The sequence below is a fragment of the Neomonachus schauinslandi genome, chromosome 4 (genome assembly GCF_002201575.2).
Source record: "Neomonachus schauinslandi chromosome 4, ASM220157v2, whole genome shotgun sequence".
Taxonomy (NCBI): domain Eukaryota; kingdom Metazoa; phylum Chordata; class Mammalia; order Carnivora; family Phocidae; genus Neomonachus; species Neomonachus schauinslandi.
In genome coordinates, this window is record NC_058406.1 from 28,005,657 (window position 1) to 28,149,239 (window position 143,583).

Here is a 143,583-nt window from a genome sequence, read left to right on the forward strand (position 1 = left end):
AGCAACCAGGAACAGGACTGGAATCTTCTAGCTGAGTAGGATCTGTAGCGAGTCCTAGTTGAGCTGCCCCACATCAGCTAAACTCAAGAGATACCTGGAGGAGGGCAGTTGCAAGGGGGATTCAGGCAGAGAAGACCAACGTGTGCCTCGAAACAGTCCACAAGGGTGTGAGCCTGTCGACACAGCAGGTTGGGGGGGGATTTGTCCTCAGGTTAGAAATGCAGGGTGTACTAGTCAAGTTTCAGTTGGGTGATGCAAGAAAGATAACGGTGGAAATTAAAGAAAAATATCCAGCGGGTTTTATTCCATTGTTTGACTCACTGTGTGATGGAGAGCACACGCTCCAACCTCCCGGCCCTCGGTTTCCCTCCGTGTGTACACAGGGCAGGTGGCGACAGAGCCCTCTACGGACCCTTCCAGTCCAAAATGTTGGTGACGTGACCTGGGGAGTGGGTGGCGTGGCCCCTCAGAGCCTCACTGGGCTGAGGGGTCATATATGCACGCAAGATGATAATGCCTGTCCATGCCCAGGACCGTTGGCGTGACCAGGTGATGCCGGGCACGGGAAGGTGACACCAGGCATCACGGCCATGTGACCTGTTTTCCAAGCCACCGCAGCTCCAGGTGTAAGAACAAGCTCACAGTCACAGCAACGAGCCGGCATTTCTCTGGCGCTGCCCTCCGCCCACGTGAGGGCAGCTCTCACCTCCCACAAGCCTCCAGGACCTCCCAGGAGTCTGTCATGGACACTCGGGCCACCGTGTGGCCTCGGCTACTTTAAGACTCATTGAAATTATGCCCCTGTGCTGCCAATCCCACACACAACAGAGGTGCCCCTACACCCTCCCGGGGCAATGTGCTACCCTGTGGGCAGACGTCCGGGGCACCAGCACTGCATGCGGGGAGGGGGGTGCAGACGCCCCTCACCAAGGCTGGGACTCCAGGGAGGCAAATGAGGCCCCCTCCCAGGGCGCAACATTCAAGATGACGCTCCCTCCTGCAGCTCCCAGCGTGAAGGTTTTCTTCAGGATTACTCCCTAGGTGCCTTTCCCGTGGCGCTAGGATCCCAGGCCAGCCCACTGCAGCCCACCCCGTCGGCCCACGCAGCCCATGCCCCAAATGCTCGGGGTGTCGCGGCGATGGTGTGCGCAGTGTATATAACTCAGGACACTGGAAGTCAGAGGTTGCTCCAGCCTGCTCTGGAAATCGCTTCTTCGGGCACACAGGCAGGTCCCGAAGCCACGTCTGGAATAATGCCGGACTGTGCCCCCAACCCTCACTGACTGGGTCAGGGGAGACACCCGACCCCGCAGGCCAGTCCTATCTCTCTCCCGGGCGTTGGGACCGAGGACTGCGAAATACCCGTCGGTTTCTGCAGGTGGCCGCAGATAAACGCTGGGTCTGGGAGGGGTCGTGTTACACTCTGGGCGAGATGAGAAGGAAACAGAAATGAACAATGGGAGAGCTCCTGGTTCTCCGCCCTCCCGGGGCCAGCTGCGCCCCTGTCCTTGGCTTCCAGGAGACCCCCTGTGTCTATACAACACAGATCCTTTTCGGCCTAAGCCAGCTCCAGTGGGCTTCTGCTACTCGAAGCCTAAGAAAGCAGAGAAATGGGGGGCTTCTCTGACGGCCGTCTCCCTGCCCCAGAACTCAAGCAGGCCCAGAGGCTGTGCTGGGGACCCCTGCAAGAGAAACCTCCACCCAGCTCAGCTCTCCCTGCCCAGCTGGCTTATTGCCTTGAGCTGATTGTACCCCCTCCTCCCCTCTTCTCTTAAGGAGAGTTTTTCCAGGAGGCTCTTGGACATTTGTGTCCATAGATCCCAAATCTCCTTTCTTTCTCTCTTGCTTTCTTGCTTTCTTCTGATTGCAGAGCTCAGATGGGTCTGAATCTCAGGGTGGGGACCACAGCTTGGGCACTAGCTGGGGTCCAGCTACCATGCTCCTGAGTTTCAGTGTGTTCTCCGCATGGCCTCCCCTATTAGGATTCCAGGCATAATCCAGACTGCCTCTCCCCCTTGATGAAATTACCCACTTAAGCAGATGCCTGTCTACCCGGTGGCATGCTGGTGGAATTCCAACAGGCCTACAACCCCGCTCCGAGGGCACCGCCGGGCCAGACACCAGCGCCTACCGCCTACCGTCCGCTTAGACTGCAGCAGGCCTGAGCCCAGGCTCGTTCCCGCTCAGCCAGACGAGAAGAGAAAAAACAAACAAAAAGCAGGACAGAAGGGGAGAAAGGGAGGGAGGAGAGGCTTTTGCCTTCTCCAGGAGCTTGTCTGCCCCCAACCCCTCACCAGCCCTGCCAGCTCAGCAGCCCTTTCCTGTGTGGGGCTAGAGCAAGGGAGATATACCCAAGTATCAGGACTCTCTACTATGGCTAACAAATCCCCCCAAAACCGGGGCACTCGAGACAGCACCAAGTTCGTGGAGGGTTGGTTCTGAGACTTGACCAGACTCAGCTGCTCATGTAAGGTCCGCCAGGTAGACAGGCAGTCATCCGGGGACTTGGCTGGGCTGCAATTTGCAGGGCGGCCCCTTCTCATGCCTTGTGCTTGAAGGGAGTGGCTGCAGGCTGGGGCTCTCCTCCGGGGAGTCCCAGGTCGTCTTCTTCATGTGGTCTCTCCAGCACGTTGCTAGCTCAAACTCCAAAAGACACAGAAGAGGAACCTTCCAGACTTCCTGAGACGGAGCCCAGGATGCAGCACAACACCACCTCTCTGCACTCTCTCTGTTCACTGAGCCATAGGCCAGCCCAGACTCCGTGGGAGGGGCGTGAGTACGGGAGCAGGGGCTGTCAGGGTCAGGTTGGGAGTCTGCTGCGAAAAGGAAGAAACCCATGATTTGACCTTGGCTTAAGGACCATCTAAAGGGACAGGACTTCCACAGATATTCAAATGTGGGTGCCGTGCCATGACACACACAGAGACCAGCTCTGTCAGAATACACACATGCTGAGATGCCTTCACACATGGAAAAACATTTGCACATGCTCACCCTCCCCTCCACCGATGTGCCCATGAACTCACACCCACACACACTCTCACTTGCACACTAATACAGCCATACATTCTCACAACTCACACTCACATGCACACTCATACACACACACACACCAGCATCCCGTAGTTCTGTACCTGCTTATTCAACCTCTCACCTGTGGGTCTTCAATAAAGACAGGGATGGCGCCTTATATGATCAGATCTGCAGGTGGAGGAGCAAACATATTTTGTAACAGACTCAAGATTCAGAGGTTCAGCTGGGTTGGATGGCTAACAAGATCTACTCCAGTTGGGATGGGTGTAGAGAAGCCATATAATTTCTTTGCAAAATGGATCACATTTAAGAGTACAAAGGACTCCAACTGAAAAATGGAATGCTGGGACACAGTCACCCTCGCTAGGGATAAAGCCCTGAATATGGAGTTAAAGTATCAATTTCACAAGCACAGGGGAGGCTAGATGTAAAAACACCCACATCTGTGACATCCACTCAGGTACATGTTCTGGTCAGGCTCCTCAATTCTTATTCAAAAAATGTCCCATCTACTCTGCCAACTGTCAAAACATATGAATATCTGAGAAAATCTGCACCTAGGTCCTTGCCAGAGAATACAACCTCGAACTCTCTGCTGCCCCTTCTTTATCAAAAACTTTGCTGGGAGAAATGATGTTCATGGTGGGCTGCCTGAAAGACAAATTATCCATCCATTCCTTTAGCTAGTCTAAATTCTACCCATGGATAAAATTCAGTGTAGCCCATCAGAAGGCTGGGTATATAACTTGTGCTATTTGCTCAGCCTGCCTCTCCTACTCTCTCTCTCTCCTACCCCTGAATCACTTTTTAAATTGCACTTTGGTGCTAAGCCTTTAAAACTTTTCCTTTAGCTTGCATTGAGGCATTGTAAGAAATAGTTACATGCAGGCCACTACTGTGCTGTGCATGGGCGTATGGCCTAGAAATGACCCACCATAGTGTGTTACTTATGAAGTCCAACATCAGAGATTTTAGGATTTCAGTTTCAGAAAAAGTTGGGGTTCTTCTAAGCACCTGCTTTATTTAGAACAATAAGGGAACTGTAAAATTGTAAACAGTTTGGCTTCTCCATTTTGCCTTGGCTGCTGGGAAACTCAAAGGTAAGTTCGCAGCCCACCTCTAGCAGCCATACAGGACCGCATGATGTATATTTCTGGGTATTTCATGGTATGTATGTCACCCCAGTGCCCCAATATTCATTCCAGCCCTTGTGATTAGCCTTAGCCAGCCATGAAATTCCATTCCCCTTATCCATGATTGGCTTAGGAGGGACCTAATTCTAGGCAATAAGAAATAATGAGTGAGAGTCCACTTGGGAGGTGGGGACGGATCTGAAAAAGTTTCTACTCTCCTAAGAAGAGGTGGTCTTCCTTCTTCTTTGGGGCATCATGATGTCTGGATATGATCCCTTAAAGTTCTATCAGCTCAAGGATAAAGGGCGCATGTGCGCACACACACACACACACACACACACCCCAGGACAAAGGCAAAAGGAATGTGGGTGCTGCGTCACCCTCTCTGGACTTGCTGGTATGTCAGATAAACAGGCTCATTGTTGAATCCTTTCAGCCAAAGCCAGCCTAACTGACACACACTGGCAGTCTTGTTTGCTTACCTCGTTTTACCTTTGAACTTGACCTCTCAGCTCATTTTCTATGATTCTCCATTGTAAGTATTTTTGCAGGTCACTGCAAAAGACCTGGATGTCCCATAGATATAACCCAGTGATTTGGCACAACTGCTCAACACGTGTGTGTGGTTGGCAGCTGCCCAAATAGAGCCGGAGTTTATCACCCGATGAACAAGCACATGTTGAGCGCCTACTGTTTGTCACATCTATTCTAGGCACTGAGGCCATATCAGTGAACAAACTAGACAAGTGCTCTCCTCTGGAGCAGGAGCATAGAGAGTAAATGTATAAAAAATAATAATAATTTCAAATAGTGTAGATGAACAGATAACGGGAAAGACAAAGAGGAGGTAATGCAGGTAGTTACTTTGGATGGTGTAGTTAGGGCAGGACTTTTTGAGGAAGATGTTTGACCTGAAACTCAAAAGAAAAGAAGGAGGCAGCTATGAGACTCTCTGGAGAAAGAACATTCTAGGTGGTGGGAACCACAAGTGCAAAGGCCCTCAGGTACAATAGGTTTGATATGTTGGAGCCATGTTTTTCAAATGATGGGCTAAAACCTATTGGTGGGTTGCAAAATTGGTTTCATGGGTCAAGATCCAGCATTTTTTCAAATGAAATAAAATAGAGAACAGAATGAAAACACCAGTGTGCCTTGCACCTAGTAAGGATTAATGTATGGTTTTGTAATGCTTTGTTTCAGTGGTATATAGGAGTGGCTAATGGAATGGAACATGAAATGACTTTCTTACTGTGAATTGTGGTTTAAAAAAAGAAAAAGGAGCCCACTGTGAGAGGAGAGGAGAAGAACGGAAGAACCAGTGTCTGAGCACAGTGAGCGAAGGAGTGAAGCACGAAACAGAGTTCTGGAGGAGAAAAAGATCCAGCCCAAAAAAAGGGGGTCTGAGCACTGGGAGGAAAGCAGGCGAGAGTGGGGCCAGAGCAGACAGGGTTCACCACAGCAGAGGTCCCCCGAGACAAGGGGCGACAGCAGGGAGAGATGGCCATGAGGTCCTTAATGAGCCTAATGAAAGGGATTGCCATGGAGTGATGGGGCCAGAGCCTGATTGGAGAGGGCAAAACAGAGCGTGGGGGGTGAAGGATTGGAGTCCACAATTAAAGAAACCCTTTCAAGAAGTTTTGGCATGCAAGAGAGCAAAGCAAATGGGGTGGTAGCTGGCAGGGGTGCGGTACCACCTGAGAGACAGCCGATCCCCCCCCAAACACACCTGGCTCGGGCCTGGTCAGGCCACCCTCGGATCATGCTCCTTTTGGTTCCAGGCCCCACATCCCACTGGGACATCAAGAAATTGGGGAGAATCCTCTAACTCCTCTTTCCTCCAAACCATGTCATCTCCACAAGGATACAGGATGGGTGAGTTTTATGATGGAACGGGAAGGAAGACAATGATGGAAGAGTGAGTAACTTCTGCTTTCGAGCCAGGTAAGAGTCCAGGACCAAGTCACGTGACATCTCTAAGAGTTGAGCCTTCTCAGTATTAATGGGAAATAAACCCATTTTGCAAGAAGAGATCACATATGGAAAGGGCTTCACTGGGAGTGACGTGCACTTAAGCACACAATCACCTTCTCCCTGACCGGATTGGTGCCTTTGTTGGGGCCATGGACACCAGGGGAAAGTACGTGGCACAAAAGACATTCCAGAGCCAAGAGAAGGACTAAGCAGGCAGCAAAACCACCCTGCCTACCCCCACGATGGAGTGAAGGAGTGAAGCACGAAACAGAGTTCTGGAGGAGAAAAAGATCCAGCCCAAAAAGAGGGGGTCTCTCCTTAACTGGACCAGGTGGGATAGCTCCAGGTCAGGGTCTTCTGGACACATGTCCACAGCAACTACAGAATGAAGCCTAGCTCCTTAGCTTCTAAGCTCTTCTCTGGCCCACAGTCTGGCAGGATGGTGTTGTGTCTAAGAACACAGTTGTGAGTCCCAGCTTTGTAGATTCTGAGCCCCAGAATTCCTTATATAAGGAGGGGACACTCATCTCAGGGTGGCCTGAAGGGGAGAATTAAATGAGATAATGGAGGTAAGACATTTGGCACAGTGTTAGGTACATAGTAAGCGCTCAGTAAATGCATTGTTATCAGGGATGTTTTTGCCACTTCTCTTACAACCACCTCCCTCGTCCACCCTCTTCTCCTCCTAAACCAGCCTTCTCACCCTCACCAAGTCTGCCAAACCCCGTGCCTTTGTTCCTGCCCAGTCCCCACTGATGGGATTATGCCTTCTTCCAATTTCCCGCTCAGCAAATTCCTACTCATCTTTTTAGAACCAGTTCTAATGTTACCTCCTCTGAGAAGTCTTCCTTGCTTGGGCAAAATGAATGTGTCTCACTATGATGCTTTCAAAATACTTTATTTATACCTCTGTCATACGGCTTTTGACAGTGTGTTATAAGTGGTTCTTTATGCACATGTTACCCTCCTCCTCCCCAACTAGAAGCTTTGAGGACAAGAACAGTATCTTATTTCTCTCTCTATCCTCAATGCCTTGCACAAAAGAAGATGCTGGTTGAATGAATCAATGGAAAGGTGCATGAACATGGATGGATGGATGGATGGATGGATGGATGGATGGATGGACAGACCAACAGATGGAAGGATGGATGGTTGGGCAGTGAGCAGTCCTCCTGTCCATGTCAGCCCAGACCTCAAATCAGCTCATCCTCGAAGGGGCTCAGGCTCATCCAAGACCTAGCAATTACTTGAGTGATTACTCAAGTGAGCAGTAACATAGCCCAACTCGCCTGGACTGGAGCAGCACTGCGGACACAGAAACATGGGAAACAGAATTTTGAGCATCCCTCGGGGCCAGAGAAAACCACTCAGGAAGAGCCAGGCTCTGCATAAACCTGCAAGGAGCCTCAACGGGAGAAAATGATTTAATTATCAGAGTGTCACCAAACAAATTGTACGCCTCATTTTTGGGTACTTAATGCTTATGGTAATTAACATTACAAAGATTTTTCTTCTCTCTTCTGTTTATATTTAGTTTAGCCATTCACAATAGAGCTAAAATTATTTCAACTAATTTTAGGCACTCTCACTACATTGCCCCTGCGTTTTCTTCCCCAGCACTGATACCCAAATGCAGTCTTTAACTTCAGAGACAGCCAAATGCAGGACAAATTGGAATCAATGCTGCCTTTGTCTTCGCTAATGAGGGGCTGCCACGCAGAGGAGTGCAGAACTGCTAATTGGCCGATCTCAATAGGGAAGAGACAATGGTGGCAAGGGTCGGGGGATTAATTATAGGGCCGCCTTCTGTGAGCCCCAGGCTTCCACTGCTCCTGTCTTGCAGTGCAACAGGGGTGGGCCTCCCCACCCATCTTTAGAAACAACAAGCTTTCCAGCTGGAGTTCTGCAGCACTGGAGATTCAGACCAAACACCCGGCACACACAAAGGTCAAGGGAGAGAAAGGGGTGGAGTGAGCAGGTGGCCACCCACGAGGGACAGGACCAGTGCGTGTGTTGGGGGGCGGGGTGGGAATGAGTGCGCACTTACTAGAATGCGGAAGATACATGTGCCTGTTCAGGCATGCACCATCCCCCTTCCAAAGGAGAAATGAGGCCCCATGAGTCCCAGAAAGGTGAGGAACATGCCCAGGTATGATACGTCCGCTCCTCGAAGGAGACACGGGGCCCCCACTGAAGCAGCCAGCCTTAGAGAAAGAACTCCTTTGAGCCTGGATTTCAACTCCACTTTGCCTGATTTCCAAGCCCAAGCTCTTGGCACTGCTTTGGAAATCTTTCCTCTACCATTAGTCTGTGTCCTCTGAAACCTCATTTCATTGTCTTTGGGGTAAAGGAATTACCTCCTAACTGTCCCTGTTAAAATGCAAATACCTCAGCTGAGCGAAGGAGCTGTGCATGTTAGCCCAGATTTGCTGTTTAAATTAGGCACCTGACACCAGGGAGAGCAGCTTCTCGAGGGGGTGAGAAACGTGAGTTTGGAACGGGGAACGGGAGACTGCTAAGAGGCAGCAGGCCCAGGTGGAACTCGGTGGTCATCTGGGGAATGGGGTGGAGAAGCACAAAGGGGTGGCATCTGCAAGGAAAACACCAAAGGGGTTGCACCAAAGGCAAACTGGGCCAAATCCAACAATCCAAAACCAAACTTGGCATTCTCGTGCCAAAAGCCACACTCCCTCGGGGATTCCACATCGCTGTTGCTTCACTGGGAAGCCTGAGGTGGGTCCCGATGACATCTTCCTGTCCTTGCCCTGCAACTGGTCTTGCTACTCTACCTTTAAAGCATGCCTTCTCCCTCGACTCCCTCTGGCCCTCACCGTCTTCTGCTTGGTTGGTCATTTGCCCCATGTCAAAGTCAAATTGCACTGGACACTTGCTAAAAATGGCAAGACAGATCTTATGGTAGTACAGGGCTGAGCTCAACTCCAAATACAGCAGGAGCAATTAGGGATTTATAGCCAAAGGGCAGGGTGAGAGCAAGGGTGGGGGAGGGTGGTGGAAAATGACTAAGGAATTTGGTTTGGTATTGAAGGTGGAGGGATTCTTGCTTACATGGCTTGGGCAGGGTTCTTAGTAAAACTAGGCTCAGAGACCAAGTATAGCAAACCAGGGTTGAGGCCAGTCTGGAAGAGGGCTCAGAGGAGCCTAACCAAAGCTGGTCAAAGCCGGAGTCCCTGTCACCTCTCCCTGAGTCCTCTGTCTCCCGGCTCACTCCTCTGGCCCATCCCCCAACCACAGCCAGAATTGTCTTCCTAAACCCAGTCTGATCTCATCACTTGCCTGCTTTAATGTCTTCACCGCCCACCCCCCATTGTCCTCAGGATAACATACAAACTCCTAGTGCGATGGACCACATAAGGTAGGTCAATTATACCCAGAGAGTATAATTGGTGGAAACCTGACCCAGAAGGAAGAGAATTCCTTGGTGTTCATTCCTGATTCCACTTGGGTCCTGGGCTTAGAAGGGGTTAAACACACCAGAACACGAGCATCCCCAGAACTTCCCCAGTTAGGACCTCGCTTTGCTACAGTAAAACTCTTGTTTTCAAGCTCCCTTGTGCTTTATCTCCTTGGTTTTCACACCTCTTTAGGTAGCAGGTTAGAGCTTCCTGACCACGTCACAGAGAGAGGATTCAGGACCAGAGCGGTTAAGTGGCTTTCTCAGGCCACACAGCTAAGAGCTAGGTTCAGCCAGCATCCAGACCCACTCTTTTGAGCACCATGATTGTAATTGCCCCCTTCCCCCTCTAGATGATAAACTCCAGGAGAAGAGGTACCATGGCCATCTCGTTTATCCTTTGTTCCCACTCAGCAGTGCCTGATGCACAGAACACTCGATGGGCAAGGCAATGAGATCACTACCATTTACTGAGGACTTACTTTGTACTGGTCCCATGCTGAGTGTGTTGAAAGGCCACTCCTGGCCTAACACTATTATTAGTCCCATTTTACGGGTGTAGAAACTGAGGTCCTGGGCAGTTTAATGACTCAACGCAGGTGGCACGGTTAATCAAGTGGCCAGGCAGGGCTTTTCACCTGGGTCTGCTTGCCTGCAAAGCCCATGGGTTTAATCTGTAGTCTATACTGCTGAGTAAGGGCATATGAATCCATGAGTGAAGGAAGGAAGGAATCCAGTTCTTGAGCTCTTTCCAACATGCCACGCCTTCATTCAAATAAGCACCTCCTCGCTTTCCTCTATACCCTGACCTCTGGGCTCATCTGCATGTAGACACTTTGCAAGCAAAAGAGAATTCCCAAATATTAATGTTTACAGCTAATGTTCTTTGGTAAAGATAATTTCAATGTTTTAAGATATTAATGTTCTTTTGACTGGTGTCCTTTCTAAGAACTTCTGAGTAAACACATCTATCTCGTGCTGATTGATTCTCCAAATTGCGCTATTATAACCTAAACTAGGACATTCTGAGTCACATATTCAAGAGGAGAAATGGTTCAAGGTAAGTATGTGTGAGTGTGTGTTAATATATTTTTTTTAAGTTTCCTTTTGTGCTGAACTCAAGAGAAATATTTGAAATTCAAATAATGAGGTATTCATAGTGAATTTGCTTTCCCTAGGCCCAGGGTAAAAATAAAATAAAATGCTAGACCTTTTTCTTCCTCCATTATATGGTGCTGACTTTCCTGTCTCATTATGTTTACCTCCAAAATGTGAATGAGAGTAAAATTTAAAGGAATTACCACCATTCTTCAGCACATTTGCAAATCAATTAAGAGGCGCCAAATTACGCTCCCGCTTTTTTGCGGGACTCCAGGCTTCCCCAGCTCCTAGGAACACTGCCACAGCCCACGGCTGCCTGGCAAACAAAGCCCAGCTGTCAAGTCTAGAAGCAGGCTTGGCATTTCAGCGCTCACCTCCAGTGGCCAAGGCCACCCGCTGAACCAACCCCTTGCCGGCAGCCCCACTTACCTGCCCGGAGCTGAGTCTCCCACAGGGTGTTAATGGTGCCGGAAAAGCACATGCTATCTTCGGAGTCAGAGACCTGGCTGTGCCGTCCACACTTTGCTGCCTCCTGGCTCTGTGACCTTGGGCGAATCACTTGACCTCTCTGAGCCTCATTTTCTTTGGCTGCAGTGGAAACAATAATGCCTCTCCCAAGGTTGTCCAGAGACTGATTTGGGAGGATGCCTCCCAGCAGCAGGCACACACTGGGCCAGTAGGGTTTCCCTTCTTTTGTCAGAGCCCAGAGGGAAGGTGGGTGAGACCATCTATTTGTTATCCCAGGTCCCTGAGAGCCTTTTTGTCTCTTGTCCCCAGGTCCTACAGGAAAGGAGGATCCAGTAAGAGCTGGAAGTTAAAATACCACTTCCTCCAAGAAGCCCTGCTAGGCTGCAGCTATAGCATTTCCTCCTTTCTTAATTCCCTCTGAATTAGGAGAATTTTTTTTAAAGATTTCATTTATTTATTTGAGAGAGAGAGAGAGATAACAAGAGCAGGAACACAAGCAGGGGGAGTAGGAGAGGGAGAAGCAGGCTTCCCGTGGAGCAGGGAGCCCAATGCGGGGCTCGATCCCAGGACCCTGGGACCATGACCTGAGCCGAAGGCAGACGCTTAACAGCTGAGCCACCCAGGCGCCCCTGAATTAGGAGAATTTTGTTCTCTCCCTTGTATTATTTTTCCCCTCTCCACAATGAAGCAGTTCCATGAAGGCAGGGACAAAAGGTGATGCCTCTTTGCAATTTCCTTTTCAACCGAACAAAAACTGTTGTGGTTTCAGTTGACTCTCTTGCTACCACACCTTCGCTCACACCGTCTCTTCCATCTGAAGCATCCCTATCTCCACTTTAAAGTGGATCTGCTCATATGCCTGGACCAGCTGTGGGTTTGGCCCTGCAGATTCAGGGGTGCAGAAAATTCCCCACTTTCTGTTTTTCTTTGGTTCAATCTAAACTCCACCCAGGGCTGAGCTTGAAGGTCAGCTCATCCCTGACCAGCCTGGAGCAACGGCTTCCAGCCTCCACCGTGCCTCCCTGGAGCAACCTGAGCCGGACACTGCACGAGCTCGCCCAGCATTGCCCTTCTGTCTTGGAGGAGGAGGCCCCAGCGTCAGGGGGTTTGGACTCTGATATGGGCGGTGAGTAGCTCCCAGGAGGAGGCTAGAGCCCACACGGTGTGACCCGCAGGAGGGAATGGGGTAAGCCCAGCAGATGAAGGTTTGGGGGGAGCAGCAGAGCCCTGAGAAGGGGCAACTATGGAAGCCCAAGCACTAAGGCGGGGCCTGGCACCCACGGTCTCGTTCTGGGACCCAGGTCAAGGCCAGCTGGGGAAAGAGGGAGGGTTAGAGCAGGGAAGACAGGGTGCTGCAGGCCACTAAGCTGGCCCTCCCTTCTCTGTACCTCAGCTTCCCGCCTGTAGATTAGATGACTTTGAGTCACTGACCTCCAGGGACCCTTACAATGCTAACATTCTGGAATCCTAGAGGGTAGGCACGGCCCAGAGAAAGTGTGGCTGGCAGGGCCAGGCACCTCCCTCCCATCTTCCACCCAAGTAGCGGGTGACCTTGAAAGCATCGTTAGGCCCCCACACTCACAGGGGCTGGATGTGAAGCATGGTCCAGCTTGCTTTGTTTCTATTCAGCACACGTGCTAAATGCTGTGCTTTGCACACTTTCCTTACCAAGGGAAGTGACAGCTGAGTTCCAATGGGTTCTGCCCAGCCCAGGAATGCCTAGGGGTGGCCTTCCTTCTCTTCATGGAGGCCTTGGGATACTGGTAAAGAAAGCAGGTGGCGGGGTTGGGGGGGCGGGGGCAAGACTGGCTCCCCAGGCCCTTTTCTCAGAGTATGTGTCATCTTTCCGTCACTGGGGCCCAGGGAGCACTGCGTAGCTCCTCCCTGCCAGCCTCCTGCCCCAGGGCATCAGGAGCCTCGTCCCCAGGCCCCAGGCGAGGCGGGCCCAGCTCCGCAGGGACGCCCCAGCCAGGTGTGCTGTACTGTGCTAGGCAGCCTGCCAGCCCCAACAGATGGCAGAGCAGAATCGCCATCCATCACAGCCGTAAGTGGCCAGCTCCCCTCCTGGTGCCCAAGACAAATTGCTCCACTCCTCCCTCCCTCCCCCAGTCCCTCCATCTACCACCCCTGCCGGGCAGCCGGGTGGAGCCATTTACTCAGCGAGCCCTGCGTGCAGAATAAGGAGGGAGGCAGAGCTGAGCGACACATGGAGAGGCATCCATCATCACCGAGAGCCAGCAGCTTGCTCTGCATGGCGAGGCAGAGGGTGCCAGCCCTCACGTGTGTCTATGAGTGTGTGGGTGTGTGCGCACGTGCGTGTGCATACCAAGCCACATCCTTTCTGCCCAGTGGGCCTCGGTGGGCCTCATCTTCACAAGGAAGGATGTGGTCTTGCCTCTCACTGATGGCCGCTGTGCCTGCTTCTGCCCTGGCTTTGGCTCCAGAGAGCAGGGAAGATCAGACAGCTCAAGGCTCTGGGATGGGCTGGACTTCAGCTTTTCTATTCATCTGGCCACATGTTAGACCGTGTGCAAAGATATAGGTCTGACCAAGTGTCGGCCCAACAGCGGGTCATGTGCCAGGCCTCTTGGCAGCCTATAAGTGAGAACGTGGGTCACACCACCTAGCAGCCACTTGTCAGGCTGTGAGCCCCACCTTGACATCTGGAAATTACAGCCGTTGAACTGAGTACAGAACTTGAATCTCCATTCGAGGGCTCTGCCTCGCAGAAAAGGGAAGCATGGATGGGACATGGTACCAAATCCCAGCTCTCCCACTTCCCGACCCGGGAACCCTGGGTTAGCAATAGAAACTTCTATGGCTCCAATTAATAAGCTGACCAAACTGAACGGTCTCTACCTCCAAGGACTCCGCGTCCCCAGGCACTTAGCAGAGAGCCTAGAAAGGAGAGAGCACTCAATGTGTGGCATTGATGAACCCCAGGGCACCAAGGGACGGCTAGGTAAGCACCTAGCAGGAGGAGAGCGGTCAGGACAGCGGGCAAAAGAGGGGCTTTGGTAACCCCCGGTGAGGGAACGGGTAGGAGGCCAATGGGGGGCAAGCGAGGGCAGAGGAGTAGATGTGTGCAACTGAGTCACTGAAAGAACTTGTCAAAGATTCTCAGACTGGCCCTCTCCTCTTTATAATGTTCCTGAGTGGCACAGGTAGAACATATTAAAGCACCTGGGTCAATTCTGTAGATGACCCAAAACAAGACAGGGAGCTCATTTATTTGAATGGCACATCCGGGCTCCCCACGGATGGTCCAGCACCAAGACAGCTTTTAATTAAGATCAATCTGACATCCTGCCCCTACTTTCAAATATCAGAGTCTCAGTCACAAAAGATGGAGGGACTTGAATTGGCAGAAGTTCTTGTGAACATGAGCTGTCAAAGTCCTATCACCCTTCGTGGTCCAGTTCATCTCTCACCCCTAGGTGCAGCCTTCCCCAGAGGTCCCCTTCACACTTGCCTCCTTCCTAGTGCCCCTCATCCTGGATCCCATTCCCATTCTCTCTCTCCCCAGGTAGTCCGTACCTTCCACTGAGGCTGGGACTAGCTCTGATTCATCTCTCACTCACATTCCCAGAGAGTAGCAAAATGCCTTAACATAAATAGGGAATGTGTGAATGAATGAATGAATGAATGAATGAATTCTTTCATTGTAGTTTTAGCTGTCCACAAGCTCCATATGAGCCAAGAGAGTTATAGGGCTGCTGACAAAGGTGTAACCTTAAGTTAGGCCGCATCAATAGAGGTATAGTGACCAGAGCAATGGAGGAGAGTTCTTCTCTGTTCTATGCTACTCAGAATGCCCAGAGGAGAGAGATGAGAATGGAGGGAGTCTGGGGAAAAAAAAAAAAAAAAGGCCATGAAAATATTCAAGGGAAGGAGGGAAAGGAGCTTCAGAGCATACAAGGGCTATCTGTAAATACCTGATGGGCTGATATACCCTTCTTCATCTGCCCTACCTTGGCCCAGCCAGTGGAGGTGTCAGACTTCCTGACATCCCCCAGGGAAGGACAGAAGCAGCAGGTGGAGTCTTGGGGCTCAACTGGTGGCTTCTGGACTGGAGGGTTATCCTGATGCACAGGTAGGCAACTTGGCATTCCTGGGTCAAGCAAGAGCACTGGCAAATCTCCCGAAACAAATAATTCTAAATTCCAAACATAACTTCATTTCAACTTTATTTCCCAAACTTATTTGTTTACTTCAGGCAGGAAGTGCTATTTTGTGGTTTCCAGGACAATGCAGTTCATAATTTTTTCACACCTTCCAGAGCAGGTGACAGCTTGCTTACAAAACCTAATTCATTGCCATGCAGGGCTCCAAGCTGCACTTTAATACATGCACCAATAACACATCACAATAAGGTTAGAGACAGACATTCCCTCCCTCCACCCCAAATAGGCATTTTCTGGATCCAGCCATCCAAGAAGAGAGCCACGCCAAGTAGACACCTCGAGTGAGGCCTCCCAAAACTAGCAATAAGAGAGCCCTCCCTATGTAATTTCCTCTTGGGCCAAGCACCACCTCCTCACCCCCTCCCCAACTTAATTGCAGGAAGAATTGTTATGCTAATTAGCATTATTCACAGAGTTAACAGAGCACGGGTCTAAATTTAGATTCCCTGCTGCAGAGGGGCTCCAAATTCACAGGGAGCTGGCAAAGATGCTGGGGGGGAAGGCAGGTCCCTGGGATGGGGATGCAGGAGAGTGGAGGGGGAGGCAAGCAGGGGCCCCTTGCCCCATCTTCAGGCCTACAGGGATCTTTAACTTCCAATGGAAAGCAAAGCCCATGGCTCTTGGCAGGGAGGACTCGGAGGAGGGAGCCCTTTGCCAAGGGAATATTGAGCAGAAGAGAAGGGAAACCCATGTGTGCTGAGTGCCCGCTGTGTGCCAGGCCGGATCCCCGGGTGACAGTGTGGTGGAGCATCTCTGACTTGTGTCCAGGCCTGACTGTGACTTAACAGGCTGGGTGGCCTCAGGGAAGTGACTTTGCCTTTCTGCGCCCCAGTGTCTTCCTCTGTCTGGGGGCGGGGAGAGGTGGAAGGGATGGGGGGGAACATAACACCTACCTTTCAGGGGTTGCTGGGAGGGGGAAAGAGGCAATGATGAGAAGCACCTGGAACAGGTCCTGGCCTACAGGTAATGTACCTGCTGGCTGGGATGATGGTGATAAAGGAGAAGGAGAATTGGGAGGGGACCACCACCACCACCTCCCTGGGAGGAAGGAGCTCTTTGTCTTGTTTGATGAATAAGGAAATTAAAGCTCAGAGAGGTTGCGGGGGCTGCAGGGGGATGCGCTGCCCAGGGTCAGAAGGTGTCCCAGAGCCCTGGTCCCTGCTGGAGGGAACTCTGCCCAATTCTGGCCCACCCTCCTGTGACCTCCCCCTTCCCCGACCCATTGCCTGGTGGAATGAAAGACCAAGATGTATGCAACAAAGGTGAGGAAAAGCCAAATTGAATGGTCCTGCCTCCTACATCTCTATCCCTGACATCGTAGGGCTGAGCAGAGGTGGCCCAGCGACACTACACCTGGGCCCTCATGTAAAATGTGGATAGCAGTAGCGCGTACTTCCCAGGGCTGTTGTGAGGAAGCAATAAATTACTCTATGTTAAGCACTCAGAACAGAGCCTGGCACATATTAGGAGCCATATTACTATAAATGGCTATGACATTCTGGAAATCTGGAGGCCAACCCTGCCTAGGACCTTTGCCCTGAGATCCCACCTTGAGGTTCTTAAGACAGTTTTCACTGTCGGACTTTGGTGAGATGTCTAAGACTGAGGAGCGTGGGAATTTCCTCTCCTCTGAGAAAAGAAAAGGGCTTAGGTCTGAAGTTCTTTCCCCATCCCTGTAAGTCTCCAGGCTCCCGACACACCTGGGGCCCCCTGGGACTTCCCACCTGTTACCGGAATTCCCAAGGGATGCTCAGCACCGGGTCCTGCGTTTATCGTCTGAGCACAAAGCCAAGTCTCAGGCTCACTCAAAACATAGCTGAAGAAGGCCTGGCGCTGGGCAGGCCTGGAATGTCCATGTGCACGGGGTCTGTGCGAAGGCTTTGGACCACAGCAGTCTGGAGACGTGGGCTCCAACCCCTGCTCAGACCCCCACTAGCTGTGGGTCTCAAGCAAGTCTCTGGGCCTCATGGAGCCTCCACATCTTCATCTTAAAAGTGAAAAGGAGGGGAGCGCCTGGGTGGCTCAGTCGGTTAAGCCGCTGCCTTCGGCTCAGGTCATGATCCCAGGGTCCTGGGATCGAGCCCCGCATCAGGCTCCCTGCTCAGCGGGGAGTCTGCTTCTCCCTCTCCCTCTGCCTGCCTCTCTGCCTACTTGTTCTCTCTCTCTCTCTGTCAAATAAATGAATAAAATCTTTAAAAAAAAAAAAGTGAAAAGGAGGGGCGCCTGGGTGGCTCAGTCAGTTGGGCGTCTGCCTTCGGCTCAGTTCATGATCCCAGGGACCTGGAATCGAGTCCTGCATCGGGCTCCCTGCTCAGTGGGATGCCTGCTTCTCCCTCTCCCTCTGCCTGCCACTCCCTCTGCTTGTGCTCTCTCTCTCTCTGACAAATAGATAAGTAAAATCTTTTTAAAAAAGTGAAAAGGTAAATCCCTCTAGAGCAGGTCAGTTGTACAGATTAAACAGGACGATGTGATGCTGCTGGTTAAACCTGTAAGTTCCCTGCAAATGGGAGGAATGTCTAGTGTCCCCCAAGTGTGGCCCCAGGTGTACGGCAGCGGACAGGAGTCCTCTGACAGGTCCAGCTGCGTGGGGATGAATGTGGGGGGGCTGCATTCTTGGGCCTCCCCCATCATGGCTATGGCTCTTCTGTTGACCGCTCTTCTTCGGTCCCATGAACGCTGCGGATTCCCGATGTCCATCCTCCATCCCTCCCCTTCCCACTCTTTGGGGCTCTGGCCCACCGGCAGGCCCTCAGGCCCCACCTCGGTTCTCAGAAGCTGTCCCTGGCCCCATTCTCTCCCCCAAGCTGCAGACCCATCTATCCAACTCCCTCGCAGGTGCCTGACCTGGGTGCCCTGCCCTGGGTGCCCTGCTAGCATTTCTAACACAGCAGGCCCTGAGCTGAGCTCACCATTCCCCACCCCCTGGAATCTGCTCCTCCTGCCTGCTCCCCATCTTCAGTCAATGATGCTAACATGTCCCCAGCAGCCAAAGCCAGAAGCTGGGAATCATCCTGGATTCTTCCCTGCCTGCCCCCAACCAGTCAGGTCCTCCCACTTCCACCTCTGAAATGGTTGTTGAATCCAGTCACTGCTCCCCAGCCCAGGTCCAGTCCTGCTCATCTCACTTGGACTAAGGTGCAGCCTCCATCCCATCCCCCTGGCACCTGCTTCCTCTCCCGCCAGCCACACTGTGGTCAACAACTTCCTCCTAAAGAGTATATCTGTCGTGACCCTCCCTGGCTTAAACAATCCACAGGGCTTCCTACAGCCACGGGTCTAAGTCCAAACTCCTGAGCAGTCCCTACAAGACCCCATCACCTGAACTCCGAGGTCTGGTGCATTCTGTCCTTGAGCTGCAGGAGGGCATGGAGGAGGAGGTGAGTCACCTACGGGATGGATATTTGACTTACACTTGCTGAGCTCCATCTGTGTGCTGGGCTCCATGCAAAGCGCTCGTGAGGTGAGTTTCCTCCTGAACCTTCACCACAGCCCTTTGAGGTGGGTAGAATAATAACCCCCCAATGAGGTCCACATCCTCACCCCTGGAACTTGCGGATCTGTCACCTTACGTGGCACAAGAGACTTTGCAGGTGTGATTAGGTTAAAGATTCTGAGTGGGGGAGGTTATCCTGCTTCGCTGGATGGCCTGAGTCAGAGAAGGGGATGTGGCCAGAGAAGACGCTGCTAGACTGGTGTGTTGTGAAGATGGAGGAAGGGGCCATGAGCCAAGGAATGCAGGTGGCCTCTAGAAAGGCAAGGGTTCTCCCTGGAGCTTCCAGAAGGAACATGGCCTGAGACCTCTTAATTTAACTCCTAAGACCCACTTTGAACTTCTGACCTCCAAAACTGTAAAGTAACAAATTTGTGTTGTTTTAAGCCTCAGGGTTGGTGGTAATCTGTTAGAGCAGCCATGGGGAACGAATCTGCGCTATCTCCTTTTTACAGATGGGGGAACTGAGACCAGGAGAACTTCAGTAGCTGCCCGGCGTTCAATAGCAAGTAAGTGTCAGAGTCTGGATTCGAACTCGAGCTTCTGGCACCAGAGTCCTGGGATGGGAATCTCGTGCAGAGGAAGGTAGAGCAATCTGGGTCTAGCTAAAAATCTTGGAATGAGTTCCCCTGTCATTGGAGGTGCTCAAAAGAGGCTGAGGAAAGATTTCCTGAAGTGCTCTAACAGAGATTTCTCTATCGGGTGAATGTGGTTTTCAGTGGTTTTCAAATCACACAGAAGCAGAACCCTCTACCAGAAGAGAGCTTCCTGGAATCCCTCTTTAATATAACCCATTGTTGAAGAGAAGCGTCCCTAGGTGGAGGGGGTGGGGAGCCCTGCCGTTGGGGCTTCTGCGGGACCCTAGGGTTGCATGCAGCAGTGTTTAAAAACACTGGTCTGGAGCCTCTCTGAGGTTCCTCCAGATGTGAGGTCCCAGGAACCTGGAAATTTCTCAGGAGACACACAACAGGGGACACGTGGTGTTGCTCTGAGCCCCTACAGCGGGGACAAGGAGCAGGGAAGGTTTAAGAGCTTCTAACGATTTTTAGTTACTTAATTTTCCTAGAGCTTTGACAGGTCCCCATAACTTAGGGTTTATTTGCTTTTCTCTTGAATGTCACATATAATTCTTGTCGAAATGTTTATTTGCCTAATGCAACTTTTAGTGCCTGGGTAATTTATTCCCCCTATTTGTCAGCCAGGAGGAAGGAAGGCTACTTTTAGCCTCTGGCTTAGTTGTGGAAAGTAATATAGCATCCTTCACTTGTGCATCTCTGTGACACGATGGGGTACCTTGGCAGCCACACACCTTTCCCTGGGAAAAGCAAGGTCCACTCCACTTAAAGGCTTCCTGCCCCTCCCGCATAGTCTACAAGCTCACTTCTGTCCAGAAATGGGAGTTATGTTTTCTGCAAAAAAAAAAAAGGGCGGCCAATGAGGAGGTGAATTGTATCATCACACGCCCTCGGGGGACGCAAGAATCAATTCTACGGATGCAACGTTGTCTCCAAATTGAATCAATTCCATGAGTTCTGAGGAAATTCAATTCAACCAACACTAATTGAGCACCTACTGTATGCTGGGCCCTCTGCTGGGCTGGGGATTCAGCAATAAATAAGCCTGCTTTCCTGCCCTCCGGGGGCTGTCAGCCAATTGGGAGACAGGTGTGTAAACCAATAACTGGGTGTAATCCGGGCTGTAATAGGGAAGCAGACAGAGTGCTGGAGAAATGTGGGGAGGACGATGTGCCCTGGCCCTGGGAGCCAACCGAGTTCACAGGGCAGCATGGGACACAGACTCACATTGTCCCCAGGGGAAGGAGGGAAGGCATCGCAGACATGGGGGCCCGTAAAAAGGAAACGCAGATTGGTCTGGAGAGTGTGCTGTGAGGAGCTTCGTGGCCAGGGGCTGAAGAGGCGGAGCCAGGCCATGGTAGGCCTTAGATGCTGCCCCTCAGAGGCAATGGAGAGCCATGGATGGATTGCGTTAGAAGACAACTGTGGCCACCGTGTCAGAGTGAATCGGGACAAGACTGGTGCCGGGTGCCGACCTTGGAGGGTCTTCGCAAGAATGCAGGAGAGAGGTGGTGAGCTAATCCAAGGCAGTATGGATGGAAGGGAGAGGAAACAACATACCTCGGAGAGATTTGGCATCCATTTAACGTGGCAGGGAAGGACAGAAAGCGGTCACGGATGCCATCCCTGAATTTGGAGCGCTGTCAAAGAGCAGGTCTGTGGGCAAGAGGAGGCCAACTCTGGACATGTCAGGTCTGAGCTGCCCAAAGATGCCCCAGGGAGGAGGATGACCCAGTGGCTATTGGAAATGAATGTCCGAGAAGGGCCTGGGTGCACCTGGCTTACTGGCCAGAGAGGACTGGCGACAGCCGCACAGACCTGGGGGCCCCAGGCTGGGCTGGAGCAGCAGTTTTCCACACCCAGGCCAACAGCCCTGGCCCGGAGAGGTCATGCTGGCTCCTCCAGGCCCCGCCAGCAGAAGCACATCTAGGACAGGAGTCAGTCTTCAGAGAACTTCCCTGAGGCTTCGAGGTCCCTCCGGAGGTGGGGGAGGGAGTCACACTGGGGGACAGGAGAGAAATGGGGGTACATAAAGAGATGGTGGGTTCCCAGAAGTCTAGAGAGGGGCTGGGCTGGAAGGCAAGTATGAGGGGACCGAAAAAGACCCCTAATCTACTCCAGACACCCAAATGTCCAAACAGCCTCGGAAGGCAGGCTTCCACTAATGTATAGGGGCCCCAGGAGTGAGACAGGGCCACCCTCCCAGGGTAGAGCAGGGACTGCCAGCTTCCAGAAACTTTTGGAAGTCTCTGGGGTCATCTGGGCATGGTCAGGGGTGTGCATGGGCGAGACAGGAATGTGAGTGCAGGGAAGAGTTACTTATCACTCACTCTCACGTGATGCCCCACAGGGAAGACCGGCCTCGTGGTCAGCAGCGTAGCCCTCAGAATCAAGCTAAGCCTGATTCAAATCCTGCCTCTGCTACTGACAGAGGTGACCTGGAGAAAACTGCTTAACCATTCTGTGCTTCAGTTTCCTCTTTGTTTTCAGCTACTTCCCCCCCCAGTTGTATTGAGATGTAGCTAACATATAGCCCTGGATAAAGTGTGCGGTAAAATGATGTGACATGTATTGTTACATGAGGACCACAGTTAAATTGCGTTAACATCCATCATCTCATATTGTTTCTTAATCTAAATAGAGAGATGATCATAATGGTGCCCACCTCATATAACTGTTAGAAAAATTAAATAAGGTGGGCATAGTACCTGTATTTAATAAGTTAAACAGGTGCTTTTTTTTTTTAACATTATCACCTTTACTTTTTTAAAAGATTTTTATTTATTTATTTTTCAGAGAGAGAGAGGGAGAGGGAGAGAGAGCATGAGCAGACAGAGGGAGAAGCAGGCTGCCCGTTGAGCAAGGAGCCTGATGGGGGACTCGATCCCAGGGCCCTGGGATCATAACCTGAGCTGAATGCAGATGCCCAACCGAATGAGCCACCCAGGCATCCCCAACATTATCACCTTTATAAAAGAAGCTCCAAAAACCAGAGTGTGTGACATGCACAGCCGTTTCCAGAGAACGCCTGAATCTGGCAGTATCTGTTCTAATCCTGGGAAGAAACATCCCTGCTGTAAATTAATACACGCGACCCCACAGGCCTGAAGCCACCCCAGGCTCTGACCACCTCCTGGCGGTGCACACAGACAGAGCCAAGGTCACACCCTCAAACCGTGGTGGTCCCACCAGACCCTTAATAGGAGAGCCCCACTGTTGGAACTAGCCATCCCGGCACCACACCTCTAGCTCGTTCTGCTGTAAGTTCAGCGCTAGCCTGGAACGAAGAGCCCCCTCCCTCCTGGGGAGCCTTATCACCAGTGAGGGCTGCTCCCTGGGGCTCCTTCACAGGAATTGGCTCTGATTAGGGACCCAAAGGCCCCCCCAGGGGTGATTGACAGGGGATCCCCCTTCCGATTGCTCATGGCTACAGGCCCCTGTCCCACTTCTGTGTTCACGAGCTCCCATTTCCTGAGCACCTGGTAAGAGTCATCCCAGTGAACACAGCAGCCAACTGCCCACATTTGTGCCAAGAAAGAGAAACTCTCAGAAAACAAAAAACCCAAAAGTCACTGCTAATCACATTTGCATAATATGATTTTTTTTTTTCCCGCAGATTTACCTTCCTAATTACGCTTGTCTCTAGCCAATATTAAAGTGATTTCGCATTCCCAGAGCACACTGGTGATGAGCGAGGCCACTCCAGAGTTGGGCAAGAAGCTGGGCTAAGTCATCTTGGAGGCTGAGGTTTTGCCACAAAGTGGAGAATTCCCAGGTGAGGAATGAATAAGGCCTACCTACATTCCGGGTGGAGAAGAAAAGTAACGATGGACTTTGCCCCCATGGAGACCCCACATGAATTTAGCCAGAATTTCAGGGACAATCGCTCAAGAAAACTAAGCCAGAGCTTGGAAGGCTTACAGGCAAATCTACACAGGCACCAAGGTCAGCTTTATCCAAGCCCAGGCATAGGCACTCTGCATCCTCTAGTGGGTCTTATAAGGTTTGGCTCTGCCAGAGGCCAGACCTGGATTTCGATTTCTAACAGTGCTGGCCCAGTCGGGAACCAGGAATCAGCTCCACTCTTCCCCGGAGGTGAAGAGCGTGGATTGTGGAGTACGTGCCTGCGTTCACTTCCCAGCTCCTTCTCTTAATAGCTGTATGACAAACTGTGTTGCAGTTTCTTCCTCTGTAAATGGGGATCGTTTTAGCACCTACCTCATAAGGCTGCTTTCAGGATTAAATTTATGTATGTAAAGCTTGTAAGAGTCCCCAGCACGTAGTAAATGCTGTGTAAGTACCAGTTCCTACTACTTCTACCACTACCTCTCCTATTATAATGATTAGGATTGTTGTTCTTGTCTTGTCTTCCATGTCTCAGAGGAAGGACCTTGGCGGGGAAAGATCACACTCATGCCCTTCGATGTGAGTCCTCACTTTAGCCTCATGGAGCCCCATTTACAACACCGTGCAGGACGTTCGGGTTCAGGGTCCCCAAAATACCATTATTTTCCCCGCCTTTCGTTTTCCTGGACCTAAGCCCGGCATGTGTTCTCTGCAGGGTTCTCTTTCTGATTCATTAGTCCTAAAGTTGTTCTGAAATCCACACTCAAGACTGGTTCTGATTCTGGGACCAGGGTAGGCTTCCTTACCAGTTGCACCCCAGAAGTCCCATGATCTCTTCTGTGCTTTCTCCTCACTTTAAGGTCACAGGGAAGGAACTCTACTCTATGAACCTGGAGTTGGGGAGATCTAGGTTCAAACCCCGGCTGAATCATTTAATAATTGTGTAACCTTGAACACATCACTTAACCTCTGAGTTTAGATTTCTTTACCTTTAAGATGGGTTCTTGATACCTGCCCTCTATAGGTTGTTTTGAAGATTAAATGAGATAATTGTACATATATTTATTAAAGTAATAGTAATTGCTGTAACAGATACGCCCTGATATTTCAGTAGCTTATCACAACAAAAGTGTATTTTTCATTTATATAATAGCTGAATAAGATTGTTTCTGTTTGGTTGGTGACTTTCCTTCACATGGCGATTTGGGGGCCCAGGCTACTTCTATGTAGTGGCTTTGCCCTTGCCTAGAGGCATGGAGCCCTCTGCATCCAGCCAATCAACAGCTTATTAGTTGGAGAAGACAGAGCTGATTCTCATCGATGTTGGCCCAGAAGGAATATGCATGATCTCCCCTCCCATTCCATTAATAAGACTAAGCCATGGGCCCCATCTAGATGTAAGAAGGATTAGAAATAGAAACAGTCTCTGGCTGAGTAGCACCTCTCAATGACAGCTCTACAGTATGGGAGGGGAAGGGGACACGGGCCTACGGTCATGTCCGCTCACGTCTACAAGTTCTTACAGAAGTATCTCGGGTGCATGGTAAGTAGTTACAATGGCTACTTCTGCTGCCACCAGGACTACCCCCACTGCTACTTTTGCTATTTATGAATAGCTACCTTGGGAAATTGAGATAATAATACAAATCGCACAGAGTCGTGATGAGCATTAATGACATGAGCACATGAATGACACCACACGTCTCTTCCTCCTCCCACATCTAAGTCCCCAACTGCCCCTAGAGCACTTCCTAACATCAGGCCTTCCTAGGCTGAGCTCCTGCTCGGAGCCACATGTGGGGCTCAGCTCCCTTCTAAATTGGAAGCCAGCCCCTCCCACTGGCTCCACGCCCACCCCAAGGTTGTCTAGGGCACTCATCCTTCTCCTTCACCCTCCTAAGAACCACTAGAGATAGTTCCCCAGGTCAGGCTCACCTGATCTACGCATGGTCAGAACAGAATGCCCTCTGCCTGCCAATAAATGATAATTCCCTTTGCATTCCTCTTTCCAGAAGAAACACAGATTAAACTTTCTGAGCCTGAGGTTAACTAGTATTTTTCTAATAAAAAAGTACTTTTTCTGAGTACAAAAATAGCACCTTGATAGTATATCTTCAAGAACCTTTGCAATGTTGCTGAGGCTGTGTCAGGGCCATGGGGCAAAAACGAGTGGCCACAGAAGAAAAAAAATCTTGCTGTACAAACTTCATATTTAGTTGTCAATATTGGATATTTTATCTACAAAACACCAATTTTATACAGCTCAATAATCTAAATCATATAATAACAATAGCAAATGCTTATATAGTACTTACTATGTATTAAGCCTTGTTCTAAGCATCTTAGTACTCATTAAATCCTTACAACTCTGGAGGGTAGGTAGTATAATAAATTCATTTTTTAAAATCTTATTTATTTACTTATTTGAGAGAGGGGGGAGGAGCAGAGGGAGAGGGACAAGCAGACTCCACGCTGAGCTCGGAACCCGATGTGGGGCTCGATCCCATGACCCTGAGATCATGACCCGAGCCGAAATCAAGAGTCAGACACTCAAAGGACTGAGCCACCCAGGCGCCCCAATAAATTCATTTTATAGCTAAAATAGTTCAACACAGAGAGGTTACGTGACTTGTCTGAGATCGCACAGCCAGCGAGTGGCAGAGCTGGGATTTGAACCCCAGTAGTTTAGCTCCAGAGGTCATGATTTAAGCCTCTCCATTTTCCTGCCTCCAATATGAATAATGGAAAGGCCTCCTGAGGAAGGTCTTGTGTATCCATTTTGCTCTCAGATGAAGAGGGAGAAAGGAAGCTGCAAAGCCATGTCAGCAGGGATGCCAGCCAGGAGGAGAGGGCTGCTATCACACCCAGCAGTCAGTCAGCCTGCAGTCCTTAGCCTCCCCCAGGCAGGGTGAGGCTCCTCCCTCCAGAAGTAGAAGGCAGGTACTGGCAGGCATCCGACCCCACCCTCTCTCCCGAGCATTTCATTTCCCTGTCCTTTGTGGCATGACTGTCATAAAACTATTCATTTCTTAATTCTGATGGCAGAAAGGAATTAAATCAAGTTGCTTGAATATGACCACAGCCTCCCGCTAAGCCAGCTGCCTCCCGAGGGTCATTGGGAGACAACGCCCTGTTAATATTTAGCTCCAACAGCAAACATTAGGGCTTTCAATTTAGAAGATTATGCTTCTGGTTAGTTATGTATCATATGTGCGCGCGCGCTCGCTGGGTGGCTCATCTCATCAGCGCGGGAGCATTTTGCCAGGGTTATAAAAAATGCCATTTTCTCTGCGAGCCCTTTCCACTCAGTGATCCAGTGAAGTAACATCGAGATCAAAACCATGTTCTGAAAAATAATTGATCTATTCAGCAGCTCACAGGCCTGCATTCCAACCGCCCAAAAGAGCCATTTTCAAGAGAAGCCAGGGGCCAACGTGGGAGGGGACTGCATTCTGCTGCTACCCTGGTCTGTGGAGCTTGAACCCCGGAAGGAGGCTTGGAGCTGTCCGTGGTGCTGAACCCAAGCTGTCCCAGAATTGCCAGTGAGTGGAAATGAATACTGGCTGGAGGGACTGGCTGATTGTCTGGGGAGCTGTGCCTATTCTAGGGTCTTGGATCATTACATTTTCCTTCTTTCCAGAGCTCCCAATCCTCTCTCTAATTCTGGATCCAATCCTCTAGTGCCTTCTCTTGTGCTCGCTCTCTCTGGCGGCTGCCTTCGTCCTGAGGAGCTCGTTCCTACTAGTCATTTCATGATTTTTCTTTCTTTTCTTTCCTTTCTTGTTTGGACTCTTCCTTATGATGACACAGATCCTCTGGTGGGTCTGAGAAGCTTAATATTTTAGAAATACAGACCCATCTCTATTCCCTTTACTCGAGCTTCCTCTCCCTCAATTTCTCTTTCTGTCTCATTATCATTACCACCCCCACTTTGCTCCTTCCCCTTCCTGTCTATGTCCCTTTCCTTCTTCCCCTGCCTCCTCTTTCTCTACCCCTCCTTCCTCCTTGACACTCTCAATCTCTCTTTCCCTCCCTCCAGCCTCCCTCTCCTCTCTTCTCTCTCCCCCTCTGTCCTCAGAAATCCCAGCCTACTCCTTCTCTCTATTCCCCTGTCTGCCCTCCCTCTTCTGTCTCTTTCATGGTCTTTCCCGGTCTTTTCATCTCTTTGTCTCTCTCCATTACACTTTTTCTTTTTCCCTCCCTTTTCCTCTCTCACCACTTTCTCCTCCCTCTCTGTTTCCCTCCCTCAATCTTCCAAGATCTGCCTTCTCTCCCTGCTTTGTCTCTTTCCCTCTCTTTGCCTGCTTCTCTCCCCCTCTTTCCTTGCCACCCCCCCACCCAGCCTTCCATCTCACCCCATTTCTTTGTGTGTTGGTTCTCTCCCTCTCCCTTTCTCTCCCTCCCTCCCTGCTCCCTTCAGCCCTCTCTCCATCTCTCTTCCCCCTCCCATTCTCTCTTTCTCTGCACACAGATCTCCTCTCTAGGAGCCCCCAGCTGCCTGGTGAACTCATTTCAACAGCTATTAGGGATCAGCACCCTTGATACTTGGTGAGGAAGATGAGTTTGAGATAAGATGGGCTTTTTCAATCTCAGCACATCTGTAATTGCATTACCATTAAATTGCACCATTTTCCAAAGGTGAGAGCCCAGGGCCCTTGTGCTGAGAGTCTTCTGTAAATCCACTGCCAAGTTCTGTATGATGTGGAAGCCCCAGGCAGAGGGGAGAGTAGACCCAGCTTGATTTGACCACCATATTAATCCCTCCTCGTCTTCAGGGTCTCTTGTTTTCCATTTTATTTCAAAGGTAAAAGAACCCCTGGGAATCATTATCTCCAACCTTCTCATCTCACAGATAAAGAAACTGAAGCTTAAAGAAAGGGAATTGCCCAAGGTCACACAAGCGTAAGCCACTGAGTCTGCAGATGTCTCTCATTCTGCAGCCTTCATGCAAGTTAGGACTATAACAGAGAAAGTGGGCAAAGGGCAAATAAAAGATCCAGAATTTTCAGGTTCCAAGGGTGTAACCTTGGTCAAATATCTAGTGGATCTGTCATATCTAGTGGGCATGATACAAAAATGGTTCTTGGGTCAGAGGATAGCAACATCATGACTTCTTGTGGTCTGTCAAGTTTGGCCAGGGATACAGAGAACAGGATTCAGCCCCGAGGAGAGGACAAAGCTGGCAAAACCTGGATGGGGATTGGGCGCATTCATGCTCCAGACAGATGGGCTGGTATGCAGTGCAGGACTCTGTTTCCAGCTAAGACCTGGGAGACACAACAAGGAAATCAATGCAGAAGGTGGCACATAAACCAAGGCAATAACACAGGGGCTGGCAATGGGGACTGCAGTCTGGGGGCCTACCCAGCTTATGCCTGTAGAGGGAGAAGCTGGGAAGGATGGAGCCTGCAAGCATGGAGTTCAGGATGGGCTGGAGCCCAGATGCAAGGGAAGCAGGATGCAGACGGTAGCTGGGGAGTGGATACAGAAGGAGAATCAAATACACCCTATGGGTTGGACGTCAGGAAGGGCTCCAGATAAAAGATTACGAGAGAAAACCAGATGAATGTGGGGAAGGGTCAGTACTGGCACAGAGCACCAATCAGAAGAGCTCCAGGAGGTCAGAGAGGGTGTCACCTGGCACAAGGGTCTGTCTCCTTAGGCTCTGCCCTGCCTTGTTGGCTCCCTGTTTCCTGCTTCTTAAGGAAAATAGATACAGGATCACATGTAGCCCAGGCTTGTTCTACACTAAGGGATCATTCCCAGTGCCCACCAGCTGTTGGCCAGCCTGAGGATTATGGGTTTGGGGCTGGAGGGGATGAGGAAGGCAGGGAGATCATTACCTCAGTGGCCTCTGGTGGCTCTGGGAGCCCAGTGATGCCCACTCCCTAGCCTCCTGCACCAAGAGCAGCAGGAATTTAACCAGGCAGGCTGAGCAGATACAGGTCCCCATCACATCCTTCCCAGCTCCAGGGCTGGGAGGCCAGCAAGCAAACAAACAAACAGCCAGCAAATGTGTCCCTGTGTCCCAGGGTCAGCCTGCCGCAGTGGCTACACCTGCTTTGGCAAAGCAGTTACTTTGAAGCCCAGCCTGATGCAGAGAGTGTGCAGCACTCAGGGACAAAATTGGGGGGTTTAATGATGTGAAATAGCTCCATGTGTAATCTGGGTGTGCTACAAGGGCTGCTGAGAGACTCTAAAAGCTTCCCAGGCTGGCCTGCCTCTGAGGCTGGCCCATTATGTTGTTTGCTGCCTTGTGATCAGGATAAAGCCAGCCCCTGCCAGCCCTAGTTCCATGCACACTGTTCCTTTCCCCCAACTCCAGGCACCCACGGGGCCCCCACCATGGGTCATCGGGCACAAGGTTGGCTGCCCCAGAAATTCTTAGATAAATCAATTAGGATAAATGAGCTTAGTGATGTATGATGCCCTTGCTCCACTGCGTGCCTTCTGAACTATTAGCTCTCCGGAGAAGATTAATTACGGAACTGCCATGCTAATGCTCTTTTAATGGAATCTGTTATTTAAGTTTAAGAGCAGGTATCGAATGTATGGGAGTTAGATACCTGCTATGTGCAACCCAAATCAGAAGCGATGGATGGAGCTAACCTCAGGATGGGCCTGTTGAAACAGGAGAGCTAATAATCACTCTGAACCCTCCAGAAGGTTGCACCAAGTCCTGGAAGGTTTTCCTGCAATTGATCACATGTATTTGTGGCATTAACTTTTTACTCTACTTGGACAGGAATTCTTATGTTGGTAGAAACAGAGTAGAAAAGTGGAAGAGCTGTTAAAGGGAAGAGGCTGGGTGAGCTTAAATAAGCCATAGAGCAGGATGTAGAGAGAAAGAACATATTTGATGTAGGTCATATTAATAGACATATAATTAGCAAAGGATTCAGCCCCGAGGAGAGGACAAAGCTGGCAAAACCTGGATGGGGATTGGGCGCATTCATGCTCCAGACAGATGGGCTGGGATCCAGTGCAGGACTCTGTTTCCAGCTAAGACCTGGGAGACACAACAAGGAAATCAATGCAGAAGGTGACACATAAACAGGAATTCTTATGTTGGTAGAATCATGAGCAAAGGAGGTTTGGTCTTGCCCTAGACAGTCAGTATAGGAAGTCATGTTTCCCAAGTGACATTGACTAGTGACGTGAAGTGGACAGAATAGTGAAGTGGCTAGAATAATGAAAGGTCTGAAAACTGAATCCTATGAAAGTTGCAAGTAGCTCCTGGGAGATTCGGATGGGGGGGAGGCAGTAGTTCTCAGCTCTGGCTACTTCTTAGAATTATATGGAGAAACCTTTAGAAAATACCAATGCCCAGACCACCTTCCCAGAAATTCTGATTCAGTTGGTCTGAGGTGGATTCAGCCTTTAGTAGTGTTTTAAATCTGCCCAGGTGATTCTCAGGCACGGCCAAGTTTGAGAACAACTGCTCTAAGAGATGTCACAGGTAGGAGGGATGACACTTACCATGTGCAGCTCCAGAGAACAGAATACATGTGAATGGATGGAAGTTTTTGTCCCAAAACATTGGAATCCTGTGGTGGTGGACCAGCAGAGGATGGAAATGGAGTGAGCTGGTGGGAGGGGTTTGGGCCAAGGTCTGGATCCTCTTTAGAGGGTGTTAGCAACTGAGGCACAGCAGGTAGGACAGGTAGAACAACCAGAGACAGGCCATGGAGGTGGGAATAATTTGCAACCAATCTCACATTTGTCTACTGAACCTTTGTAAAGAACACAGAGGAGTCAAACACGTGGCCAGGATTCCTACCCTCCTGGGAGTCCCATGGGGTGAAAGGTGGTGTGACAGGTATCTCTGGGCAGAAGCAACACTCCAGAGCTGTATGGAAGGGTCAGAGCGTTATGGTCCAAGGCCGAGTACATTCACGGCTCCAGTCAGTTGCAGGTGCACAGGAGACAGCATGGTCCTGCCCCTGGGAAGGAGGAGCCTGGCAGGAATTCGGCAGAAGAGCCAGGGCCCCACTCTCCTGGACAAAGGTTGGTACTCAGATGCTGTCCTGAAGGAATCAGTCAGAACCAGAAACCCCTCTGGCTGGGAGTAGTGACAGCATTTGGGAAGGAGGGAATGAGTATTCCCTGAACACCTACTAGAGGCCAGGCCCTGTGCAGGGACTTCATATCCATCATCCCTTTACTCCTAATGACTGTCCTACTAGTTGGGGGAAATTATGAACATATTTCATATACAAATGTGAAAACTGAGGCTCAGCGAGCTTAAAAGCCCCGCCTGGTCATACCCAGGTTGTGACTGCACAGCTTTCCGTGGGCCCAAGCTGAGGACCACGCTGCCGGCTATCTACACCCGGGACTGAAGCCGGAAACAGCAGGCATGTTGTGTGTGTATGGGAGAGCCACACCAACCCCCTGCCAGGCCCTTCCTTCCCCCAGAAGAGAGGAGACAGAACTTGGGGGGTTTTGGAGCCCTGAGAAGTCAAGGCAGAAGGGGGGGCATACAGCATGCTTTGTGGGGGATACAGGATGGAAGTGAGTAGGAGTTTGTGCTGTGTGGTGCTGGTTTCTCTAAGCCAGAGAGCTGAAGAAGCCTCAACGTCATCTGCCAAATGGGAATGGCAGCCTCTGTGCTGTCCCCTGCCATGGGGTGATGTGGTGTAAGAGGTTTAGAAATACTACAGACCCCAAATGGGGCAAAGTCACCTTGCCCCCTGAGATGAACCATGATCCCCAACACCCCCATACACACACACAAATATGCACATGTACACACAGACAGTGACATATGAACATGTTCATTTATACTCAACCTACAAATTTTACCATGTTTATTTCCCTGTTGTCATCCCCAAGACGCTGGTAAAGTCTTATTTAAATATTCCAGCCCAGTCTCAACTAAGCCAAAATCTTTCTATGCTTGGGCCAGAATAGCAGATCAGGAGTGGTGTGGCCCTTCATGCACATAGAAGGCACATGATAAATATTTGGTGAAGGAAAGAATAAATGAATGTATGAATGACCTTGCATTGTAATTGCAATCTTAACAATTCACATAAATAGAACAATAAACAATGAGATTTAATACATTTTATCTCAAATAATCCCGTGACAGATATTATTATTCCCACTTTACAGATGAGGCATCTGAAGCTCAGAGAGGTTAAGTCGCTTTCCCAAAGATACACAGCTAGTAAATGGAGCAGGAAGCTTCAGAGCAGTGAGCCAGGTGAGGCTTGCACTTACACCATCTCAAGAATTATTTAGGCCCCAGGGTCTGGAAGCTCTCCTAGTCTCCCCCCTCACCAACGCCCATCTCTTTCTACCCCATTACCCTGCCTTCTTTTCTCCAGAGCACTTCTCACTGCCTGACTTTAATTACTCATATATTCCTTTGTTACAATCTCTCTCCCGCTAGTAAGTAAGCTCAGGAGGGCAGGACTCTCTCCCTTGTGTTCACTGCCACGTGCCCAGTGCCTAGCCGAGTGTCCAGCACACAAATGTCCCACTGAGCAGCAATTCGTGCCTGGCTGAGGGACTGCACTGGGGGGCCTGATGGGGGGTGGGGAGTGGAGGTATTCCTGGTGACATGGCTGACTCCTCCATGTCCTCCTTTGCAAAGGTTCAATAAACAAATGTGAGGCTGGTTACAAATTATTTCTGCCATCTTTCATACAGTGGAGTTAACAGCTGGCTGAGCTACAATATATCAATTGTATAAATTTCCAGGGCATTTTCATGTTTCAATCTCCTTATGTATTTCTAGTTGGCCAAACGTGTTCAAATTGCCATTAACTGCAATCCCATCACCTGGCTCACTGGGCAGGAAGGCAGTGGCTTGGGTTTAACTCCTCAAGGGCCATGGAAGGGAGAGGGGAGAGGTCTGGCACAGCCAAGGCATAGAGAAGAGGCTGCTGTTAAAAGTCAAGCAGCTGCTTTAATCTGTAGATCTCATTCTTCATTTTTCTCCAGGGCCTCTGACCACCTTCCATCCAAATCTGTATCCGCTCAGATTTTTCTCTCTTGAGACCTTAAAGCCATTTCCTGCCACATTTCCACCCCAACCAATGGCTGATAGAGCCCCTCCTTAAATACAATCCCCCTTCAAATTCAAAACCATGTAATAGGCATGGGGAAGGAGAGATGTTGAGACACTGGGGGCTCTGTTTGGAAAAGTTGTAATCCAGTGGGAGTAGGGGAAAAGAGGGGCATTAAGAGCATTTTAGAGCTGGAATAAAAATTTGTTCATCTCTCTATTCCTAGTGCCTGGCACAGAGGCTGGCATATAGTTGGGACTAAACAATGTTTCTTGAATAAACAAATGGATGGATATAATATAAAGACCATGCATGTGCTTGGAACCAGAGAACTGGCTTCAAATCCCTTTGTGATCTTGAGCCAATCACCTAACCACTCTGAGTGGTGGTTTCCTCATCTTTAATGAGCAGAGCATTCAGAGCGGGAAGGTGTCACATGGCTCCCTCCCCCAATTTTCCAGAAGGAGAGAAAATCTTGTAACTGTCAGTAACATGCTAGAACTGTCAAAAGTACATAAAGGAGCTACAGTAATTGTGAAACAGAAGTCACAGTTCTATTTATTTTGCAATAATGTAAACTTCACAATTTTTAACTTCCAGATTAAAAAAAACAAAACAAAAACCCTTCCACTGCTATATCTAAGAAATCTGTAAACCTCAAACATTGTAGCCACCAGCCCCTGCCCCCCCCCCACCAAGGTCTATGAGATAGACAATGCTAATGGGGTATTCATGACCGTCAGCCCAACCAGGGGTGGATGCTCCCTTTCTTGCAAACAAGGAGGGGGCATTCAAGGAAGTTCAGCTCACAGTTGCTCGGGGGAAAGGTTCCTGGAGCATGTGGAGTGAGCCCAGGGAAACATAGGATTCACCTACATGGAGATGGGGTAGGTGAGCTGATATCCCTTGGTGCTGGGCTGATGAGAACTAGGGATAGCTGTTGGATTCTGTCCTCTCTCAGCCTCAGCCCAGCCTGGCTTTGAGAATAATGACCAAATAACAATAGTCAATTTATTGAGCAGATACTACACGCCAGGCACCACGCTAATTACCTACGTGCAGAATCTCCTGTAATCTTTATGACTTTCCCACAAAATAGATATTATTGTATTCTGAGATGACTCCCAATGATCCCCATCTCCTGATGTTCACAAAATAATACCTCGTGTAATAATCCCTTCGCCTTGAGTGTGGGCTGGACCTGGTGACTTGCTTCTCATGAATAATAATAGAATAGGGCAAAGGTGATGGCATGTCACTTCTGAGACTAGGTTATAAAAGGCTGTGACTTCATCTGCCCTCTCTCTCTCTGGCTCTTCATGATGAAGCAAGCTGGAAAGGCCCAAGTGGCAAGAAACTGAGGGCAGCCTCCAGCCAACCACCAGTGGTTAACTGAGACCCTCAGTCTGACAGTCCTTAAGGAACTGAACCCTGCCAACAACCCATGCATGCATTAGGAAGTGGACCCTTCCCCAGCACAGCCTTCAGATGAAACCACAGCCCAGTGACACCTTGACTGCAAGACACGCTGAGCGGAGGACTCAGCTAAGCCACACCTGGCTTCCTCGTCCACAAAAACTGCAAGATAATAAATGTAAATGGTTTTCAGCTGCTAAATTGGGGGGGCGGTTATTATGTAACAGTAGGCAACTAATAACATTATTATTCCCATTGTATAGATGAGGAAACCAATGCTCAGAGAAATCACCAAGCTTGCCTGGACCACATACGAGTAAGTGGAGGAGCCCAGATTAGAACCAAAGTTTATCTGACCTTGATGTCTGCATTCTTGCCCACGTTGCACTCCTGTCTCCTCTCCGGGGCCTGACACTCCAAAGCTTATTGGCCTTCCCGTCACATGTTATGAGGCTCTACCATCAGCCCCTTTATGTCTCTGTCCATGGCTCTCCTGTTCAGGGATTTAGCTTTATATGGTTTTGAGGTTTCAGTCACTTCTTGGTGAGAGTCAGTTGAGGTACATTGATCCCATGACCTCTGGTGCCACCTTGGATGTGCACGCTGACCTCATCCCCTGACTGGAGAAGATGATGGTGTACAAGACAGTGGCAAAGAAAGAGGGGAGGGAGGGAAGTGATGGCAAGGAGGTGGGAGAGCCAATGGTCATGTCCTTTGTAAAGCACCCCTGTCACTTTCCTCAACACCCCCAACCCTCATTCCTGAACATTCCCTTGTAGTCACTCCACCCACCTTCCAGTTCTAGGTAGTTTTGCCATAAGCATCTTTGCTGTACATATTTTTGCTGTATTTTTACCGCAAAACTAATCGGCCCTATGGCAATTTTGCCATCACAGATAAAACCACACACACACACACACACAAAAAAGGGACATTCCTTAAAAAGGACATAATGAAACATGAACAGTGAAGAACAAAATTTGTAAGACTTTATTGCAGGGGCCCCTGTGTGGCTCAGTCAGTTAAGTGTCCAACTCTTAATTTAGGCTCAGGTCATGATCTCAGGGTCTGAGATCGAGCCCCGCCTTGGGGCTCTGTCCTCAGTGCAGAGTTTGCTTAAGGCAATCTCTCTCTCTCTCTTCCCCTCTGCCCCCTCCAACTACTCTCACTCCCTCTCACTCTCTCCCACTTTCTAAAATAAATAAATAATTTTAAAAAGACTTTATGGCAAAATACAAAGTATTTGAATACATTTAAAATACGTATAGATTCATGGCAATGCTGTGCAAATAACTGATTTTATTTAGTGGATTATACCTATGCACTTGTCTTCAGAGTCTTTCGGCCATAGTATTACACATTTTTCTTTGCTTGTGGATTCCACTTCTTGTTCAGCATCGCACTTCTTCGATTTTCACTGAAATTTCTTCCTTCAGAAGTATCTGTTTCCAAAAACTAGGATGCATGTTCGTAAATGAACTTTGTATTGTGATGTGAAATCCTTCTCCACTGTTGCTCGTTCTTGGCATTTTGTCACATGTCCCTTGATGGTCGTTCCAAAGTCCTCTGGGAAATGTGAGTTCAAACTCTGCATCACAGTCCAGACCATTATGAGGGCTAAGATTTATATAATATAAAAATGGGAGGATTGTGTCAGTGGAGAAATGAAAACAAACCACCAACCAGTCGATGAAACAAACTGTCAAACCTAACCATCAACCAGTTATTTTTTATGCTTTAGGGCAAAATTGCCTCACCCTGAATTAGTTATGGGGTGAAAATGCTAGCAGCGAAGACGCTTAAAGCAAAAATACTGGACACGCCTCCTTCTTGACCCCACCCTCAGCAGCAGTTCCTCAAGGACCCCCAAAGCCATCTCAGCCCGCAAGGCTACCTCACCCACACCAGATTGCTGACGGTCTGAGCAGGCCAGCACCACATTTGCCCTGCTCACAGCTCTCCCCCAGAGCAGATGGACGCACTGACCTCCCCAGTGTATCCAGAACCCAGGGAGCCGCGCTCAAGCCAGATTTGGTTCCAATCCCTGCCCTACCATTCATGCTCTGTGTGACCCCAAGTGCTCTTCAGCCTCAGTTTGCTCATCTGCAAAGTAGAAATAATAACAACAATAATAAAGTTCTTAATCTAGCACCAGGCATGTGTTCAACACTTAACAAGTGTATTAACACTATTATAATTATTATTTCCTTATTTGCAAAATTGGGAGAATTCTGTATTTCATAGAACCATTCATGTAAAACATGCCACTGTTGCATAGACCGCTGAGAAGGAAAAATGCTCCCCAATATAACCTCACCGACCAAAACACCTTTCCCACCTCTAAGACTGTATCTTAGAATCAATGAACCACGGAACGAGTGTGCACCTCACAGAGCTGGTGTGGGATTGAATGGGGTAATCCCATGGTGCTCAATAAATGTTTACGGACTGGATGGAGGTTGGACTCCCATCCAGTGCTCTTGCCACTCTGCAGCCACGGCCCACTCTGCTCATGTTGAGGCACCCACAGGGCAACAGGACAGACCGGTGGAGAGGCGGCTTCCATGAGCCCACTCACTGCATATCGCTCGGCTCCAAGACCTCCACCCTGGCAGAGCCGTCCTTCCTGCCGCCCAGGGAGATGGCCCCAACCACCCTGAGAGGTCTCCTCTTCTGCAGCTGTCCCTCGAGACAATGTCCATGCTCAGATGTGATGAGCTTGTTCCCCCCAGAATGAAGTCCCCTAGACCTCTCGGCTGCCCACCTGACCTCCTCCCAAGCCCAAGAAAGTTCAGCAACTTATCTCTCCCTGTCAGGTGCAGCCAGTGTCTGCTGGGGCTCCAAGCAGGGAAAGGGGGCATCAGCCAGAGGCCTCTCCCTAAAGGCCACCTGAGGCTAGGATTGCATAGGGCCCTCTTGATGCTTCCTCACAAAATCCTTCCCAGGATCTGCCTTCTGTCCCTTCAGCGGCAGGAGCCCAGACTGTAGGCTGAGCAAGCCTAGTAAATAAAAGCATCTGGATCATGCTCCCCGTAGGCCCTCAGTCAGGTTCAAAGTGGGGGGAGTGCCTGGGGGAGGGCACAGATACATGGCAGCCCAGCCTCCAGTTTATAACCCTGTAATCCTTGGGCAGGACAGGCATTCACAAAACTCAGTAACTTGTCCAGTTTTCAGAAATATGAGTTCAGGCTTCTCTGCATCCATGTCTCTCTCCCAAGCACCTCTGTCTAGGAGTGTCTGTCCCTCCCCTGCCACCTCCTGCCATGATGGCCAGGACGGAGATCACCTCTCGCAGGGCCACTGAGGCAGAGTGAGCACAGGCACCCCCACCCCCAGCGCAGAGATTCTGGCTCACCTAGGACCAGCTTGCAGCAGCTGCTTGGAAATAACAGTCCCCCCCCCTCAGTTATGATGAGCTCCTTATCTCTCTGTGCAAATTAGGAGCACTTCATGGTAATCCAGCCCCGCTCCCTGCCTCAGCAGACTCTCCGAAATAAAAAAGCTGGAACTGAGTCATCAAACGTTGAAGCTCCCCCACAGCCCCATCCCCACCAGCAGTCATGCCTAGGAGGAGAGAGTGTTGCTGCATAACTTTGCCAGCCTGAGTCCTTCGCCAGGATCCAGGTGTCCGAGAGTCTGTGGTCAGCTTCCCCACGGGTCATATGGGGGCCCGCCCCTGTAAGCCTGGCTCACACCCTACTGAATGCACCAATAATAATATCCACCATTTATGGAGACCTCAGGACCAGCCAAGCCAGGCATTGGGCCAAGTGCTCTGCATGGGTAAGTAACCTCATCTAAGACTTAGGACAGTCCTGTGAGGTGGGGGTTTCCGCCCCATTTTTCAGATGAAGGGCAGTGGGGTATGGTGCTTTGGCCAAGGTTGCAGGCTGGCAAGGGTGGGAGTGAACTACAGCTCCTCCACCATCTGAACCACCCTGCTAACTGTGCCCCCGCCCACCGCCACACACCCCTGGGGATAGTCGGGGCTCCATGTCAATGCAACTGTACATACACACTCCCAGAATACGCCCACTCACATCCTCATGTGTCCAGGACACGAAGTTAGATTTTTTTTTTCCCCTCTAATGGACCCAAAAGGAATGTGAGATGGGCTGCAAACCAGGCGCCCAGGCTACAAAGTGGAAAATCAGTTTGTAATGGAGGGAGCCGTGATCTATGGGAGGGGCCTGGGATGGCCGGCCAGCTGAGCAAGCCAGGCACCTGCCACCAACGCAGAGGAGCACCCCGCAGGCATGCTCAGGAGGCAGGACCCGCGCGGCCCTGCATTGTTTCCAGACTGCTGTTGCCAACAGGTACCCACTTCTGCGTGCTGCTTCCCAGTGGTGGTTCCCTTGCAGACACTGAATTCCAAATGCAGCAAAAAATAAATATTTTAAGGCTCTGTGGCCTGAGTCACCGGAGTTTGGTGGCAGCTAAGTCTCGGCAGCTGGCCCTGCCCACGGGCCTGCTTAGCATGCAATTAAGATGCAAAATAACATCCCTCAGAAGCTCCCCTCTGGGCCTCTTTGCTTCTCCCTTCAAGGCCCCGGTGGATTAAGAAGATTCAGGAACAGTGGGGAGGCGCTTCTCCCACCAACCTTATTGGAACAAGTCTCTGGCTGGGTTTATGGCCTTGGCTCAGAGCCCTGCCTAGGGTTGGCTGCCGACCTCTTCCTGGCTCCCTGCGGACCTCTCCCACACCACAGCACACTCAGGTCTGAAACTTTAGAACCCTTAATTGATGCCCCATTGGCCTTAGTTTAGAATCCAACCAGGGACAATGACCTCCAAACCAGACAACTTGACTGGCCCCTCCTGAATCTGATCTCCTCTCCCTTCACTCGCCCTCTCCAACCACACAGGCCTTCTTTCAATTCCCCAAAACAAGCCAAACCTTTTCCTGCCTCAGGGCCTTTGCACTTGCTGTTCTTCTTTCTCCTGATCTGTATATGTCTGGTTCCTATTCAACCTTAAATATCACCTCTTCCAAGAAAGCTTCTTAGACCACCCCATGTAGTAAGAAGCACCCACGAGGTGACAGGCATGGCACCATGTACTTTATAACAACCTAAGGGTCAGCAAACTGAGGCATGGAGCTCATCAAGAGCCACGCAGAGAGGGTGAGGGTTCGAACACAGGTATTCTAGCTTCAGAGTCTGGGTCCTTAACCAGTGTGCTACACTGTCTCTGACTGAAGTGGCTTCCTTCCCCCGTCTCCCTCCTTGGCTTCTCCCCTTCTATCTTTATCCAGTTGTCATGTCTGTCACCCCAATTGAACGTCATTAGCTCCCGAATATGGAAGCTTCTCCTATCTTAGTCTCTCTTGTTTCCCCAGTGCTCACAGCAGTACCTGGCCAGGGTAGGTGCTCAACACATACTTACTGGATGAATGAATGAATGGATGGATGAATGAAGTGTTCTAATTCATCCCACCTCCTCCTGCCCCTCTTTCTGTAGAACTTTGAGTCAGGCATACAACACATTCAAGTCACGCCTTGCCCCCTGCATGGCACATGGTAGGTCTTCAAGGCCCCAGGGGACCAAAGTGGTCCCTTGGGAAAAGATGGGTTAGCATTTGTATCAGGCTCCCTAATTTAGACCTTCCCCTACTATAGCTGGTTCCAGAAATACAAGAGAGACAAAGAAGCAAGGGGTGAGTTTGTAGTTTCTGAACCATGATGGGGTGGAGGGAAACAGGCAGGACAAAAACACAGAGGGGACGCCAAACCTGCTGGAGAGAACACAGCAATGGGCCAGCCAGCAAGGCAACTGCCCAGATCTCTGAGTCAGTAAATGGTCAGGAGGGAGGAAGGAGGAGACCCCACTTACTGACTACAAACCACATTCCTCAGGACTGCTGTGTAACAGAACTGTCACTCACCAGGACAGTTATATGATAGGAGCTGTGTGAGGGCAAAACTCTGGGGTCCTGTGGTGACCACAAGGTAAATACGGGCCAGCAGAATGAGGCAGCTGTTGAAGAAATTTAGTTAACTTTTAGGCTATGTCAATAGGAGTATGATTTATAGATTAAGGGAGGTGATTGCCTCCCTGCACCTGCTCTGGCCAGACCTCTGTAGAGTGTTGCATGCAGTTCTCATCACACATTAGGAGGACCTTACCAACGTCTGAATGTGCAAAGGAAATAGCCCCAGGCACACTGAAGGAACCATGGCTGCCCAGCTAGGAGGAGAGTAGTCCAGAAGCCCTTGACTTTTGTTTGTCATCCCTGAAGGCTACCTGGAGATGGAGCTCAACCTGGTGGGGGAAGGAGAATTTGAGTTCCAGGATCTAGATGGTAAGGAAATCTTGCCCTCCAGGTAGTGACATTCCTGTCCCTAGCAGTGAGCACGCCAAGACTGGAGGCCTTTTGGGGGAGGTGGCAGAGGGAATGCTGGATTGCAAAGGGTCAGCCTGGAGGAATGAGCTTTGCAGCAGAGTGTGTCCGCGGGATCATATCACCCAGGAGCTGGTTAGAGATGGAGAATCTCAGCCCCCAGACCTGCAAAATCCGAATCTACCTTTTTTTTTTTAAAAAAAAAAAAGATTTTATTTATTTATTTGAGAGAGAGAGAGAGAAACAGCATGAGAGGGGATAGGGTCAGAGGGAGAAGCAGGCTCCCCGCCGAGCCAGGAGCCCGACGTGGGACTCGATCCCAGGACTCCGGGACCATGACCCGAGCTGAAGGCAGTCGCTTAACCAACTGAGCCACCCAGGCGCCCCAGAATCTACCTTTTAACAAGAGCTTCAGTGAGAAGCAGTGAGTTTCAGGGCTGGGAGGAGGAGTCAAGGCCTGTTGAAAGCGAAATGACTCCATCACATGTGTGGAGGGCACGGGCGGAGCACCTACCTGTTGGCAGCTCAGACAGCCCCTGTGGAGGGGTTTCCGTTCTGGGGGAGGCAGCAGCGTAAGGAGCCTCGGTGCGGAGATAGGGCCCGTGCTGGGTGGGGTGTTCAGTTCTGGGGGAGGCGTGAGATGGGGAGAGCTACCAGGAAAGGCTTTAAAATAATGGGCGACCTAGTTCAAGGTCACAGAGCAAGGACAAAGCAGGAACAGAACTCCAGGTGCCTGGCTCCCCACTCACCTGGTTGTGCTGTGCTGTATGTGTGTGTGTGTGACAGAGAGAGAGAGAGAGAGATTGAGAGAGAGCTATGCGTGTATAAAAGACTATAGTGAGTACACGGTGTGGCCCTCCCATGAGGGCCAGTGGGCATAAACGTGCGAGTCTGTGTGATTGTGTACATCTTTGGGTTGTGACATCTGTGCTCCTGTATCTGCGTGTGGGTTGTGTGTAAATGGGTGGGGCGGGGGCGGCTACATGTCTGCGAGTGCGTCTGCACATGGGAGCGTTTCCCCAGGCGGAGGTCCAGCCGTCCGAGCAGCACCCCACCATGCATGGCCCTGTGGCCAAATGCGACAGACCATGCAGCCCTGGGCTGGCTGGCTGACCCTAGGGAAGCAGGGTCCTCTGGGGCTATCAGGTGCCCCTGGGCTGGCAGCCAGGACACCTGGGTCCCTCTTCCTGACTCACTGCATCTGCCAATTCATAGGACATCTCTGTTCCCTGCTTTCCACTCCCAAGTGAAAATGGCAGGAGATGGGACAAGGGCAGGAGCCACTATGGCTGTCCCTTCCATCCCCACCCACCCCATTAGCCCTGCCACTGGGGAGGGCTCTCGAGCAAAACTGCCCAGTTCCCTGGCCTCCCTGTTTGTGCAGGACAGCCCTGAGTGTCCCTGCCCTCCTGCCTCTAGTTCACAGTCCTGACCCAGCCCAGTCCTCGTGTGCCTGGCCTCTGACTCAGTTTCTCCTAAATATCCCCTCTCCCCTCCCTCACCTCAACCCACACTAGCCATCCAGTCTCGGACTTGAGACAAGAGCTCCCCCATGCCTCTCAGATGAGCTTTACCAGGAAGGCCCCTCCACCCAAACAGATGCCCTGTGCTGGGCTTTCAGCCAACCTCTGGGACAGAGGAGGTGAACAAGGAGGCATGGGGACAGCACGTCTTTCTCTCTCTAGGGTACGGACTCTGGATCCCAGGAGGTCAGCTCTACTTCTTACCTTGGGCAAGGCACTCACCCTCTCCAAGCGTCAGTTCCCTCATCTGAAAAATGGGTACATGAACCAACTTCCAGTGACATGCCATGACACTGTGTCAGTGGGTCAACAGGGTCTTCCCTGACGCCACCAGAGGAGAGCATGAGCCTGAGGGTCAGGCTGGGTCAGGAGTGGGTAAGGTCACCCTGGAAATGCCCAGCGCTGCTGGGGAGTTGGCCTTTGTGGGGACGCCAAGGTTGCAAGGAGGAGCTGAGCAGGAGTCCAGAGATGGAGCCCATGAGTCTGGGATCCCAGAGCCCCAGCCCCAAGGAGACGCGAGGCAGGAGCCTCAGACCCCACCAGCTTCTTGTGTGGTAGAGTGTCGGGGCAGCACCTGGTGTTGAGGGGAAGAAGTGAGAGGGACGAGTTCAGGGGCAGAATCTAAATGCTTCTCACAGCCGAGGCCCTGTCAGCCTTCCCTTCAGGTGTGGCCAGCTGCCCCAGGGGACAGCTCGCCGCCCAGAGCAGCCAGACCACAGAAATGTCACTAGGAAACATCGGGGTTGGCGGCAGGCAGGGACCACAGAGGGCGGAGGGCGAGCACAAAGCCGACTGGCCTCAACAGCCCAGAAGCCGGCCCTGCAGATATGTCACACCGTCAGCCTCCCCTTTATCCTTTTTCCACAGCACCCATCACGACTTGCTAGTAAGTATTGTATGAAGAGGAAAAGTGTTGACCCCGAAGCCAAACAGCCCAGGTTCAGAAGTCAGCCCTATTACCTCTTAGCTGTGCAACCTAGGGCAAGTTGCTTACCTTCCCAGTGCCTCTATTTTCCCATCTGTGGAATGGGGAGAACAGAGCAGCACCACAGGGCTGTGGAGAGGATCAAAGGAATTAATAAGAGTTCGGCTGATGTGAGCTATGATCACTCCTGCTGGTGTTGTGACTAGCATCGCCCACCTCCCCCACCACACACACGTGCACGGACACGCGCCAGCAGCAGACAGTAAGCCCCACAAGAGCAGACGGTAAGCTGTTGGGTTCACCGAGGTCGTGCCTCATACATAGCACTTTGCCAGTAAACACTTGTTGGCTGAAAGACAAGTAAATATTTGAGTTCAGTAGCTTGGCGGGTTCAACTCTACTCTGCCCTTGTGCGCCTCGTGGAAGCTCTGACTCCTGACGGGTTGCAGCTCCCGCTCCCTCCTCCTCCCCCTCCTCTCTCTGCCTCCTTCTGCCTCCTTCTGCCTCTGCTGGGTCCTGCAGGGAAGCAAGGGTAAGCTTTCTTCTTCCTAAGTGTGTGACCTTGAGCAACATCTTTTCGTGTCCGTCTGAGCCCGTTTCTTCTGTACATGCAGGTCAACCACCCCTCACTAGCCAGCACGTAGGCTGGAACAAAACAGGCTCCGCAACTGTCCCCAGGGATGTGGCTCTTCCAAATGCCACCCCTACTGGACGTCACCTCTTTTTGACTCAGGTCTGACCACAGCCCCTCCCGAGGCCATTTCCCCACCCTTGAGCCTCTAAAGGTCAAGGCCACGATCCGTGGCTTTCACACCAATTCCTGCCCCAACAGGCTGTCGCTTCCCTCTAAACTGAGCCCCCCAAGCATCCTTGAGGACCAAGATTGTGGCTCTTGCCTCCTGTCTCTTCCCAGACCCCTCATCCCTCTCTGGGCATCCAAGTGGCTGGTCTAAGAAGGCCCAGCTTCCCCAACTCCTCTGGGGCCCGTGGAAGGGTCCCGATCCCCACACACAGGCTGCAGCATGCTGCATGAGCACGGGTCGGGTACACTTCAGTGTATGCGCCGGGGAGCCCACTTGCACAGCCCACTTGCACACTGGTCCGTGAGCACCAAGTAAGGACAAATGTTCACGCACACCCAAGTGTCTGTACACGCACACAGGCTTGCTAAATGCGCACTCGCACAAAGTGTGGACTGGAAAGGGTGCCCACTGCCCGAGAATGGGACTGAGTGACCTAGGGAAACCACATTAGAGAGTGTCCCAACCCCCCACCATACCTGTACCCCCAAGTTGCACGCAGGAAAGGCAATATATGAGGGCTGCAAGGCTGGAGGTGAGCCAGGCAGCGTTGGATGGGAGGGACCATCAGCCCTTCTGGCCCCCGGGCCCAGCCACTGTGTTCTCAGAACCCAACCCCCACACCCCAAAGCAGCTGCCTCTCCTGCAGACAGCGAGTGGAGCTGCTGCGGGCTGGATCCCTCCCAGCAACATACTGTTGCCACCTAGAGTCGTCCCTGGGCATCTCCAGGCCCTGCTGGCTGCCAGCCCCACCCCAGCTCCCTGCTGGATCCCACAGTTGGGGGGGATTTGGGAAGGGGATGGCTAGGAATGGAAGGAGCAATAAGACAGGGGAAGTCTGGGGTGGACACTGTTAGGATGGGGCAGGAGAGCTAGGTTTCAGCCCTAGCTGGGTCAATAGCTCTTTATGTGCCCTCAGGTCTGTCCTGTCTTCTTTGGGCCTCAGTTTCCCCATCTATAAAAGGACAAACATTCACATATGACTAGAGATACTCATGGGCATTTCTCTGGCTGGGGAGTCTCAGGGGCTAAGACCTCACAGGGAGTGGGGAGGCATTCTAAGGAGTAAGAGGCCACCTGAGGCTAGGCCAAAATGGGCACTCCAGCTCATGCTGCCTCTGCCACCACAGCCGAGAAGCTGGTGCTGCCTTGGGTTCGAATCCCAGGTCTACCACTTTGTCACGGTGGGAGTTTGAGCCAGGTACCCAATCTTCCTTCCTCTTTACAACGGATGCAGACAAAACACTTGGCACGGTCCCTTGGCCCCCGCGGGTCCCCAGGGGATGCTGTGTCTAGCTACTATTGTCTGCCCAAGAGGGCCAGAGATGGCTTCACATGGGACCAGATAATCCACATGTGCTTCTGCTGTGCTCCATTTTACCTGAATGGAATCTGCCAGAAGCTGAGTGAGGGGACAACTATTTCCCTGAATTGGAAGAATTTGGGTCACACGGTGGAAACCCTGGCAACCAGCTCCAAAAGGATGGGGGGTGGGAGGTGCCTGGCTGCCACATCCCATCTACCTCCATGGTGGTCTCCTAGACAACAGGATAAGAGCCCCTCCAGCCTGGGACCCTCCCCTCTCCCGGAGGCCAGCCTGATGCTTCCCCTCGCCCCGCCCCCCACTGCCACCAAGGAAGGGGCAGCTCACGGGCAAGGACTTGACCCACTGCCCCAGTCTCTCTCTACACTTAGCTGTGCAGCTCACAAAGCTCCTCCCCACGCAGTCGAGGCCAGTAGAGGCTCTCTCGCCCTAGGTACCGGGACCCACAAGGCTACAGCTGCACCCGCAGCCCCTGGATCCTCACCACCGCCCTCCAGGATCTGCCACGGGCTCCCTGATTGCTAATTTAGACTTTCCTGCCATCCCACGCAGGGGAATCAGGGGAAATCAAATTACCTAGTTATTCACTCTTTTTGTACAGCTGATGGGCTGATTAGCTGTCAATCACAGCTCACATTAACATCTGACACTGTGTGCATAACAATTACCAGTCACATTAAGGAAACCTTTCCCTTTCTCTCTAAAGGGAGAGAGGGGAGGGGAGAGACAGGAGAGAGGAGGAGGCAGAAGGAGGCACTGGAGAGAGAAGGAGGAAATTCAATCAGCATAATTAGCTCAATCAGAGGAGAGCATCACTTCACCAGCTGAGCAGAGCTACTGGCCCTGCCAAGGCCCCGGCTGACCAGCTGCTCCCGAAGCCTCTGCCCATCTTGCCCTCCAGCAAGCTCCCAGACTCTCCCCGCAGCCCCAGCTCCAGCCCCCGCCAGCTCCCCTTCCGTTCAGTCAACGGCTCGGCCCCGCCTCCAGCACTTCTTGCTCCAATCAGGTGGGCCCATTCCTGCTTACTTCTCTGGGATTGGCTCTGGCTGAAGAAGGGGGAATATAAAACTCCAGGGACCGGGGCAGAGGTGGGAGTCGGGGTGGGTGTTTGGAAGGAAGTAACCTGATAAGGTCATTGGAAAGAGCGGAGCTTCTCCCTGGCCCACGGACTGATGGGCGGGACGTGCGGAGGTGCCCACGCAGGCGGGCGTCTTGCCAGCTTTCTTTATCACCAGAGGCAGATCTCAGGAAGGATGCCCTTCGCCTCCTCAGCACTGCTCTGACCCGAGGAGCAAGTCACGGACAGGCCAAGTGATGGACCCCATCAAGGATGACCCTCCGTGGAGGGAGGGCTATCACCCTGAGATGGGGGGGTGCTGTGGATGGAGTCAGGAAAGTCCAGGCAGAGGGAGGCCTAGATTGCTCCAGGGCTGTCCCCACAAACACGATGTCCCAGAGGGTGAGGGTACAGCCAGTTCTCTGGACCTCTGGATTTCCTGACCCAGTGTATTCGTTTGTGCAGGCTGCCATAGCAAAAGACCACAGAGTGGGCGGCTTCACCAACAGAGATGTATTTATTTTGTCACAGTTCCGGAGTCTGGAAGTCCAAGATCAAGGTTTCGTCAGGTTGGGTTTCTCCTGCCCCACTTGACCCACTGCCCCAGTGGCTTGTACGTGGTTATCTTCTCTCTGGGTCCTGTCATGGCCTGTACTGCATGGTGTGTCCCTATGTCTCATCTCTTCTTGTAAGGATACCAGTCAGATTGCCTGAGGAGCCACCCGCATGTCTCATTTTACCTGAATCGGCTCTTTAAAGGCCTTATGTCCAAATATAGTCACTTTCTAAGGTACTGGGGGTCAGCGTTTCAACAAATGAGTGGGGGTGGGGAGGCACACAGAGGCAGGACTGAGCCCCTAACACCCAGAGAACTAATAGGGACACTGTTGTTGGTGTTGTTAACAGCCGATCCCTATAGCACTTACTTCATTCCAGATGCGGGTCTAGGTGCTTTACATGGTCTCCTGAAATCCTCACAGAGCTGAACAGGTTCCATGGGGCAGGTATTGCTGTTGTCCCAACTCTACTGATAGGAAAGCTGAGGTACAGGGAGGTCAAGTAACTGGCCAAGCTAGTAAACGGTAGGGCTGGGGTTCAAACTCAAGCAGCTGGCTCCAGAATCCACACTCTCAGCAACGATCTCATCTGCCTCTCTACGAGGTCCTCAGAGGCTCCCTGTCCACGTGGGCAGTCTTTCCCAGCTCCCAGGAGCAAGCTGTCCCCTGGCCCTGGGTCCAGCAGCCTCCATGGTAGGGCCAGCTCAGGCACCCTCAAGCTCAGGCCTGGTACCCACCCATCTTCAGCCCAGAGAGCCCAAACTCCACCACGCCGCACTCAGGGGGGGCTCCACATGGAGCAGAAGGGAGCATATCTGAACCTAACAGCCGCCAACACTCACTGAGCCCTTGATAAGGCGCCAGGCCCTATGCTAAGCACCCTGCAGACACTGTGTCATTTAATTCCTTGAATCAACCGATGATCCAGAGTCCAGTTTCTATGCCCATTCTCTCCCCTTCCCAGCAAGACCTCCCAGACTGATCTCAGTTAAGCACACCCAGGGTCACTTCTGAACCACTGTTTTCTTTTTAGGCATTGTAACTAATTTACTCACTCATTCAAAAAATCATTAGTCAGTGCCTAGGCAACAAACACTGTCCTGGGTGTCAAGGATGAGTGAGAAAAATAATAGAAAAGGATTCCTGTTTGGGGGAAGCCTGTAATCTAGTAGGTTCAGATGGAAAATGAACAGGTATGGAAATAAAGAAATACGATAATTACAAATAATAACAAATGTAATAAAGAAATAAAACCAGGCAATGGTTTGGGAATGACTGATGGTGTGCAGCCACTTTAGATGGAGTGGGCAGGGGACCCTTCTCTGAGGAGGCAGCACGGGAATTGAGATCTGAATAAGAAGGATCCAGTAATGAAGAGGAAGAACAGCCAAGGCAGAGAAGACAGTGGGTGCAAAGGCCCTGAGGCACATTCAAGGGACAAAATGAAGACCAGCTTGGCTGGAGTGGAGAGAACAGGAAGACTGGCAGGAGCTAATAATGAGGTTCTGCCCCTGAGTCTACCTTCACATCATCATAAAGGATGAGACAACAGTTCCTCCTAGCATCTAATTCCATTCCTTCCAACTGCCTTGCTCTGTCTTCAGTGAAGCCCAAATTGAAATTTGAGAGAACTCATCCAAGTGCCCCTCTCTAACAAAGCACATCTCACCCCAAAAACAGGAGTCTCCCCTCTTCCCCCAGGCATGTCCAGGTGGCATTTAAAGGGTGGCAACAGTTGGGCTGGAGCTTCTACTAGCTCGAGAAAAATCTCCTTTCTGATGTTTTCAGCTGCCTCCCTCCATAGGCTGTCAGAGCGTGACAGGGAACATTTCTCGCCAAAGGTCCCTTCGTGTTACTGCCTAAACACACTCATAAATCCTTGCCTGAACCCAGAAGCAAAGCCTGTGTTAAAATAAGAAAGGCGGGGAGACCTGTAGTGAGCCGTCCACCTCTCTCCGTTCCATTCCCCTCTCCTTTCCTTCCCAGCTCCCAGAGGCAGAAAGTAGAAGAAACATTTTCAGGAGTCAGGATGCCTGAATATTTGTGTCTACATCCCCAACTACCAACGATGTCTCATGGGAGAGAAGATGTGTCAACAAACAAGTTCAGTGCATGCTGTAATGAATCAGTGACCTAGGAGCTGGGGAAGCCCATGGTTAGATGGGGTAGGGAAACTCCATTCATGTATTCATTCAACAACTATTTATTGAACAGACACTTTATGCCGGGTGCTGTGCCAGGCACTTGGCTCACTTAGGGCCTGGTTAAGAAAACAGAAACCATTCTAGGCATTTCACACCATGGGAACTTCATGCAGAATACTGGTTATACAGGTAATGGAAGAGTTGAGAGGTCAAATTAGCACTATCCAAAAATTAGCAACAGCAGGAAACCACCAGCACCCCTAGGAATGGAAAGACAGTGAGAGGAGATGGTTTTCCTAGATCCTAGAAACCAGAGTTGCCCTGCAGGGAGCTAGACCCCCCGCCCCTGCCAGGAAGGCTGCCCAGCAGAATCTGGAACCACAGAGAGGTACACTGTCTGGCAGGAGATGTAGCTGCTGCCAGAGATCCTCTCCCAGGTAGAGAAAAGGTGAGACATCCCCTAGCTTCTCCCTTCTATCCTCCAGTCTCCTGCCAATGCCTCTTATCTGCTAAACCCAACCAAAAGACAGCTCACCAGGAGCCTAAACACAGCCAGTAGGAGTCAGCCATCCCCTTCCCCTATGGTGGAGGAGAGAAGGAGGAGAGCAAGGGATGGATTTGAGGGCAGTGAAATCAGTGGCACAGTCCTAACAACTTCACAGAGAGAGGACATAGGACATTTGATGTGGGTTTTAAAGCATGAATAGGAGCTTTCCAAGCAGGAAAGCGAGAAAGGGTGGAGGGAAAACCAAGTTTAAAGACAGAGAAGGTGGCTTATTCAACTAACAGTAAAGCATTCTTCTCAGCTGCCAGGAAGGGTGTATGAGCTGAAACAGTGAGAAACTGGGACCCATCCTATAGGGCCTTGAAGGCTGAGCTCTGGGGGTTGGAGTTTATCCTGTAGGCAGTGAGAACCCCATTGGCTCTCAGTCAGACAACTCATTAGTAAAGAAGAGGCACCACAGGTTGGGATGAAGGGCAGTGAGGAGCTGAACTAGGGCTTTTTCCATGGAGACTGGGAGGGCGAAAGAGTGGATTTAAGAGAATTTTAGGATGTAGAGCCAACAGGGTTTGGTGGTTGACTGGCTATGGAGAAGAGAAAGAGGGAGGAGAAACAAAATCTGGTATTTGTGGGTGTCTCCCTACCTTCTCCTTCCTCCCTCCTGTGGGAGAGACCTCCACTTATCTCCTAATATCCAATATCTCTTCTTCCCATTGTATTAGAATCCCCAGTTTCTGGCTGGACAAAATGCCTCCCAGAATAAAGACTACATTTCCCAGCATCCCTTGCAGCTTGATACAGCCATGTGACTGAGTTCTAGCTAATGCTACATAAGTGGAAGTGTCATGTGGTTGCTCTGGGAGCCTTTTTTAAAGACAGCTGCCATGTGTTCTTTGACTCCCTCTTCGTCTCCCTTCTTCACCCTGCTTCCTGCACGGTAAGTATGATGGGCGGAACTCTGGCCGCTATTTTAGACCAGGGAGCTAGAAAGAGCCTGGGTCCCTGAGGGCTTCCTGGCACCAGCCTTCTATTGCCTACATCAGACTTGCAGGTGAAAGAAAGAAATATCTACTTGTTGAAGCCACTATTATTTTGAGTTTGTCACAACTAAACTTAATCATGACTGATACAACACCCCCCCCCCATCTCTCTGGCAATGAGTTAAATATTTCATCTCAGTTCCTCCTCAACAATCCAATGGTATAGACAATATTAAGACACCCAACTTACAGGTGAAAAGACTGAGATCGGATGGGGTTAAGTCACTCGTCCAAGGTCGCACAATGAGCAGGTGGTGCCAGTGAGAGCCGAACTCTGGAAGTTTGACTCCAAGTGCTCTGACTTCCTCTGAGGCACCTTCTTTTCCCTTCCCAGATGTTTTTCATCTTCCCCTGCTTCTTTCAGCCTGACACGTCCTTCGAGCAATAATAATGGCCTCAATAATAAGGATAATAATAATAAGAGCACTGAGGTTTGTTCTTTCGTAGAACCGAACAACTTCCCATTATTTCTGCCAACAAATTAGTCTTAATTGCACTCTGGCATCATTAGGCGGCATTTGGGAAAACATAGAAGGTCCCCAAAATGTCAAGAATATAATTTGATCAACAAAACATCTGATAGAGAAAAAAATCAGTAGATGCTTATAAAAAAAAACCCCACTGGGCTGAATTTTATAATCTGTCCTTTTAACTCCTCTCTTTGTAAAAGACAAATTACACCTTGGTGACTTCTGGGCTCTGCCTCACTGAACAGTCCCTGAGCTGCCGGTGACACTTCCAGCTGAATTTGTTCCCTGTTGTCAGCCAGAGGGAGAGGGTTATTTCGCTGAGAGAAAAAAGGGTTATTTGGGTTATTTCCTTGCTTCCACTCTTGCCCCTCTACAGTCTAATCAGCAGAGAGCAGCCAGATGAGGCTTTAAAAACTTAAGTCAGATCATGTCACTCCTCAGCTCAGTCGTTAAGTGTCTGCCTTCCACTCGGGTCATGATCCCAGGGTCCTGGGACCAAGCCCCACATCGGGCTCCTTGCTCAGCGGGAAGCCTGCTTCTCCCTCTCCCACTTCCCCTGCTTGTGTTCCCTCTCTCGCTGTCTCTCTGTCAAAAAAAAAAAAAAAATCTTAAAAAAAAAAACTACCTGTCACTTCTCCTTCTACGTAGAATAAAAAAAAAACAAAACAAAACTGAGTCTTATTCGTGACCTACTAGACCCTGCATGGTCTGGTCCTTGCCCGTCTCTGGCCTCATTGCCAAATCTCTGTTCTTCATTTTTGGTGTTCCCGCATAAACGCACTGGATGCTCCTGCCTCGGGGTCTTTGCACTTGCTGCTCCCTCATCTGGGGATATCCATGTGACCTGCCACCTCACCTCATTCAGCTCTCTGCTAAGTTACCTCCTCAGAGAGGTCATCACTGCCCACTACAAAACAGCATCCCTTGTTGCTACTGGCCTTTGTGTTCTGCCTTTTTTCGTTGATCACTACCAGCCATCACAATATAAATGTATGTGTATATATATTTTTTATTGTCTTGTTCCCCAAGTCGAATGTAAACCCCATGAGGGCAAGGACTGTCTGGGTTGTTCAATGCCTAGAACAATGCATTACACTCCATAAGTATTTGTTGGAGGAAGGGAAGGGAAGGCAGGGAGGAAAGGAAGAAGGGAAAGAGGGAGGGAGGAGAAGGCTGGCCAGTGCCTGCAGAAGAAGCATCAGAGAGGAGAGGGAATAAATTGCTCTTGAGGACCAAACAAAGTGAAATTCATAAGAGGGTTCGGAGTTAGATGTAGGAAGTATTTGGTGACAGTGAGAGATGGAAGTAAGGTCCTGGAGCTGGATGGGACAGGGTGGGGGTGGGAGGGAGGAGGAGATGTGCAGTTAGGAAGCAGGTTCCCAGAGCGAGGGTCAGAGGGAAGCAGGCCATCTAGCTTCACCAGGCAGTGTGCAGAAGGCCAGGCAGGGCTGCATTCCTCCCTCCCTCTCCCTGCCTCCCCATGGGAGCAACTGAACAGAAGGGATCTGGGATTCAGGGAAGGGAGGGGGAAGAGGGTGAGGCAGTTCTTTTCTCTTAACCTCCCCGCTTAAGTTACAGAAGAAATCTCGAGTAGTGAATCATCCCTCTTTACAATCAAGCAGTTATTTAAAATGGAAAAAGGAAAAAAGACACAGAGAAAGAGAGAAAGCGGGAGATTATCACCCACCAGCTCTCTCCCAAATTCCCGGCAATCAGCCACTGAGATGTGTCTAATCTCACGATGAGCTGCTTTCCTGATTGAGGGAGCTAATTGCGGGGCTGAGACAGCTTCCCGGGGAAAGTTCTTGTAGACAAAAACACCAAGTGCTACCACCACCAACAAAAATACATCCAGCACGCTCGCACAGGCTCAGGATCCAAGAGACCACACCCCACCCAGAGGAAGGGAGGGACACTCCGGAGGCTGCTCAAAACTCCAGGAAACCCTCCAGGGAGAAGCGGGTGCAGGACAGAAACAGCAAGTCCACAGGAGTGGAGAGCCAGTAAACCTAAAAAGGAAGGTTCAAACTCACAAGCAGTCAAAGAAATGCCAATTACAACAATCACAGTACCATTTTTGTGGGTGAAATCAGAAAACATTTTGGGGGGAAAAATGCTCATGTTGCCTGTGTTGGTAGTGAGGAAAAGACAAGACCCTGGGTAGATTTCTTTGGTGTTGGGGGTTTATCATCAAGACACCTGGGTGGAATGGGTCACAAGGGAACAATGTTTTTGGCCCCTATGGGCACAGAGCCCCATTGAAATAGGAAGAAAAGGCCTGCCTGCTCTGGGTGCAGCTGAGCTCCAGCCACCCGCCTCTGGTTACCTGTGCCCACCTGAATGGTACCCAGAGAGAGGGTTTGATGGTCACTCCACCCAACAAGGGCCTCCCCCATGGTCTCTTGGGGCCGTGTTCTCGTCTGGTTTGGGCTCTTTCCCCCATCCCAGAACTAACGCACTGTGGCAGGAGTGACTAGTTTCTTTACACCCGGCCGGGCATCAAAATCTCCAGAGCTTGGAGATGGCGTCCAAGGCAAGCACCTTGAGGCTTCATCGCCCGCCTGACAAAATAATAATTCTCCTTCCTGGCAAAGATGTGGTGAGATGCACGTTCCTGTGTGCTATTGGTGATAGACCAAATTGATGCAAACTTTCTGGAAGACGATTTGACAAAAACCTTCAAAATGTTCATTCCCTTTATCTTCTTGGAATCAGGAGTGGGAAGACATGCTTCAGCCACTCCCCCCATGCCAGACACCCCTTTATGCCCAATCTCTTTATGACTCTCATGCCCCCCCCCCACAAAAAAGAGGAAATCACCATCTGACTGGTCAGAGGCATCAGTCAGCCCAAGTTCATTAGCAGCAGGACCCTGAAGCCAGTGTCCCTGTGGTGTGCTCCTGGTGGTGCTTCCTACCCTGTGGGATGGACTCAGTGAGCACACCTGAGGATATTGCCCCAAGACTTAGACCCAAGGAGAAGGGGAGCACTTGGCCCCACTGGAGCCTCGAGACTAAGCCACGCACACTGTGATGGTTAATTTTATGTGTCAACTTGATTGATCATGGAGTGCTCAGAGATTTGGCTAAACATTATTTGGGGGTGTTTCTGGATGAAATTAGCATTTGAATCAATGGACTCAGTCAATGGTTTGTCCTCTCCAGTGTGGTTGGGCATCATCCAATCTACTGAGGGCCTGAATAGAACAAAAGGTGGAGGAAGGAAGAATTCAGCCTCTCCTGCCTGATTGCTTGAGCTGGGACATTGATCTTCTCCTGCACTTGGAGCTCCTGGTTTCAGGCTTTTAGACGAGGACTGAATCACACTACCAGCTTTCCTGGGTCTCCAGCCTGCAGGTAGCAGACTGCAACTTCTCAGCCTCCATACTTATGCGAGTCAATTCCTTACACTAAATCTCTTCTTACATATATACAGGACCCTATCAGTTCTAGTTCTCTAGAGAACTCTCGCTAATAGGAACCCAAACTTAGCCTTGCACTAGAGTCAGAATTTGGTACTTTGGGTGCTCACATGGTTATGGGCCAAGTGACACTTGATCCCAGTCCTGCTGTCGTTCCTGGCGTACTGCTTCTCGACATCCTCAAAGGCGGGTGAAGGGGGAACTCCAGCATGTCTGAATTCCTGGCCGTAGTAATATCATTGAAATTTCATCCTAATTTCTTTCTTTTGTTAATGGAAGGATAGCCCACACAACTGGCTATATACATACATACAGCATATGAAGTGTATTTGTTTCATTGTGTAGCTTGATATCAGGTCTTCCTATTCTCTACACTCATGTAATGTCCACCAAGATCAATAAAAGAACATTTCTAATACCCCATAAGCTTCTATCATATGTTGTGTGTTTGTGTCTCCCCCCAGATGTAATCAATCATTCTGGGTTCAATAAACATGAACTCACTGTGCCTATTCTTGAAGTTCATATAAATGAGGTCATACAAAAATTTTTTTTCATTCAGTATAATACCTCTGAGATTTATCCATGTGGTTGCATGTGCTAGTAGTTTGCTCCTTTTTGTGGCTGTATAATGTTCCACTGTATGAAAGTAAGACAACTTATTTAATCCATTTAACTATTGATGGTTATTTAGATTATTTCTAGTTTGGGGCTATGATGACTAGAGCTGCTATGGATATTCTTAGATACGTCTTTTTATGGACACACACTCATTTCTCTTGAGTACATACCTAGAAGTGAAATTTCTGGGTCATAGAGTTGGTGTGTATTTAACTTGAGTAAAAACTATTTTCCGAAATGGCTATTCCATTTTCAACCACACCAGCCACGTATGAGAACTCCAGTTGCTTCCTATCTATGCCAACACCTGACATCGTTGGTCTTTGGGCTTTTAACCATTTGGTGTAGAGTGGAATCTCATGGTGGTTTTAATGTGCATTTCTATGATGAATAACAATACTGAACACCTTTCCATGTGTTTATGGCTATCTGTATGTCTTGTTCGTGAGGTGCTTCTTTAAATTGTTTGCCCATTTTTTAATTGGGTGCCTTAATTTCTTTTTTTTCCTTTTCTTTAAGATTTTATTTATTTATTTGACAGAGAGAGAGAGAACACAATCGGAGGAAGCGGTAGGCAGAGGGAGAAGTAGGCTCCCCGCTGAGCAGAGAGCCTGAGCAGAGAGCTTGATGTGGGGCTTGATCCCAGGACCCTGGGATCATGACCTGACCTGAAGGCAGATGCTTAACCAACTGACCCACCCAGGCGCCTTAATTTCTAAAAGGATCAATATTGAAGAAATAATCAGAGAAGCAACTTCATGCATGAAAACATACAGCACAGCATTGCTTATAATATCAAAAAAAAAAAAAAAAAAAACAAGAAACAACCTAAATGCTTCACACAGAGAATTAGTTAAGTAAATCATGATAGAATCATATATCCCAATGCTAAGCAGTCATTTTAAAGGATGCTTATGATAAATGTTAATAAACTGAGGAAATGCTTATAACGTAACGTTTTGATAGTGACTTTTTTCTAATGTAAGCATTAAAAGACAAACTGGACAGGAAAACACCAAAATGTCACTGCTGGTTATTTCTCAATGTTCTACAATGGGTACATATTACTTTTATAATCAGGAACACAATAAACATTATTTTTTTTTAACTGCTGAGGCTATTAAGGCTGACTGAAATTGAGTATTATGAACAAACCATTGCCTGCACAGAAACTATTCCTGTGACTTTCACCATCTTTGGGCACAATTTTCTCAGCCTGAATACCTTACAAACACCTTCTCAAGAGAAAATTGTTTTGTTTACTCCACATGCTGTAAAGGTACCTTTGTGTCTGTGTTCCGATTAGGTCTCTATCAAAGGATGCCAATGTACTGCTCGAATTTGAAAAGACCTAAATGGGACTCAGTAATGGGGCATTTAGGAACAGGTAAGCTCATCTGCAAATGGACACAGTTCTGATCCTAAGCAAAGCAGAGAACGGACACAAAGTTCATGAGGGCAGGGACCTCTATGACTGTCCTCTTCACTCTTGTGTCCCCGGTGCCCACCATAGGAAATTGGTCTCCATAGATATTTGTTGGATGAATGAGTGAATGAATTTAACAATAAGAGTACCGATTTTCCCTTTCAAACAATCCAGACCTACATATACAAAAGAGTGTTTTCCCCACAAAGACCTCCCCTTGGGAGGCTATAAATAGTTCTTACAATAGCACTCCCATGGCATAATACATTAGACATTTCTTTTATAGAATTACTTCCAGAGTCTATAATATATTCCTCTGAATAGTCTCAGGGTGGCAAATCAGGAAGAGTAGAAGGAAGGCCTCCTAGAAGGGGAGTTGGAGGTGAGGCAGGATTCAGCCGCCATCTTTTCTTCCTAGGCACTGAGGAGACCCCAGACCAGGCAGGACTGTACAGAAAGCTTGATCCAGACACAATGGACCAGCAGCTTCGCCTCCTCCAGGCTTCTGCACAACCCCTTCCACCATATTAGCCCTCCTAAAGCTCATTCTCATCCTGTCACTTGCCTACTTCCAAACCTTTGATGGATTCACAATAGAGGCCAAGCCTCTTAGGTCTTTATTACAGTCCCCCAGGGTCTGACTCTTTCTGTTCCAGCCTCATCTCCCACAACTCCCTGGTGTGTACTTCCCTAGGGGAAGAGAGCTGCATCCTGAGACTCTCTGGGCTTCCCACCCATCCTGACTGGGCTCTGAGAAACACCACAATGTTGGAAGGCATGGCCACCCAGGAGGAGGTTCATCTATAGCTCCATTGCACTAGAGATTGGGCAGGGAAGAGTTGGAATGATATTCTCATCAAGCCGGGAAGCTCTGGACCAGTGATTCTCAACCCCACCACACATTAGGATCACCCAGGAGGCTGTGACAGAGTGGCCAGCTGGCCACCAAAGTTTATGATTCCCTCCAAGTGTGGCTGGGAAGTGGCCTCCCTGCCAAGGACTAGATTTCCAATTTCCCTTGCATAGAGATGGGACCATTGACAGAACTCTTGCCAATGGAATGCGGGTGGAAGTCACGTACATCGCTTCTGGAGCTGGCCCATAAGAATCCTCCCAAGCAGTCCTCCATCTGCTGACTAGATGTTGAAGGCCAGGTGACCCTGGAAGCCATGAGTTGATGATGACAGAGCCTCCATCAGCTGGGACCTGAATGACTCTGTGGAGCATAACCACCAGGCAGAATGAACTTTACAGAAGCAAGAAATCCTTCTCCCACTTCAGGCCATTAAGATTTAAAGGTTTGTCTGTTAGAGCCTCTAAGGCTACCTTAATAGAGGACTTTTTGAAAAACGGCATGCTTGAGCCCTAGCCTCAGATTCTGACTTAGTTACCTGGGGTGGAGCCAGGCTCTGGTATGTTCTAAATCTCCCCATGTGACTCTAATGTCAGGGCTGAGAACCAAGCTCTAGGTGCTCAGAAGTATTCATAGATCTTCAGAGAGTTCATTTGCCAAATCACGGATCCCCACTCCAGGCCAGACACTGAACTACTCCCTGGAAGTTTTATCTCTAAAGCCGGTAGAGACTGAGCTTCTTTCCCACCCACGACCATGGCCCCAAATCGTGCTACCTTAGACTTGAAGGCAAATAGAGATCTCCCCCAGCAGGTATCTGTTTGGGGGCCTGGTAGGCCTCTCTCCCTGCCATGCACCCCAAGACTCTGCCTACCACCTGAACCAGAGTGTGGATCTGGAGAAAGGTTTAAACATTTCCTCTGGGCAGCCCATGGTGCTACGTCAAGCACACCAATGTCTTAGAGCATCACACCAAACACTGGCGGTCCTTGAGGTGGCATCAGGAACACAAAGATGGTTAAGATGGGGCCCCAGCCCTTGAAAAGCCCGCAGTTCAGTGGCAGACATAGACTATGGTCCTGGGCGTGGAGCAAAAGGGTCATCTAAAGGCATTCTGGGTCCCTCACCTACTGGAGTGGTAGGAAGAGCATTGAACCCTTAATATTGCCGCTCCCACTGCCCGAAGACAACTTGGCACCATAGGTGTTGAACAGGGCACTGCAGGGGCCCTCAAGAGGGAGTGGCTAACTCCTGGAGGGCATCAGGGAAGACCTGAGAGAGGGCTTGAGGTTTGAGTTGGGTCTTGAAGGAAAGCAAGAATTAGTTGGACAGACAAGAGGGACAGGCAACACAGGTAGAAGTCACAGAAGCAAGAGAGTGCAGGAAAGTGTTCAGAAGTCAGTTCGATCTGGCAGGAGACCGAGGAGCAAGGGGCTGGGGGTACGAGGATAAAGCTGGAGAGGGAGCTGGGATGGTTTGAACCGAGCCCAAAATCTGAGGCTCAGGGGTTTGGATGGCAACGCGTAGGCCCTCGGGGGCCCTGGATTCATGGTTTATGGCATGGATTCATGGTTTTCAAAGGGGGCTTGTAATGGGGGGTGTACCAATGAGAAGGAGAGAAGTGGGAGGTGGTAGCCCAGCAGAGGGGCTATTAGTCATCCAGACATTGGTGATCAGGGTAGTGGCTATGGTGATGGAGAAAAGGGTTCACCCTCAGGACCCCAGGGTTCCCTCCTCCAAGAGGCAGCAACATTGCTTGGAGAGAACACTGAATTTGGAGCCTCCACCTGCTGTATCCTTGGTCCAAGAAGCTCTTCTTCCATCTCTTTATTCTTATCCTTTGGCTCTGTCCAAACACCACTTCCTCAGAGAGGCTGTCCCAGTCCATCATATCAGAGTGGGCAGTGACTCAGTTTCTCCCCATCGCACCCCGCTGTGATTTCATGATCTGTGACTTTATTCATTTGTTCACGGGTTTCTGTAAGCCTGTGAGGACAGTCATCTCAGCTGTCCCATTTACCGCGAATCGCTGGCTCTGAGCACAGTGCCTGGCGCCGAGTAAGTGCTCTGCAGGTTACATCATGGCCTCAGGTCCTTGTTCCTCCTGCACCCATGCTCTTCGCTATGAACTTCGCAGTGCTCTCTCCTGTGGGTGGGATGGCTCTCTCCGCCTCTTCATTTGAGTCTGGCAACGTGACTTGCTTCAGCCAGTAGAATAAGGTGCAAAGGGCCGTCTGCTAGCTCCAAGCTTGGGCCCAAGAGACCTTGTGCGTGTCTGCTCCCGCCGTGGCAAGGATGTGCCACGCTCGCCCATGGGTCTCAGGAGGGGGAGGAGAGCCACCCCCAGCCAAGCTCAGCCCAGGCCAGCTGATCCACAGACCCAGGAACAGAAATAACTGGGGTTGTAAGCCACTGCGATCTGGGGGTGGCTTGTTACGTAGCAATTTTCTCTGCCTATAAAATAAAGGTGCTTCCTGGGGCTGGTTTAAACATCTCCGTCCAAGGTCTCTGGTTTTTCTTTAACCGTGGCAGCTCCGGGCTTCCCAGTTATGCCCTCTCCCTCCTCTCACACACGCTACTGCCTTGTGTCAGCCCTCATGAATAACCATGCGGCATCCCCTTTCCAGGGCCAAGTTCATGGCTCCTGAGAGCCACTCTTTACTGATGCTGCCTCTTCTCCAGCTGCTGCGCCAAGCTCCTGAGTCCTGATGTGCAAACCAGAGAGCCGCCAGCAGCCCCAGGAAGAGCCCTGTCCTCGCCAGGACAGCTCAGGTAAGCCCGGGGACAGTGGCCGGGGTGGATTCTGAATGTGAGGGGCCCATCTGAGCTGGTTGTGAGACAGGAGGGCCTGAAGTCAGGGAGTCTTAGGACTGTCTGGAACTGACCTTCATCTAGCATATGGGGAAACTGAGGCATAATTCATCTAAGGTATGGGAACCCCGAGGCACGAGGAAGTAAACAGACTAGCCCAAGTCAATGAACCCGATTCCCTGACTCCCAGCCCCAGGCTCCTTCCACTGCCCCCTGCTGGTCAGAGGCCGGGCAGAACACAGGCAAAGGTTGGAGGCTGGGATTTATTTATTCCTTTGCTGACTTACTCAACCCCCAGGCAGGGGACACCTGCCATAGGCCAGATCTGTGCCTGGGGGCGGTGCATCTATTCGATGTCAGGTCCTGTGTTGGGGAGCTTATACCAGGATCTGGGCTGGGTGAGCTACTGGGGGCCAGGCCATGAGCTGGCAGAGCACCTACTGTGTGCGGGTTCTATGCCAGGTGCCACCTACTCCATGGCAGATAGCCCAAAGACTCTGCTGCCTCGGCCTCCCGGCCAGTCCCTCTGTCGTCCCTCTGTTTCTCTCTGGATGCTCTGTCTTCCTTCCCTTGCTCTCAATGGGCTTCTGCCGACTTGCTCTCCTTCTCTCGATTTCTTCTTTTCTCTGCCTCTGAAGTTTTCTGTCTGTGTCTCTTTGCCTCTCCCCCCGCCTCCTGCATGGGCTCTGTCCCTCTCTGTCACCGCCACTCCACCCGGGTCTCCAGTTCAATCTCTTCTCTCTCTGGGCCTATACAGCCCTTCTCTCTCTTGCTCAGGATTTTCATGTTCTCCCCTCTCTGTCTCTGTGTCTCTGTGACTCCTGCACTCTCGGGGTCTCTGTCCCTCTCTCTCAGCCTGTCTCCCCTCTCCCCACCCCCTGCACCCCCACCCCGGGGCTCTGTTTCCCGTAAGCTACAACTGCACGCATGTTTGCTGAAGTAGCCTTGCTCTTTCTCCGTGATGGGTAACAAGAGGCCGTATGTTTGCACTGACTGGAAATCCTGAATTCCTTCTCAGCAAAGAGAGACAAGCACCCTCTTGGTTTATAAATATTAATTATAGGCACCGGGTAATGAGAGAACAGGGTGGCTGTCGGCTGTGATCTCTGATTGTTTGACTAATCCTAGAGACAGTTTAAACAAGACAATTATTACCTGACGGGAAGAGGGAGTGAGGAGCGAGCGTTGTGTCCTTTCATAAAGATTGGCTTGGCAAATGGCAAGGGACACACACTTACTGAGGACACCTGGACAGTGTCCTTGGGCAAACCCCTCCCCCCTTTCTGGGCCTCAGTTTCCCCTCTCCCGAGAGGATGCCCTTCTAACTCTGACCTATTGATATGAAGGTGCCACTTTGTCAGAGGATTAGGCAGACCATTTCAGAGCATCTGCCAAGAAGGGATCGTGGACCGACAGAGGGAAGGCCCAGCTCAGAGGAGAGGCACCTAAGGAGTCATGTGGGGCAGCATCCGGCTCCTCTGGATCCTTGGGGTGATTCATGAGTCTGTCCTGGTTTGAGTCAACTCCTGCCCCCCAGCCCAGGGAAAGATCCTGGCTTGAGGCACAATCTTGAGCAGGACCTGAAGTGTGTCCCATGTTGCAAGCCAGACTTGCCAGACCTATCACCGGCCGGACAGGCCTTCCACGTACCTCAGTTTTTCTTTCTGCAAAATGGGGGTGACAAGGCATAAATTTATGCAGCTCTCCTTGATGCCAGAGTTAAAAGTCGATGTAAATTGAATCTGAGAAGTCCCAGACTGGCCTTGTCTGCCAGAGGCCGCTCCAACAATTACCCTCTCTCCAAGCTCATGTCTCAATTCAATAGTTATTGACATTATGTGCAAAGCAGAGAAGCGATTCCCAACACCCAGCCAGGAAGAAGGCTTGGTGGAGGAAAAGGAGCAACATCTGGAACATGGAGTGTGCCTCTGAGGGGTCCCTGGCCAAGGTCCCCACGGTGAGGCAAAGTGGGCTATTCCTTCTAGAATATATATTTTCTCAAAGCCCCTCTCCCCTGGAGAGATCTTTACACTTGAAGCACACCACACCATCATCTCTTGGGAACACAGGTCAGCCTGCAGGAAAGCTGCTGCGACATATGTGGTCCCCGTTTGGCAGAAGCAGAAACCGAGCTAGGAAGCATCCTGATCTCTTGCCCAAAACCATGCAAGTAGAAAGTGGCCAAGCCAGGAGTCAAACCCTGCTCTCTGATCCCAAAACTCAGCTGTAGGTCCTCACTGGGTTCCCAGGCCCATCGACCTGCAATGCCTCCCAAGGGCCCAGGAGCCCAGCGGGCCTCCTCTCCCTGAGACTCTACCCTCCCATCACTGCAGTGGGGCCAGGCCAGCCCATGGAAGGTCCTCACAAATATTTACTGTTGGAACAGAGGAAGGAGGGAATGTTCTTCAAGGTTCTGGCTGTGTTTCCACCAGTGACTCCTTGCCTGATAGTTTAAAGAATATGTACCTGGATTCAAATCTTCGCTCCAACATGTGTGTGTGTGAGATCTTGGACAAATTAGCCTCTCTGGACCTCAGTTTTCTAAACTGTAAAATGAGAATAACATTTGAAAGGACTTCACTTTCATATAGTAAGTGTTCTATCAGTGTTGGCTATTATGAATAACTGCCTCCTAGCATCCCTCGTTCCAGAGCCCCTGAGGACACCTCACCAGATTTCACATGAAGGCAAATGAGGAGGGAACATCAGGCTGCTCTTGTGATCGTGCTAGATGCCTTCCGTTAGTGTGGTTAAGGAGCTTGGGGAGGGGTTCCAGCTCAACCCTGGCCCTCGTGAAGCCAGCGGCAGGCAGAGCACCTCCACCTCCCTCAGCCTCCCCAGCCCTCGGTCTGTGGACAGGTGCCATGGGCCCCTCCTGGCTGACCGTGGACAGGGAATGAAAGCTCCCGGCCCCGTGGCCTCATGAAAGTCCCAATCCCACAGGACTGGGAGGGGCTGGGGGAGACAGTGACCTGCTTAAACAAACCAACCTTCGAGAGTCCTCACTGCACCCCGCAGGCTCAGGCCCAACTAAGTGCTTCCCAAGAACCCTTTCAAATCCAAGTACAGACGCAGCAGAGTGGGTCCTCGGGGAGCCATGGGCTGGGCTTGCAGCATGAATCAGAGCGCAGCCGGCCCAGACAGCGCAGGCTGTCAGCAGAAAGGAGCTGAATGTCTTCTGCCTCTTCCTGAGCTTTCTCTTCTAGCCTTCCGAGCGGCTTGAAAGGCTCCCCAGCCTTAAATCTTTCATGAGGCCCCGGCACAAAGCAGGCCTTCGCCGGAGCCTCCAAAGCAGTCCCGGCCAGCTCGAGGGCTGAGATGCAAGCCCATTTTCAGGCCTCCTGCCTCGGGTACTCCTGACACTGCCCGGAGGCTTACAGTTATCAGGGAAATGTGTGTGCCGCTCCCTCACATCTGTGCTCCTCCCCAGCCTCCCTCCTTCCTTCCTGCCCTCCCACCACCCCTCCTCCCCGTCCTGCCAGACTCCTGCCTGCAGCCAAAGCCTTCACAGCTCCCCCTAAAGATTTCCAGGAAAATCTTCCTGCAGATTCAAAAGGAGCTCAGCCCTAGCCATTCACATTTTCCACCTGAATCCATCCCTGTGCACGTTCATCGAGCTATTATCTGTTCCGTTGACCAACTTTGTCATCTGGGGCCAGCATCCCGATCTGGGCCTCAGTCTCCTCATTTGTAAAGCGAGGGACGTGAGGGTACCTATGTCCGAGGGTGAGTGAGGAGCAATGAGAAGTTGCCCACAAAGTGTTTAGCCGAGGGCCTGGCCCACAGAGCCAGTGACCCGGGCACCGTAGCTGGTACTATGCACGTTTCATATTCCCTGAGTCCACGCTGTGCGCCCAGCCCCGGAGCCACACAGGTGAAGCCAAGCAGCATCCCTATTCTCGAAGAGCTCACTACGACATGGAAGAGCAAGACAGGTAAACAAAAATGCCCATATGGTGGGAAACGTTTGCAGCGTAGAACGATGTGCCAGTTACAGGGAGGCATGAAAAAGGAAGAGCTTGAGAGAGGGATGTGGGCCTGTGTGGATGGACTCTCAAAGGCTGGAGAGGAGCTCACCGGGCAGCCAAGGTAGGATAGACATTGCAGGCAGATGGAACGATAGTTGCAAAGACTCAAAGGTAAGAAACAGGGCCTCCGAGAATGAGAGGCCCGGAGACACGGCAGAGCGAGCCGCTGGAGGCCAGGGTCGGGCAGGCCCCCACGTCACGGCGAGTCTGGACTCCGTCTGCAGGCACCGAGGTCATGGTGTGGGGAGGGTTTTAAGCAGGAGAGTAACAGGATCACACTCAAGTCTTAAGCAACACGCACGTTCAAGCCTGCAGGGTTTACATAACTTTTCTTTTTCTTCTCGAGCATTTACCCAGCCTCGAAATTTTAGAGCAAGCATTTTCCCTTAGTTCTATTCAACCTGAAAGCGGCAGTGGTATGCAGCTTGCGTGGTATTGAAATGCAGGTGGCCTCTGTGCGGCAGTGTTGCTAAAATTACCAAAACTAACCACAGCCAGGGAAGGGCCATTATCGGAAACAGATTTCATTACCATGGAAACCAGCAGATAATGCCAAGTCCAGTCATTTTTATTCTCTGAAAAGAGAGAGAGACAAGGAGAGAGGAAAAGAGGAAGAGGGAAAGCGGCAGGAGAGAGAAAGGGATTGGAAGGAGGGGGAAGCCGAGGCTCCCGCAGAGGGGCGGGGCGAGCTGGGGCATCTGGCGAGGCCTTCAGGCCACACAGGCCTCCGGTCCAAGGCCCTGGGCCTCGGCTAAGGTTATGGAGTGTGCACCACGTGCCGCAGGCTAGCAGGGGGCAGCCAGGAAGGTGTTTGCAGTGTGACTGCCGCTGCCGCCCCAAAATGTGGGAAAAGGTATAAATGCCGCCTGAAAGAGCTGCCCCAGATGCAGCTCAAGGCCACCCTGAAGGTCTCTGCCGATAGCAGCGGACTGGGAGTCAGAAGACCTGGCTTGGAGTTAAGGCTCTGCCCAGAGTGGCTTGTGACCTTGGACAAGGTCATGGAAATTCTCAGAGCCTCAGTTTCTTCGGGCGTCCCAAGAGGGACCTCCTGGGATAGTCATGACGGTCTGGTGTGCATGGCTGCCAAGGCACTTCGTAACTAGAGAGGGCTATGGGCACAGAAGGCCCTGCGAGGCTCCAGGATTCCTGCATCTGTGTCTCTATTTTGTTCCCTGATTTGAAGGGCTGCTTCCTCCCATCGCCCAGCTCCCTGGCCCGCTGCAGCCGGGGGATCCAGCCCACATAGCCCCAGATGTGAAGGTCTGGGCACCAGGCCCTGCTGAGAGCTCTGGGGGTGCTGAGCGGAGGGGCAGCGGGAGAGTGGGGGACCAGGGAGGGTTTCTCAGAAGGGCTGAGACAAGGCATCCACTGGCTCGGTCCAGGAGAAAGGGAAACCAAAGACAGAGGGGGAGTTGGTTGGCAAGACAAAATGAGGTGTGCCAGGAGACCCCGGGGTCAGGGGAAGGGCCTGTAAATACTCTGGGATCCTGGGGAAGGAGTGAGGAGGAGCTTTCAGCTGCCAAAGCGTATAGTCAGGGGGAGTGCGGTTAAAAGGAAGCCTCAGAAAAGGCGCATCACAGCGCGTGCGCTACACAAATGTCACCAGATCCAGCGTCCGTCCCCTACAAGCTGGTTCCAAATGCAGACTCTGCCACCCCTATCCCCACCCCCTGGCCTCCTGGCGCTTCATCTCCGCATTCCACTCTGAGAGGTGCCGGGGCTAAGTCACATCCCTTCCCTGAGTCTCAGTTTCTTCATCTATATAACGGGGCTAAGAACACCCTCCCGCACACACAGGCCTGTCGGGAGGATTCAAGACAAAACAAAACAAACAAACAAAAATGAAAAGCGCCCTATGACTGTAAGACCCTGTTCCAGTGTTATGTGGTTCTTGCTATTTACACACAGGGAGACCAGCCTCCCAGGGTAACAAGGCACTTCCATAACAAAATGACTTGATTAGACTGTTCTCTCAAAAACACTGCTCCCCAGCTAACGCTTTCCTGCCGGCGGGCCGCGCCCCAGTCTTGCAGCTGCATATTAAATCTTCATCCCATCAGCACTTGACTGAATTTGTAGAAACAAAATGGAAGAGGGAACTCAGGCATGAATTAGCAGTTTAAGACAGGAATGAGATTACGATAAAATCCCCACTCTCTCCATCCATCAAAATGTAATAAGAATAGAAAACTAATGTGAAAATATCAACATGACCTATTGCTTCCAGCCTGTCATCACCATCTTTTATGATCGAGCCTCACAAGATGTGAGCATCTCATTTCGCTGTAAGCATCATGCTGTCAGCAGGAGACAAACCTTGTCCGAAGCAGGCAGCACACTTGCGCAGAGTCTCGGCAGGGGCGGGGGGGGGGGGGGGGGGGGTGCAGGGGAAGGGACCAAGTGTGATGCCGCTCCCTGGCTTCCCCAGTCACGGAGCATGAGAATGAATCAGCACGGCTGGAGACCAGGGGTGTTGTGTTTTGTTTCTGACTCTGTCTCTGGGTGGGGAGGCCCCAGCCCTATCCGAGGATCATAGCTCCTATCCTAGACGATGTCTGGGAAAGGACATTTCCTAAGTTCTGAACATCCCCAGTTGTGACAGCAATGACAGCCTCAAGAAGCAGCCTCACACCCTCCCTGCCGGCAACCTGTCTAGCCGCTTGGGCACCGCAGGATACAGAGCAGGTTCACGGGGGGCAGTGGTATTATCGTTTGTCCCTATAGCAGCAAAGGAGGGGTGGATAGGCTCAGAGAAGCAATGGGACTTGCTCAAGGATGCACAGCAAGTGAGGGGTAGACTCCAGGTCTGCTGTGCTCCTCGTCCAGTGCTCTTGGCATGGTCAGCAACGTGCCAGGACTGAGCTTGCGCTGGAGGTATACAAAGCAGGAGCTCATAGCCTTGTTCTATCCTGAACTTCTTCTCCCTCCAACCGCCTCCCCCTCCACTCTTCTCTGGCTACCCTGGCTTCCTATTACTCCATAAAAGCACTGAATTTTTTCCCAATCGGAGACTTTGAACACTCTCTTCTTTCACACCGGAATGCTACTGCAACAGTCTGGGTGAGAGATGGGGGTGTCTGGGACTAGGAACAACAGTGGAGGTGGGACCAGGAGTATGGACTCTGAAGATGGTGCCAACGGGGTTTGCTAATGGATCCAATGTAGGGTAAGAGAGAAAGAGAGGAGTCAAGGATGGCACCAGGAACTTTGGCCTGAACAACTAGAAGAATGCAGTTGCCACGAGCCAATAAATTGGTTCTTGTTTTTGTTTTTTGAGAGAGAGAGAGAGAGAGAGCCTGCATGTGTGCGTGCCCACACGTGTGCAGAAGGGGGAGGGGCAGAGGGAGAGAGAGAGAATCTTAAGCAGAGCCTGATGTGGGGCTCAATCTCACGACCCTGAGATCATGACCTGAGCCAAAATCAAGAGCCAGACGCTTAACCGACTGAGCCACCCAAGGCATCCCCTAATAAATTGTTTTTTTATGCTTAAGCCCATTTGAGATGGAATTTTATCACTTAAAATGAAAAAAAAAAAATCTTGTTGAATACAGAGACTAACGGGCCAGAGGTAGCTGGGTAGGGAGTAGAGAAGAGGGGACAGATGGAAGAGACAAGGTAGATGCCTGCTAGGATGTAGCAAGACACTGGGGTGTCAAGACAGAACAAAGAGGACTCTGGGGTTTCCAGCCCAGGTGGTTAGGACTACGGCAGCCTCGTTCATGGGACGTCCAGGCTCAATCGAGTGTATGACTCTTCCTCCTTAACGTCTTGAATTTTGGGCACCAGCTGCTGGAGCTCTGCAGAGAGCTCAGGGTTGGAGATAAATCAGTTACCATTTGTTATGTGCTTTCAGTGAGCCAAGCCCCGAATGCAGCTCATTGTGTACAAAACTCTATCAGGTTAGTACACATGTCTCCATTTTACAGATGACGAAAGAGAGGCTCAGAGAAGTTATAGGGCTTGACCAAAACCATGCAATTAGAAATAAAGATTTGGGAGCCACCAGGAGAAACAAAGCCCTTCGCCTGTAGGTGTCATTATGAATCTGGAACTAGAGGTGATGAGGGGGTCCAGCCCTGGTTGTGCTGCTCGCTCTCCATGTGGCCTTGCGGGAGCTCTCCTCCCACTCCGTGCTCGCTTCCCCATCTGGGAAATGTCCAGGTTGGGCTTGATGATCTCCCCAATTCCTCATGACTCTCAGTCGTCCTATTTGGACTTTAGTGGACCGGGGTAGGCAGAAACGGTCTGCCACCTGGATTGAGTACCTAGTGTATGCAGCACCTTCTCCAGGGAAGAGACCAGAGAAAGGAAGGGCTGTGGGCTTGCCATGGTCTGCCGAGGGCCCTGGAGCCCACCCTCAGAGGGTTCCCAGCATGGTGGGGGCTGAGCACGTGGGGTCACAGCAAACAGCTCTGCTGGGAGAGACTGAGAAGCCAAGCCAAACTCCTGCCCACGACTGCTCACAGCACATGCTCTGCATTTCATTCATCATTTGCAAGGAGCTGCTACCCTCTTCAGAGTCTCTTCTTGCTCCAAGAGTGTTTGGCTTCTGCCTTTTCTGATCCAGCTTCCGCCCTTTACCCTGTCCCCTTCCACAGCCACCAACAACTGGGGACAATATTTTCCTGCAAGTTTGGGAGATTCAGGTAGAAGTGACTCAGTTCATTATGGGCTCCATAATGTAAAGAACACGTGTGATCCAGGTCCTGGGAGACGCGCCCGGCAAAATTCCAGCAGTAGTGTGAGGGATGCATCTGGGAGGGCACCCTGAGTGATGAACTGATGAATGTAAGGGCCACAGGAAGGTGCACGGAATAACGTAAGCAATGGCCGTGGTCGGATTTGCTGAGTAACGCGGACACTGCCAGAGTCGAGTTTCCCCATGGAGCTGCCATGATTTGCTAATGTGGAAAAATGCCCACAGCCAGGTCCACCATTCTGTTAGATGAGATTTCAGCAAGTACATCACTGTGTCGGAAGGGTGGGGGATGGTACCATTGTTAGGGGGCCCTGGAAACATGGCCAATGTACAGATAGAGCAGGTCTGAGCCTTGTTCATGGTTATCTCTAGGGCTTAGCACATAGTAGGTGCTCAATGAATAGTTGCTAGGCAAACAAATGGATGAGCCCAGTGAACAGCACTGCGCCCAGATGCACTGAGTGACAGCACCCACCATTGAGGAGGGCTTCTCCCAGCACTGCTCCCAGGGCCTGCCCGGGACACAGGGACCACAGATACAACAGAAGTAGGTCATCTGAGGAACCAACCGTATCTCTCCTTGCACTCTTGCTACCTCTCTCAGTCTCTGGCTTTGTGGCTAGAAAGAAAAGAAAGAAGGGTCCCCCTCAGCCCTGCAGAGACCCTCCCATCAAGCTAGACCTTCCCAGGGTAGAAGCCGTCTACCCTCCCCTTTACTTCCAAAGCTGGGCCAGCGGCTCAGCACCTAGGACATGGAAATCGAAGCTTTGGGCTCCCACCCCCCACTCCCCGCCCCCGCACTGGACCCAATCCTGCGTCATTACAGTGGCCATGGAGCCCTCACTGCCAATGTCAGACTCCAACCTGGCAGGATGCACACACATCCCCTCCCTGTCCTGGGTTGCCCACCCCCAGCCTAAACCCAAGGAGGACCGAGATGGCCTAGGGAGCCCCGCGCAGCAGTGCGGCCGGGCTCAACCTCAAGCCTAATGCGGATTCTCATTCTTTCCTGATTCTTCCATTCAACAGTCATCGAGCACCTGCCCTGTACCAGCCACCTTGCTCAGCGCTAATGGTGCAGTCATGGCCAAGCTGAGAAGTCCCTGCCCTCACAGGGCTGACATTCTTATAGAAAAGAAAGCCAATAAACAAGGAACCAACCAAAGAAATAAGACTATTTCAGATGGTGATATAAGCACAATAAAGGCAACACAAAGGTGTGCTGGGTTTTCTGTTTCTTCCCCTGACCTCGATTCCATTCCTCTCCCCTTCCCCCACCCCCAGTCTTCTCTGGGCTCTCAGGGGCTGAGCCCTGTGACTGCGTCCCTGGGTTCCCATGCCGCCTGCTTCTTGCTGGGCTCAGACAACAGGAAACCTGGCAGGAATGAGAGCCGAAGGGAAGAGAGGTCCTGGGATTTCTTCTCTGCTCCCCTCTGCCTTGTCGCCTGGCCCCGGGTGCTGACAGCCTCCCATGGTTGCTGGTCGCTGTGTTCGCTTGTCCTTGTCATACCTCTTCACGTTCCCAGCTAAGCATGCCCTGCCTTTCCTCCTGGGCCCCTGACTGATACAGGCGGATGCTGTTGAAAGTGCTGGGAGACAGGGTAGCCCAGGAAGCAAGCCTGGGTTGTTCAAGAAACAGAAAGATGGTCAGTATGGCTGGAATGTACTGAGTGAGGGGGAGAGGGAGGGCAGATGAAGTCAGAGATGAAATTCGAAATAGTTACCAGCTGGCTAAGCACAGCCACCACCCAGTCAGAAGGGACCCCCAGCTATAAAGGACTGTTGCCCCTGGAGGACAAGTGCGCTGGGTGACCAGACCCATGGGCGGGGGTGCATCAGCCGGGGCCCAGCAGAATGACAGCAGCGCCCACCCACTGTGTCATGTGAGAACAGTTTAATAAAGGGACTCTTTATGCAGATGTGCGCAGGGAAGTCACAGGCTGGTGGAGATCTCCAGGACCACAACAACCCCAGGCAAGAGGGCGAGAGGACACGGCATCCACCAGAAGAAGGTGGAGTTGGGTAGACAAAGGATTGCCTTGAAGGAAGCTGAGACACAGCCGCAGTGACCCCATGGGGAACGTTCCAGTGCAACCCACACCCAAACTCTTCCCTGTCTCCACTCTCCCGCTGCAGACAGCTGCTGGCCACTGCCCACCCCCCGCCCCCGGGAGCCAGACAACATCCCCACAGGTCCTCCTCCTGAGACCTGGACAGGCTGGAGAGGAGGGAAGCCTGGATCTTAGGAGGCAAATGGAAAACGTACAGCCCTCTGATCACGGAGGACCTGTAAAATCACGGTAAGAGGTTTGGATTTCAGGCTAAGCACAGTGGAAAAATACCAGGAATAAGAGCAATAAAATATCACTTGGATCCTTTGCCTCCATCCACAGGGTAGTGATGGGACGGGCTCTGCCCTTGACAGCCCGGACCAAACGGCTTCCCCAAGCACTTTGCGATGGGGGTTGGGAGGAAGGAGGAAGTTAAGAGCATGTCCTGGGAACCAAGCCCCCTGGGCAGGCCTGTGGCAGACAAACCAGCTCAAGAATCCCAGGGACCTCCAGCCTGCAGGGGACAGACCCACACGTTCAGCACACGAGACCCTCCTGAACAGGATGGAATTTGGTCTCCCTAAGAAATCAGAGAGTGCCCAAGGCTTTCCTCCAGAGGCTCCTGCAGAAGGACTGAGGAGGTCTGAGTGGGAGGCAGAAGCCCACCCCAGACACACTTTGCCAGGTTGTGAAATGGGCGAGCCAGCCCTGGGAGCCTGCCCACATGCCTCTTTCTCCAACCATCATGAAGGTTAAGGCAGGGATGCAGAAGAAGGGAGTGAGTGCGCTGTGCGCTCTCTCTGCCCGAGTGATGGGGATACGAGACAGGGAAATAAATTGCCTAGACTTGGACTCAGAGACCCAGGGTTCGAATCCTAGCCTGCACATCACAGGTGCACAGAGACACTGTGGTGAGAGAGAGAAGACTCTAATGCTTGGGATAATGCTTCACGGGCTCACGGGCCACCTGCACGTGAGCCAGGCCCTGGCTCTGCATGTGTCCCTGACGTCCTCCTTCAAAGGACCAATAATCCGAGCTTATTTCATAGAAGAAGAAATAGGTTCAGAGGGACTGAGTCCCTCACCCCCACTCCTGCAGCTGGGTAGTGACAGAGATAGGAGAGCAGCCTCTCCACCACCAGCACCTCCATCCATAGGGAGAAGGATGGGGCCCCCAAGCCTGGGCTCCCTCTGCAGATGCTGGAGTCTCTATAAAGAGCCCAGCCCGATGCTCCTTTCCCAGCCTCACTAGGTAGGAGCTGGATCCTGCCTGATTCATTCCTTTAATCAGGGATGGAGTGGCGGCAGCGACTTCCAGAAGAACACTCCACACTCATATTCAAGTTAAGTCATTGCTTTAATATCCACAGGGCGGAGGCAGCTGCAGCTGGAGGTCTGTGGGCTCTCAGCCATCTCTGTGGTCTGTGTGCAAGGCACTGCCTGCCACAGGGCCCTGGGGCAGTCATGTCCCACCACCCCATGTCTGAGGATGGTCTCCCTCCTCTCTCTTGGGGCCACACCAAGGATGTAGCTGTCCCTGCAGGTGCTTCTTGGACACTTAGCTGTGTGGGCAAACCCTGAGTCCTAGGGGCACTTCTAAAACGGATGCCCATATGGGTTCTGGCTCCAGCCGCAAAGCTTTCAAGCTAAGCCTAAAAAAGATATAATCCAGAGAGGTTACATAATTTGCCCAGGGTCACACAGCCAGCTAGAGGAAGCACAGGGGCTTGAACCCAAGTCCATGTACTCTTTCCACTCCATCACGCGACCTCAGTGGGTCCCACGCGGGCCCTGGGACAGGTGCAGCCACGCCTGGGCAGGCATAGCCAGCAACATCACTCTCTGGCTCTGTGACATGGGCAAACAGCCCCACTCGCAACGCCTCAAGTGCTTCATCGGTCATAGGGGGCGTCAGGCCGCTACTGACCTCGGATGAGGTAAGAAAGCGGAACTGCTCTGTGTACTGTAGAGTGAGGTGCACCTTGAGGATGTGGCGGCCTAGAGCTGTGGGGGAAAGGCAGCCCCTGGCTGATGTTAGTGTGGGGGTTGGGGAGTGGCAGAGAAGGGACTTGGACTGGGAATGGATGAAGGAGCCCCAGCAGATTCTGGGGGAGAGGAGCCCTGCAGGACCTGGGAGCAGGAGGAGTTGGGGCCAGGCTCAGGGAGACAGGGGGCGTCCTGCTTGGACCATGCAGGGCTGGGGCTGGGGCATCCGGAGGAGAGAGCAGCAAGGAGCCAGGAGACCACACCTCTCCGGGGCAGAGTGAGAAACGGCCAGGGTGGGGCCGGCTGTGGCAGGGCTGTGCTTGGCGCTGGCCTCGTCTCTAGCCTCTGAGCCTCAGGCCCCTCTCTGTACAGTCGAGAAAATAGATCTGCTTTTGGCATGTATGGAACGTGCCTGACATACCGTAGGTGTTCAATAAATGGGTCCCATTATGATCATGATGATGATGATTAGCAGATTACTGAAAATCTCCGAGTCTGTTTTCTAGGCTATGGGATAGGAATAATCAGATTTATGTCACAGTGTCCTTAGGGAGCTAAAGGTCATAGTCCATGTGAGCTGCCAAGCACAGAGCCTGATGCACACTAGGTGATCAACAATCACCAGTCCAGTCTCCCTGTCTTCCTGTTTTCAACCCAATGAGCAGATGTGGAACCTACATGTGGACATGGTAGGAAGACAGGCTCTGGTTCCTTCCAAGAGCTCTCCTCTCCCTCTTGACAGATAGTGAACTCCCCATCCCTGGAGACATGCAAGGAAAAGTCAGATGACCTTGTGTCAGTGGAAGAAGGTGATAAATTTCCTGCAGGGGCCTGGATTCAAGGCCAAAAGCCCTTCCAGCCTGGAGCATGCACAGTTCTATGACTCTGCAAAAGCCAGTGTCACGAGGGGGCCCAGGCCTGGCCTACAGTGAACACGACCTTGGACTTGGAGTCAGAAGGCTGTAGGCTGAATCTCGACTCAGCTTCTTCATTTCCAAAGGCATTCCCTCTGACCGAGGAGCTCCTAGGGTGCTGCTGAGTGGCACCTATGACACCCCCCGCCCCCGCCCCAGGCAGCCCCAGGCCCAGGCGCAACCCCAGCAGGTGTGTTTGGAGAAGTACATCCCAAGTCTCACCCCGTCCATGCTCCCCAGCTCAATTACAGGCTCAATATTCTTTTCTATGTAATCCCCAAATCAATATGTGTTCATACATATTTAATCGGGAGGCTGTTTTTATTAGAGTGGGGATTAGTTTTACATCTTTCTCCTCACTGCTTAGAAGGCATCCGCCACTCACGAGGAAGATGAGCAGATTAACGAGGGAAAGGCCTAAGTGTGGACTGGGCCTGGTGCCCTGGCCAAGCCAGAGAGACTGAGAGAAACCTCCGGGGCCTGCCATCCCCTCTGCAAGAGGTTGGGTCCTGCCGCTTGCCAGCTTCCTGTCTCTGGGGCCCACCTTGCAGCCCACCCCCCACCCCTGCTGGAGGTCCCTGCCCAGGGAAGCTCCCCAGGTCCTCCCAGACCTGCTCCCCACCTTCCGCCAGCTAAGGAGCCAGAGAAACAAGGCCCAGCCGCCTGTTAGAGGTAGGAGAGTGGAGGTCACCCTCAGCCTTGCCTTCCAGAAGTAATAGATTTCTCCTTCCAACTCCGAGTCAAGGCTGAGCAGAATAAATTATCACCCTTCCACCGCAGAATCACTGTCACGCTCAGCCCCAGCTGCCATCTGCTTCCTCACCAGCATCCCCACATAGCCAAGCTGGAAGGAAGGCGAGGGCACGTGGGTCTGCAGGTCACCGCGCTGGCCAGAGAAGGACAAGGGCAAGAACACTCTGGGGGCTGGAGCAGGAGAGGGGAGGGCTGAACAGGTTCCTCAGGCCCCACTGAAACAGGGCTGGAGCAGCCGTAAGTGGGCAGGTGATGTGTCAGGCCCCAGCTCCACATCGTCTGGTCTCATCCTCACGGCGTCTCTAAGAGACAGAGCCCGTTCCGATCATCCACATTTCATCCGCATTTCACAGATGAGGAAACTGAGAGGCTCAGCAGTCTTGCAAATAGGAAGCAGCAGACCTTGGATTTGGGCCAGGACGCGTGGCTGCAGGGTCTGGGCCCTTAGTGGGTGGGCCGCACCCCTCCCGCCCTCCCTCCCTTATGCGGTGGTCTCCCCTCCCCAGCACAAGTTGGGGGCCATTCAAGGTGACATCTAGAGACAAGAATATTTGAGAAGCACCAGTTATTGGCAGGAAATTGCCAGCTACGGGGGAATCTGGGGACTGTGGGCAGGGCCCACGCCTTCCCTCGAGGCCCCCACGTCTCTCCTCCACCCCTTCATGGACTCTTGCCTAACAGGAACACCTACAATCGTCTCCACCTGCTCTGGGCTCCCAGCTGGGTAGCATGGATGAACAAAGCCAGGCACCGTCTGGGTCTCATGCAACTGGAGACTTTATGGGCGAGGCTGCCATCAGTCAAGCAGGGACACGCATGGAGGCGTGCCTGCAAACGGAGCCAAGGGTCTGGGGACCGCGGGCAACCCCCCCCCCCCCCCGGTGTTCTCTTCCCATCCCGAGCCTTGCCCCGTCCATCACCTCGATCCTGCAGCTTGCCCTCCAGCCGAGGCAGCCTGCTCCGCAGTCCGGGACTGCCCTATGCCTCTGCGTCCAAGAACTCACCCCATTTGCAGTTACTAAATTGCAGAGACCAGGTCTGTCTTATTTGCCATTGGATCTTACTCATCACTGTAACAAAAATGGCAGGAGGAAGAGCGAAAGAGGGCAGGGGGGAAGGGAAGAAGCACCGGAAGGGGAAAAGGAAAGGAGGGAAGGAGAGAAGTGAGGTAAGGAGGAAAAAAAGAATAAGGCGAGAACAAGGGAGAAAGGGAAGACACGCAGGCCACTTCTAAAAGCCCAAATGCACCCCAAAGGCCCTCTGCTTTCTTCTCATTCTGCCTGGATTTCAAGCTGGCTCCCAGGAACTTGCAAGGTGCGAACACAGCTGCGGTGGGGGGGGGGGGGGAGAGTTAAGTATTTGAGGGTTTCCCAAGAGGGCAACTGCCGCTGAGTTAACCCCTTCCCTGAGGTCAGCCATCGTGCCTCTCTTCCCAAAGCCACCAGAGACAGACGGAGGGGCAGCATGACCTCCAATGACAAACTTCACGTCTAATGTCACCATGAACCTGACCAAGGATTGGAGCAGAGCCATCCCTAGAGGGTTCTTCTGTCCAAGGAGCCCGTGGCCAGGGCTCAGGGACAAGCAGAACGTCTCAGAAAGCTTGTGTGTCTCCTCACAGGCCGCCTTTTCCAAGCAGGTGGCCCGGGAGCGGCAGCTGGAAGGGCCTCCCTGTCCAGGGTGGGGCAGCCCGGCTCTGCGCGCGGGCAGTCCGTGTTTGACGACGGACTAATTCCTGAACAAAACAGGTAACGTAGGCATGGGATTCCTCATTTAGCAGTCAGATGGGGACAAAAAATGTGTGAGAGAGAAAACCCAAGGGGAAAAAAAATTAGGTAGTGATAAATTGGGAGGGAACGCTCCACAGAAACACAAGTCTCATCCTGTTGCACCTGCTGTCACTTCATTTGAAAACATTCTAAGTGTGCGGGGCCTTCCCCTTGGCACTTTTCAGCCCTTCCTGAGAAGAGCCTGGTCCCCTTTTGTCCACAGTCCCCATGTCCTCCCCGAATGCGGCAATGCATCAAAGACCCAGACAGAGATGCCGGCCAGGACGCCCTCCCGCCTCCCTGGCTGCACAGGGCTGCCCCCACAGGGCGCAGCCCCTCTCGCCACCGCCCCCCAGAGGAGAGGCCTTTGTATGCAGCCTTTACATTGTTAGCACGATGCACGCCGCACGCTGGGGAGTGAGAGGGAGGAAAGAGAAAAAAATGTTTTTGCTGTGATAAGTGTCAACTCTGCCTGCGTATAAAAGGGCCTGTTGTTTTGCAAAATGGAACATTACCCAAATATGCAGAAACAATTCGCTGAAGCAAGATTTCTTAGATCAGGAGTCCCATGGCCGCCCCGGGGGGAATCAGAGCGAGAGTTGTCTCTGGGTGTTTCATCACACCACACAGGGGCCAGTTGAAACATCAGCAGAGCCTCCTAGGGGCCCTGCTGCTGCCCTTTCCCCCCCGGGGAGGGCCTGGAAGCTCCCAGTCTCCCTGATCACCTCTAAGAACAGGAAGTCACCTGCCAAGCAGAGATCTTTTGGGTCTGAAGGCAGAGGGTGGGACGTGGTGACTTCAGAGAGTCAGTCTGCCTGAGGATCTGTCTGTGGCCTCTGGGACACCAGCAGGGGTGGATGACAGGTCCTGTCGTCTGAGAGCCTGTCTGTCCATCTGTGGACAGGAGGCCGGCCTGGATGACCTCCGGGGCTAAAACCCACAGTGTAGGGGTTGCCTGGGGCATAGGTTACGGAACACCCACCCAGGGGTGGATGGGCCCAAAACCTCCTAGAAAAGAGCAGAGGGAGAACAAGCACAGACATAGCATTTCCAGAGGGGACTCCAGTGGTGGTCAGAAATGGAGACTGAGTCAGACGGCCCCACACCCACCCTACAAAGCAGGAATTGTCATCCATGCTTTAGAGATGGGGAAATTGAGGCAGAGAGAGGTAGAATAACTCACCCAGGAATGTGGGGTCATGCATGCTGCTCTCTCGCCCCAGCGTTCAGTCCTCCTCCAAAATACCTCTGGACTCAGCCCACATCTCTGCATGCGCACCACCACCCTAATCCAAGCCGCCACCATCCCTTCCTGGAACGGCTACAGCAGCCTCCAGTCTCCCCACCATCAACCAGAGGCTGCCTTATAAAATGCAGCATCATATTACCCCCACCTGAACCTTTCCATGGCTCCACATTGCCCTCGAGGTGAAATCCAGCCTCCCTAACAGAGCTCTCAAGGCTCTCCCTTGTCCCCGAACCTCTGTACCCTCATCCCTCGCCTCTTCCTTCCTCACACTCCAGACCCAGCCAACTGAACCACTCTTAGTGTCCCTAGGGGGGCCAGTTCTCTTTGCTTCTGTCCTTTCACGCATACTGTTCCCACAGGCTGGTTCACCCTCTTCTCTCCCTCTCATTTGGTTCTGTCACCCTTCAGGGCTCCCTTGAGGTGTCACCTCCTTCAGGAGCCTCTGTGACCCCCCAGTCCAAGTTAATTCTCCACGCCCTCTATTCTTCCGGAGCCCCCCATACCTCCTGCATCACATTCTCCTGAAATTGCCAGCAGGCCGTCTGGAACCCCTTGGCACTTTTCAGCCCTTCCTTACTTTACTGGCATGTAAGGTAAGGACCCTATCTATGGTCTTCATCATTGTGCCCTGAGCATCCGGGACCATTGCTAGCACACAGTAGGCATACAAGAACGATTCGCTGGACCAGTGATCGGATGAATGAATAAGTGAATGAGAGAATGAACCATGAGGCCAGAGTAAGCTCTCCTTCTCTGTATATCCAAATGTGTAAAACGCACAGGCAAGTCCATCAATAACGCAAGCACTCGCTCCTAGAAGCCTGTCCTTGGCTGGGAGTCGGGTGATGGATTTCCGGAGGGGATGCATGGGAGCGTGAGAAGGGCGGAGTGGACGCATGGAAGAATAGAATATAGATTTCTATAGATTAATCATTTGTCATTCCTGCCACTCGGCACGCTCATGCACACACACTCCTTCCCTCCCGGGTCCCCCTCCTCCCCTGAGGAAGCACAACTCATACTGCCCTTGGACCATGCAATAGGGGTGCGTGCACGCACACACACACACAGCAACACAAACACACTCAGAGACACGTCTCGTGCAAGCTTACCCATCACAAAACCCCTCAAACACACGAATTCAAACACATACTCTGTCCCCCACACACGTGTGTGCACACTTACTCTGACACTTACTCTGACACACACAGAGGAGTATTTGTTGTGCCCAGATCCCCCACCTCATAGGTAGGCAGAGGGGAAGGCCGAGTGGGCTTGGGCAAAGCCCCCTGGTTCCCTCCACTTGCTGGGTGCAGATGACCTCATGCACGCCCCACAAGTCTCTTCCTGCCCTAGGCAGAGTTGCTAAGGGGGAACTGAAAAGGAACAGAAGCTCTTTCATCCCAGCTGAAGAGGAAAGAGCCCCCTGCCCCAGCCGCTCCCTGGCCACTCTGCTTAGTGCTGGGCAGACATGGGTCAAAGGAACACCCCCCCAACATCCCATAGACCCTGCACCAGTCCTCCCAGAGGCCCTGTCTGGCACCCCAGGAACCCCAAGGCTCCCCCACAAGTCAGGGCCACACTCTTTACTCCAGCACCTCGAAGAGACACCCCCAAAGGCCTCCTGTGGTCCCAGACCCAGAGTCTTCATGCATCTCTCCAAACTGTAGAGCCACAGGACACACACCTACCTCCAGTCTCCAGAGCCACCAGCCATGTGAGCACTCTGTGTTCCCTGAAGCCTGTGGGCTCATCCTGGGGCTCCCGCCTCTATAGCACTTGAAGACTTCCAGCATGCCCTGGTCACTCTCCAAGGCCCTCCTAACCCACTGGTTCCCCACACTTCCTATCCTGGTCATCAACATAAGCGCTGAGCCTTTACCTTGTACCGCCAGAAACATGGCCCTTGGCCTTCCTCCAAGCCCCCATCCTGACTTCTGGTTATTGGAAACTAAACCCTCCCCAAAGCCTAGGGACCCTGGCACCCAGGTCCTTGCCTACTCCCAGCGAAGGCTACCCCTTCATTGTTCTGAACACAGCCCACTAAGAATGTCAGTCATTATTCATTCCTGTAGTCCCTCATTTGTTTAAGTGAACACTTATTACTGCTCACTGGGAGCTACATCCAAAAGGATGGGTAGTACTAAAGGCCCGCCCCCAGGGAGCTTGCCATCCGTGGAGACCCAGACACTCACAGAAGCACCAAATCCCAGGGTGGAGAGATGCCTCAGAGCAGGAGTAGGACATTGCTGGCTACAAGTCAACAGACAATGGCCCCTGCCCAGATCCAGGGTCCCCATTGAGATGTAAGAGGAAGAGCTTCCCACAAGAGGACCAACTTGTCCATGCCCCTGCTCCCAAGCATGGCAGATCTCAAACTGGCCAGGCAAGGGGAGGGCAATCTCCAACTCTTAAGCAACCCCAGAGATGCCTCGGAAAGAACCAGCCCTTCCTGACCGCGTCCATCCGTTCCCCACTTATATGCCACATCCCACTGCCACACCAACTTCTCAGCTTCCAAAGGACTGGATGAGAACCTAGGGCACACACAAACCCCCACAGAGGGTGCCACGGAGGCTCAAAGAACGTGTTGTTTCCTCCTGGGAGTCCCTGATCATCTCCAGGGGGCTTGGGGGGCATCAGAACTTGGGGACCCTGAGCTCCGCCAAACCCCCAGAGGGGCTGGGCTGGGCTGCCCAGCAAGGGGCTTCTTGTGCCCCTTCAGCTGGACTCAGTTTCCCCCCTGGAGAGCCCTTCCATGCCAGAATGTCTGTGGGTGCTGAGGCCGGGAGGGGTAGGTGGCGGCACATCGCCTTTGATCCCAGCCACACTCCAGTTGCTCCAACACCCAGCTGCCTCCCTCTTCCCATCTCCCTCTGAAGTTGCTAGTAAAGGGGGCTATAGATGACAGCAGTTTCAACTGCCTGGGGAAGGACCTTCTCCAGCTGTCTTCCCTTCGCTCTTAGCCTGTTTGCTCTGTCTGGGGGGCCCCCGAACACCCTCTCCAGACTGGCCAACAAACGCCAGGGCTTCTCCTGACCACAAAGCCAGGGCATGTGTGGGACTGACCCAACATCTTTGTTTGCTGTGCTCCCAGGAGACAGCTCTGCGGAGACTTTACTGGTTTTCCAAGCGCTGAGCCGGGCATCCCTGGGGGTGCCACCGAGGCCCCCAGTGCTCCGAGGAATGGCTGAGTGAACTCTTTGTGGTGTTGGAGCCGGGTAGAGCCACGCACCACCGTCATCTGTGAGTCTAAAATCAGCCCCCCAGTGATGGTCGGCTCGGCACCGCACTGAGTGGGGAGACAGCCAGCATCCCTGCTCCCTGCTAATGCAGCGTTGATTTCCTCCGGGCAAACTGCCTTGCCCCCATTCTCCCCAAGGTTCTGCCTGTTCTCTCTCTGTTCTCTCTACCCCTTCCACCACCCTTCCCTGCTGCTCAAACCTTCCAGGGCTGCCTCTGTCCCTGGTGGCCAGAGGGAGCTTTGCAAAGCACAGGTCATGTCCCCCCAGTGAGTAAACCCCTCAATGGCTTCACATGGCTCCCACACTGAAGGTTAAACCCCTTAACTTCTTGACACACAAGGTCCTGCTTGTGTCGGCCCCAAGCCACCCGCCCAGCCTCAACCCACTGGCCTCTTTGCAGTCCCACCACGGCCCCTTGCCCCCTCCTTGGGACAGGCCTGAGCCCACCCTCCACTCCCCTCCTGTGTTGGACACATTCACCCTGCAGGGCTCCGCTCCCATGGTGCAGCCCCTGAAAGTCTCCAGCCCCACCGTCCAGGCTCTGTCGTCCAGGATTACGTTCTTCCGCACTTGCCTTGGGTGTAATGAATCACTCATCTGTGTGCCTATGTGACTGGGATCTGCTCCCCCACTAAGTTCCATGAGAATAAAGACTGTGTGTGCTTTCATTCAGGGTTATCACCAAGGCCTAACACCAGGTCTTGACCATCACGGGCACTCAGAGCATGTTTACCCAGTGAATGAAGGAAGGGATGGTTTTGAGTTTGAGGGGGCTAGCAGCCCTCCGCCAGGCCACGGCGAGCTCACATCCTGCCATTTTAGCAGACCACATGTGAGGTTGGCTCCTGGGGAAAGAAATCAGCAACAGGCCCTTCCTCCCAACCACCCCCCGCCCCCGTCCCGCCACCCCGGAGGGCTCAGAGCGGTGCCACCGACGACTGAGTGCATGGATGTGGGTTCGAGTCCTGTCCGCAGCCCTTCCTGGGAAATCCACATCTCATGCAGTGAAACACGGTAATGCCCAAGGGCCCGAGCTAGTTACCCCGCAACTTCACACCCCAGCCCTCCTCTCGGTGGTGCTCAGCTTAAACAAGCCACCTTCAGCTTTAGAACCACAGCCAGAGAAAGAGGTAGACCAGGAAAGTTCTCAAAGCCACCCAGAGATGCTGTGGTGCCAGAAGGGGCTAGAACCTGGAAGTCCAGACCCTTGACTTCAAACCTGATAGTCACCGTCCCAGAGCGTGACCCGAGAGCTGTCTTCTTGCCCTCTCCTCCCTGTCCCCAAGCCAGGCCTCCGAGAGAGACTGCTTTCTCCTGTCCAGCCCGGCATGTGGCCTCCTTGAGGGGCGGCAGCGGCGGCCTCGGCTCCTTGCTGTCCCTACCCACACCCCCTCCACCCCCACCCCCCAAGCCCCGGGTTCTGTGTTGGAGCAGCCAAGGCTCTTCGATGCTGCCAGAAATTAAGATGCACTGTTCTTGGTTAGTCACCCCTGCGTTACTAAAACCAGGAAAGAACCCACTTCTTGTCTTCCAACCCTCTCCTTCCAAAGCCTTTTCAAAGGAAGAGGGAGGAAGCACACAGCGACACTCCCTCGCTGCTCCAGGCGTTTTAATGAATTCCAGCCTTCAGGGAGAAGGACGGCTGTGTTAACGGTGCCCATGAAAAACGAGGGGAGGAACAGTAAAGCAAATTTATTTTTATTGACTTTTAGTGAGCTATTTAATCCAAACAGCTCATTATCTGCAATATAAATATACTATATAATGGATTTTGCAATAAGAACAATTAGTTTTGCAATTAGCATGAGAATAAGCTCTCCCCAACTGCAGAGAAGGCAAGGTCCAGACTTTGGGGGCTGGGGGAGGCTGGCTGGGGGGGAGAGAAGAAAGCGCCCTCCAGAGGGAGAGGGCCGGGCCGCCCTCACCACCGGGTCCACTTGGCAGCATGGCCCCGGATGTGCGGGGACCTTGCCTGCAGACGGGAGCGCAGAGCCGTGCTCGTTGTTGTTCAGAGTACAGGCTTTCCGCAGATCTGGGCTCACGGCTGAGCTCCGTCACGTGTCAGCTGTGCAACCTCGGGCAACTCACCCAAGCTCTCTGAGACTCCCCTGCCTCCTTTGAGAAACTGAGCAGCACTTTGCTACCTCCCCATGGAGTTGTTAGGAGACAAGGGGAAGGGATGCACCTGTCCCTGGCTGAGTATGGCCTCCATGAACACTTTGAGGGTGCTGAGCTGGGACTTCTTTGTATCTCCTTGGCTGGCTCACCTCCAGGAAGGAAGGAACCCTGTCTGTCTTGCTCACCTCTGAATCCCAGCACCTGACCAGTACACAGTGGGCACTTAATAAATGCTTGTTGAATGAATATCACAAAGCAAATGAAACCCAATGGCTGCCTGGACCAGGGCCTGGTACATAGTAGGCACTTGCTAGATATTCCTTGAATAGATAGATGTTGCTCAGCAAATGAGCCTCGGTGGCTGGCTCCTTCCTGTCCCATGACAGCAGGCTTGTCTCGGGCAGCCTTGCAGATAGGCATCGTGGCAGAGGACAGGATCCTCTGCAGGCCCCATTTCTTGAATCTCCCAACCTGACTCTCTCTGCAGTCTCTGCGGCCTGCCCTCCGTGGCAGACTCTCTATGCAGAGTCAGGGCCTCCCACCCAGATCCCCTCCTGTCTGTAACCCCAGAGCCTTCGGCCCTTGTCCCTCCCACTGCCCACAGTCCCCCACCCCTGCCCCGAACCGGAATGTTGAGCACACTGGCACCCAAAGGCAATGAGGAGGTGCTCACGTGGTATTCCAAAGGCAAAGAGAACAGGCTTGGGGGCTTCCCAAACGTCCCAAATGCAGTAGAGTGGGTTAAGGCACAGACTCTCAACCACATGGCCTGAGTCTGTATCCAGGAGCTCCATCTTCTAACCAGGTGACACTGACAAAGCCCCTAACCTCATTTGCCTCATCATCTGTAAAATGGGAACAAAAATGGATGACTAGAGTTTGGGGAGAATTACATGAGAAATCCATGGGTGGCACTAGTGACTGTCACATAGCCAACAAATGTTAACTCCCATCCTTACCGCCAGCCTATTGCGGATTATAACCACGACCAGCCACGGACCGCACTCTTGGAGCCCAACTCAGCCACTACCTGGCATCCCTCCAGGAAGCTGTTGCGGAAGGTATTTCTTACCTTAGCCAGTCCCAACCAGCTAGCGGGCTGGCCTTGGGATTCTCCACACTGAGGATACCATCTAAGCCTTGCACCTCCGTGAGGGAGGCTTAGGTACTGCCCAGGTGGGAAAACTGAGACCCAAAGAGGTTCCCCATACACAGACCCTGTCTTGACTTTATTTTACTCCCTGCCTTATCACAGAGCCTTACATTTACAGCGGAATATGAATGACAGTAAGAGTTTCCATTTGATGGGTGCCAGGATCCTCTTGGCACTTTCTACGCTTTATCCCCACCCCACCCCCCGCCCCGGGGTCATCCTGTTGGCAGGTGGTAGAACCAGGACTCCACCCCAAATCCTCCTAAGTGCCAACCTCTTCCCCAGGCACTCACTGTGATCCTGAAGCTCCTTTTGTTCTCCCACTTGAGTCCCCAGATGTTCTATCCTGGACCCTGCTGGGCAACCACCCCCCTGGCTTGAGCAAGACCAGCATGGAGCAAAGGGGACAGTGTCCCAGGGTCCCAAGCCCCAGGGCTCCCCTGAGGCAGCCCCCGGGATACACAGCTGGGCTTGCGGAAGACCCCTGACTTTGGGTTGTGGCCAAAGTGACCTTCGGGCCACCCCCCCCAACCATGGCTTGCTGTGGGTCGAAGGTCAAATATCTGGCACACACAGTTGCCAGGCAGAAAAACACAAGGAGCCCCAAAGGCTGATGGGAGGCTCTCTGGACATAACAGCCAAGGACACTGGCTTCGGAGGCACACAGCCTGAGGTCAAGTCCCAGTCCTGCCATTCACGGGCTCCCAGACCTTAGGCTAGCCACATCTCCTTCCTGAGCCTCAATTCCCTCCTCTATGAAGTGGAGACAACAGTAATACCCTACCTCCCGGGGCTGGAGCCAGAGAAAGCATAGGAAGCGCCAAACGGATGCTGGCGCCCATCAGATGGAAACTCACTGTCCTTCATATTCTGCTGTAAATGTGAGGCTCTGTGACAAGGCAGGGAGTAAAATGAAGTCAAGACAGGGGCCGGCGCCGGCGACCTCGGCAGGTCTCAGCGCCTCCACCAGGACCCAGAGTCGGGCCCGGGGTTTCTGGTGCCTTCCTCCTCTCCTGGCCCTCGCCCCTGCTCTCCTGGGCCGCAGCCTCTTCCCGTCGCCACCTGATTCCGTGTCCCAGCCGGGCGCGGTGGCCCTTCCACAGGAGAGCAGAACTGAGTGCTGTTAGTCACGGCGTGGAGAGGTGCAATGCATCCGGGAGGCCAGTGGGACATGGGAGAGGTCATCTCCGTTACAAACTGGCTATGATGAAGCCATTACTTATGGTAATGGGATCCTTCCAGTCGGGGGTGATGCCTGCCACGGCCGATAACGCCTGCCACGGACCCCCGTGGCCGGCAGCTGCAATAACCCCGGCTCTCCCCTCTGTGACAGGTTCAAGCTCTCACGCTCGTCGGAAAGTCCATTTTCCAGCACAACTGGGTACACTTCCCCGTGACAAATGCCTGTTCGCCTTTAATCTGTTACAAGCCGAAGAGGCCCAAAGGAAGCACTCCATCACGGGGAAGAATGTTTTCATAAGCGTGCTCTTGGAGGCCCCTGAATGAGGGGGGCAGTGCTTGCGCAGGCTGTCTGCGCACTCACGGGGGGCTCGGGGGCCCAGAGCCGCGTTCAGGAGGAGGGAGGGCCATGGTGTGAGGGTCTGGGGCGAGTGGGGTCTTCACACAGCTGTGTGGGGACATACCTTTGTGTGTCTGGGCTTGGGAAGGGCATGGGGGCGTCCCTGTGAGGACTTTTGTCGTTTGTGGGAGGGCAAATGCGTGTCCATGAGTGAGGGCAGGAGGTGGTGTGATATTTACAGTGTGTGAGAAAAGGGAAGTGTCTGGAGGTGTGTGTTCAGATGTGCATATCGGGATACCGGGAACCTCCACAAGTGTGCAACTAGGTGCGACAGTACTCTGTGTGTGTGTGTGTGTGTGTGTGCTGGAGGCTGAGGGCCTGAAGGGTGAGCCTGTGGGTGAAGGCTGGCTGTGTGGGCACGCCTGCATGAAGGCCGGCAAAAGGGCCTGGGTGTGGGTGGGCATGTCTGGGTGGAGACCTCTGTGTGTGCACGTGCTGGACCATGTATGTGTGTGTGACACACGTGTGGGGGCATTCGCGTATATACCTGAGGCGGGCAGAGTGGGGCTTAATGGCATAGCCAGCTCTCCCAGGTCTCCTGGGAGGATGGGGGGGGCCTTGAGCACAGGGCCCTAGGTCCTCATAGTTCAGCCAAGCGTTGTCCCAACACCTGGGAACAGCCTCGGAGGCTGAGGATTCGCATTGAGCTGGGGGTCGGGGATGGGGGTGGAGGAGGATTCAGAGGCCAGAAGTGCTCTCCCCCAGCCTAGAGTCTGGGTGCAGTAGAGTCAGGGCCTCAGGGGGATGCTCAGGATGGGGACTGAGAAGTCGCACTCAGATCCAGGTTGCAGCCAGAGACAGCAAGAGCCGTCTCTGTCCGAAGATAACCACGGGGTGGGACGAGCAGCCCAGGGAGGCCGCTGGTGATGCTGGAGCCACCCACCCAGCCTGGACCCTGGAGGAGGAGGTGCTGGACCACAGGGAGCACGGATGGTGGGGAGGAGTGGCAGCTTCCCTCCATGTCTGTCTCTGTGCCCCCGCCCTCAGCAGGCCCTGGGACACCGGTTTACAATCAGAATCCCCCTGGACGTCCCAAACCACCTTTCCTGAGGACCGACTCAGTAACCCCCCCTCCAAGCATATCGTGTGAGGTATTTATAATGATTATGAGCATGATCATTACGAATAGCTACTCTTCATCAGGTATGTGCATGGGTTTTACGCACATGCTGGCATTTATAAATAGCAGTTCATAGGGAGAACAATGGCATGTTGAACCCCTGATGTGAAATTCCCACATGTCATCAACAATAACATCGAGACCTCCCTGAGGAAGGTGAGGGTCAGGGCAGGCAGCCAAGTGCGGCCAGTCCCAGAGCCAACAAGCAGAGGACCCAGCACTGAACTCGGCTCTGCCTCCAAGGAGCCTCCTCCAGGGAGGTTTCTGGCAAAAACATGCCCTGCTCACCCTGCCTCTTACCCTGGGGCCTCACACTGGCCGAGCAGAAGGCAAAGCTTCGAATGTGCTGGTTCACTGACAGAGACCATGCTGAATTCATTCAACAATCGGATTGGGGGAAACAGTCCTTCACTTCAACAGAAAGCAATAGGAAAGTGCCAAGGAAAAACAGTATGGAAGTTCCTCAAAAAGTTGGAAATAGAGCTACCATACGATCCAGCAATTACACTACTGGGTATTTTCCCCAAAGATACAAATGTAGGGATCCAAAGGGGTACGTGCACCCCGATGTTTATAGCAGCAATGTCCACAATAGCCAAACTGTGGAAAGAGCCAAGATGTCCATCGACAGATGAATGGATAAAGAAGATGTGGTATATATATATATACAATGGAATATTACGCAGCCATCAAAAGGAATGAGATCTTGCCATATTTGCAACGACGTGGATGGAACTGGAGGGTATTATGTTGAGCGAAATAAGTCAAACAGAGAAAGACATGTATCATATGACCTCACTGATATGAGGAATTCTTAATCTCAGGAAACAAACTGAGGGTTGCTGGAGTGGGGGGTGGGGTGGGAGGGATGGGGTGACTGGGTGATAGACGCTGGGGAGGGTATGTGCTCTGGTAAGCGCAGTGAATTGTGCAAGACTGTTGAATCTCAGATCTCTACCTCTGAAACAAATAATGCAATATATGTTAAGAAAAAAGAAAGAAGAAGAAGATAGCGGGAGGGGAAGAATGAAGGGGGGGAAATCGGAGGGGGAGACGAACCATGAGAGACTATGGACTCTGAGAAACAAACTGAGGGTTCTAGAGGGGAGGGGGGTGGGAGGATGGGTTAGCCTGGTGATGGGTATTAAAGAGGGCACGTTCTGCATGGAGCACTGGATGTTATGCACAAACAATGAATCATGGAACACTACATCTAAAACTAATGATGTAATGTATGGCGATTAACATAACAATAAAAAATTAAAAAAAGAAAAGAAAGTGCCAAGGGAAACCTCCCGGTCATAAACCAGCCCACAAAATACAAAGTAGCATCTGTAAAGTGTCTCCCGCCCAAGGTCACGCCGCCGGGAATGTCAGAGCCAAGATGCGGGCCGCTCTCCCAGAGATCCTGGGCTGGGGACCAGTGTGAACTTATTTTTCTCATTCCAAAGAGGATGTACCAGAAAATGTATGGTTGTGTCTTCTGTTGAATGTTTAGTGTTCAAAGAGATGTGTGCAAAGAGTGGTCAGGACAAACCCAAGGGAGGCTGAGGATGGACAGGAGGGGCAGGCATGAGTGGGGACCTTTGACCTTGAGGATGTTCCAAAGCAACCCACTTCTGAGCCCTCTGGGCAGACCTGTGGGCCCTGAGCATCCTCACTATCTGTGTCCTCGGCACTCAGCTCCACTGTGAGCACCAGTCGCCGTTCTGAGGCACCAAAGCTGGAGCCTGGAATCTCCTCGCCCCCAGAGCCTGGGACCTGGGCCTCCATTCTCTGTCCCGTCGTCCTTCCTGAAGAGCAGGCCTGAGGCCCTCTCTCTGGTCTTTGAAGAAGTTGTTTGCTGTCCCCGGCCCCTTCCTGGGCTCTCGTCCGCGCCCGCTGGGTGTTCCCACAGCATGTGGCCCAGGCTGGGGGAGGAGCAATGTCTCTCCTCCCTCCTTGTCTTAGCCCTAGTGGGTTTCTGCTCTCTCCAGCACATTCCACAGCTCTGACCATCTGGGGCTCCTTCCGGAGCGCCCCCTCTCCAGATCATGACCCTGTCTGAGGGAGATCCTCCCCAGGGGGTATTTAGTTCACCTCCGAAGGAGGAAGCAGACGGCCTGGGAAATGGATAAGATAAACCCTGACTGATCCTTCAGAGCTCAAACCAAACGTCACTTCCTCAGGGAAGGCTTCCCTGATCCATCCCCAGGTTCTCACTGCACGGGACACCTGCCCTCAAATAATGCAACACAATTTGCAATCAAACCATAGGTGGGCTGTGAAGTGTGCAAGACTGTTGAATCACAGATCTGTACCTCTGAAACAAATAATGCAATATATGTTAAGAAAAAAAAAAGAAGAAGAAGAAGGTAGCAGGAGGGGAAGAATGAAGCGGGGGGAAATTGGAGGGGGAGACGAACCATGAGAGACGATGGACTCTGAGAAACAAACTGAGGGTTCTAGAGGGGAGGGGGGGGAGGGAGGATGGGTTAGCCTGGTGATGGGTATTAAAGAGGGCACGTATTGAATGGAGCACTGGGTGTTATATGCAAACAATGAATCATGGAACACTACATCAAAAACTAATGATGTAATGTATGGTGATTAACATAACAATTAAAATTTAAAAAACCATAGCTGGTGGAATGCAACATTGGGTATTTGTCCCCCCTACTGGGCTGTGTGCTCCATGAAGGGGGGACAGCACCTGGGAATCCCCAGCATTCAGCACAGAACTCTGTACACAATAGGAAGGCAATAAATACTTGCTGAATGAACGAATGCATACATGCTCCAGGCAGAGTTGGGGCTCCCCTCTTTGGGCTCCCACAGTCCCCTGGACATAGCTCTTCATTGCCCCCTCATGCCCAGCCACTGGCCTCCCTTTCACGGTCTCAAACTCATAACCCGAGAGCCAAATCTGGCCCCGGAGTAGACTGAAAGTAAGTGATTCTATGTATATAAAAAAAGATCAGTACATTCATTTCTCTTGAAGAAGAGGATGATCTGGCCATGCAAAGCCATCTTCTGACCTGGCAACAAAATCAGGTGGAGCTGAGAGGCCAGTGTCCCCCGGTAGCTGGTCCCAAGGCTCCCGGTGGCCAAGGCCCCCCAAGTCCCTCCCCCTCTCACCCCAGACCTGTGTCACTCATCTCTATGCGCCTGCCCAGACACTGTAGGCATTTGGGTTTGGGGCCTCCTGCTCTGTTTCGGTCAGCCTGCCCCCACTAGAACGTGAGCTTGTTCAGGACAGAACATACCCTGCACGGGGCCTGGCACAGAGTGGAGGAACGGTAAGGACTGGCTGAATAGGTGACTAGAAGCCACAGAAGAAGGAAACTACAGGGGGCGGTGAGACCAACTGAAGCAAACCTGGGTGTTAGGAGAAGAGAAAGTCTTCTGTAAAGGAATGGGAGCACCGGATTATATGCTTTTTAGGGATTAGTTGAGAAAAGATAATTGTGTACCAAACACTTTGTATTTTGTCTCATTAGCTGCCGTGACGATTGCCATGCTTAACGTTGGGGGTGCTGAGTAGGTTAATCTCATTGAACTGATTTAATAAATAGAAATCCATTTTTAAATATCTCCCAAGGATGGAAATCCTGTTTGCTGTCCTGGCGCCGACTGCCAGGGACTATACTGCCACCTGGTGGTGGGGAGTACATATTGCAGGAAGAGTATTCTAAAAGAAAAATCCTGCCAGAAGCCGCAAAGATGTTTCAAGAACCCGCAACCACCTCCCCACCGCACTCCCAAGCAGAAAAAAACCTTGACAAAGGGAAGGAACAAAGTAGGGCATAAATAACTAGTTTAGAAGAGAAATTAAGTTAAGTGTACTTCAAACTACAATGACTGAGTATTTGAGGTACCCGAGTCAGTTAAGTGTGCCCGAACCCTCCGGGAACTCTTAACCATAATCAAGACGGACATAAATAACTAATTCTAGGAACACTGAGGCCCAAGTTCAGAACTGTCAACTCCTCTGAGTGTGGGTGTTGCAGCTTAGCGTGAACTAACCATGATAGCTGCAATATAGGCCAGACATCAAGCAAGGGGCTTTACCTATTATTTTTTTTTCCAGGAAATCTTTTTTTATTATTATTATATTTTTTATTTTAATTCCATGATAGTTAACATACAGTGTTATATTAGTTTCACGTGTACAGTATAGTGATTCAACAATTCTATACATTACTCCTCCAATAAATCTTCACAAAAATCTTTTGGAATAAGTCCTATTATTATCCCCATTCTGCAGATCAGGGACTTGAGGCTCAAAGAGATAAAGTCACATGCCCAGGGTCAAAGAGCTAGTGCACGGTAGAGAAAGGATTCAGGCCTGAATCAGGCCTGGCTGATTCCAGACTCTGCCATTTTGTTGAAGCCTCCTACCTGCTCTAGACCCAAAGTGGCCTCTTTGAGATTCCAGGCTCCTCCCCCCCGAAATAAGCATGTCCCCTCCCAGTAACCACAGCGGGTCTCTGGAAGGCCTAGATAAAAACACAGAGAAGTGTTAGCCCTGCCTGCCTCACACCTCAGCGCTGCCCCCACCCCACCTGCCCTCACCCTCCAGAGGTTCTCCTAGGCCCTGCCTGCCCCATCCTGAGCCTGGAGCCCCAGCCCCCTGTCACTGCCATGCTAAGTCCACAGCCCGTCTGGGCAGCGTGGAGCCTTGTTTGCTGATTGGCAAGTTCACAGTACAGGCCTGTGCTTCTCAGAGAAAAATACAAAACCATAATTGTCCCCAGATTAGCTTGTGTTCTTTGTGGAAAGAAACAATACACAGCCTTTGTGTTTAAAGAAAAAAAATTATTGAAACAAAAAATTTCCAGTTCACACTCTTTTGAATTGAGAGAAATAAGTAAACACTATTTCCCAAATCTGTGTTCACTGGGAAGCCTCCTTTTATTATATTTATGCAAAAACATGATCCTACGCCACTATAAAACACATTCGATAATAAAATGCAAACACTGTTTGCAGAGAATTACAGAGGATCAAGTTCTGGCCTATTGTGAGGAGTAGTTTAAAATTAAGAGTTTTAAGCTTCACGTATCCCAATTTTATTTTGCAATAATCCATGCCTTTAACTTACCCTGTTTATATTTGCTCCGAATAATGTAGCTAAAAATCCACTGAACATTGATTGTGAAAAGGTAACTCATTATCTGCTTTTGCCCAGAAATAACTGAGGAAGAAAGGAAGGTGTTTGCTTGTGTTCCCACAATTCTTCGGAAATATTTGCTTTCAGACATTTTGTAATATTGCAAAGTGAGCGTATTTCTGCATGGGAGCTTTGCAGTTTTAAAAAGATACCAAAAGGAGGGGCGCCTGGGTGGCTCAGTCGTTAAGCGTCTGCCTTCGGCTCAGGTCATGATCCCGGGGTCCTGGGATCGAGCCCCGCATCAGGCTCCCTGCTCAGCGGGAGGCCTGCTTCTCCCTCTCCCGCTCCCCCTGCTTGTGTTCCCTTTCTGTCAAATAAATAAATAAAATCTTTAAAAAAAAAATAAAAGATACCAAAAGGAACAGAAAGGAGGCTAAGGAGGTTTGCATCTGTACCCTGGGTCACAGCACAGCCTAACCTGCATGCCCACCTGGGGAATTCTGGGACACCGCCCCCCCCCCCCGTACCCCGCCCCAGCTCTCCTGGGAGAATTTACATAAAGGGCCAGCAGGGAGGATTTAGGGTGGTTGCTAGAAGGATTTCACACCCTGCACCCCACAGCCATGAAAGGAGTATGGAGAGCCAATCCCCAGTGCTGGGGTGAGTGTGAGGACACTTTGGGGAGGGTGGCAGGTGCAGGAAAGCCACCCTATGTCAAAGGAGTCGATGAGTAGAGCTCACTGTGACAGTGAGCTGCCAGTAGCCTCCCTGAGCCCTGGTCGACCAGTAGGGGAGGATGGACTGTCCCAGTATTGCAGGACAGGGTTTAGCTAACCAGCTCCCAAGGATGGGGCCCCCAACCCCCCAGTCTCTGCATAAACCCCCTGGGAGTTATAGACCACAGAGGCTCAGACTTCTCCCTTGCTGACTCCCCACACACACAGACCCTATTCCCACTCTTCCACCTCTATCTGCCCTTCTCTTTCTTCTCCCATCATCCATCTTGCTCGCCGTACCTCTTCCCATTCCTTCCAATAGTCACATTAAAACTCTCTGACCTTTATGTAGCATTTTTTGCTCTTTCAGATCACTTTTCCTTACATGAATGCTTCTGAAACTGGGGGGCACACACCCTTGGGGCTCCTGTCCACGGGCCAGGGAGTTTACAGAGCCACGTGACCAACACGGCCCACCTTGCCTGCATTAAAATTACCCAGTGGTAAGTAACTTAAAACACTCTTTGTGTTACTAGAAACAACATGGATATATTATGGAGCAGAACGCAAAATGCACATAAATTTTTAAGCTACAGTACAACTTCAAATAAATCGTGAGCTTGTGGGCGGCTGCTTTCAGCTACACCCTCAAACCCCCCAGGGCACCTGTTTACTCACTTTTGCCCTTAGGTTTTGCTTTGGTGGAAAAGTTGGAGAAGCTCTGACTCACTTTATCTTATAAAATCCTCACAACAGCCCTTGAAAAAGCAAGGCAGTCTTAGAGAAGGAGGGATAGGGACTCAGAGATGCTGAGTAACTTGCCCCAAGTCACCCAGCGAGGATTGGTGATTTCCAGGTCTACAGTGTCCTCCGCAAAACCCATGGCTTCAAAACACATAGGCAAACAGGTGCTTCAAGCCTGTAGAGCTTAAAGCCAGGTGGCTGCAATTCTGACGTCACCCACAAAAACCACCGTCAACCCTGGATCCCCAGCCTCAGAGGCTGAGAGGGCAGGGAGGCTAGGGTTGCACTTCCCCATTCTTTCTGGTAAGACTCAAAGGGCAAGAGGCAGACACACAGGGACACGGAGGGCCCTGGCCTCTTCCTCAGTACCCAGTGCCGACCGGGCAGGTGCTCCGGCTTCCGGGCCTCTGGGTCCAGGGCTCTGGAGTCAGCTGCCGGATGGTCAGCTAGAGGCAGCATTCGAATCCAGGTCAGCCTGACTCCCAGCCGCACCCCCTTCCCATGCAGCCATACCACCTGAGGCTATGAAAGGAGTCTCGCCCGGGAGTCAGGAGGCTGGAGTCCAGGCCAGCTTCTCCCACAGGAGCTGTGTGGCGGGACAGGTGTCTTCCCCACTCTAGTCCTGGTACAGCAGGGTCACTCGCGCACCCAGGGGTCCCAGAGCTCTGGGGTCCAATCCCAGGTTCCCATCCACCAACTGTGTGGCCCTGGCGTGTTCTTTCTCTCACCCGAGCCTCAGTTCCTCTTCTGCAAGTGGAGTCATTTGCCACTTCGCTGGTCTTTGTGGGGCCCGGGCTTTGGTGGGAAAAGCTTTTATGGGAAATCGCTAGCGCCCCCTCGCCCACCCCAGGTGCCTTTGCGAGCATCCACTCAACGGCTACTCACCGAGCATCTCCTCTGGGCCAGGCACGGGCCGGGGTGTGGGGGATGCCTCCACGGTGAGCAAAGCCAGACACAGTCCCTGTGGGTCTAAAAGAGAGACAATAAACCCACAGTGCAATGACAGGGGGTGGTCAGTTCTAGGAGAGAAACTAAACCAGAGGAAAGAGCAGTGGGAGAAGGGTGTTAGATAAGGAGCTTCGGGGAGACCTCTCTGATAAACGAGGAAGTAGTCACCACTGACTAATAATATTTGGCCACTCTAAGCTTCTGAGCACGGCTGTTTCCTTGGCTGGGGGAACCCACTGGTGTGATGGCCACCCAAGTGACCCCAGCCGCCTGCGAGGAAGAGGAGGAGGGTTTGAGCATGGCTGAAGGTGACAGCCTGATATCAGTGGAGTATGAAATTTTTGAAAATGTGCTAGAGGTGATTTTCCGCGAGGAAACTCAGGTTGAGAATTAAGCAGCTGGGATTGGTAGGGTGGGTCCAGAGTCCCCATAGGGGTCCAGTACAAGGACAATTGCAAGGTGCAATGTGACTCCGAAGTGTGTCATATACGTGAGACAAGAGAAGTCCTGAATCACACATGGACAGAGCCAGCTTCAGCAGTGAGAAAATCATCTTAAAGCCGGATCCCTCACTTTCCAAATTGTGAAATAATGGCTTGGATTCAAATTTTCCAAGATAAACCCAGTGGTTTGGGTTTTTTTTTTTTTTAAGATTTTTATTTATTTATTTGAGTGAGAGAGAGAGAGAGAACACATGAGTGGGGAGGAGGGGTGGAGGGAGAGGGAGAAGCAAGCTCCCCACTGAGCAGGGAGCCTGATGCGGGGCTCGATCCCAGGACCCTGGGATCATGACCTGAGCCGAAGGCAGACACTTAAACGACTGAGTCACCCAGGCGCCCAGTGGTTTTGGCTTTTACTGTTAATTGAGATAGAACTATTCTATGTTCAATATTAGAATTACTAGTAGGTTATTTTAGTATCACATATTTGAATGTTACTGCATAGTACATGTATCAAAGGATCATAATTGCAGACAATCCCAATCAATACAAACACATTAGAACCTTTAAAATAATATTTATAACATTGTAATATTATAAACAATATTTATTAGAAAATAAAGAAGCAAGTTTATAGGATTATCTAAAGAACATTCCCGGTAGAGGAAAGAGCAAGGGCAAAGGCCCTGAGAATGGAACAGGCTAAGGGTTTTGGTTTTATTCTCAGTGTGAGAAGGTAGTTTGTTCTTTAGAGTAATAGATATGGATCATGCCTAGTAAATTCAATCATGCTAATCCAGGAGTCCAAGCACTGACCCACCTTGTCCAAGATCACTCACCATTTTAGTTTCTTCCCATCCTTTTTAGACAGAAAAAAACCCCAAAAGACTACCTAAGAGCCTAGTGCATGTTAAAAGCCCAGCCTTCATTGATAGAAAGAAAATAAACCCCATGAATGAACGCAGCCTCCTCCTCATGCTGAACAGTTAGCCGTATTTAATGCACAGATCACAGAGGCAGGTAACTCATACATGGTTAGTAGCAAATGGAAAAATCAAAGCAAAATAAGTTAAAAAGAGACACGGCAAAGAAGAGAACACTCCTCCTAATTCAGCCTTTCCGAACTGCTTCAGGCACCCTGGAGGGCCGAGTGAGATGCCAGGCTCAAGCTTGCCAGGATTTCTGATGCAGGTGTGTCCCCCTTGAGAACAGCCACAGCTTCTCCAACACCTCCTGGGAGTTCAGGGGATCAATCACAGTCCAGAGATGGCTGAGGTGACATGGACAGGTGCCACGTGGCTGGCTGTCGTGGGAGGTGCCTTATCCGCGTTGTCTCCTTCAATCCCCCCAAATCCTGGGAGGTAGGGAATATCCTTCCCATTTTACAGATAAGAACACTGAGTCCCAGAGAAGTTGAGAAACTCACTAAAGGGAGGAAGTTTACGTTCATTTGAATCCTGGCCAATTCAGGAAATGTGTAAGCTCTCAGTGGAGAATGGGAGGTTGGAGGCTGGAAATGATCAGGTGAAGCTTCAGAGAGAGAAAGGGGGCAGAAGAGCCATACCTTAGAGGGACAAGACAAAGTGTCTTTCTCCCGTATTTCACTCAGATCTCGTGACTGCTCTGTGGGACAAGGACTGTTAGTCCTACAGTCAAGCTGAGGAAACTGAAATTCAGTGGCCTTGGTGGATCTGCCCAAGGTCGCCGGCCAGGAACTGAGCCCAGAGTCCAGCCAGATGTAGCCGGCTGCACAGCCCACGGCTGCCCTGCGCTTGGCCATGGCTCCTGGTGGTGGGACCAGGCTGTCCTGGATCACACCACCTGGGATGCGGCCTCAGCTTTTCCAGTGACTTCCTGTGTGACCTTGGGCCCCCCGCTCTGGGTCTAAGTTTCCCCATCCATAAAATGAGGAGGTGGGTGGGCTGATCTCTCTCTTGACAGTAAGCCTCTGGGTCTGTGAGAATCAGAAAGCAAAACACAGACCCAGAGTGCTCAGTGACTGACCCCTCCTGCCCCAGGCAGCACGCAAGAGGGTGCCTTGACGTGTCCCGCTCTCACCCTGACTCTCCACACCCCCGGCTTGCAGAGCTCCTGGAGGCTCCCATCCTGGACAGTCAGAGATCTGCCCCTCATCCTTGCCTTCCCCTCCCTTCTCCTGCCCCCACATCTGCCCAGCACCAAACCCAGTCCCCTCTGTCTCATTAGCTCCTGCTACATTGACCCCCAAGACGTGTGCCTGGGCTCTATCCCTCTCTGCCTCTCCCGCCAGCCATGCAGAGTCTTATGCCTGGTCCCCTGGCCCCAGTTTCTTCCATGAAATGGCCAGAGGGATCTTTGTTAGACCAGACTTTTTGCATGCTCCAAACCCTTCAAAGGCCCGCAAGATAAGTCCCTTAGCATATCTGATATTCAACACTCTTCAAGATCTGGTGCTAGTCAGTCTTAATCAACTGATTTCCATCCACCACCCCCCTTCTCACTCCCACCTCCACGTCAGCTATGCATTCTGCTTTTCCACCTAACTGTCCCTATATGCTATTCTTCCAGTCTAGAATTTCCAGCTCCCTCCTCTTCTCCTCTCCCCTCCCCTCCCTGACCTGGTTCCAATGCCTTCCTCCAAACACCCCAGAGAGGTCGCAGACCTTTCCTTCTCTCTGTTCCCATGAATCTTTTTACAACACTTTGTACAGACCATGATTTATTTGCTTCTGAATCTCCAGTGTCTGGCACGGAGCCTGACATACAGAATGGATGTAGATGCATATTTGATGGATGAATGGAAGTTTGACATCTCATTCCCTTGTGGGCCAGGGATTTGTTCTCGTCTAGAATGTCAAGTTACCCAAGAAAGCTCTGTCCATCACCCAGAGCACTGCTGCCTGCACAGACAATGCCTCCCAATGTCCCCTTCACCCACATCCAGGCGTCCTGCCAGCTTGGTGCCCGGAATGCTCTCTCTCCCTCCCTGGTTTGTGAGGACACTGAGCTTCTCTCTCCTTTCCTCCGTCCACCTTGAACCCCAGGGCCCTTGGTCCAGGGGTAGGCCAGAGAGGGAACAAGATGAAACACCCAGAACTAGTTCCTGAGAGGCACACATCTGTGTTTTAGGAAAGACGTACAACCAGTAAGATCTACCTAAGTGAAGACACAGCCAACAATGAAAGCCCAAAAATAAAAGCATGTCAAATGACAAGGTTGATCTATGGCTATTTCTGGGGGATGACCATGGTCTCTTGTAAAGTGAGAGGTTCCGAGGGGGATCCAGGGTGTATGATCTGAGTCCATCCCGGCAAACATGGAAGACTCTGAACGGCTACACACCAAAATGTCAAGGGGTCTATTTCTGGATGGGGGGAGATTATGGATTATTTTTACGTTTGTCTTTAAACTTTTATACTGTCTGACTTTTTTTTTACAAAGAGCATGAATTTTTATGTTCAGAAAAACAATAATGTTGTCTTTATATTGGAGGAAGAGGGCAGAGGGGAGAGGAAAGGAGGAAGACAAAGGTAACTGCCCCCAGAAGACCCTCCAAGCTTCTCCTCTCAATCCACATGAGGAGCCCAGGCCCAGGAAAGACTCCCAGAGCTTGACTCCAGCACTCACCGCAGACCCTAATCTCCTGCCTCCAGGACCACCGTTCCTGCAGGGATAATGCGCAGCCCCGACTCCTGGCTGATGCTTATGAGTCAGAGAGCTCATCGAGACTGTTGGCTCAGACTAGCCTTATTCTTCTGACTCTGAACAAAACACCAGGGCAGGAACCCAACCCCTTGTCCTGGTACTCACGAGGGGGGACTCATGCAGAGACACCACACCAGTGGTCAGCTTGGCACCATCTGAAGAACATTCCAGGCACATGATGGGAAACCAGGATGGAGGGTTCAAATTGGTTAAAATGTGGACATGGATCTGCAGGGCTCTGGGGTTCCCTACAGAGGCTGCGGATCCTGGCCCCTCACCCCACCCTAGTGTCCGCATCGCACTGACCTGGTTAGTTAACTTCCCTGACCTGCTTCCTCACCTAGAAAGTGGGCCTAGTAATAATACAGGCATCACAGGTCGAGTGAGAAGGCTGAACCAGGCTACATATGGAAAGCACTTAGCGTGGTGCCTGGCATGTGGTGGCATTCAATAGATGATAGTTTTTATTACTGTTGGCAGAACTGTCCTCATCCTGCAGTGGGTAGGTCATAGACATGCCAGGGCCACTAGCAGTCCCGCTAACAATGGGAGCCTGATGTGTCCTCATCGGTTACCATTAGGAGGCTGGCAACGCCTGAGGGACTCTGACGGAGGGAAAATCGATTGGGGTTCATGCACGGGAGAAATAACTACATTTGTCAGGGGAGGATGGTTGCACAGGAGAAATATGAAGGGCTCCTTTCAGCTCATCCTCCTTCCTCCTTGAGAACATCTAGCCTTATTAAAAATATAATGAGGAGCATGGTTGCCACCTTCATCATGGCTAGTTGGGAAGCAGAAGACACCAAGGCAAAGGAGGGAAGAAGGGAAACCATCTGTCTGCAGGGGCCGATGCCTCAGGACGTTCCTCAGGAGCTGCACAGAGAGAAACTGTGTGTGTGCTAAGCACCCAGAGCTCTGCAGCCAGGAGTCAGGTGCAGGGACCCCATGTGGGTCCCGGACATCTGGGAGCCTTTTATGGTCCTGGATCATCTTTTGGTACCAGGACCTCTCCTCTTGCCTCCTGAATCGCATATGTCCCAGCCTATGGCTCTCAGCTCATATCTACATGGATGTTTCCAGCCTACCCTGGCCAGTCCCATCCAGGGGTCAGAACCTGTTTTTTTTAATTCAGTCCACAGATCTGTGTGGATGCCCACTGTGTGCTGGGAAAGACACTGAGATGAAACTGATGTAGACCCTCGGGGCCATGTCCTCTAGTCAATGAGATGTGGCAAGTGCACAACTAAGCCCAAATCATGTCAACCCATCATGTCATGCTTCAGCTGAAAAGTCTTCCGGGGCTCCCTATTGCCCACATGACAGTATCCAAATGCTTGAGCATAGCTTCTGAAACCTCTCACAATCAGTCATAACTGACCCGCTCCATCTCAACTCCGGCCCCATTCCTCCTCCTCTCCACCACTCAGCCTCCCCTGCTTCAGCCTTGCTGAGCACCGGCCTGTTGATGCCTTGGGGTCTTTGCCCATGCTGTATTCCTCTCCCTTTGACAAACTTCTCCCCCTCCTTTAATACCTTATTCAAGTGTCCTCTCCTCCACCTATATTCTCAAGCAACCCCAAAACTCTTGGTCTCTTTTACTTCTGTGTTTCCACAACAGTGGATACAAATGTTTGTTCCATCGTTTGTCATACCATTTTATATATTTTTGTATGCTCATCTTCCCCATGAAGCCGTGAGCTTTTTGAAGGCAAGGTCCGTGTCCTATTAACACCTTAACAATATAAAGTACCTGGCACACAGTAGGGGTTCAATAAATGTCTAATAAAACACAGATAGACAATAAATATAAGAAAAAGTGCTCAACCTCCTTAGTAGCAAGAGTAATGCAAATGATAACAAAAATGAGGTGCCATTTTCACCCACTGGAGATGCAAAAATTGTAAAAGATTAATAATATTCAGTTCTGATGGAGATGGAAAGGCATAGGCTGGTGGGGGCAGGAATTGCTACAATCTTTTGGAAAGAACTATAGCTCCATGTGCTGACAATTAGAATGTTGATTATTCTATATCACTACTGTGAATTTATCCTATAGAAATAAAAGCACCAGCATATAAGCTGTGGTAGTTATCTATTGCTATGTAACAAATTGCCCCCCAAACCTTAGGGCCTTGAAACAACACACATGTATTATCTCACAGTTTCTGTGGGTCGGGAATCCAGGCACTGGGTCTTCTGGCTCTAGGTCCCTCGCGAGGTGTCCACCGGGGTTGTGGACATCTGAAGGCTTGACTGTGGATGGATCTGTTTCCAAGCTCACTTATATGGTTGTTGGCAGAATTCAGCTCATTCAGGGCTTTTGGGCAGAAGTCCTCAGTTCCTCACCAGTGGTGGACCAGAGGCCGTCCTCAGTTCTTTGCCAGGTGGCCTTGTCTATGAGAGCAAACACATGAGCAGAGCCAAAGAGAAAATACCAAGAAGGCAGACATTGGCATTTTTTGCAACCAATCACAGAAGTGAATCCTATTAATTTTGCTGTATTCTATTCAGGAGAAGCAAGTCACTAGGTCCAGCTCGCATTCAAGGTGGGGAGAATACACAAGGGCATGACTACAGGAGGTGAAAGTCATTAAGTGCATGCACGTGCATGCATGTGGATGCGTGTGTGTGTGTGAGCATGAATCATGAAGAGAGATATGGAAAGCTGGGGAAAGAACACCCCAAACCCTTGGCAGGGGTTACTGGGGAGAGAAACAGGTTTGGATAAGTAGGAAAATTGGGAGGAGCAGATTCTTGATTTTTTTTTAAATAAATCTCTATTTTGTTTGACTTTTAAAATAAGTAGACATTCCTTTTACAACTTAAAAATTAAATGAATAATGATACAAGGTAATCAATGCCAAAAGTGTCTGGGGAATTGAAAGAGGGAAAATTCATCCTAGCTTGGAGAGAGGTGGGGAGAATCAGGGGAGGCTTCACGGAGGAGCTAGTGTTTGAAGTGAGCCTTGAAATATGAGCTGGGTCGGGACGTGCAGAAACAGCAGGAAGGACATGAGGAGGGAAGAGCACAACGGAAGGCATGTTACTGTCCCAGGGCCAAAGAGTGGTCAAGGTGACACAGGTAGACAGAGCACAAGCACACAGCTGAGGCACCCAGGCCAATCTGGCATGTGTCTACCTGGCTTTCTCCATCCCTGAGTCCAAGGAGCTGCAGAAAGTTCTGTAGAAACTTTGGCTGCAACTGAATCCCTGGGTCTCTGCAGAAGGTTCTAGACCTTTGTACTTGCTCATACTGCTTCTAAACTCAAGCCACAGCACTGGTCCCATTCTGAGAGGCCCAGGAGCAAAGCCCTTAGGAGCCTGAACCCATCCAATTGGGTCTCCCCAGAGGGATACAGCAAAGGAAGGAGAAATGCCAACATTGTGCTTCTCTCTCCATGGCTCCCCTTAAGGGAGCCTTCCCAAAGACAGAGTCCACACTGTGGTTGTTCTGTAGGGCAAAACCCTTTACGCCTCCTTGGCCATTAACGTCATCAAATTCACCAACCCACCTCCAGAGAACACTGGCTCCATCACTACCACAGGCCTGGGGCCAGCCCCAGTTCAGTTATCACTTGGACAAAAGGGAAATTACAACCACAAGGCTGGACCCCAGAAAGGGGCTTGATTATTATGTTAATGTAAACCACAAGAAAATTCATCCTTCAAAGACTCTCCCTGATCACGTGCTCTGGGACAGGTCCCACGCTGGGCACCAGGGAGGAGGAGAGACTGAGACCCAGCTCCCTGCCCTATAGGGGCTGTATAGAGGTCAAGAGACATGAATTAAACCATTCCAGAGCAGGACGGTGTGGACCATAAGGGAGGTGAGGAATCAAAGATGGTTTCACAAAGGGGAGGAGATGCATGGACTGGGTTTTGAAGAGTGAGTAGGAGTTTGGTGGAAAGAAAGGGAGGACAGGCACTTCAAGCAGAGCCAACAGCACAGGCCAAGACATGGCATCTGGACCAGCAGTTCAGTGTGGCCAGAACTTGAAGGAGGAGATGGCAGGGGAGGAGACAGGATTGGCAAAAGGTGAAAGAGGAAAGATAGGTTGGGTCAGCCAGTGAGGAGTTTATAAGGCCAAGTGTAACTCAGGGACCTGTGACTAATTAAAGATGCTTGTAGGAAGCAGACCCTCTGGAGAGAGATATGGGGGTGGAGGGGGAAGGAAAGACCAGACAGGGAAGAGACCTTTCACTTACATCCTTCAGGGTTTTTTATAACAAATCTGTATTACTATTATAATATATTGTTAGTATTTTAAACTTTCTCTCTTGGCTAGGATCACAAATAATTCACTATAGCTGCCATTTATCAAGGACTCATGCACATGATCTTGCTCATCCTCACATTAGCCCTCTGAGAAAGATACTATTATCTCCACTTCCCAGACGAGAAACTAAGACTTGGGAGAACAAGCAATGCTGAAGGTCACACCCGCAAAGAGGCAAATGCACCAGAATTTGAACCTGGGTCTTCTGATCCCAAGCTCATACTCCCGACACTCCACTCTGTAGCCTCCTGGGAGCACATGTGAGAGGGAGGGGAATTCATCATTTTCACAGTGGCCCTGAAGCCAGAGACAAAGCACATACTCGGGACAGCAGAGCCACATTCAAACCATCTGGAGAGGACGGTGCCCTGGGCACGGAGCCAGGGTGCCAGGATGCAGTGTATCAGGCGTAGATGTGAAATCCTGGACTTGGAAGCAAAGCCCTGCCCAAGGAGAGGTGGGAAATGTGCGTTCTGCCTGGGACTTGCACACCCTGCTGAGGTGTGCACACCCGGAGGCCAGACCTGCGTCCCACTGGAGGTGGTGGACAGTTGGCTGAATGGGGATGAGCTCCAGGCTGACTTCAGCCCATGCCTGTGGGGACTCCCTGGCTCGTTTGTCCTCATGGTCATCCCTGCTCGCGTCTCCTCTGGGGGCCCAGATGAAGCTGGAGCCCAGCCCTGAAGCACCCCAACCAAGAGACAAGCTGAGACGGGGCTGGGGTTCTTGGGGAGGTGGAGGAGCCCACTGTGTGACTTCGGGGAATTTCCCTAAGTAAGCGGTTTTTAAGTTTGTTAAGCCAAAGCCCCTTCTGCTGGGTTGCATCTTATCTAGAACCCAGTACATTAACTAGGTAAGAAGCAGCTGGGGGGGGGGGACTCCCTGCTGGTCTTCCTACGTGCCGCCCCCGCCCCCAGGTCCCTGAACACTGAGTGAAACCCACTGAACTAGATCCCTTTGCAAAACCCCTGGCTCAGAAAATGCTCTGACCCTTTAATCCCTAGTGAATAATCACAGAACACACTAACACCTATTGAGCACTAACTATGCGCCAGGCACTAAGCTACGGGCTTCACACAAATCTTCTCATTTAATCCTCATCAGAAACCTATGAAATGGGTTCTATCACCTGGCAGAGACTGCCCGCTGACCGCCAAACTCTCTTCGTCCCTTCCTTGAAGGACAACTGAAGCCGGACACACGGCCAGACTACATTTCCCAGCGTCCTTTACAGCGCGGTAGGCCACGTGACCAGGCTCTGTCCAATAGCACGTGAGCAGAGGCACTGCATCACTGCCAGCCGGGGCGGAGAAGGGAGTGAGTGGAGCCCTCGCCCTCTCTCCACCTCCTGCACTTGGCAGGGACAAGAGCCACCAGAGCGACTGTAGAAGCCTGGCGTTGAAGTGGTGGGTTGGGGTCCCTGAATTTACCCAGTGTGGCAGCGCCCTCTGCTGACCTGGAGCCCACCCACCTGTGCCATTACCTGAGAAATTTCCACTCGGTTTTAGCCACCACGGTGTACATGGGTCTGTGGGGCACGGTCTGACCTTCCAGATCCTCAGTGCTCGGAGGAGGAAGGCGGAAGACATGAAATAACTTTCTAAGATCATCTAGAGTGCGGCAGAATCTGGAGCCATTGAATCTGACCCTAAAGTGCCTGCCCTCAATCTATGACACCCACCCCCGGGGGTTATAAAATTAGTAATGCCCAAACTTGGAGCCACCAAGATGTCCTTCGGTAGAGCAGGTGAATGGAGAAGTAAACTGTGGCATGTCCAGACAGTGGAGTTATTCAGTGATAAAGAGAAATGAGCTATCAAGCCATAGAAAGACGTGGAGGGATCTTAAATGCAAATCACTAAGTGAAAGAAGCCAATCTGAAAAGGCTAGGTGCTGTATGATCCAAATGTATGACATTCTGGAAAGGGCAGACCTATGGAGACAGTGGTTGCCAGGCATTCAGGGGGAGGGAGGGATGAATAAGTGGAGCACAGAGATTTTTAGGGCAGTGAAACTACCCTGTATGATACTGTAATGGTGACATTTGTCAAAACCCACAGAACGTACAACACAAGAGTGAACCCCAATGTAAACTAAGGACTTTAGTTAATAATAATGTATCAACTTCGGTTCATCAATTGTAAAAAATGTACCACACCAATGCAAGATGTACATAATAGGGAAAAGTGGGGACGGAGTTTAGGGAAAATCTCTGTGCTTTCTGATCAATTTTCCTGTAAACCTAAAACTTCTCTAAAAATAAAGTCTATTAATTTAAGTATATAAAAATTTAAATAAATATATACAGCTTCAAGGAAAACTCATGCATGAAAAAATTAATACTATTTTGCCACATGCAGTACACTTTGATTAGAACCCATTTAATTTTCCCAGCAAGCTGTGATGTGGGTACTGTTATTATCTCATTTCTCAGATGAAGAAATTGAGGCTCAGAGAGGCCAAGTAATTTGCTGAAGCCAAAACTCCCATTTCTTTGACTTCCCATCACCCTCCCTCCCTAAGAACTGCTCCCTCCACCTTCCACTGATGGAGGTTTGCCCTCACTAAAACGGGGCTCGGATTCCCCAGCCCAGAAGAGCCTGCATGCAGGTGACAGTGTGCCACGCCATGTGGATAAAGGCTCACAAGAGCCCCATGAGGGACACTACAAGGTCATGGGTCACCTAGCAAACTAGCCTCCCAGCCTCCCTGTGCAGTGCTCCTTCATCTGCAGAGCACTCACTCAGAACAGATCAGTGCCCCAGTGCCACTCAACACACACACAAACACACACACACACACGTGCACGCACACACACACCCTTCCACTTTGTCATTGACTCTCTAACATACAGGCTTTGGAGATCCAGGGGACGAGAGGCCCTTCAGCACTTACACAAGCCAGCATTTCTCACCAAGAATGGAGGGTCATTCGGGGACATTTTTTTTTTCCTGGAGATTGTCAAGACCTCCTTCAAAATGCATAACCACACCTGCACATTAGCTCAAGGCATCACTTTCCCTGCTCTCTGTAACCCCTGGAGGGGAACTGAAGGAATGTATCAAATTCTTAATTTAAGAAAAAAAAAAAAATCCCTGGCGCCTGCGTGCGGCGGAAGGGCCATTTCGTATGTTGGAGGCGTTATGAAGAAAGTAGCTGCCTGGAAAATCCTGACTGACTGCGGTTCCTGGGATGCACTGCCTCCCCGTAAAAGAAATAGGACCTGATCCAGCTTTGGTGTTTAAAGAACATAAATGCAGGCCAGGGACAGCATGATGTCTGTCAGGGCTGTGGACCATCCATTACCTTATGGCAGGGTGAGATGATTTGGAACCTACTGGATTTTATTAAATGTGCTGGCTCCGTTCCACTGTAAGTGGCAGGGACAGCACTGGGGCTTGGGGCAAGCAGCCCCAAAAGCTGTCAATGCCTTTAAAAATGAGGGGTCCAGGGCACCTGGGTGGCTCAGTTGTTAAGCGTCTGCCTTCGGCTCAGGTCATGATCCCAGGGTCCTGGGATCGAGCCCCGTATCGGGCTCCCTGCTCCGCGGGAAGCCTGCTTCTCCCTCTTCCACTCCCCCTGCTTGTGTTCCCTCTCTTGCTGTGTCTCTCTGTGTCACATAAATAAATAAAATCTTTAAAAAAAAAATGAGGGGTCCCTGGGTTACCATCCCCCTCCTCTGGAAGGGCCCACCAAAGCTCTGGGATCAGACAGGCCCCACCGTTTCCTGGCTATGTGATCCTGGGTATGCTACCTAACCTCTCTGAGCCTTCATTTCTTCCTCTGAAAAAGATTGACAAATGATGACAGGATCTAATGAGATAACGTAGGTCAAACACGTGGCACATGGAAATGTTCAGTAAACATTAGTGATTTCGTGATGATGACGATGATGTGAGTGCTAGCCAGGTTCTTACAGATGATCTCATCCAATCCTCTCACTATGAAGATTGCAAAGTTGAGGCCCAGAGAAGGGAAGAGACTTGCCCAAGGTCACCCAGCAAGCTGGAAGACCTGGGGACTAGAACCCTTGTGCTTGTTTCTTAGACAAAAGCTTTCTCCACTGCGCACACTGGTCACACTCTGAGAATATCTCAGACATGTAAAGACTATGCCAACAGCCATGTGAGTTCTGTAGCAGAAGCCAGGCCTGGGATGTCCCCTTCCACCAGCCCACCTGGAGTTCCTGCTCAGCTCTCCTAAGGGCTAGGGCCTGCCTTGGCCCCTCTCTGTGAGCAAGTGGTTGACAGAAAGTGAGGAGAGTAGAAGGGAATCCTTCTGCCTTATGCCAGATGTCTCTGCTCCTAGAGAAGCCAGCAGGAGACCTGGGTGGGTGGGTGGGTCATCAGCTCTCCAACCCAGCCCTGCCTTCTTAAACTCCACTCCAGAAGTTAGCCCTTTGCTGCTCAGGCCTCCTGGTGGGTGCCTCTGGTCTTCAGGACTAAACCAGGCATCGAACCTTTGCAGGGGCTCTGCATAGACACTGGAAGATCCCGGCCACAAACCTACCAGAGGGGCCTTGTCTGCAGGGGTGGCATTTTCCAGGGTCCCCCAAAACCACTCCTTTGTGTCCCTTTCTGAGTCCTTCTGAGTGGGCAGCTGGCTTTACTACCCTCCCATCTGGGGAGCACAGACGGGTCCAGGCCCTGTCCCTGTGAATAGAAGAGGATGGGATCCAGGCAAGTGCCCTGGCTGGGTTTGCTGGGGTTTGGAGAGCATGGCTAGCCTATGTTCCTTTCCTAAAGGTATCCATCATTATCAGCCCCCCAGAGCCTCTACTGAGTGGAGCCAGCCATGTTCTGTATCACCGGACCCCATCACCACCTGGCCACAGCTCATTGACCAAGAAAGGAACACCTGCCTCAAAGACAGCTCATCCATTAGCTGGACAGCCATCCTGTGAACAGGCCACAGTCATATATGGAAGAATTTGAACTAAGAGATTTGGAGTCAACGGCTATGTGGATGGTGGGGAAAGGTAGTGTGAAGGTAGGCTGCTTAGAGAGTCATGTGATCTCAGAAAGCTGAAAGAAGGAGGGTAGTTTTACAGGGATGATGGAGTGTTGGTGCTGATGAAGGTGGAGAGGAAGAATCCCAAAGGGACCTCTGCAGAGTGCTGAGACAGGAATGCAGGCCAGATGCTCAGACTAATGGAAATCAATATTAATTAGGGTTCCTTTCCCCAGCAAGGTGGGAAGATTCCCCAAAGAGTCCAGAAAGAGAAGCACCAAGGCCACCACGGTGTCCACAAAGCAATGAAAGCTAAAGGTATTCATGAAAGAGGTTGGCATTAATCCCTAGGAAAGGAGATGCACACAAGGCCCCCAGATATAAAAGGAGTAGGTCCCTGGGGTTGAGAACTGATGGAAACAAGAGAAATTCTCTCAAACCCTGAACCAGAGCTCAGCCACGGGCTAAAGGCCATGGCTTCCTTACCTCTGGCTGCTATTTTCCAGCACCCGGATGGGTATTGCTTTCCTGTGGAAAGCAGCAGACATTTGGAAGTTCAGTTTCTGAAAATGCATCAAAAGGGCAGGAGAGACCCTTCTGCCTCCTTCTTGTGTTTAGAACGAAGACTGACTGAATGGTCTCAGCTGGAGGAAGAGAGAAGGGAGGCTTTTTGCAATGAGGAGTTGCTGTGGGTGATCAGGCTGCACAGAAAGCTGAGGGACCCCCTGAGTCATCACTGCTAATGAAGTTAATTGGGGAGGAAGGCTGGAAGGAGGTGGCATAATGGCTTGAAGAAAAGATACCTGGCCACAAGACCTGGCTCAGGTCTTGAAGTAGGTCTCATGTAGCTATGTCCAGCAAATTGGGGTTATATCCATTAACAGTCAAGGCTTCTGTGGCTGGAAATAGCCCAACCCAGTCCCAAAAGCTAAGCCACAGGGTCTAAACAGAGTAGGATCAGGCACTGGAAACATCCCCCAGCCCCCCCAAATTCCACAGTCAATATGGGCAAAGTGAGGAAACGTCCTGTGAGCTGCTGCTGAAGAATCTACTCGGGTAGCCTGGGTAGCCTGGTTCCTCCTCCCCGGGGCCTTGGTAGGGCACTGAGAACACCGGGAGATCAGCAGAGAAGGGAGACCATGCTCTGGAGGGCCACAGAAGTGATACGTATAAACTCAACGATCTGATTTGGACAACCGCTCCTCCTCCCTCTCTGTGGGGGCTTGGGGATGACAGAAGAGGTCACAGGATCCACGAGGATATGGAGGGCAAGAGTTCACAAGCAGAGTTCACAAGCTTGGGGGACAGGCTGGACTTGAAGATTTTCCTTATTTCCAAACATGAGGTGCCACACTCTGGAAAGAAAAGAGGACAACGTTTGGCTCTATTCCTTCTTCAGGTGCCTCATTCAGACAATGCCTTAGCCTGAATCCAACCATCCCCAAGGCCAGTTCTCCCCAAGCAGAGGGGCTGCAAGGTTGACAACGCAGCCAGGGCTGGAACCACCTATCTCCTTTACATGAGTGGGCTTGATGTCTGCCTGAGCGAAGCACCTGCTTGCAGGGGCATGGGAGATTGCATTATTAGCGTTTCGTGACCTGCGGGAGCAGATTAGGAGCCACTGAGCTGTAGGATTATCCATGGATCTCACTATCCATTCACCACTCCAGCTATGTTCCCGGGAAAGCGATCTGGAGAGGCCCAGAGACGACAGGATGGTGAGGGTTGCTGTGCCCGCAGCCTACTGAGCCATGCCCACAGGGGATCAGCAACACAGAACAGACGTACCCGGGACCGCTCCCTGCAGGCACCATCCATCTCTCTGGACACCATGAGACCATCCCTGTGATGTGATCAGAATCCCATTCTTGACCACCACCTTCTGGCTCCATTCAATTTCCCTCTTCGTGCTTCGGCCTTGGGTTCATGGGTGACTTGGCCTAAACTTTCCGATAAGTGCCTGCCTACGCCCAGAAAGGCTGACCTTCCCCTGTTCCAGGAGGCTTTTCTAAGGCCTGTGTTTTTTCCACTTACTCATTCCACTGGTCTTGGCTAGAATTAGACCCAAAGTAGCAGTTCCCTCAAACCAAAGATAGGCACGATCTCACAGAGGCCTCTCTTTCCAGCCAAATCAGATGGCCAGCAAGTGTCCAGAGTTTTGCAGACCCCACCTCCATGTGGCCCGCCTCTGGGCCCACGTGATGATTTGCCCCATAACACTCCCTCATCTTCCCCAGGAGGCTGTGACCCACCCCCAGCCATGGCCCATTGCCTTCCCCCACCTGCTAACGACAGTAACAATAAAGCCAAAGCCGGGCACTGTGCCAAGTGTTTCACATAAATAACTCAGAGAATTTTCACAATTACCCTGAGGGTAGGTACTTCCCCATTTTACAGGTGACGAAACGGAAGCTCATAGATTTACCAAAGGGCACCCAGCTAACAAGTGGCAGAACAAGGATTCTAACTCATGCCTGTTTAACTCCGAAGATAGGGCTCTTCACCCTGGTCTAGACGTCCGCCAATGCCCTGAAGCTCCCACAGAAGGGGTCAGGCCTTTCCATGTTTAGAGCCTACATGGCCACTTCCTGCCCCTGCCGACCTTTGACTCAAGTAGATCTCTCGTCTGCCCCATCACTAGATCTCGGGGTCTACATTCAGCGCCAGTAGGTACCCTACAAATATCTGACAACAAAGGGATGAAAGAGTTAGCAAACCCTTATGTTTCCATTCCAGGTTCAAGTGTATATCTTGACTACTCCAAGGCCAAGAAGACCGGACCCAGCTCCTTTTGTAGATGCTTTCTACTGAGGGGGTCTCGGTACCTTCTCTCTGGGCACCCTCCCTCGTGTGTCACATCAGAATTCCTCTATACATTTTCAGGTTTTCTTCCTTCAAATATTTGATTCAACAAACACCTGTTAAGATCTACTGCATGCCAGGCTCTAGGGACTCAAAGATGAATCACAAACCACCAGCCCTCCTGGAGCTTACTGTCCAATGGCCGGGGAGGAAGACCCAAACATGGTAACAGGAACTCAGGTCAAACTAAGACACCACCTGTGAGGCTTGGAAATGCTGTGAGAGAGGCTGTCAGGCCAGGATCTGCACCATCCTCTGGTCCCGAAATCAAACCTCTGCCTTTATCACAAGCCCCCCAGTCAGGCACTCACCTGCCCCTGCCTCCTTTCTCTCTTTAGTTCCAAGAAGGGGTGGAAAGATCACCAAAGCCCTTATGGCCTCTCATAAGCATCATGCCCAAGATGTCATGGGGTGAGTTTGCAGGAAAAGCTCGGGGGGTTAGGAGATGCTGAGCTCCGCCTGAGCCCTATGGTTATATTAACAGAAGAATAGGCCCACTCATAGAAGGTGATTGTCCATCTAGACCCAGGTTGAAACTCAAATGCCCAGGTGCCAAGCAGCCTCTAGAGCAAATGGTGAAGGGGCTGGGTGTAAGTGTTGAGAAAGAAGCACAGCTTGGCCTGGTTTGGACTGGGGCAGGCTGGAGAACACAGGTCTGCCCCAGTATGGCCAGCCTCCACTCAGCCCAGCAAGAGCTCTGTCCTGTGGGAATACAGGCCCAGTGTGGCCTGGTCATACTCTCGAGCGTTTTTCTTATTCTTGAGTGTTTCCGTTATCTACTGTAGTGTAAAAAAGCAGCCCCAAGTTTAGTGGCTTAAAGCTACCCCGAGGGGAGGAGGAACGGGGCGGGGGTGTGTAACAGGGACAGAGTTTCTGGCTGGGCTGACCAAAAGCCTCTGGAGATGGATAGTGATGATAGTCACACAGCAATGCAAACGTACTTAATGCTGACCTGGAGGCTTCAAAGCGGCTGGAAAGGTAAATTTTCTGTTATATATATAAAAGCACACTAAAAAGTGGTGAATTTTATTAGTGTTAAGTTAATAAAGTTGATAAATATTTTAAATTTTCAATTATTCTCATCAGATGACACTAAATTTCACTTAGTGTAATTTTAACTGACTATGCAATGCAACATAATGGCAGATCGATCCACTAATAGAAACATAAAGAAAATATTTTCTTTGCCAAAAAAAATGCCCCTGCAATGATTTCTTGTATTTTTATATTTATTATTTTTCATTTTGTGTGTTGACCAGGGCTCCTCGATTCTCCTTCACGTCGCCTCTCAGCTGGGTTTCTTCCCAAGCAGGACGGTCTCAGGGTGCTAAGAAAGGGAACAGAAGTTGCAAGACCTCTTGAGGCCTAGTTTTGCAGCCACGTGATACCACTTCCACCAGCATCCAGCCATGGGGGCAGAACCAAAGTGAGTGCCTTGAGAGAAGGCATCTATTATAGGAATCAGACCTGACACAATTACGGGAGGAGCTAAGGAAGCGAAAGTCAGGAAGAAAAGTTGGAGGGCAAGAGAAGGAGCCACTAACCAGAGAAGCCAGGTGCATCCAGCATCAAGGTGGGACCCTGAAGGGGGAGCTGATGAAGAGGTCGGAGCAGAGCTCCCAACTCCGTGGGTCTGCAGCCAAGTGTCTGCTGGTGGGCTGAGCTGAGGGTCAGTGGGGGAGGCAGCCAGAGGTAGGAGCTGACCACAGAGGGAGGAGAGAGGGACAACCTGAAACTCGCTGGACACCTCTGCATCTGCCACTTCTCCTATGATGACCTTCAAGAGTAATGGCCGCCGTGTCCCTTCCATCTCTGGATCTTCTGCGGCTTCCTCTTTGGCCAACTCTAATGGGGGTCTGCACAGGGAAGGGGAGTCCAGGTTCACCAAGTCCACTCAGTATAAACCACCACAACCCCACTTACGGGGACAACAGAGTAGAAGGTTAGAGATCAGGGTTGTCCTGACAACTCTAGGAGGTATGCTCTCCAGACACGGCAGGGGCCTCCACCCTATAGAGCAGACTTGTTTTAAGCACCCCCAAAAAAGAAGATGTAAGGAAGGCAATACAGAGCCTTAGAAACCCAGGCAGACCTGGGTTTGGTCCCAGCACCTCAGCGTACCAGTTGCGCGAGTTTAGACAAATTGCTCAAGCTCTCTGAACCTCAACTTCTCTCTCTTAAAAATATAAAACAAGAGCCCCAGCTTCATGGATTTGCACCTGGCATGGTGCCTGACTCCAGAGTTGGTACTCATTACACTCCATTTCCCTTTCCCCCAATTCCTGGGAGTAGCTGCACCTACCATGGGCCAGGTGCATAACGGAAAGCACAAGAAATATCTGCTTAATTGTGCAATTTCTGGGAGGGCAGATTTTGGCTGAGATAAAGGGGAGCTAGCACCATACCCACCCAATCCTGGCAGGGGCTCCATTTGGGGGAGGTAGCTTCTCATTGATAGAGGTATGCAAGCTCATTGGGAAATGAGTTGGACTGGCTGAGTTCTCAGAACTCCTATGGCTCCAATAAATTATGACTCTACAAAAAGCTCAATGAGTTTATGAAGCATTTTCCCCATCAATTTTAGAAATGCTGCATGTTTATTATAAAGTGCCCACCTCCATTCACTGCTAATGGGATTATTAATTAACACAAACTTTCTGAAGGGCAATTTGACATAATGTATCAGGACCCTTAAAAATATCTACACCATTTGACCCTGTGGGAATTTGTCCTGAGGAAATGATCTGTAATGTGCTCAGAGACATAAGTACAAGAATGTGGCTTGTTATTTATAATAGCAAAAAAAAGTGGAAATAATTGAACTGTCCAACAATAGAGGAATGATTAAATAAATTAGAGCACAGCCAAAAGATGGAAAACCATGCTTCCATTAATCTTGAGGATTTTCCCCACAATTATCCTTTAGAAACAAGAAAAATCTCTTTAAATTCTAGTTCTTAGAAAGAGTGTCCTATTAAGTGCATTCTCTCTTGGTTACTTTATATTAAACAACAAAGTACTGTTTGGGGAAATCACATTAGCCCTCCCTGACCTCAATCAATGTTAGTTTGGAATGTTTAAAGAGGTCACCTGCCGGCATTGGCAAAAAGGAGATAGAGAAATTTAACAGGGATTTTGTAATTATTCCGGGGGTTACGACCTCACAATTGCAAGTGTTGGCTGTCATTGTAAACAAGCTTTTAAAGATCACTTTTAAAGCAATACAGTAAGTAGTTATGTCGTAGAGATCACTAATACACACTTACGGGACAAATAAAGACTGTCCTAATATTATGTAAATAGGTACTTGTGGCTTGGAATACAATTTCCAGAGACAACACCGTACACAGATTTTAAAAGTGTTGCATCTCAATCTCAAACAAGTTAGACCCAAAAATGGAAATGATGTGCTCTGGACAGCTCTGCTGGGTAATTCACAAAGCGCTCTGGGGATGATAAAAGCACAGATGTCAAAGATACCAGTGGGGTCAGTACAAGATGCGAAAGTGGAAAAAACTAATCTTTCTAAATTTGAGATACTTCGTGTTATATGGTTTGTTTGTTTGTTTGTTTTTATTCATGAGAGTCAGAGAGAGAGAGAGAGAGGCAGAGGCAGAGGGAGAAGCAGGCTCCCCACCTAGCAGGGAGCCCGATGCGGGACTCGATCCCGGGAATCCAGGATCACGACCTGAGCCGAAGGCAGACGCTTAACGACTGAGCCACCCAGGCGCCCCCGTGTTATATGGTTTTAAATATCCATGTGTAACTACATTTATAAATTAAGCATTTTGAGTCAGCATTTGGTGATTTCTCTAAATATTTGTATATTCAAGTTGACCTCAAAACTTTTTATTGAAACTTCCATTTGGGAGAACAGGGTGTTATGTCCTTGGCTACCATATATTTAGGCTCATATGATATATAGCCATGAAAGAAAAGAACTATGAAATAATATTAAATAGAAAACATAAATTGAAAATGTTATAGTGTGATTCTAACTTTGTTTAAATACACACACACATACACACAATTAAGGACATAGAAAGAATAGACTAGAAAGAATTACACCAAAATGTTAACAATGACTATATCTGGGCGCTGTGATCATGAAGTATATACAGCTTTTCCAAGTTGTTCTTTTCTTAAAAATATATTAATGTTTTAACTGAGGTAGATAATTTTTGAAGTCTTTTTTTTAAAGATTATATTTATTTAGGGGCGCCTGGGTGGCTCAGTCGTTAAGTGTCTGCCTTCAGCTCAGGTCATGATCCCGGAGTCCTGGGATCGAGCCCCCGCATCGGGCTCCCTGCTCGGCGGGAAGCCTGCTTCTCCCTCTCTCACTCCCCTTGCTTGTGTTCCTTCTCTCGCTGTGTCTCTCTCTATCAAAATAAATAAAATCTTTAAAAAAAAAAGATTATATTTATTTGACAGAGTGAGACACAGCGAGAGAGGGAACACAAGCAGGGGGAGTGAGAGAGGGAGAAGCAGGCTTCCCGCGGAGCAGGGAGCCCGATGCGGGGCCTCGATCCCAGGACCCTGGGATCATGACCTGAGCCGAAGGCAGACGCCCAACCAACTGAGCCACCCAGGTGCCCCTGAAGTCTTTTGTAAAAGTGCCTCCTTTCCTAGATTCTCCCTTGGGGCTACTGGAATATATTTGTTCCCATTCATTCCCTAAATCTTTGGGAACTGCAAATATATGATGGGGACAGGAGGATTTTAATAGACATATATGTGCTGGCCTGGGAAGATGTGCCTGCCACAGTGAGAGGGAGTAAAAAAGCAGGCTTTTTTTTCAATAACATGTATGTGATAGGATTCCCCCCTCCGAAGGAAGAGGGGTGGGGGGAGAGAGAGAGAGAGAGCAAGGGAGGGAGGGAAGCATAAAGGATGTGTGTATCTATAGGATAAAAATGTTTGCAGAGGCATAGCGGCAGGTCTAGAAGGAAACCCACCAAACAGCCAAAAGCCCCCCGGGGTGGAGAAATCCTATATGCCTCTGTATTGTTCATTTTTTTTTTATTTGTGCAGTACACGTTTATAATAGGATGTAATCGGCTTTTTGCTGATTCTACTGAAATGGGGGAATGCTGAAGGCGAGTCCCATCCATTTATATTGCTTCACTACTCCACAAAAGAAAAAAATAATTAACCAGCATTTCCTAGACCCCTTAAGTCTGTAGGGTACGAAGGAGTTTACAATTACAGCAACAAGCGGCGTTTCTGTGGCCCCATCTGCTAGGGCAGGACTTCTAGTCTCCAAGAGGACGCAGAGACACAATTGAGCATGAAGAGCTGTTTGCTGAGTGTTTCCTACGCACCAGGCACTGTGCCAAGTGCAGTGCATGCATTAGCTGAGTTAACCCTTACCACAACCTTCTATCCATTTTATAGCTGAAGAAACTGAGGTATGACGAGGGTGAGCTTGCACAGCTGGTCAGTGGCAGGGCTGAGATTTGACTCAGGCAGCTGGGCATCCCTTGGGTGACTCATGTGTGCCCACAAATACACCTTCAAGCCACAGCCCTGCAGTGGCAGCCTGTACCCATCATGGAGGGCACCAATATGGGGGCCAGGGACGCTGAGGCTTCCAGCACCCTTTACTACCACTGGGTTGGGGCTGTGTGGCCAGAGAGCTAGGAGACCAAACTGCTAGGACAGCATGGGGACCAGTCTTCAAATTTCCGGATCCTGTCCGGGCCTGGCCACTATCCTCCTCCTAAGAGGTCCTTAGGGAAAAGAGCCCACCAAGGAACCACTCAGGGCCAGCAACCTCTTCCTAGCTTGTCTCCAGTCCCAGCCTCAATGTGAGCATGCTGGGCTGGCCCTGACTTCCTTTTCCTAAACTAAGCTGGGCTACCCCCTTCCCCAGCCTAATCTCTGATCTCAGGACCCTGAGGTGAGATGGGCTCTAGTCCCACCTGATCCCTGCCCCCAAGGGCCAGAGAAAAACAGCAGAGAGACAGACAGTAAGAGAGAGAAGCAGCCCCAAAGCCGTCCCCAGGCTGAGCAGACTACACCCTCACAAGACCATATTAGGGCTGCCCAGCTGGGGAACAGGGGAGAGATATCCAGGCGGAGAATTGGACCTTCTCCCATTTTGGAGAAGCCCTAACCAGTGCTCCATCCTGTCTCCTGCAGGGATGGAAAAGAGAAGAAAGAGCATGCCCACAAACCCTAGATGTGGCCTCCTGAGGTCCTTAACTTAGGCAATAAGCATCCTTCTTCCCTTGGGGGTGGGGAGGGGCACAGTTTCTAGCCCTCGATTCCGATCCATCCTTGGGGAGGACTATCATGGGCAGTCAGGGAAGAGGGGACGCCCACCTCAGTGCCCTGCTGCTGCTGCAGGTGGTGGCCCTGTCACCGTCAAGCTATCAGTGAGAGAGCCTGGGCCTTCAACACACCAAGGCTGCTCTGTGTTCTCTGAAGTCCCCGGGCTAAGCTGGGCACAACGCCCCCCCCACCCTTTTGTGCCACACGGCCTGGCACCGACGGCACAAGCTAGCCCCCAAAAGCACCTCCTTGTTTCCACTTCCAGACCTCCACCCCCACGTTCCCAGGTCTCAGGCAGGAGCCCAGATGAGGACAGAATTGCCCTCTCCCACCTCCCTAGGATGCTTTCCCCCCTTGATCATGCCTACAGACAGCCTCCAGCCGGTCCTCCATACTCTCCATACCCGCAGTCCTTGCCTCATGGTGCCTAACCCCACGTTAGCTCTGGGTAGAAACAGCCCTGCCCCCATCCGTAGCTTCACCTCCCTGTGTTCACACATTCTTAAAAGGTAACAGCTCCCCCACCCCGAAGCCTCCATCAGACACAAGTCCCGTCCTTGGTCAGTCGGCCCCTGAATCGGCACAGAGCTGTGACTGACTTGTCGATGACATTACAAAAGGTCAGAGGAAATACGCAGTAACATGCCCGGCAGGGGCCGGGGCTCCTGGTCCTCGACCCCCCTCGGAAATAACAGAAGGACCTACGAGCCTCTGGAAATAAGAGAAGGACCTATGAGCCTCTGGAAACCACTATCCATTTCTCCTCTCAGATTTCATCTCCTCCTTGGTCTTCCTTTTGATCTTGTTTTCAAGCCAGAGATGAGCATTTCCACGTTGACTCAGGCTTGATTATAACTGACTCTGAACCTTTCTAGTGATTAAAGTAGCCGCAAGGCGATGTTCTCCAGAGATCTGTACTGCAGGTTGAATAATTCAAGGCATCCCTTCCAGAAGGCTAAGAAAACTGGGAGGAAAAAAAAATCAGAAAGCAGAAAACTTTTTTTTTTAAAGAAAAGAAAAGAGTAATTTCCCCCATGCTGGCTACACAATAAGTACTCGGTAAACGCCGGTTAATTTTGATTGACAGAAACACTCAAACAGAAATCCAATGGAGGACTGGCAGTAACCTGGCGAGCCTGGAGCAAGAAAATGGATGCTTCCAGCAAGTGGGGCAGTTCAGGCCACATCCTCCCTTCCCACCACAGGATGATATGCTTAGGAGCTTCTGGTGTTTTCCTGACGAGGACAGAAGCTTGAAATGAGGACTGTAGGGGATGGGTGAGGTGGTAACTGTCGCCTTGCCCAGCCTCATGGGCTGAGGTTGAAGCCAGTGGAGAAGGGTTCAGCCCAGAAGATGACGGAGCTGTTTTCATGAAGGCTGACAATGTGAGACTCTGGGTCCAGGCTGGGCTGCTCTGGTGCCCGCGTGGCCAGGTGTGACATGGTGAGGAGGGGGGGGTCCTCTCTCTCCCTCAGCTCTGGCATCCTGTGGCAGAGTCAGGGAGACACGAAGCAATGGTAGAGCAGAATCAAGCCATCCATACTGGGCAGAACTCCTGGGAAGTGGCCTTCCTAATGACAGCATCAGCAGCAACGGAAGTGACCAGTCACCACCTTCAAATGGCGAGCAGAGGGCTGCCCCAGGAGAAGAAGAGGCATGGATGTGAGAACCAGCTACCGTAGGTGACCTAACAGAACCAAGGAACACTCCAGGGGGAAGAGGAGACCTCCCAAGGGGCAGATAGAGTCTGCAGCTCTTATAGTCTAGGACTAATGGTACCGTGGCTGTGCTCCCACCCACAGGCTGGGGCAGTCCGGATGGTTCAGGTTTTAGAACTTCCTACACAGGACTGGCCCGACATTTGGCATCAATACCTCCTGGAAATCCCTAAGCTAAGAAGGCTCTGGACTCCTCCTATCCGACCCCTCGTGTTACAGAAACTGAAGCCCAGAGAGCCTGGGTTGCCCAAGGTCACACAGCTAGTTAGGATTGTGTGTGAGACAGACAGACAGACAGACAGACCGGGATTCAGGCCCACTGACTGAGTCAGTGCCTCACCCACGACTCTAGCCATTGCTCTGCCAGCATGGTGCTGAGCTAGACACCCAGCTGCCGCAGCTCCCTGAGCTGGCACAGTCAGCATCCACAGAGCCAATTCATCTACCTGTGCTTTAATGAGCATCCGATGCTGCAACCAGGGACCTGAAGGCCAGAAAATTCCAATTTCAAGCCCACTCTTTAGAGTCAATTAGCTTCACAAGCCCACACCCTGGAGACCCCAGGGCCCCAGGAACCATGGAACCAGCAGCTGGGGCATCTCCCCAAACACTGAGCCCCGGGCCCTGGCTGGACAGCAGTCTTGGAAATGGGAAATAGCTGGGAAATAGCCAGACGATTGGAAAATGGGGCCTAGTATTGATCTGGAATGAGAGGAGTCTCAACATCTCTGGGCAGAACAAATCATCAAGGAATAGACACACTCTCTGCTTTCAGACCCTCCCTCCAAAATCACTGCAGGTTGGCAAACTCGGGAAGAGCCCAGACAGGGAGGTTCAAAGAGGTTAGCTCTGCCACACCTGTTGGGTTCTCTGTCCAGCCCCACCCCCCCCCATTTCTATTCACCTCCTTCTCCCTCCACCTGCTCAGGCCCATGACCACTATGGCTCTGCCCCTATGGCCACTGTTGATTGGACAAGGAGTGGGCATGTGGTCTGACCTGGACCAGAGTCCCTTCCCTAAGGATTGTGGGAAACTCCTGTTGGGGGTGGAGGGAGAGGAAGAAAGAGATTAAGTCTCAGGTACCAGGGGCTAGAAACTGTGTGAGGGGCCTTTTCCACTCACCCTGTGGACCAGAGAAGCAAAGAAATTCTGGCTTCAGAGAAAGAAGCAGGAAGCAGAAAGGAGCAGAGAAGAACAACGGAGAGTACAGGGCCTTCCAAAATCGACCTCCTATAATGTACCCCCCACCGCCCCATCCCTCTGGGGCGCACAGACACATTTGCTCTGTTTTCTGCTGAACTGTTTCTCTTCTGGTTTAAACACCCTTAGGTCCTTCAACTGCTCCTCATTGGAGGTGATCTGTGATGCCGTCCCCATATTAAACAGACTGGGATGTCTCTGTTCCCTCTGGAGTGAGCTCAAGTGGTCCAGGCAGCTGTGAGGAGAGGGTGGCCCTCCCTGCTCCTCTGTTCAGGTGGCCCGAGTCTGTCAGCCGTGTGGCAGCCACGCTGCTGCTCGGTTGACTCACGGGAAGCCACATTTTCTCACCTTCCTTCATTTCACTGGAGTAAGGCTTTCAAGATGCTACCCTCTCATCGTCTGTCCCTCTCCATCTGCTCTCATCCCCTCATCCCCTGGCTCCCTGCCTCTACTCTGCTTCCTGTCCCGCCCCACACAGAAGCCAGGGCTTGCTGCCTAGGACACAGAACTGACCGCCTTGCACCCTGGGTAAGCCTTTCCGTGGCTCCCCTACCCTGGAGGAGACAGTCTGAACCCATGGGAGCAGAGTGTTTCAGGCTCTGCCTGCCCATCTCTCCAACCTGTCTCCGCTCCCCCCCACCACCTCACAGCTGATGGGGACCACACCCGAGCGCTTGTTCTCGCCCTGCCACACTTGGGGACCTGTCACTCCTTCAGCCTGCATTGTCCTTGTGGCTACATCATGGCGGGCAGCTCTGGACTCAGACAGGATGGGTTGGAATCCAAATTCTGCCAACCAGTAAGTAGTCTATAACCTCGAGAAACTTCACTCCCTCTCTGAGCCTCTGCTGCCTCAACTATAAATCTGTAATAAAAACAACCTTCCGGGGCACCTGGGTGGCTCAGTCAGTTCAGCGTCTGACTCTTGATTTCAGCTCCGGTCGTGATCTCAGGGTCGTGAGATCGAGCCCCACGTTGGGCTCCCTGCTGGGCATGGAACCTGCTTAAGATTCTCTCCTTGCCCTACTTGTGCGATCTCCCTCTCTCTAAAAAATAAAATATAAAATAGTAAATTTGCTAGTAGCCAAATTAAAGGAAGTAAAAGGAAATGGGTGAAATTGTTTGAAACAAAAAACAAAACAAAACCTCCCCGCAGGACTGTGGAGAGAATTTGAAACAACTCAGGTAAAGCATCAAGCACAGCACCTATAGGTGCCTATGAAGTGCTTTGTCAGCCTACTAAGGTTTCTAGGTAGACCTAGAAAATTCCTATCCCCATAGCAAAACTCAGTGCCAATGTTAGCATACCCACGAAGTTTTCCCCACCCAGTCCTAGACTCTGATAGAGCTCCTGCCTCTGACCTTGTAGCAACTTAAACATGCTCCTTTAGGGACGCCTGGGTGGCTCAGTCGGTTAAGTGTCTGCCTTCAGCTCAGGTCATGATCCCAGGGTCCTGGGATCAAGCCCCGCATCAGGTTCCCTGCTCCACGGGGAGCCTGCTTCTCCCTCTGCCTCTGCCTCTCTCTCTCTATCTCTCATGAATAAATAAATAAAATCTTAAAAAAAAAAAAAAACATGCTCCTTTAAGCTGCCTGTCCCTCTACACAATCATCTACATCCAGGTCTGTCCCCCCACCCTCTTATCTGGGTGACACCAGGGCAAGAACCGGATCTGATTTCTTCTCCTCAACCCCCAGTACAGGCCTGGCATGCAGAAGAGATCTGTAGATGTTTACTTAATCGAATCACACTGGATGGCTCAAATCTTACTGAATTCTGTCACCCGGCATACTCTCCCAGCTTTTAGAAGTTGGACTTCCTTCTTCAACAATAACAATAATCATAGCTAAACCCTATTGTTTGTTTCTTGTGTGCCAGACACCTTCTGGGTGTGCACCTCATGATTATCTCTTTTCATCTTTACAGCCACCTATGAGGTAGGCACTGTCACTAGCCTTGTTTTCCAAATGGGGAAACGGAGGCTCGGGGAGTTGTGTCAGATGTCCGAAGTCAAGCAGCCAGAAAGCAGAGGAGCCAGATCTGAGTCCATGTGTTCTGTTTCCTCTTTTTGCCTCTTTTGCCTCTTTTTTTAGCTTTTTATTTTTAAATAATTTTCAATTTATGGAAGAGTTGCAAACATGAGGCAGAGTCCCCGTATGCCCTCTACCCAGCCCCCACTAGCATTGATGTCTCCCTTAACTGTCGTGTATTGATCAAAATTAAAAGTTAATGTTGGGACAACAATATTAACAAAACTGTAGACATTACTCTGATCCCCCCAGTTTTTCCATGAATGCCCTTCTTCTGTTCCATGACCCAGTCCAGCATCCCAGGTCACAGTTAGTCGTGATATCTCCCTAGTCTCCTCTAGACTGTGACCATCTCTTGGTCTTTCCGTGTCTTTCATGACCCTGGCACTTTTGGAGAGTAACAGATATATTTTATAGATGTTCCCCAGTTTAGATTTGTCTGGCGTTTCCTTGAGAACAGTCTGAGGTTATGGGTTTGGGGGAGCACACTGCAGAGGTACAGTGCCCAGCTCCTTGCATTGTACTGGGGGCACATATCAATATGACTTGTGACTGGTGACGTTAACACTGATCACTTGGTTTCTCCCCTGCAGAGTTGCTATTTTTGCTCATTTGCTTTTAACCAGCATGCTCTAATGCCCCTCGGTCAACATCATTGGTGCTGGAAAAGAATAGTGCCTAGTCCAGTGGGATGTTTACAGGGGTAAGAGCCCAGAACAAAAGGATTCTGCATTGCCCAAAGCACGGCCAAAGTGTCAGCTGCCCCTCATGGCATCCAGAGTGTCAGGAAAGGGCATTCTCCCCACGCTGGAATCATCAAGCAAGGCTTCCCAGGATCGCAGCACTTAGGAGGGATCTGTAAGGCAGCAGGGAAGGATGACCATGCCAGGCAGGGAACCGGCCCCCGAGTGGGCATCCTCACAAGGAGAAGCCAGCAGGGACAGGCTCTAAATAAGAAGGCAGGATGACTCTGTAACCCTCTCAGTCCCTTCAAAACATCTCTGCATTTATAGCCTAGAAACTCAGAGCAGTGGTTTCCAGATGGGAAAAATCAAGCCAGTGGAGCATCCCACATTCCACCCCCGCCCCCTCCTGCCTCTGCTCCCACCGCACTTTGACACTCCTCCTGGCATTTATCACAGCCACCTTTGCTTTTAGATGCAAACAAGCGTGCTAGTGTGAGCACCACCACCCCCCCCCCCCCCCGCTGGACTGCAACAAGGGGGGGTCTGCAGGATTCTCCTTTGTCCCTCCTCCTCCAGGCACGGAGCCCAGGGCCCGACACACAGTAGGGGCTTAGCAAAGGCTTGTGGGAAGGTGGGAAGGGAGCAGACTCGCTTCTGCAAGAAGCTTTGAGGAGAATATTCTGAAGACGTTTTGTGACTCCTACCACCTTCCAAAGCTCAAAAAATCATTTTAAAAACTGATGACTGTGAAATTTCAATTATATTCACGAGGAGAGCTAGAATGAACCACAAGAAGCACAGAATAGTGGCTTTGCATTCGAGAGGCCAAAAAGGGCCTGAGAGAGGGGCAAGTGGGACAGGGTCCAGCCTTGAAGCCAGACCTATCTGCTTCCAGAGCCCAGCTACACAGGAGCAGTCCTGAATTCACAGCCCCTGCAGGAGGGGACAGCTCCAGGGAAATAGAAGTCTATAAGGACGGGTAAGTAGATGTCATGAAGCAGCTACCAAAAATAATTTTGTGCTTGAGGCTGCATTAATAGCACCATAACATCTGCACCAAAGGAGGTGATAGACCTGTTCTGCTCTACGCTGGTCAAACCACAATCAGAGAGTTGGGTTCAGAAAGACAAACTGGTTTTGTGCAGAGGTTGGTCTTAAGAATAGAGAAAGGCTGGACTTAGCCAGGGAAAGGATGGGAAGAATGTTCCAGATAACAGAAAAATACGTGTGAACAATCTGAGACAAGTTCTGACACCTTCTGAAGACCTTCAAGAAAGGCCAGCATGACTTAAAGAGAGAAAGCAAGTGGTAGCCAGACTTGAGGCTAGAGAAGTGGGTGGTGGCCAAACCTCTCGGGTCACTGGAGTCATATACAATTTGGATTCTATCCCAAGAACAATGAGAAGCCCTTGTTTGTCTTTGCATATTGGCCACGGGCACATGCTGGGCTAAAAGACACCCCCCCCAACACATTAACACACCATGGAGGGACTGCTCATCTATGCCCAGTAGAGACACTATACTGGAAGAGCTTCAAAGTGGCAGGAGGAGGGGATCCCCTGAGCCTTGACCATGAGAACATGGCCCAGTGGAGAACTAGCCAAAGCCACCATTTGGCAGCCTGCCTTCACTTCTGGACCTGGCCTTCAGGGATCTCAGAGAACCAGCAGCTGGTAGAAAAGGCTTTCTGCAGCAGAATTACATGATGTCTCCTTTTTTTTGGCCTCACCCTGGAGAAAACAGGGCACCAGAGCTCATCTCTCTCTCCTGCTGGACTTCCCTTAAAATCAAAAGAAGCAAACACTTATTATTCCACTCTTCCTACCGTGAGTGCAGCCAATCTCCCAGGCCAGCACACGGTGGGCACCATCTGGGTCCCTAGAGATAGCTTCATAGGCACTTCACTGCAGCAAACCGCGGACCATTAGCCTCCAGCGCTGGACGCAGAGGAGAGTCCCTCTGCCCTCCACTCCACACCACCACCCCAGCCCCTCTCTTCCTGTTTCCCAGATGCCGCTCCTGGAACCTCCACCCTCAGCACCTCCCGAAATCAGGTGCATCTGTCACTGTCACTGCTGCCATCAGTGGGAATGCACTTGCAGGTCCCCGCTTTGTCACCCTCTAGTCGAGGTCCAGGATGGGAGTGTCCGATTGGTCCTCAGCCTGTATCCTGCCGGCAAGGGAACCTGGGAAAGTGAGTTTTCTGATTGTCTGCTGAGGCTGTCTGGTTCCAAGACTCAAAAGCTAGAATGCTTAAATATGGGAACGTGGTTCCAGTGCAAGAAGACCAATAAGAATGGTGTATGCCCACCGCAGGTGGCTTCACACAGCCCAGATTCTAGCACCAACTTCTCTCCTTGTCAAGGCTTTCTTAGTCTGAAGCAATGACAAGCTCAAGACTGGGAGTGATGGGCTGGATTAGAAGGCATCTGCGAGGCTCAGAGAACCCGCAAGGCAGGGGCCACTACACAGGCAAATCCCTTAGACCCTGTGACCCCAAGACTCCATGAGACCCAGGATCCCCAAAACTCCTGTTAGCAGCATAGGGAAGGGACTGTGGGTCCCGTGTGGCCAGACCCTCCATGTTTAAACCCCATGTTCACTCCCTGTGAAAGCAAAAGGTCAAAGCCAGAGGCAGAATCTACGTGAGGAGCTGAGCTGCTTCCTTTCCCTCAGGGCAGTCAGTCTCGGGGGAACCGAAACCAAAAGCTGCACAGACTGCCTCGAAGCATAAACTAAGGCTAAGAGGGACTCCCTGGCCCCTGCCTGCCCCCAACATATGCCCTAAAAGCTTCTGCTTCTTTAGCCACAATCCCACATCAAGACATAGGAAACAACCATGTCCGCCCCACCATGAAGCCAACAGCACCCTCTTCCTGGAATCCTAGATGCCTGACCCCTTGGAGTCTATCTTCACCCCCATACCCTTCAAAGATGGGAAAACCATTCCATGAGTCCAAGCCATCTGCTTTCCAGAAAACTCCTGCACCTTATAAAACCCTTTCCTGAGATTCCAAGCCCAGAGCATCCCACCTGACAGCAGCTGGGTACAGAGGCCAGTGCTGACCTGGGAGGGAGCAGCGTCCACCAGCCAGGACCCCATCTTTCTTCCCAGGTCCTTACCTAAGACTAGGTGGAGGCTAGAAAGAAGGGCTACCCCAGGGAAACATGCTACAATTAAACCGCCGTGAGAGCAAGATGACTAAACTCCCCCCCCCCCCCCCCCAACCCCCCCGACCCCCTGTGGTTAATTTAGGATTTGCCACACTGCCCATCTCTTCCAGAAATTAGATGAAAACTTTAGGGAAGAGGAGCAATCTGTGTTGTATAATCACACACTTGGGACACCAGCAACCCCACCACCACCCCTCCCCTTTAGCCTAGAGAAAAGAATAATAATAATAATAATTAAACTGGTCTAGTTATGGTTCTGAAAAATCAGCAGTTCTGGGCCACACCTGCTAGGGTCGAGCTGAGCTGCGGAAAGACTCCGTGAGGCGTCCCCACGTCTGCCTAACGGTAGCAGGCAAGATGCAGGAGGTGCCAGCATCCCCCCTTCGGGCAGAACACAAGGGCTATTTAGAACAGCTCATTGATGGGGTCAAGGAGAGGAAGCCAGAGACTCTGAAGGGCATTTCACATCGTGAAATCCAGCCGGTGGCCCAGGCTCATCACTCAGCATAAGCCATACAGATTTATTTATATTTTGCACGAAAGAGGGAAATTACTTAGCCATAGGGATCAATTCTTCAATCCAATGTTTCTAACATGGCAATAAATTTATTTCATCATCTCCCCTTTTCTTTCTCCTCTTCTTGAAACTTAAAGAAATAAGCCACTCTCTGGGGAGCCCCGGAACAGGGACAGGAGCAGAAGCAAGGCAGGAGAGAAGCAAGCCGCCATGCCAGGAAACCACTCACTGGGCCGCCCAGCTCTGGAGAGCAAGCTCTGGAGTCGGAGTCCTGAGACTAGGGTTCTAGACCCTGGTTCTGCCACTTTTCCACGGTAGAAGTGACCCTGAGCAGGTAGGTCTGTGAATCCCTGAAGTGGGGATAGCTATTCTGGGCCCCGCCGGGTGGGTGTGAGGAGTCAGTGAGACCAGATATATTCCGGCTCAGCTCCTGATACATCAACGCGATTGATTGAAGATGAATTGTAACCAGATGGGATGACATGACCCTCGCTTCTCCCCACCCAGGCTGCACAGTCTGCGATGTTACAGAGACGTCATGGCTTGAGCAAGGGTAACACCGGGGCCATTTCCCAAGGCCAAAGACTACTTGGATGTCCTCCCCGCGCAGGGACAGGCTGAGTCAATGATGTTTGTGACGGCTCCGGCCGAATGCACCCAGGAGTCCAGGGAAGCCTCCAGCAGCTGGACAAGGGTGATAAGTGGTCCCCCCTGGCATGACACCCCTTTCCACAGAGACAGGCTGGGGCTGATGTATGGGCCATGTCAATGCAGCTACTGGTTAACGCAAGGCTGTGATGGAGAACCATGAACGTGGGAAAGGCCCGAGGAAAGGATGTTGTGGGGATGAGGCCCAGGGACGCACAGGAAACCCTGCTGCTGCAGTGGGGGGGCGGGGGGGGGGATTCAGAGAGAGGGGACAGCTGGAGGAAGCCAAGACACAAGGGTGCAGGAAGATGCCCAGGAACCCGGGGCGTGGGCAGCAAGGAGCAGAAAAGATCATCCTTCAAGGCCTGTGCCAGGTGTCTCCTCTTCCAGGAAGATCTTTCAGATCTCTGGTTGTCCACGTGCTCCCAAAGTAGCCACAGCCCATGCATCTGTAAGACTCCTTCCCAGTGGCTTTCAAGACCCTCCAACTCTGGCCCCAGACCACCTGCATTCCCCTAGACTTCCCTTCCCCAAACTCAGCTCCTACCGCTCACCCCCAGGCCTTTGCTCCAGGCATCTCCTCTACTTGGAATGCCTGCCCTGCCTCCCTGCCACGTGCCAAACCTGAGTACCCTCCTGATCCAACTCAAATGCATCTTTTCCGGGACATTATCCTATGGCCTTCCTCCTGACCTGTTGTCATCCCGCCACCCCCAAATCCTCAGAACTTTTTGTCCTTTGGGCAGGCTCCTTCTGTACCTTGCCCTGTTGCACCGACATTCATTCCAAACCAAAAATTGATTGAGAGAAGATAAACAAACATGGCATACACATACAATGGAATACCACTCGGCAACAAAAAGCAACAAATTACTCGTACATACAACAGCATGGATCTTGAAAATTGGATGCTGCATAAAAGAAACCAAACACAAGAGCTCATATGGTTAGTGAGTCCCATTATGTAAAGTCCTAGAACAGGCAAGATTAATCTCTGATGATAGGCATCAGAACCGTGGTTGCCTTTGGGGACAAGGCAAGTGCTGAAAGGGGGAGACAAAACCCGGGGATTTTCTGGGGTGATGAAAATGTCCTGGTTCTGTGCTGCCCAACACAGTAGGCACCAGCCACGGTGGTCCCTGAGCACCTGAAATATGGCTAGTCTGAACTGAAATGCACTGTAAGTGTAAAATACACCCTGGTTTTCAAGGACTTAGGATGAGCAAAATAATGTAAAATATCTCATTAACAAATTTTTATATTGATTACATGGCGAAGTAACAGTTTGGTTATATTATGTTAAGTAAATATGCTATTAAAATTAATTTTACCTGTTTCTTTTTATTTTTTTAACAAGGCTACTTGTTTTTAATTACCTATGCAGCCCACATTATATTCCTATAGGACAGCACTGCTGTAATCTTTTTTTTTTTTTAAAGATTTTATTTATTTATTTGAGACAGAGAGAATGAGAGAGAGAGAGCACATGAGAGGGGGGAGGGTCAGAGGCAGAAGCAGGCTCCCTGCCGAGCAGGAAGCCCGATGACTCGATCCAGAGACTCCAGGATCATGACCTGAGCCGAAGGCAGTCGCTTAACCAACTGAGCCACCCAGGCGCCCAGCACTGCTGTAATCTTGATTTAGGTGTTGGTTACATGGGGGGAACCCATTCCCCAGAACTCATTAGAATATACCCGTAAGATCTGTGCATTTCACTATACGTAAATGATACCGCCATTATAAAACAAATTTCAGTGAGCACCTACTATGTGCTGGCAGACACTGTGTTAGGTGTTGTTAATACTGTGCTGCCAAAAGAAAACAGACCCAGGACGCCTGCGTGGCTCAGTCGGTTAAGCGTCCAACTCTTGATTTTGGTTCAGGTCATGATCTCAGGGTTGTGACATCGAGCCCTGCATCTTCGGGCTCCGCACTCAGCAGGCAGTCTGCTTGAGATTCTCTCCCTCTCCCTTTGCCCCTCCCCCACCACCACTCTCAACAAATATAAATCAATCAATCAATCAATCAATCTTTACAAGAAAAGAAAAGACAAAACCACACCCACTCAGTCTAATCAAAGAAACTGACTTTAAACAATTGCTCTAAAGCATGATTTTATCTCATTCCCAAGCTTAGTACTGTTGAGGCAGGAACTGCATTTGGGCATCTTTGTCCCCATCACTGCCTAGCACAGAGAGGGGTGCATGTCAGGTGCTCAGTGTATTCTGATACACTGAGTTGAACTACTGAATTGGCTAAAATTCATGTTCTGAAACAGGCAGGTAAATAGAGTCTACCTGGGGAATGTTGTTGCCTTTCAACCGGACCAGCTAATATGTTACAGCTTTGGTCTTTTTGTAAAATTTCCTGGGACAGAAGGATCCAGAGTCTATCACCATTCTTGGCCTACTCCTTTGGGATATAATCCTAGTGTAAGTCATGAAGCCTTTTGGTTAAATACTTTGAGCCTCTTGGGTAAATACTGTGAGGAGCAGGGTCATCCAAATTAATTTTTTTAAATAGATTTTTCTTATTTAAATCGGAGCATGTATATATGGACTGCTTTTTCCCTCCAGAGATTTTGCAGGTAAAGTATGTTAGGAAACATCCACACAGAACAGATGCTCCCCACCAGGTGGGTGCACTCAGGTAAGTTTTTTAGGAAAGGTTTGTAAATAGACACGGACACGTGCCGGATTTCTTTCCAGATCCTCAGGCCTTGTTAGGAGAGTTACTCCTTGCCTATTGGCTCAGAGCACTCTTTCCACCATGCCCACTTCCAAACATCTTGGGACTAAAGGGGAACCACTCATGTGATCCCTGTTTGCTGACGAGGTTTTAAAGAAAGCCACCCCACGACCTGTAGAAATGACTTGGCTGTGTGGATCCGTTAGAGACCACCGAAGTGAAAATCCCACTTGCAGTAGCTGCAGGAAGAGCGTCTATATTAATTCATTTTAGGGCTGTTATTGACTTCTGCTCTGAGCTGAGCCTACGCAGGGCCCAGGGGTCCAGGAAACACATAGAAGGGTCAGGCCGGGTCCCTGACCTCTAGAATCCCACAGTCTAGTGGTAGGAGTATAATGAGGACAGTTACTGCCAAGTCACAGGTAAGAAGGGCCCAAAGAGACCATCTGGGGGGCATAAGGAAGGATGAGAGTCATCCCCACCTGGGGAAGGCTGAGCGACAGTTCCTGGCTACCTCCTCTGTGCCGAGCACTTGCTGGGCTCCAGGTCTATACAGATGGCTTAGAACAGTCTCCTCCTTCCTTCATATACCTGCCCCTCCTCACAGCAGCCAGAGACATGGCTTAAAATCATGAATCAGATCATGTCACCCTGCTAGTTAAAAACTTTCTCTTTTTTTGTTTTGTTTTGTTTTATTAAAGCACAAGGATAGGACCCATGGGCAGAAAGAGCTGCTTGTTAAAAACTTTCAATGATGGGGCGCCTGGGTGGCTCAGTCGTTAAGCGTCTGCCTTCGGCTCAGGTCATGATCCCAGGGTCCTGGGATCGAGTCCCACATCGGGCCCCCTGCTCAGCGGGAAGCCTGCTTCTCCCTCTCCCACTCCCCCTGCTTGTGTTCCTGCTCTCGCTGTCTCTCTCTCTGTCAAATAAATAAATAAAATCTTTAAAAAAAAAAAAAAACTTTCAATGACGTCCAATTATACTTAAAATATAGCTCCGTTTCTTGACATTATTATATCAGCCAGCGATCACTGTATAACAAGCCACTAGCCAGTACAACAGTTCCTGTATGACAAACCACCCAAAACACAGTGGGCTCAAATGACAATGACATAATATCACATGTCTATAGGTCAGCTGGCGCAGATGATTTAGTCTGACTCTAGAGGTTCCACATGTCTTTGAACTAAAAGGTCCACCTGGATGTGTTTTTTTCATGCAGATGGCGGAGTGCCTAGGCTTGGAACTTCTGGACAAGTATCATTGACCAAAGTAAATCACATAGCCAAGCCCAAAGGTAAGAAGCAGGAAGGATACTCCACCCACAGTGACTCCTTGGCTAGGGTGTGGATACAGGGAGGGATTAAGAATTAGAGCCAATAAGAGTGCCTGGGTGGCTTGGTTGTTAAGTGTCTGCCTTCGGCTCAGGTCACGATATCAGGGTCCTGGGATCGAGTCTTGTATCGGGCTCCCTGCTCGGCGGGGAGCCTGCTTCTCCCTCTCCCTCTCCCCCTCCCCCCTGCTTGTGTTCTCTCTCTCTCTCTCTCAAATAAATACTAAAAAAAAAAAAAAAAAAATTGGAACCAATAATGCAAGCTATGATCTATCCTCTAATCCTCATCTCCAGGTTCACCTTGTACCATGCAATTCTCTTTCTTCACTCCAACCGCACTGGCCTTTTTCATTCCCTCATATGCAGCAAGCTCTTTCCCGCCCCAGGGCCTTTGCACAGTTCTTCCCTCTGCCTGAGACAGTCTTTTCCTCATTCTTTGTAGGATGGTTTCTCTCATCTTTCTTATCTCCCCTTTAAATGTCACTTCCTTAAAGAGACCTTTCACAGCTCCCAACTCAAGTGGGGCCCACTCTTAACTGTTTGTCATGGTGCCCTTCATCATACCCTTCACAGTCTGGACTGATCTGTGGCTTTTTCATTGTTCATTGTCCGTGTCCCCATGGGACCGTAAGCTCCACAGGGAAAGACAAGGTGAGTTTTGCTCACCAAACCACACCGCCTGCGCCTTGCACGGTGACTGACACCTAACAGGGGTTCAGCTCACATTTGAGTGAATAAATGAGTTGCATTTGAGCTGACCTTTGGAGGAAGGTTGGAATTTGAGAAGCTGATGGAAGAAAATGTGTTCCAGGCAAAAGAAACAGCCTCGGCCCATGGTTCTCAAAGTGTGGTGCCCAGGCCAGCAGCTTCAGCCCTCACTTGGGAACTTGTTAGAAATGCCCATTCCTAGGCCCTGACATAGACCTCTGAAGCCAGGATCCCTAGGGGTGGGGCCCAGCAATTCTGCATTTTAACAAGCCCTTTCGATGATTCTGCTGCAGGCTGGAGTTTGAGAACTGCTTGCCTAAGCCACAGGCCAGCACTTTTTTTTTTCTGTAAAGGACAAGATAGTAAAGATTTTAGGCTCTGCAGGCCGGATAGTCTCCGTTGTAACTACCCAGCTCTGCTGTTGCAGCAGGGAATCAGCCACAGACAATGTGCAAATGCATGGGCGTGGCCATGTGCCAACAAAACAGTATTTACACAAACAGGCAGATTTGGCTCACGGGGCTGTACACGGCGGGCCCCTGGCCCCAGCAAAATTATTGACTGTGTCACAATGTGCGTCACTGAAGCTCACGCTTCACGTCTCTAACCGAAGAAACGAAAAATTCAGAGCTAAGCAAATTTCTTTTATATAAACATTCCATTTATTCAACAAATTAGGGTCTTCTTGCACCAGGCATTCACTGTCTAACAGTGAAGAGGTCTCGTCCACGGTCTTCCAAAAAGGGAACTCAAACCATATGGAGCCAGCAACTTTGCCCGTGTTGTCCTTTTCATTCCTCACAAAACCACACCAGGTTGTGGTATTCTCCCCATCGGACAACCAAGGAAACTGAGATCAGCGGGGCAAAGTGACTTTTCTCAGGCCACAGAGCCAGGAACCAGCAGCGCCGAGAAATTCAGACCCCGAGCCAGGGCTGGGTCCCCCAAGGGCAGGATCCCACAGTCAGTCCAGAAGGACGGGGCCTGTTTTATTAAAGCTGCCGGAGTGCCTGACCAGCAACCTCCCCCGCCACCGCTTCCTGTCCTGCCACCAGTACCTGCTCCTTCTGCCCTCAGGAAAGTCAAATGCCGCTTGTCCCACCTGCCGACAGAGCCACAAAATGCATCCAAATGAAATTGCCGAGATAAATCACAACTTTCCCGTGTGCCGTGTACCTCTTCTCAAATGCAACTTGGGGATCCTGGGAGATGGGGAGTGTTGCTATTATTCAATAACATGCAAAGTAATTTTTTAGGAAGAATGCACTTTTTTGGATGAACATTGAATCCCGTCTTCCTGACCAGAGAGTTAAATCAAGCCTTTCAGACAGGTGATTGAAACGATGCTAGAAGTCGATTTGGTTTCACTCAAACTTGCTCTTGTGAGAAGTGAGCTAAGAGCTTCCCCGCTATCTCAAGAATCATCAAATTAAGAAGCTGGAGCTAACAGGGAACCAGAGAGGCGGCTTCAGCCCCAGTCTCTGCCGGCAGCCGGCTCAGAAGAGGCTGGGTCCCCCGGGGGGACCAGGAACCAACGACTCCCACCTCTCAGATCTCTCCTTCCAGCCAATCTAATGCCTTTTGCTGCAGGTTAGTTTTGCAGAAAGAAATTCATGCATTTTCTGCAGTAACTGGGGCATAAAAGTGCCCGTGGCTTTGGGGAAGAGACCGGCCTGCGCACGCACCTGGCCAGCAAAGTGCCCAGCCCCCGGGGAGGCGGCTTTCGCAGGCCAACACCGGGGCGTGGGAATGCCCCCTCCGGCTTCGGTCCTGCCCAGGAGCACTCGCTCCTCCAGTCCCCTCCCAGCCCATCTGAGACCTGGTCCCAGAGAATCGCCCCCGGAGAAGGCTCTGGTGCCCCCAGACAGGCAGAAACAAAGAACTTTCCAAAATGCTGGGGGCATTCCAAATCATCCTTTTCAAGCGGTGGGCTCCTGGGGGCAGCCAACATTTCCCATCAGCCTCTTCTCAGAGCTATCATCTGTTTTATCTCCGTAAGTCTCCGCCTGACACTCCCTCTTCCTCTCCTCCCGCTTGGCCCCTCCCCAGGGCCACTTCTCCCTCTTCTCCAAAGACAACGTCAAAAGACTGTGCAGATTAAACGAAAACGAAGACCGTATCCAGAATGCGATCAGCTTAGCTCAGCCAGAAGCTTCCTGCCCCTCTTTCCACCATCACAGCTCCCAAGCCAAAGCCACTTTCTCAGCCAGGTGGGGGGACAGGTGAGCAGTGGCCTGCAGGCCCAGGGATGGCCTCCTCAGAAGGGAGTGGCCATTACCCTGGGAACCTCCAACACTGTCACCTGAGAGTAGCTGGGGTTCATGAGAAGCAAGCGGTGCACAGGCTTAGAAGGTGTCCTGCCTCCCTGGGGACTGGCCTCTCCGCACCAGCCCCACTGCTTTGCCTGGTCTGTGACGTAGGTGTGGCCAGGAGCCAATGCCCACAGCTGACCACGACAGGCAAAAGTAGGGCCACTCTTCCTCCCAAAACTGGACTTAACCAAAGGTGAGGCAGGTCTGGCCATCCAACGGGATGCAGAGAATGGGACTAACTTGGAAGCACCTGCCCAGAAGGGGGTGAGCCTTATTCATCTCCAGAACCCCAGTAGAGGGACAGGGGATGGGAAAGGAGCTTCTTGGAAAGGGCCTCGATCCAGAGCTCAGACTAGAAACTGAAGTGAGGGACGTTGCCGTCTGGGGAGACAAAGGGATGTTGGCACTGGCCTGGACCCAGGGGGCCTGACAGCCGTGCAGCTTGAGAAGGCAAGATGTCACCCGACCTTTGGGTGGGAGCAAGCCTCTGGCTGTCAGTCAGAGAGCCAGGCCTCCAGCCCCACCAGTCAGCCACCTCACAGCTCCCCCCACCCCCGGGTCTCAGTCTCCTCATCAGTAAAATGGGCACGAGGAGACCATCACCAAGACACCTTCTCATATATTCTCTGTGATTGCCTCACCTGTAGCAGCAGGTGTCTTGGCAGAACTCCAGCTAGGCAGAATGCTCTGGGGCGCTCGGAGGGCAAAGGAAAGAGTAAGAGTGTGCTGTTGACCTGGGGAGTCCCAAGGAGGAAGATGGAGAGGAAGTTAGAGACACCAGAACACGCATCAAGACCTGGTGAGAACAGTGCAGCTGGGCTGCTGGGGCATAGGGGGGATGGGGAGGTGGCGCACAGCCAGGTAGCCACGTCCCATTCCCACCCTCTGGTCTGAACACCCATAGTAAACCCAGTCTTCCCTCGTTGTTCTGTTTTGTTACACGCTGTTCTTTTCCTCATGACACCCATCCTGACTTAGGTTCTTTTTATTTATTTATTTATAGGCCAAACACTTACAGAGCACTTATATGTGCCAGGCACTATTCTAAATGCTTTATGCATAGTAACTCACTTAATCCTCACAACAACCCTATGAGAGAAGTGTTATTGTTAATCCCATTTTACAGATGAGAAAAGCGAGGCACAAAAGATCAAGGAACTTGCCCAAGATCAGCACAGCTCATAAGCAGCAGAGCTAGGACTTGAACCCACGTGCTTCCTAAGGGCAGGGCTTAGGTCCGTTTCACTCATTTGTGTTTATTATCTAGCACATAGTAGGAGCTCGATAAATTCATTAAATCTACAAGGGAATGATAGGACCCAGGATGGCTGCCATGGGCTCAAACTGCCACCGGAGACCCACTAGGACTAGGCGGGGGCCGGCTCCCACTGTGAGGAGTTCGCCATCTGGCCATTCTGTGCCCTGAGCTGGGGTCTCCCTGGGCCCTCAAGAAGGTCCTAGAGTCCGGCTTAAACCCTCGCTGGGGTCTGTTGGAACAGGAGCCTCTGCCTTCCCGTGGCTTCCCCTGCCCCCTCCGCCTCTGTGGTTGGAGACTGCAATTAATTATGCCGTGTAATTAGATAAAGAATATTCATTTTTCATTAATGACAGTAAACTCTTGCTCTATGGCTGAGTTCCTTATGTTTTAATTAAGCAGGGCTCCTGAAAGCCGCGTGGCTCCTTTGCGAGTGCTCCCTCTTATAATGAACAGTCACTTAGAATTTTAAGAAGTGAAGGAATCCTTCCCCAAGTTAATTACCTCAAAATTAGCTTAATCACAGCTCATTTAAACTTATCTAAACAACAGCGCAAGGAGTTTCAGGAAACAGAGGTTCTGACTTGGCTTGCTGAAGAAGTCATAAAAAGTCATAATAACATGAAAGTCCCTCCGAAGGGTAGCAGTGACCCGTTGCTCCATTGGCTGAGGTCTCCTCAGAGCCAGAATGTTCGCAGCATCAGAGGACTGCGCCAGGAGGGGACGTCTGGCCTATTCCACCACCAACGGCACATCTATGGCCGCCGTGGTTCCTGGGGGATACGGGGTGCTGGGGACCCCTCTCTTGCCTGCTCTCGGAGAGAGGACAAAGCACCAGGCCCAGGGTCTAGGCTGCCCCTCCCACCTCAAACACCTCACACCTCCTTCATCACTCTCCGGCCTGGTCGTACCTGGCTTGTGGCCACTTGCAGCCTCTCTCTACTGGGCAGGTCCAGACCATGCGTCTGTGCAGAGGAGGTGACCAGGCCCTGGAGAAGCACAGGCTCCGGTGGGGAGCACCCCACGGGTGCTCAGTATGCATTTACGGAATGAATGACCAGCTGCATGGCCCCAGGATGCAGAGCTAGGATCAATTACGAAACTGCCAGAGTTTAGCTCACTACAGAAACAGGACCATCCTCCAGGAAAGCCAGGCTGGGCTATCCCCAAAGAACATTCATGGAAGCCTCACTGTGTGCCTGGCACTGGGCTGAGTCCTACCCATCAAGCATCTCATTTAATCCTCTCAACAGCCCTGCAGCATAAGGACGATTTTTTTTTTAAGATTTTTTTATTTATCTGAGAGAGAGACAGAGCATGAGCAGGGGGAGGAGGGGGAGGGAGAGGGAGAAGCAGGCTCCCCGCGGAGCAGGGGAGCCCGATGCCGGGCTGGACCCCAGGACCCTGGGATCATGACCTGAGCCGAAGGCAGACGCTTAACGGCTGAGCCACCCAGGGGCCCCATAAGGACGATTATTATCCTTTTGTCACAGGTGGGAAACTTGGCACAAAAAGGTGACAGAACTTGCCCAAGGTCACATCAGTAATAAACGGAGGAGGTAAACCCAGACAGTTGGGTTCCAAAGCCTAAGAAGGAGTCACCTCCCAGGCTGGGGGTGTGCAGAGGCTGGAGGACCACAGGTATGACAACGCTCCAGAGGGGAGCCCCGGGTCGGAATGGAAAAGACGGGAGACTGGGTGAAACCTGCCCCCCCGCCCCGTGCTATTTGTAGGTTAGAAGGGTTTGGGGCCTCAGACATTTCCACCTGTCCCTCGGACACCACACCCTTTAGCCCAACACCGTGATTTGGAAGGGTGACTGGAGCGAGCCCTGCAGAGAGGCCTCCCTGCACCTCGCCCCCCCCCCCCCGCATACACCCCCCTGCGGGGAGGGATGGGGGCAAGCAGGGAGGAGGCTGCAGCTCCCCCTCCCGGTAGAACAGCTTGGGACCTCTGAGTGAAGGAGGCTGGGAAATTATTTATCTGCATCCTCTGTTCCACACAATTGGCTTTCCTTTGCCAACTCCCTGTTGGAGTGGGAATGCTCTAAAAGCCTGGAAGGGGCGTCAAGCCATCATAAAAGACTTCCAAAAATAAGAAGCCCCCTCCCTGCTGTAGAGATAAATAGCTCTGGCAGCCAGCACTCCTTGCTCCTCCTGCCCAATCCCAGGTCACCCTGACTCCACCAAAGGACCCTGTAGCTCCTGGCAAGGGTCCAGAACTTCCCAGCCACTACCTGTCCCCTCCTCCACCTCCCCCTTCTCCAGGAGAGGTGGCACCACTGTAATTCCGGCTGTCACTGCCCTAATTACACCCCATAGCCCTCCCGCCAGCACCATGCGCCCCAAACCGCCTGCATAATGGGCCTTTTTTTTTTTTTTAAGACTCTCTCCTTTTCACAGCTGCCTTTTGAAGGCGAACAATCTCACACAATGTCGCTTAATGACAGCGCAGCTCCACGATTCCCAGCCCCCAGGCCCCCAGCCCTCTTCCTCCCTCTCTCTCTCTCTCTCTCCCTCTTCCTCGCTCTGTCTCTCTCCCCCCCCTTTTTTTTTTTACATGATAATCATCATAATTGTCATAATCACCCCGGAGTTAAAAGAAGGTACCTGGGACATTTCAATCAATCACAAAGTGACCTAATAAAAGGTCAGGATGGTCTGTGTGGAAAGGAGGCTGCAGGGAGGAAGGCAGACACACAATCACACACGCGCGAATGCACACACCACGCACCAGGCCCAGAAGGCTGACGACACAGGAGTCGGAGATGGGTACAATTTCCTCTCGATGCCTCAGAACAAAGAGCAAGGTCAGATCCTCTGGGAGAGACCCAAAGACACCACCCACCCCCAGCCTCATCATTAGCCAAAAGCCCTCTCCCCTGGCCCAAAACACAGCACAGGAGCCTCAGAGAAGAGCCCAGGAATGCAGGGATGAGGACGGTGTATTTGGGTCCCTATTTAATCTCTCAAAGCCTCGCCGCACTCATCTGGAAAATGAAATAGCAAACCTACCCGCCACGAGGTTCTGTGAGAACAAAATGCTCTGATTACCGTATCTAAAATAATTTCTCTCCAGGTTAATCTCTATCCCAGTATATTTATTCCCTTCACAGCATCCACAACAATCTGAAAGGACATAAATATATATAATTGTCTTACGCACACCTCCTCCCATACCGGCTATCAGATCCTCAAGGGCAGCTTTCTTCACAGGTAGAAGGTGCAGGGTTTAGATGCATGAGCTCCAGAACTGAACCTGCTGAGTTCAAATCCTGGCTCCACCACCTACTAGCTGTGTGACCTAGCGTAAATGAATTAACCTCTCCGGGTCTCACATTTCGACATCTGTAAAGTGGGAATAGTAGTATTTGCCTTCAGGGTTGTTGCAAGGGTTAAATAATATATTGAACCTAAGGAGCTTAGAACGGTGCTGGCTTACAGGAATTGCTATGCCTGACACTGTGTAGACACTCAGTAAATATTTGTTGAGCGGATAACACATGTACAGTCTTCAGCACTAAGAGTTAGTATGGGTCAGCATTCAATACGTTTTGGCTATTATTACCATCTCCATGATCTTTATTACTATCACCAGGCACCGCTCTGAACCCCCCTCCCCACTTCCGCAAGGACAGCTGACCCATTGCTCAGATGGGGAGTTGAGGCCAGGAAAGGCTTCCCAGGAAATTTCCCCCCTCCTCCCGGATTGGGGCAGTCAGGACCCACTCAGGTCCTCTCCCAGCCTCAGCACCTCCCCACTCGGGGGTGGGGGAAGAGCAGCTGGCTCCGGAGGTGTTTAATAAACAAACGCAACAGGGCTCTGCTCAAGCTGCCCCTCGCCCACCAAAGCCTGAAGTCCAATCTGCTTCTGACGTGTTGGGGCCACCCAGGAGTGGGCTCTGTGATGGCGAGGCTGAGCCATCTGCCACCAGCCTGGGGCTGTCGGGAGGGCGCCAGAGCCAGCGAGGAGCGGCCAAGCAGGCTGTGAAAGGGCTCTGCCCCACCTCGCCAGGGCCGGCTGTCTCTCCAGTGGAGGAGGGGCGGGAGGAAGGGCTCAGGCGCCACGCATCAACCACCACCCACCTGTTGGACCCCGCTGGCCCCAGTGCCCCTCTCCCTCAGCCCCTCATGCGAAATAGTAGAAGCCAACCCTAGGGTTCAGCCTGAGCCAGAGCCTTGTACCAGAACAGACAGGAAAGTTCTAGATGGTTGGAGCAAAACGTGGAAACCATTAGCCCCCTCTAACCAAAACCAACAGATCAGCTCAAATCAGATAAGGTCAAGGTGGGATTAAATCTTCAGAAGCCCTAAAAAATGAAAAGAGTTTGCTACCATTCCCCTCTGCCACTATAAAATTCAAAATAAAATTTGATTTTTGGAAATGACACCAAATCTACAGGAATTACAAAGGCAACATGCATAGCGGTTAGGGTCATGGGCTCTGGCGCTGGGCTGCCTGGGTTAAAGCCTGACCTCAGGCAAGTTATTTGAATTCTCTGTACCTCAGTTTCCTCTTTTTGAAGTAGAAGGGACAACCACTTCTTAAAGTGGTCCTGAGTGGTCCTATTAAGGGGGGATAATATAAAATACTTAGAACAAGGCCATTATTACGATGCTTTTTGAAATTAAAATATCTGCCTTCCTGGTTTTTAGATTATAAAATTCAGTGAACCTTCAGGGGTGTTACCCTCGGCCGTGCCCCTGCTTGCGGCTGCCCCATGGAGGAATCACCCCCGGCAGCACCATGACACTCAGGGCCAGCAGCTGGCCTGGTGCCAGAACCGGGGCTACAAGGAGCTGGGGCATTGTGGGGGGGGGGGAGGGCATCGGCAGGTCCCCTGGAGCCCAGGATCAGTGTCCAGTCGCTGATCAGAGGCAAGGAGTGGCAGGGGCAAAGCTGTTCCCAGACAAGCTTCAGGGCCAGGTAGTTTCCCTTGCTGGGGGTCCAGCGGGGATCCATTAGCCAGAACAGAGCCCAGGAGCACAGACAAGGGGAACAGGACTCCAAGTGGCCCAAAGGTACTCGGCTTCAATCCCTCCCAGTGGGGAGCAGAGCTGGCCCAGGCCAGCGGGGTGGGGTGAGCCACAGCTAAGAGAGAGAAGCTGCAGGGCTGGAGCCAGAGAAAGAGCCTCTGTTCTTCACCTTCCTCCTGGGTCCTCTTCAGAGCAGCTGATAAAACACAGGGGACTTAGCTCTGTCTTGAAGTGCAGATAAAATCAGATTTTTATAGTCACTCTTGGATTGGTATAGTAATTAAGCACTCAAAAGGAGAGATATCTGCTGAGAACAGCTTCTGGGTTGCCTGCCCAGCCGGCTGTCTCTAAAAACTGCTCTTTGCCGCCTGCCACCAGGCTGCAGCTGGGGGCTTCCGGCAGCCGCGTGGGTCTCTAGCAACCATGCCCTCCACGCCTCCAGCCACAAGTTGGTGTTGGGGAGCTGGGGGGGCGGGGGATGTCACCCTGCCAGGGCCATTGAGAGTCATTCTCCAAAAACTGGGATTTGGAGCCAAGGGACATTCAGCTCCTTCCAAGGCATTTGGCATCGTTCCATGTTACCCCCAGAGCAGCAGGAGCTGAGATCTCTGCCATGGGGACCCGAGAAACAGAAGAAGCTGCTCTGCAGAGAAGGAAAAAAGTAAGACAGAGATGGGAGGATTTGCAGCGAGGAGCAGAGACCAAGAGAGATGCTGGTGCAGGGCTCTCTGGCAGTTCTGGTCCTTTCCCGAGGACCAGCTACCTCCTTCCAGGAGACACTCAACCTCCTTAGAGCAAAGCTCACTTTATGACTGAGCTAGAGTTGGTTTCTATTCCCTTAACCGAGACATGATTATGTTTTCTACAGTCTCTGACACCATGAATCCTAAATTCCATCATTAATTCACTAACAATGTGCGCATTAGGTGTACACGCATCCACTTTTCAGAACAAAATGTGAAGAAGGGAAGGGGAAAGTATTCCTTATGCAATCCAAGTTAATTCCTCTGCCCCGTGTGGCCCGGGCTTGCCTTGGCTCTACATTCAAAACCACAGCCTGGCGGCCAAAGGCAATTAAAAAGGAATTCCAATCTTTACTTGAATCTCTCAAAGCACTGTAAACATGACCCAGTTCAAACCCTGCAGACTCTTAAAAAACCCCTGTCCTCTTTTCTCTGCCTTTCTCCAGAGCCTCACATCCTCCAAACCTTAAAATTTTTACCCTTGCACCCCTGCTCTGTCAGCTCTCCTGCCTCGCCCCCCCCACCTCTTCCATAATAACTCATTAGGGAAGTGTCTGAGGCTCCCCTTTGTCCCTTACCTCCATTTGCCATGACAAAAGGGAGCCTTGAAGCAGCTGGAAACTCTGGCTCTTCTGCGGCTCCTCTGACCTCTCTATTTGCGCCCCCCCAGGGGGTGCTCATGGAACCCTGAGAATGAGGCTGGCGAGGACAGAGGCTCTCAGAGGACAGAAGAGGTGGCAGTGGGAGGCAGGGGCTGGAGGGACAATGTGGGCAGGCCGAGGGCACTAGCAGTCTTGGCTTTGCCCCTTTGAGAACCCTGGAAACTCGATTCAGTGTCCCAGGGGCAGCCAACAAATCTTGACATCACCCCTACCTGCAGCTTCCAGATCCAGAGTCCCCTACTCCCTCCACCCCATGTCCCCAAGACCCCATCTCCGGGGCAGGTGCGCCCACAAGTGCTCATGAGCATGGGCACACAACGGAGACAGGTCTTCCTTCCCCCAGCAGCATCACATCCACTTTTGTCTTCCAGGGGCTCCCCACTGCCCGGTATAACTTGCCATTGCCTCTCCTTGGCATTCAAGGCCTTCTCCCAGCCCAACCCCCCACCCACTCCCTGACACAAGGCCTTCGGCTCAGCTCCCTTGTCAGCTCGGGAAGCCTTTGTTCACCCAGCTCCCCCGCCCCCCTCTCCTAACACCACCTGCACTGTATAAATCCAGCCCCCATCTGCAGGGTCCCCAAGCCCATGTTGCCTTCTTTGAACACATAAATGTGATCGAGGGACTTCCAGTGTTTCATGGCATGTCACCCTGACCATAAGCTCCCTGGGTCTAGTGCTTGGTCCTTCCAGACTTTAAGGGCTACAAAATCATCATCATCACAGAACAGTAAGTCTAGTACACTCCTATTTTTGCAAGAACAAACAATAACTCCTGTTTTAGGTGTGTATGTGTATATAGATGAGTAGATGTGTGTGTGTGTGTGCACATGAGCAGAGAAAAGGAAGGGCACAGCACACTTTTGATATTGGTTGTTTCTGGAAGGTGGAATAAGAGACAGGGATGGAGAAACTTTCACTTTTTACTTTCTATTTCCTTAGTGGTTACATTTATTACTGCAAGCACATATCACCTGCAGTTTTTCCTTAAAAAAAAAGAATAGGAGCCAGATTTTGGTCCTGGCACTAACTCACCATCTGACCTTAGCCAAACACATTCCCCTCTCCTGGCTTCAGTATCCCCTTGTCTGGGCAGGTTTTGTCCTGAACACACAAGTGCAAAGCAGGACTCGGCTGGTCCCTGGGGTCTGACCCCAGCACCCGGAGTCTGTTCAGGGAGCACCTGGCTGTTCCCCAAGATCAAGGCAGGAGGCCCAACCATAGCCATACCTTCCTTCCCTGAGGGTCCCCACCCTAGCACCAGGGTGGATGGAACAAATTTACCCATGTGGCTCAGGGAAGAGAGGGGGGTCCTGTGTCTTGGGTCCCCATGGCATGTGGTTGGTCCTCATTAAGACCTATAACACCTATAACAGTCAAAGAGAACCTAGGCCTTCAGAGAGCAAGAGATTTCTATGGAAAGAGAGGGGAAGGGATTCTGGAAGGACCCTCAGAATTGATCTAGACCATCTGGCCTTGAAAATAAGGATGGCATGGGCCAGGGAGAGCAGAGACAGGCTGGAGTTGTGTGGATTTACAGGGGAGGTGGGGGGTTCAAGGGGACCCTACAGAGCCCGGGGTGGGACCCTACATGGCTGCCAGTGCTGGGCTGTGCCTGAGGCCCTGGGACAGAGGCCCCTGCCATCATGGAGGGCACAGCCTTAAGCTGGACTAAGTGGAGGCCAAGAGCACAAGGAAGGCAAAACTGAAGGTCAGGCCCAAGGGAAAATTGTGTATCTGCAAAGTGCCGTCAGGAAACCTGCCCACTTCGCTCTGCGTGTGCGCATGTGTGTTGCTGATGTTGCATTGTTCGTATCAG

The 143,583-nt window shown here is 51.2% G+C and overlaps 1 long non-coding RNA gene and 1 pseudogene across 1 annotated transcript; one reads left to right on the forward strand and one right to left on the reverse strand.

The window, feature by feature from the left end:
- Positions 1-36,231: 36,231 nt before the first annotated feature.
- Positions 36,232-100,928, reverse strand: LOC110574906. Its single transcript, XR_002479990.1, has 3 exons — positions 100,911-100,928; positions 94,561-94,644; positions 36,232-36,262 (listed from the first exon to the last, which is right to left on the reverse strand). It is a non-coding gene; the product is annotated as an uncharacterized LOC110574906 (long non-coding RNA).
- Positions 94,922-95,215, forward strand: LOC110574905 (annotated as a pseudogene).
- Positions 100,929-143,583: the final 42,655 nt, after the last annotated feature.